At 41.7% G+C, this 144,179-nt stretch overlaps 2 protein-coding genes across 11 annotated transcripts; both read right to left on the reverse strand.

The window, feature by feature from the left end:
- Window positions 1-599: 599 nt before the first annotated feature.
- On the reverse strand, window positions 600-65,262 carry LOC101145461 (nuclear RNA export factor 2). 6 transcript variants are annotated; one of them, XM_019019499.1, is made up of 23 exons: window positions 65,124-65,262; window positions 63,816-63,937; window positions 20,205-20,300; window positions 10,194-10,383; window positions 9,817-9,967; window positions 9,432-9,515; window positions 9,216-9,320; window positions 9,020-9,100; window positions 8,779-8,848; window positions 8,534-8,622; window positions 8,306-8,413; window positions 8,017-8,126; window positions 6,264-6,300; window positions 5,812-5,880; window positions 5,670-5,725; window positions 5,431-5,538; window positions 5,252-5,310; window positions 4,998-5,113; window positions 4,860-4,902; window positions 4,189-4,261; window positions 3,468-3,650; window positions 997-1,057; window positions 600-850 (listed from the first exon to the last, which is right to left on the reverse strand). In XM_019019499.1, exons 3-23 carry the CDS (start codon window positions 20,245-20,247, stop codon window positions 806-808), a joined length of 1,881 nt encoding a protein of 626 aa, XP_018875044.1. In that variant the 5' UTR covers window positions 20,248-20,300; window positions 63,816-63,937; window positions 65,124-65,262; the 3' UTR covers window positions 600-805. The 6 variants fall into 6 exon arrangements, with proteins under 6 accessions (XP_018875044.1, XP_018875045.1, XP_055232589.1 ...); XM_019019500.2 differs by having other exon boundaries at window positions 65,151-65,241; XM_055376614.2 differs by lacking the exons at window positions 63,816-63,937; window positions 65,124-65,262 and adding an exon at window positions 21,704-21,824.
- Window positions 65,263-96,937: 31,675 nt separating this feature from the next.
- LOC129530096 (T-complex protein 11-like X-linked protein 2) lies at window positions 96,938-111,140 on the reverse strand. Of its 5 annotated transcripts, none has more exons than XM_055376616.1 (11): window positions 111,077-111,140; window positions 110,453-110,590; window positions 108,340-108,442; window positions 104,720-104,840; window positions 103,767-103,987; window positions 102,865-103,001; window positions 102,398-102,618; window positions 102,118-102,299; window positions 101,193-101,356; window positions 99,865-100,013; window positions 96,938-97,077 (listed from the first exon to the last, which is right to left on the reverse strand). In XM_055376616.1, exons 2-11 carry the CDS (start codon window positions 110,577-110,579, stop codon window positions 97,033-97,035), a joined length of 1,470 nt encoding a protein of 489 aa, XP_055232591.1. In that variant the 5' UTR covers window positions 110,580-110,590; window positions 111,077-111,140; the 3' UTR covers window positions 96,938-97,032. The 5 variants fall into 5 exon arrangements, 4 of the variants coding, with proteins under 4 accessions (XP_055232591.1, XP_055232593.1, XP_055232590.1 ...); XR_010132586.1 differs by having other exon boundaries at window positions 96,949-97,077; window positions 99,865-99,963; window positions 111,077-111,137; XM_055376618.2 differs by lacking the exon at window positions 96,938-97,077 and having other exon boundaries at window positions 99,590-99,963; window positions 111,077-111,137.
- Window positions 111,141-144,179: the final 33,039 nt, after the last annotated feature.

The following is a 144,179-nucleotide window of genomic DNA, read 5'->3' on the forward strand; positions in this document are numbered from 1 at the left end:
GTGCAAGCATCACAGGAGTGTGGACAATAAATTGTGCAAACGTTTCGTTCAACTCTTGCCTGCAATTAGGAACTGCTAAATGCCAGTTGTTGAGAACTGACCATAAGGTGAGATTCTGTGCTACCGCTGTTTGTTTAGAAGTGAAAATAAATGGCTGATCCCCTTCAAGAACATGGACATGGAGCACCCGGTGTCAGCTCTCTGAGGAGTGTGCCGGGTAGATGGGCTGAGTATCCCCCTCCCCCGCCACCCCCCGCCGCAGGTGCTACCCTGAGACGACTCCTCGAAAAGTGCACCTTTGGGAAAGGGAGGGGTCGGGACGGTGGATGGAAGCCCCTGGTGTGCCAAGGTAACATGCCTGCTTCTGTGGGCCTCCAGGTCGAGCATCTGACAGAGTCCCACTGTCTCTCAAGGCCAATCTCTGGAAGGAGCGTGCGTCCTTTCTCATGAGGATTTACTGACAAAATTACCCATGAAGGCAAGCCAGATTCATGTATCTGCTAAGGCCAGCCAGGGATGAACAGGGATGCAGTGCTTTCAGTCCTGGCCCCGCTGGCTCACGGCTGGGGCAGGGGAAGAGCAATCCAGGGCACACAATGTACAACGTGTAACGTCACTCTTTATTATGAAAATAAAATGGTGATCATGAGTGGGGCGAATACACAGAGCAACTGGCTCTTTGGGTGGTTATGTCACGTGGCCTGCAAGTTAACATTGGCTTCCTGGTCAGCCAGGCCTTAGGCTGGTGAAAAGAGGAAACAAAGAGGATGTGAACGAAGACAAAGAAGACATCGGAGGGCTCCTTTTAGGAGATTTGCGTGAAGGCCTCCGCGGGGATCTTGCCCTCGGTCTAGAGAAAGTAAAGAAAAGGAGTTGGGATGTTAGTAGAGCCAGGTGCCCTGGGTTCCATCCCCACACTACCTGGCCTCCATCTTCTTGGCCCTCCTGACGACCCAGAGACAGCTGTCTTTTACCCACTTGATTCCCAGACCTCACCTGGAGCATAGTGAAGGCCTGGCCAGCTCTAGTGTAGTTCCACTCATTGTCCTGAAGGCACCTGGGGTGGGAGAAGAACAGGTGCTCTCCATTACTAGCCCAGGACAGACACGCTGACTATGCAATGCCACCCTTAATCTATGCTACCTTTTTGCTGGGTCACATGTACCAATATGAGCACTATTGTAACAATGAAAAAAGGCCTAGGGAAAACCAAAACGCCCATCCCTGACATTAATGCCCACTAGAATTCAAATCAGAAACATAGGGGTATTCAAATGAACAAGGGAGCTTAATACATATTGATAAAGAAAGATGTTCAAGAAATAACAAGTGGAAATTCAATAATACGTTTCTTTTCTATTGAGATATAATGCACATACTGTAGCAGTCACCATTTTAAGGTGTACAATTCAGTGCTTTTAAGTCTATTCACAAGACTGTGCAACCATCACACCTATCTAATTCCAAACTGTTTTTATCACCTCAAAAAGAAACTCCTTAACTGTTAGAGATCACTCCCTGTTCTCCCTCTTCCCCAGATCTTGGCAACCACTACTCTGCTTTCGGTCTCTATGGATCTGGCTATTCTGAACACTTCGTATGAATGGAATCATATAATTATGTGGCTTTTTGTGACTGGGTGCTCCCACTTAGCACATAATGTTTTCAGGGTTCATCCACGTCACAGCACATATCACAACTACATCCTTTTTTGTGGATGAATAATATTCTAATAATATTCCACCGTATGGATGTACCACATTATCCATTCATCAGCTGAAGGTCAATCCATGTGTTTCCATTTTTTGGCTATTTGGAATAACGCCACTACGGAAATTCATGTGCAAGTTGTTGAATGGGCATATATTTTCATTTCTTTTGGTATACACTTAGGAGTGGGATTACTGGATCATGTGGTAACTCCATGTTTAAGATTTTGAGGAACTGCCAAAATCTTTTTCCCAGCAACTGCTCCACTTTATGTTCCCAGTAGTAATACATGAGATTTCCAATTTCTCTGCATTCTCACCGACATTTGTCATGTTTCCTTTTACAGACTAAAGCTATCGTAGTGGGTATGAAGTGGTAACTCACTGTGGTTTCGATATGCATTTCCCTAATGACTAACGATGTTGAGAAGATTTTCACGTGCTTCTTGGTCATTTGTATATCTCCTTTGGAGAAACATCTATTCAAATCATTTCCCCATTTTTTAATTCGGTGGCTTGTCTGTTTGTTGTTGAGTTGTAAGGGTTCTTCTTGTCGGCGGTGTGATTTGCAAATATTTTCCCTTGTTCCCATCAGTCAGTTTTCCGCTTTCTTGATAGTGTCTGCTGATGCACAAAAGCTTTTAATTTAGATGAAGTCCAATTTACCTATTTTTTCTTTGGTTGCTTGTGCTTTTGGTTTCATATGTAAGAAATGGTTGCCTAATTCAAAGTAATGAAGATGTACACTTACAGTGTTTTACAGTTCTGGCTCTTATTTTAGGTCATTGATCCATTTTCTGCCAGTGTTTGCACGTGATGTGAGTTAGGGGTCAAAATTAATTGTTTTGCAAGTGGATATCCACTTCTCCCAGCACCATTTGTTAAGAAGACTATTTTTTTTCTCCATTGGATTTTTTCAGCACCCTGAATGATAATCAACTGGACATAAATACGTGAGAGTATCTGTGGACTCTCAACTATATTCCATTGATTCCCACGTCTGTTCCTATGTCGGTACCATAAGGTCTTGATTAATGTAGTTTTGTAGCAAGTTCTGAAATCGGGAAGTGTGAGTCTTCCAACGTTGTTCTTCTCTTTCAAGACGGTTTTGGCTGTTTGGGGTCCACTGCATTTCCACATGAATTTTGGGATTACCTTGTCAATTTCTGCAAAGAAGTCAGTTGGGATTCTGTCAGGGACTGCAATGAATCTGTAGATTGTTCTGGGTGGTACTGCCATCGTAATGATATTAAGTCTTCCAATCTATGAACGTGGGATGGCTTTCCACATATTTAGGTCTTCTTTAATTTTTTTCAGCAATGTTTTGCAGATTTCAGAGTATAAGATTTGCGCTTCTTCTCTTAAATTTGTTCCTACACACTTTCTTCTTTTCGATGCCACTGTAGATGGACTTATTTTCTTAATTTCATTTTTTTGGATTGTCCATTGCAACTACATAGAAGTACAAATGATTTTTGTATATTGTATCTTTCAACCTTGCTGACCTGGTTTATCAGTAGTTTGTTGTGGTTGATTCTTTCAGATTTTACAAATGGAAGGTAATGTCATTTGGGCATTATGTCATTTAAAAAAATATTTACATATACCAGTATAAAAGTATGACACCTTTTTCATGGACCCACTTTTTTTGGAAGCAAAATACCCAGATAGTTATTTTTCCAAATTGCATGTGAGTTTCCATTACTCATTCCTCTGATGTCCCAACGGCCCCCATCCCCATGTACTCCCAGCACTCACTTCTGAGACCACTCCAGTTTCATCCCAGACTGGGCAGAGAAAGCCTGCACCATTTCCTGCTGCTCCTGGGAGAGGGAGGGCTCAGAGCTGGAGGAGAGTGTGGACACCGGGATGGAGAAGGCACTCTGAGTCTCTTGGGGGCTGGCATTCCTCACAAACAGCTCGTCATTCACGATGCACAGACTGGAGGAAAGAAAAATGCACCCTCAAACTGGACAAGTAGATAACTCCACACCCCCAACAACAGGATCCTTCTTAATTAACCACTGCCACTCAACAACCAAATTCCTTCCATATCCCTAACTGTGCCTGCCTCCCAGATTTTTTGGCTGGTACCCTCTAACCCTCCCACAGAGTCCACCTTTGGAGAGACTGTCTACCAGCTTCACTAGATTTTTAGATCCAACCCCAACGCATTTACCCTGTACAACAGCCCAAGGAAGTGGATAGTCTTATCCCAATTTTCAGAAAAAGGCACTGAATCACAGAGTGGTCGAATAAGTTGATCAAGGTCACACAGTTTGTGAGTGTTGGGGTGAGGAACAGAATCTGTATTCTGACTCCAGGGCCCACACTCTTAAACACTAGGCTGGACTGCTCCTTGGATCTTCCTGTCGGCCTTCCACAATATTGAGAACACCCGGAGGACTGCACCCACCACATTTCCACAACACTGGCCCCAAGCTTGGATGGGTGCTCCCACCCACAACACAGCACTAACCTGGAACTGCTGCCAGGGGTAGCAATGAAGGTCCGGGTGAAGGCGAGAACAGAACCCTGAGACTGTCCTTCCACTTCAAAGACAACAAACACCACCACCTTAGAGTTGCACAGGCTTTAACATGCTCACACGGTGATCCCCAGTCAGAGTATTGCTTGACACTCACACAGAAGTGGGGGGAAGACCAGGACAATTGTTCACTTGGAGTCAGGCGGATGTGGCAGGAATGGGGAGGGCAGCAACAGGAACAATCCGCTCCCAGTGACAGGGCCCCTATCGTGTGGGGCCCTGTGAAAACCACAAGTTCACTTAATTCCTATTTCACAGTAGCCCAAGAGATAGATTATTAGCCCCATTTTGCAAATGAGGAAACTGAAGGGTTAAGTAACCAGCACAAGTCCACAGAGTAAGGACCTGGGATGAGAGCTGTCAAACTCCACAGTCTGTGTCCTTAACGCACGCCTGAGCTGTGCAGGGCAGACAGGCATGGACCTAGGTCAGATCAGGGTGGTTTGAAGGCAGCGTGGGGGTGGGAAAACACGGAAGAAAGAAGAGGAAGGAAAGGAAAGGAAAGGAACGAAAGCAGGGAAGCTGGGGGAGTTCTGAGAGGGAGCCCAGCCAGGGGGAGGGAGCAGTGGGGGATCTGGGGAGGGGACTATACAGACACTCACCTTCCTTGAAAACCCCATTGACAGAAAAGCAGAGCATCCTTTCCTGAAAAGGAAGCGCTCAGGTGTTCAGGATCCTCCTTAACCTCCTACCCACCTCTGGCTCTCTGGGCCTGCCCAAGGGAGGAAGCAGGTGCTCACCGTCTGGCACCACACGTCCACCAGGATGGAGCTGAGGTCATGCTGAGTTTTGGGCAACGCACTGAGGGAGTCCACAATGTCACGTTTTGTGCGCCTCAGCAGTTCCCCCTTCAGGTCTGTAGAGGAGAAGAGAAGCAAGGAATGGCAGGGTGGGCGGGGCAGGGCAGGGGGCTACCACATCCTGGTCCTTGGCCCCTGTGATTGTTCCCATCACACCCCCTTACCTTGCCCACCCTTCCCCATCACACACTTACAGGGGTCCTTGAGTGTTTTCATATTCCTGCTATCCTCAAAGTACTTGCACAAGCTGTTCCTAGGAGAAAAAGAGGAGCAGGAGTGGGTGGCCCGGCCAGTGTGGGCATTTCCAGGAGTTGGCCTGTGTCTGCTGGGGAGACACACAGCCCCAGAGCAGGGTCTGAGCCGTGATACTCACGGGGCTGAGTCCTTGGGGTCGAAGGGAATAGCCAAGGAGAAGCAGGCCTCATTGTGGTAAGCACCGAGGAGACCCTGTCGATCTCCAGAGTCATAGATCGAGTAATACCTGGGGGGAAGCAGTGAGGATAGGCTATCTCTGTGGCCTGGGCCCCAGATGAGACTTGAAAACTCCCAGGCTGCATGGGTGGCCCAGCCTGTCTCAGCCCTCCCCTTCCTCATGGTCCCAGGGATACTCACTGCTTCAGGAATTGCAGGACTAAATGCTTTAGGGTCTCAGATCCAGTAAAGTTTTCCTGAAATCAAAAGACAATTTGGATCTATGCGGTGGACAAAGCCTCCCTTACAGCAACCCAAATCTTGCTTGGTCCTTCTTCCTCACCTTGCAGGGTTTCATTGTCTCAGAGCTGTCAATGTCAACAATCATTGGTGGGGATAACTCTTGGCCGTCCTGGAGAAGGAAAGAGGAAGTCAGCAGTGGAGACCAACGAGGTGGAGCTGGATGATCGATAAGATGAACATGCCCAGGGAGACAAGCATCAGAGGCTAGGTGGGAAATGGCCCTGGAAATTCCAGTCGGTGGCTTTCTCATGGGGTGCTGGACATCTCTACTATCACATGCAAATGTGTGTGTGTGGGGGGGGGGGTGGCGGTGGGGGGACACATTTTCCAGGGAGAATATTCTTGTCTTTTTCAGGAATCCATGCCTGTAAAATGGATGAGGGTCTGATACAAGCATGTAATCTAGGCAAGACCCAAAGGACTTGAGGGCAGGCGTGGAGGTCCTTTTCTTGAGTAAGAGGAGACAATGATGACGGTATTATACATACTTACCAGGCGTAACAACTTGGGGAAACAATCCCGGATGGCACTGTCCAAAACCAAAAATTGAATGAAGTGACTGACAGTTCAGGGTTGCACAGTCTCTCTCCCACTCCCTCTCACACTCCTCCCTCTCCTTCCTCCTGGTTAGCTTCCATCTAGACTGTCCTGACTCCCTTTTCTCCAGTGCCACAAGAAGCAGCACTGGGAGCCCAGGCTCCAGGGCTTTCTTCCTCTCCCTCCCTCCCCTTTGCCCAAGTCACCATGGAAGGCTCTGCAGGGAGCAGGAAATGGGGTGGGAGCCCAGGGCTCTGCCACCTCACTGGCTGTCCATCAACCTGCCTGACCAGGCCCTGGCCAAGACCAGGTCAGCCCTTAGGGATGGCCCAGGATGCTGGGACACGGAGGTGAGTGAGGCCGGACTCAGGAGGCAGGAAGCGGAAGGCAGAGGGGACGACAACAGAAACGGGGTGAAGGTAGGGGAGGGACGGATGGGTGAGACATAGGAGAGGAGAGACAAGGGAGAAACAGGATGCAATGCAAAGGGAAGGGAAAGACTCTCTACTGCGGAGGTGGAGTTCAGGGAGGAGAAGAGGAGAAAAGGGCTCCCCTGCTGCAGCCCTTTCCCTCACTGCTCCCTGGCTGGCCCTGGGGACCAAGGCAGGAAAGGAAAACATGCGCCTGTTGGGCTGGGGCCCACTGGATGCAGCTGGAGCCTTCCTCACCTGTGTGAGCTCAGTCTGAGCTGGGCATGGGAAACAGACCAGCCACGGGGACAGGAGACCTTCTCCCGGGAGGAGTGAAGAGTCAGGCCCCAGCTCAGCATGGGGTTCAGAGTCTGGGGACCCCCTCTCCAGACCACTGCATTCTCTTCTGATGGTCCCTGACTCCTGTGCCCCTCTGTGCTGACGCCTTGACCGAGGAATGCTACCCATCTCGGGCTACCCAGGGCTCCTCTGAGGGCCCAGGCAGGATGATGTGAGGTGGGGAAGGAGGGAAGGTGGGGCAGTGCCCTGAGAGGCCTGTCCTTCTGTCTTCTCAACCTCCTCTGCCCTCTGCCTTCCACTCCTGCCTCAGGAACGTGGCCCGCTTCTGGCCCCTTGACGCAGGAAACCCAGGTTTCTCCCCAAGGAGGGCCCAGCTCCTGGCATTGGGCCAGAGGAAGAGATGGCATGAAAGCAGCCACCCGGGGCCCCAGCCCTCAGTATGGGGCAGGGAAGCCCCCATGCCAGCCCAGGACAGGTGGGGGGACCTTTTTGGAGCAAGAGAAGGAGAACCCCTCTTGGGACAGGGGAGGGAAGCCCCATCTCAGCATGGAGGCAGGAAGGCCTGTCTCAGCATGAGGCCCCGGACTAAAGGACTCTTCTCGGTCCAGGGCACCAGCATCTGAATACTGCTGGTCCTGGGGAGGTGCGGGAGCCCCACTTCCTGGAGCACACTCACAGAGGGCACACTGGAGGAGGCTTGGTGGAGACAGGCGGGAAACACACCCCAGAGCAGGTGGAAAGGGGACCATGTCAGAGGAAGGAAAGGAGACCTCTAAGCACAGATGAGTGAGTGACACAGAGAGAGGAGTGTGTGTATGTGTGTGTGTGTGTGTATGTGTGTGTGTGCGTGTGCATGTGTGTGTGTGTGTAGTAGGGAAAGTTTGTGGTCCTCCCAGAGGACCAAGGCTGCTTCTTCCTGCAGAAGGGCACCTTCAGACACAGCTCAGTCACCCAGGGAGCAAAGGTGCCCAGGAAGGGCGACAGGGGTTGCCACTGACCTTACATAGGCAGACTGGTCCGAGAAGGTGCTGCACAAGGGGTTCCCTTCTAGCCATAGCTCTTCGAGCTTCAGCCCTTTCACCTTGCCCAACTCCCACACCGACTCCAGCTAAGAAAGATGGGGAGGAAGCTGGAGAAGGAGGGCCAGGGAAAGAGAGACACCCAGGACCCTGGGCCCTGAATTCCCCCAGCCCTCATAGTCACCCACAGGTACCTTTGCCTGGATGTTGCCATTATCCTGATGTGTCCTGCCCTCCACCCAAAGTTGATCTGGCTCCCCCTTCTCACCTTATTTTTGGAGAGGTTCAGGGTCTTGACTTTGGGAGCCTTCTCTATAATGTCAGACAGGCCATCCAGGTGGTACAGTTTGTTGTTGCACAAGTTCAAAGACAATAGCTTTGGGTCAAGAAGAGTTAGAGTGGCGGCTACTATCTTGGGCCTCAGAGACAAATCTGCCCTCCACCTTATCCCTTCCACCCCTCTAACTAAATACCAGCACTGAGCCTAAGGCTTCACCTCAGGGAAATTTCTTTCAATGATCTTCAGGGTGGCAGCCATGCAGTTTCTTCGATTCAGGATTATATCAATGTCACGGCCCATCAAGTCTTGAAGAAGCCAAGAGAAGGGAATCGGAAGGCTGGGAGGGCCCTGGCTGGACCAGAGCCAGCCCCAACCCCTCTGTAAATTGCCATCCCTAAGTCTCCCTGTCAGGCAGACCTCTCTGCCCCCGCTTGTCTTAGAATTGCTGCTGTCAGCCTTACCTGGGTCAAAGCGGAGATTCTGGAGATCAAGAGCTTGCTGGGAGACATTGTACCGTTTGTTCATGGTCAGCTGCAGAGATAGAGATGAAGACAGAGGCTCTGGGGCTCTGGTGATGGTGGTGGTGGTGGTGGTGGTGGTGGTGGTGGTGGTGGTGGTGGTGGTGACAGGGAAAGAGGGGGCCAGGGGAAGAAGAGGTGGGTCCAGGAAGCAGGCATACAATGATCCTTGAGTCTGTATTACCTTTAGCATCTCCATTTGGCCTGGCTTCAACTTATGCTTCACAGAGTAGGGTGCAGTAGAATGATTGACAAATATACATATCTGCAGGAAGGCAGGGTGGTAACTACCAGGACCTCTAATCCCAAAGAGGATGACCAGCCCCCTGGCCTGTCCTCCTGCCCAGAGACTAAGTACAGGGCATGTCCTCGGCACACACCTTTTGGTTCTCGTCATCACAAATCTTATAACTGACATCCTTCAGTGCGGAGGCAGTGCTAGCATCCTGGACAAAGAAGCATGCCTGATTTCGGACGTAGTGGAACTATAGGGAGTGAAGGCAAGAGCAACGGCGTCAGAGGCCAATGGCCCCTGCTGAGCCAGGCCTCTCCCCGTCCCCCATGCCCACTCATCTGGCTTCACCATCCTCTCTTACATCAACCGGAGTGAAGGGGTCACTGCAATGGCTCTGGATTGAATTCACTAGCCATGCCTTGTCATACTTTATCCCGTAAGGAATCTAAGGGTAAAAGGAAGAAATAGGAGGGAAGGGAGAGACAACGTGGAACTAAGGATGGAGAACAGAACCAACCAGCTGGGTTTTTTTTCTTTCTTTCCAACCTTCTACTTAGCTTAGATTTCTAAAGAAAGGACCGCTGACATGATTTCTTATTTTTGTGCCAAATATAGATGCCCTAAACTCCCTTTCCCCCCATTCTGAAGCTCTCCTCCAAACAATCAACTTAGGGTGTTTTAAGTGGTCTTCCTTCTATCAGGTTCCAGAATAGTCTACCTAATGCAGACCCCACCAAGATACTCACTGTGACCTTAAACCAGTTCCTTGTGTATCCATCCTGTGTGTCCTGACTCATTTTTCTCTCTGGAGGTTTTCTATTTCTCCACGTGGTAATACGGATTTCGTCTTCACTATGCCATTTCATTCTTCTTTCGCATCGGATGCTATAAGGAGTGCTGTGGGGAAGAGGAGAGAAGGCGGGTATCCATTAAATCTAAGAAAGTCTTCTATACATGCTCCACTCACTGACGCCAGGGCTACAATTAGGATTGCTCAGCCACTATTCCACTTCCAGCATTCGTCAGTTCTCTAATGAGAGAAGAAAAGGAAGACCACAGAGAATGAAAGGGTTGCACAGTCCCGGGGGCTGCTACGTGCAAACCAGGCTGCCTGGTCACTTACTGTCTTAGTTGTTGGTCCTTGTGGACATCCCTCATCTCCACACTTCCATCATTCTCCTGGCAGTGTGAAGGCGGGCGCTCATACCCACCATGTTCATAATGAGAGTTCCTCTTGTCAAAATTATCCCGGAAAGAACTCCCACCTTTCTTTCTTCCTTGAAAAGTGCTACCATGGTCATGGCATTCTGCAACTGAGAACAAAAAGACAAGTTTGAGACACATCAATGGTCCACTTACCATGTACCACGTCGTGAGCTAACTCCATGGTAGGGCTAGCAAAGTGCCAACCCGCCACATAAGCCCCAGAAAACAAACTCCTCTGCCTGTCCAGATACAAGAGCCTTATCTCACAGGTGGCACAATCAGGGCAGGAATCTTGGGAGAGGAAGCAACTGTGTTGAACCTCCTAAGAAATGGAGCAGGAATTATAAAGAACAGAGGTGCGCGTGTCCATGGGTTAGACTAGACACCAGCCACACACCTGGAAGGGGTCCTAATCTTGCCTTCTCTCAGGCTTCTCTAATCTAACAACCACACCAACACCTGGGAGACAAGCTCCCTCGCACCTCCCAAATCCAATCCCCAAATGCATTCTGTGAACAATCAGCAAGCTATACTTCTTTGCCAGTGCAGTACAAGCTTTAATGACAGGTGGGTCCGATGTAACAGCTTCCCAAGCTGCCCTCCTGCCTCCAGCCTTGCCCTCAAAAATACTCAGTTTGAAATACCCAGAGCAAGCTTTCTTTTTGCCCAGCCCGAAATGCTTTCAGCCCAAGAGACAACTCTTCCTAAGCAAGTGACAGAATTACTGGAAAGAAAATCAGCAGATACTGAAAACCACTACAGTAACAGGATCTAAATGACATAAATAAAACACCGTACCCAACACACTGTACCCAACAACAAAAACAGAGCATGTATGTTTTTTCCCCCTCTACTGTCTTGCAGCATTCACGAAGGTAGACCATCTCCTGGACCATCAAACAGACCTCGACCAATTTCAAAATGTACACCTTGTCTCAGGGCACTCTTATGAATAAAATTTCAGTCACTGCTGACCTCTCTGCAATGTACTGATTATGCCCAGGCCTCAGATGAACTTCTGTAGGGGGTGTCATTGCTTTCACTGTGTGTGACCCGCTGTCAGGACAGTCCTGCTCCTCTCGACTGCTGGGACTTTCCCTGTGTGCCATTAGAAGTGAAACTAAATGTGGGCAGAGCATCTGACCTAGACATTCCTGATGCTTGGTCCCTACAACTTGGAAGTGGGGCTGGAGTGCTCTCTTTCTCTCACACTCTACATCCAACCGATCAGGATGGATGTATCTTCTCTTGGCTCTACCTTTAAAATATATCCAGAGTCTGGCCACTTCTCACCCCCTCCACTGCTACCTACCCTGGCCAGGTCACCAACATCTGTCTCCTGGATTATGCTGCCTTCCAAGTTGTCCTTCTGCTTTTGCCCTTGACTCCCCTACCATCTATTTTCAACACAGGAGGCAGAGTGATTTTTTAAGGCATAAGTGAAATCTTGTCATCCCTTTACTCAAAATCCTTTAACCGCGGTTTGGAGCCCATCAGTACGTTAAAAAGTTATGAGTCCATAACAATACTCAACAACAGCAACAACAACAACAAAGACCCCTATTGGTGACATTTGGAGGATGTCCAGAAACCAACTCATTTTCACGAAAGTCCGTAAATGAAAGGGAAAAAAATCAAAGATTAAAGTGAGGGTTAAGGGCACACGGTCAATATATGGAGCACAGGAAGAGTCAGAGTCATTTTTGAGAACACACATCACTTCAGAAATAACGTCACTGAGGGGAAGAAGGTGTAAAAGTGTAAGATAGCCAACAGCTACAGCTACAGCCTCAGGCAAGGCCTTGTGTTGGAAGAGAGCACATGTGATAAAAAGCCACAGAGGGACCGGACAGAGAGAGATGCCGAAGACAAAACACACACAGGCGTACATCCACTTGCTGAACTCTGGCATCTCAGCACAAAATCCCTGTCTCGCAGTTGTGCTGCCGGAATTACGGGCGATCTCAAGAGTATTATAAAGCAGCTAGTACTTCTCACCCAGACCGCCTGGGTTTCCCCTCAAGTCCCACCATGTACTGGCTGATCCCCCCACACAGACATAGTGGTGAGTAACCTTTATGACATCACGTGTGTTCCTACTGGTACTTCCTGTGTCAGTTTGGAATTCTGCCTACATCACTGCCATGCCACTGAGTGCATGGCATCAGCATCCCTGCTACGGCAGGGAAAGAACAGGATAAGAAGAAAACCAACCCTTGCCCAGTGGCAACCAACATCTGCTCGGTGTTGGGCAGACTCACTAGGTTTCTCTTGACCTCCTCACAGAAATCCCATGAGAATTCTATCCACAGTCCCTTTTCAGATCATGAATATTGGGTTCACAGATGTCGGGTACATTTCCCAGCCAGGTAAGTGGCAGAACAGGAATTATGTCCTCACGTATATTGGTCTGCCTCTATACCCTGAGTGCTCCTCCAGAGACTGCACTGGTTCTCCCTTAAATGGCAAGCTTTCAGGTCTCATCGACAGATTTTTTGTGAGCAGGCCAGGGATGATGTTTTGTGCTAGTCACTCCTGTTGGGGTGGGAACCAGGTGTCTTGGATAAGGTGGAGATCTCTGCCTTGGACCAGATGGGTGTAATCTGTTTGGGCCATGGGTTTTCAGATTAGGAGTCACTTTGGGCTGGTAGTGTCTGGCATAGAATAAGGGCCTAATTAATATTTGTTAAATGAATGCATTTGATGTAGGTTTGGGATCATCGACAAAACCACTTTTGAGAATACATCCATCTGAACCATTTCTACCGACCTCTATTTATATTTATTCCAGAGCTATTCGGGCTGCAGAACTATTTCATAACCTGACTGCAAAACTAGAACAAATTAATCTTTTCTTCTGCAACATTAATATTTTTTCATTAATGCATCCTTAGAAATAGAACTGAGTACCTCCCTGCAGACTGTGGCTAGAACTGCAGCTTTGAAGATCTCAGAGAAGGAGGCTTTTGCAAATAGTGCTGACAGAAATGAGGAGAGGCGTTCCCTGAATCCAGCAGATAGAGCTTCCTGGACATCTGGTCTCTGTAGGAAGAATGTTCTGGACCTACAGGCATGTTGTGTTCACTCAGCCTTGTGACAGACAGGAAGCATCATCCCTGTCTCAGAGAAAGGGAAGAATGTGTGGTCTGTGTGTCCGTGTTGCCCATGCGAGCAAGTATTAGTGTTTCGTATTACATGCTTCTACAATTAGGTTACAGATACATGTACTCCAAATCATGTTGGTAAACACATTGCCACACAACACTGGATCCCACTGCACATTTCTTTTCATGTGTTATGTATTACATATGGCCAAATTTTGTTTCTTGTTCAGAATATGCTTTTTAGTGCTTTTTTTCTTTTCTACCTCTCGGTGTTTTAATATTTGAACTGATAGTTTTAAAATAAGAAAGTAAGAGAGTTCCCTGTACACAAAAGTAATGGAACAATATCCACAGGTTGACCAGGGTTACAGAGTACCCCCAGCAGGGGTGGCCAAAAAACCCAGTGGAACACAGCCAGGGCTTCAAAGTGGGTTTAAGATTTTGAGTCCCTGCTCTACAGTTTCCCAGGAGAAGCACACGAGTACTTTTAAGCATAAAGTGATATTTTCATAAGGATTTTCAATGATATTTACACCAATATACACTGCCACTAACCGTGTGTGAGTCTAATTTTCTGCAATATGCCTAACCATTCAGAAGTCATTCTTACACTTTGATCCAGACATTTCACTTTTTGAATTTATTACATAAATCACTCTCTGTCTAAATATATACATATAATTATACGGCTGTGCTTTACAGGTTCTTTGGGACAGAAGGATGACGGGACCAGAGAGTGGCTGATATTGTCAAAGGGAGAAGTAGAAATGACTGCCCTTGCAATGAAGTAGACATGGCAAGGAAGGGGCATGAGTACCTGACATACAGGGTGAAAAGGCCAAGGGATGGATGTGTGGGTCAGAAAGAAGAGGGTGAGGACAGAGAAGACAAAGAAACACACATTGAAAACGCCTCCAGGGAAGTGAATTCATCCTGGTGATATGCTCCCCTCTGAAAACCCTCCTTCCTTCCTGTCCATGTACATCTTGCCTGTCCCTGTTACTTCACTTCAAGTTGAACACCAGAGAAACAGTTCCCACACAGTCCGAAAAAAGGAGAGATGGTATAGGGCAACACTGTGCAATGATGAGTCTCTTGGACAGAAGGCTGGAGTCGGGACATTGGTTCCAGAAACCACATCCATCATTGCCCAGCAGACTTTGAGTGGGCCCTGTCGTACTGCTCATTTCAGCCTTGACACAGAGTCGCACATTATTGGTTATGGGCCTAGGATTTGTGGTCAGATCCATCAGGATTTCAATCCTGGTGCTGAATTCTATGATCCAAGGCAACTAACTGACCTCACTGTGACTCAAGTTCTTTTTGCTTGTTTTCCCCCTAACTCAAAGATAGTAACAGTTTCTACCTCATGGGCTACTGTAAAAATTGAGTGAGTTAACACACGGAAACACGTGAAAACCACCTGGAGAAATGCCCGTGACCTAACAAGCACTATAAATAAGTTGTCTGTTACTATATCGAGAATGTAGTACAACATCTGGCGTTTATTGAGGGAGAAATATGTGTTAGTTGCATTCGTTGTTATTAGTCCTCCTGGAAATGACAAGGAAAAGAGATGAGTGAGTGGCATCTGGTTGCCATGTCAGCTATTAATGTATTTTACAAAGCGGCAGTAGTAAAACAGGGCAGCCCCGGCTCCAGTGGGGAATCATCTGACATAGGGGTTCAGGGAACCAAAATAGAAAGCTCAGAGCATGAAACAGGTTATGCGGAAGGATTCGGTAGGGAGCTTAAGTTCCCGTTTCCGATCTTTCAGGAAAAAAAAAGTGTATTATTATGCAAGAAATGTTTCAGGTTTAAGTGGCAGACTATAAGCAACAAGGTAGAATACTCGTCACACCACGTGATACAAAGGGAAAGAAAAACAAAGTCAGGTTATAAAACTGTATATTACAGTATGATTCCTCCGAAGAAAATATTAATGAGAAGTTATGTTTTCATTTGTAAATATAAACACAAACAAGTCAGGGTAAAGGGACACGTGAGAATGTCAGCCATGTGTAGAAGTAGGTGGCTGGAATGCAGAATGGTTACACTTTCACACCTACGCTTTATACTTGTATAAGAGGATGTTTATGGCCGGGTCAGGGTTTTGTCAAGTGCTTGGGGAGAAGCACTTTTCCTATCGACCCATATACAGCATAATGGAAACCGTTTATTACTGGCAATCAAGTGTGAATATCTTCTCTCTGATTAGTAAGCTAACCTCACTTTTGACGACTCATTCAACTTCTCCTGATCCCAGGTTCCTTACATGTAAAAATCAGAGATTAGGGCTAGCTACCACCTCAATCAAGATATAGAACATATAACACAACCCAAAAGGTTTCCAGTCGATCTCCTCTTCATCCCTTGGCTCCGTGCAAACATTGATATACTTTCCGTTACTATATATTCGTCTTCCTGTTCTAGGATTTCACACAAATGGACTTGTACATGCTGCACCCCTTTGGGTCTGGCTTCTTTAACTCGGCATAATGTTTCTGAGACCCATCCATGTTCTTGACTTTTCCTTGCTGAGTAAAAGCCCCTTGATGGATATACCATAATTTGTTCACCTTTGATGTTGTTTTAATGAAGTTTCAGGGGGAAGTGAAAGGAGATCCTTGCCTTCAAAAAGCCATCTTTCTTGGGCAGTCTTCTACTCTTTCATAATAGACACAATTTCATCCTTTATCACTCCTTTGCCTCTCTGGGGAAATATTATCTTAACGTCTGTTTCAGCCTCTTCCATTCTTTCTGTTCCCTCAGTGCCAATTATTGGATTTGTTGAGTTTGTGCCATCCCTTCCTTGCTGACCCTGGGTTGTGGATGTCTTCTGCAGAGGAAGCTCCACTGCTGAATCAGCCCTGGGCTCACAGACACTTAGCTTTAATCCATACCTTGCTCTGGCTTTGCCGGCAGTTTAGCTTCAAGCCGGACACAACCTGTGGTGGCCCCGGCTTTACCACTGTGTTTTCCCATTTCCTTTCTCTTTGAAAAAGACAATCTTCTCGATGTCTTACATGGGAATCTTTATTTCACATTTTCCAGTGTAACTATGTATTTATTATTACTGTAATATTATCATTCTGAAACCACAATTATAAAATTTTAAAATTAAATATTGTAAAAGGCTTGCATTCTTATGATTTAAATTGTTCAAGCAGTTCTCCACCATGATTACACATTAGAGCCACTTGGGGACACTGAAACAATTCACTAGCACCAGGACACACCCAAAACAATCAAAGCAGAACCGTGGTTAGATCCAGGCAACCACATTTTTAAACTCTCCATGTGAATTGCAGTGTGCAACCAAGGTTGAAAACAACTGTGTTAAAGCCTCAGTTTTTGGCTTATGCTTGCCAGAGGATCCTAGCAATAGCTGCCTCCTCATTTTGCTGACTTCCCACTCAGCACTGTTTTGGGGACCCAGTGAGTCTATTAGCTTAGAGGTCAGCAACTTATTAGCTTAGAGGTCAGCAACTATGCCCTGTGGGCCAAATCTACCCCAGATCCCCATTTCCTTCAAGGTCTTTTGCTTGCAACCAATTTTGCTGCCAAGTACTCTGTTAATCAAGGTCCCAACTTGCCTATGCCAGAATTCACTCTAGCTCTTTCATACAAACAAGATATCTCTAATAAAATATATTACATAGCTTACAAAAACTCTGTGAGGGCCAGAAAAGCAGGCCTGGATGCTGCACAGCCAGGAGAAGTCCACCCACGTGATGGAACTGCTACAGCTGAAATACCACTGCTGCCTGCCCGTTAATTGACATGCATGACAGAGACTGAATTCTAGAAACTCTGCAATGGCTGCCGCATGAAAACTGGAGACCTCCCTCATCACAGGTAGTCCACCCCACATATGGCTCCCATGTTACTCAGTTCCACCTCTGAGTCTCATGTTGGCACATACGCTTGATGCGATAAATATCCCATTTGGGACCCTAACTGCAAGGGACTCTGGTAAATTGTATGTGTGTGAGAGTGTATTTGTGTGTGTGTGTGTGTGTGTGTGTGAGAGAGAGAGAGAGAGAGAGAGAGAGTGTGCGCACATGCGTGTGGTCATGTGCATGTGTGTTTCCTTTCATGTTCCAACTTTCTAGTCTCTACAGTACAGGAAAGCATATAAGAATGTTTAAGAGTGTTGGAATAGTGGCCAAGTAAGCAGATTCATCGTATATTTCACAAGGCATGTCTTCTGTTGTAAATGGTATATTTACAATAATGATGGTATTTTCTTTGTTACAATGGTTTGTGTATGTTCGTCTTATATCCAACAAACTTGTTAATCTCCATTATTATTTTTAATTTTCTGTAGCTTCTCTTGAGTTTCATATGAAGAGCGTCACGTTGACAGCTTTTTCACTTTTATACACGTATTAATTTATGTATGTAGGCATGCATGTATCACAGCTTACCGCACTGCCTAGTATGACATATGGCTTACTGCACTAGACTCAGTACGACATTGAACAGAATTCGTCATACCAGTCATCTTTATCCCCTTTCTGATTGTAAGGACAATACTTCTAATGTTTTACTATTAAGGGTGGTGTCTGATGGGGTCTATTGTTTTGATACCCATTGTCAGTTTAAAGAGATAGCTTTCTATATTACCGATCTGCTGAGAATTATTGGTATTGTTGTTGTTCAATCCCGGTTGGTTAATTTATTGCATACTTTTTTTTTTAACTGGATCTTTTGTGGTATTTGTCCTGTCCTCCTCCCTTTATTCAGCTAATGTGTTAGATTACATTATGGATCTCTTAAAATGTTAACCTCAGCTTGCATGCTTGGGATTAAACACAACCTCGTCATGCTGTATTATCTGCTTTACCCATTGTTGGGTTTAGTTTGCTATTAATTGATTTATATTATTTGCGTTTATGTAACTAATTCGGGTTGGCTAGTAATTTTGCCTTTGCATGTATTCCTTGTCAAGAATACATTGAATAAACCAAGGTTTTCTATTCCTTCAGTTTGGAAAGTTATATATATTTTTCCCCTGGAATTCATCTATTTAATCTAAATTTTCAAATTTTCACATCCTTTTCATAATGTGATCTTTTTCAATCTTTTCTGTCACTGTGTGACACTATCTTCATTCCAAAAGTGGCTGACCCGCACCACCTCGCTAATTTTCTCTGCCCATGTGGCCAGAGATTTTATCATTATCCTGCGCTTCTGAAACACTGACATCTAGCAATTTTGTTCAACTCTCTCACATGGTGTTTTCACTTTCATCAAGGTAGGCTCTACTTTTTTATCATTTTTCCTCAACATAGCGGAAAGACATGGGGATTATTCCACATTAAGTAAATGATCAATGAAAAGTCCTTTCATCTACCACCTGGTTTTATTTTTATAATTGAATACAATGGATATTCAAATATCCAATACATTCCCTCATTTGGAAAAGACCTCTGGCTTATCAGTGCTGGTCTTTTTAACCAGTGCCATCGTGTCTATTCAATTAAACTATCAGATGATTAAGGAAGAGGGCATTGCATCACTGATGTAAAAGAATTTTTACTATAAGCTTCCTTTAAGAGAAGAGCAGGCAGCGTAGAAAGAAGCAGAAAGGACACCGACTTTGAAATCACGCCTGGGTGGATTCAAATCCTGATTCTGTCACTTACAGCCGATGTGATGTTAGGCAAGTACTTAATCCCTCCCAGCTTTGATTCCTTCATGCAGTAGTCAGTGCTGCCATTTACCAAGTGTTTACATTCTCCCCTGTACCAGGCACCCGGTAGGACTGCCCGACCCGACTGCCTTCCTTGGGGCAGGGCCGTGCATGTGACTAGCTCTGGCCAATGGGTTGTGAGTGACGAGTGACACGGGTTATTTCTGGGTCAGAACCTTTGGTTGTTGGTTTGAGACCCTCTACGGCTCTCTCCCACTCTGACGCAGTGAGTAACCCTTTTCTAGATGGTGGCTGCTCCATTAGTTTGGGTCTCTGAGTCATTCCAATAAGAATCGCTCAGAACCCAACATCCACCACCCCGTGAAGGATATGCACCTGGCATAAACATGCAGCAGGAGTGAGAAATAAGTCACTGAGGTTTGGGGGTTGCCTATAAGCACAGCGTTACACTCAGCCTCTCCTGACTCATATATCTCATCTGTCAATTAAGATAACACCCTCTCAGGACTTTCCTGAGGGTTAAATGCAGTAACTTGCATGACAGCCGAGGTTATCACAGTGCTTGACATATGACAGGGGCTCAAACTATGGCAGCTGTAATTATTAAGTAATAATAAAATGGTTCTGAAGAAGTGTGGTTTTTTATTGTGAAAAATGAGCGGTACTGCATCTGCTTGTCCTGACAGGTAAGTTGTATCTTGTTTTCAAGAGTGGGGGCACTTTATTTGCTGCCACAGGTAAGGCTTCCTAATGACTTGCATTTATGCACATATTGTTTGCCACCACCATGGTATCAGACGCATGCTTGGCGGTATCTCTGAAGAGTAAAAAAGTAGAAAGATTCAAGCAGGAGAGACTGACTGATGACATGAGATAAAATGAATTAAAGAGCAATAATCAATGTCTTAATGAGCAGACTAGATTACAACTATTATAAACCCACATTCCATTGTTCTGAGTAAACAAAGGCACAAGGTTTTAAAGTGTTAGAAAATGTAGTCTGAACAGGGTTTCCCCAAATATTTTCTGAAGAACACTGGTACCTCAAATGCTCTGTGGAAAAAAATGTTCCATTCCCATACAAGTTGGGGAAAGTAGCCCCCCCTTTGAGACTCGTGTTGTTTATTAGCATATCATCTAAAAAATTCCTACAGTATTCGTTTACCTTCAGTTCTGTATGTCCCACACTTCTTCAGAGTAGAGCACATTTTGTTGTTGCTTTGTCCTGACGCTACAGTCTCACAGAACGAACTTGGAAATGCTGAAATGAGAGAAAAATAGATTATTCAACCTACATGTAATATCAAATATCACAAGTGACAATATTCTCTAACCATCTGACAAGCAATATTTGAAACCCCGTAAGTTTAAGCACAATCTTGCTATTTGCTCAACTTCATTCACCCAATACCGCTTTCATGATGTACCAAATGTTATCACCCATGATTGTACCTTAAATCCATTCACTATACTTTTCCACAGGAAGAAAAGGAGAGAGTTTTCAAAAAGGAATCTAAGAAGCAATCATTAGAAAATCAGGGGTTGATGGGGGGAGAATCAGAAACAAAAGAGTGTGAAGCTATACTACTATAAGCTACTGAGAGATCCTAAGCGCACACACACACACACACAAAAATTGTCACCCACTCCCAAATGTACTTTTTAAAGCCAATGGAGTTCAAATAAAGTATAACAAGTAAATTCTGAATCTTCACATCATGACGACTTGGACACCTTTATTGAAATATCAAATTCTCTTTTTAAAAAAATTCCCGATTCCCCTCTCTCCCTTTCGCCCACCCCGCTGAGCCCAGGTTTAGAAGGTTTAGTAGAAAAATAAATCATGGAAACAAAGAGAATCTTTACATAATCAAATAAGAGACAGAAATTAAGATTGGGTCTGGAATCGTCTATACAAACTGGGATCTAGGCAGTCTCAAGTGTCCTTAATAACAACATGGTCTGAGGAGGGGCAGACGACAGAATCACCTGGCACAGACGGTGAATCGGGCAGAGTGACAGGCAAGGGTAGGGCTTTTAGTGTGGGGGCGGGAAGGGGGGGGGATCCCATCAGGCTTCCACAGCCCTGCCCCTGAGAAACGACTTACGAGTTCATGAATCCCTGCCGCCCCACTACCAACCCTACCCCTATCCCCCAGCCCCACATTCTGCCCCAGTGCCTTCTCCTCCTTCACTTCACTCTCTACCAACAACAGCTCCTGTGAGTCCAGGATCAAGGCGGATGGCAGACATAGATGCATGGGTGCGCACGCACACACACACGCACGCACACACAGTTTCTCTGCCAGCTGTTCACAAGTTCGGCCACATTAGGAAAGTCCTCCGCTGCCTCCACCCAAACCCCCCATACACCCCGACCCTCCCGCACCCCCCACCCTCCCCACCCCCCCACCCCACATCCCCACCCCTCCACCCCCCTCCCCCACCCCACATCCCCACCCCTCCACCCCCCTCACCCCCCCACCCCCCTCACCCCCCCACCCCACCCCCCCACCCCCCTCACCCCCCCACCCCACCCCGTCCCACCCCACCCCACCCCGTCCCACCCCACCCCACCCCGTGTCCCACCCCACCCCACCCCACCCCCTCAGAGCCTCTGCTATTTGGAGATTGCTCAGCCAATTCTCAGTAAACTTCTAGTACCGGCTGGTTCCACTTGCACCAGACTTCCTTCCAGCGCGGCAGGATATGAAAGTTGCCGGAAGGCATCAGATCTGAGCAGCAGTTGAATAAAACTTCCGCCTGAGTCAGGGTGTGGAGCCGGAAGCACCTCTCTGACAGGATTCGGAGCACTCAATCGTCACGTGAATGGGAGGGTGCGGAATCTCACGTGACCATAAGAGCCACATGTACAACAGCCATTGGTTAGCTGCGGTGCTCACAGGACCGCAGAGGCTTTGCCTGCCACGAGATGACAGGAGCCACTTGGCTGCCCACACACGCATCTGCAGAGTTTGGCAGCTCACAATCTTCACGTGACAGAGAGGAATGAGCCTGACACTGTGGCCATGGGGAGGGGTGAGTGGGAGCAGTGTACATGACCATAGCATCCACATGACCCTAAACAGTAGGTCATCTATATGACTTCGAGGGCTGAGACTTCCACATGCTGGTAGCCAGTAATGGCCAGGTGAGGGAAGAATCCATGTGAGCAACAGGGTTCAGGAGTCCACCATACTGTAGTGACTGGAAGAGCTGGGCCCATCACATGACCATAGGAGCAACATGACAAGAGAGGCCACATGACCTCAAAGTTTTAGAGCCCTTGGTGCTGATATGACCAGTAGGGCCCTATCAGTAGGGCTCATAATTGTAGTGTTCACATGATGGTGGCATCCACGTGGCTTGCAGCCTTAGGATCCTGCAAGGCTCAAGTACCCAGGATAGGTGGGTGAGCTTGGGTCAACTTCCTGACAGTAGAATCCAACCACTGCAGAGTTCTCCTGATCTGCATGTTTCAGGAGACCGTTCTGTTCATGAGACCTGGGGCTCTGAGATTTCCCATATTACTGAGATGGTGGTACCTCCAGATAACCTCCCACAGCACACAAACTTGTGCTTTTGCTACCCTCACCTCACTTTTTTTTTTTTTTTTTTTGAAACGGAGTTTTGCTCTTGTTGCCCAGGCCGGAGTGCAATGGCATGATTTCGGCTCACTGCAACCTCCGCCTCCCGGTTCAAGCGATTCTCCTGCCTCAGCCTCCCAAGTAGCTGGGATTGCAAGCGCCCACCACCATGCCCAGCTAGTTTTTGTATTTTTTTAGTAGAGACGGGGTTTCACCACGTTGGCCAGGCTGGTCTCGAACTCCTGACCTCAGGTGATCTGCCCGCCTTGGCCTCCCAAAGTGCTGGGATTACAGCATGAGCCACCGCTCCCGGCCCCCCCCATCCCTCTTTAATATATTTTATGTGTTTCATTTCTAACAACACGTGAAATTTAATACTTCACAATGAAAAAGGTCCTCACTAAAACCATAATCATAGACACTACTGCAAGAGCCTAAGCAGTCCGTGCAGGTAAGCACTGTTTACTTAATTTCATACAGGGCCAAAGGAAATTAGGGCAAACCTAATGAATTTTAGTTGTTCATTTGAAAAAGAAAATGTGTATAGTGATTAGTATGTGCCACACACTCCAAAAGGTTAACGCATTTAAGAGTGCTAACTCTATGGAGTAGGTAGTATAACAGAATTTTACAGACGAGCAAATTGAAGCACAGAGGCGTTAAATCACTTGCCTAAGAGGTCACAGACATTGCAGGTGGCAAACCAGCTCTCTCCCCCAGGCAGTATGGTGCTAGACTGTTCTGACCACCCCCGGGTTTTCCAAAGGAAATTAATTTTAGTTCAGCCTTATTAATTCACACTAACTGGAAGCCAGACCCAGTTACTGAAGAGTTGAGGTCTTGGATGTTCTCTTTGAAATACCAACTAAGAAATTTCAAGTACTATCAGTAATTAGCACCAGTCAATGCTGAATCTAATTAAGGACCTCAGGAGATTCATTTAAATGTATACATACAAACCTACCATTAATAAATAAAATATGTATATAGGAAAGTCAGTGTAAAATGTTTGAGGTTAGCTGAAAACATTTCCTTCTTTAAAAAAATTACTGAAAAGAGAAAGATTAGCACTTTTAAAACATCATACCTGGCTCTGGCCTGAACTGCAACAATTTTGTATGAGTGGAATCTGAATTATAATTAGATTTCACTGTATTTTTATTCTGCCTGTGTCTCCCCAGAAAGGATAGAGAAAAGAGAAGGAGAGTACACATTGCAGTTGTTGTTAATCGCAATTTCACGACCACCTGTTTTGCTGGTTTGTGTGGGAAACTGCAGCTTCATCTGCATGTCCAAAATAAATTTGGTGGAGTGGAGTCTTTCTGATTTGCTTGCAGAGGCAAACAATGCTATACAAGCGTTGGGATTACTTTGCTAGGTTCCCGCACTGTGGCCTGGCTACATAAATAAGCAGAAGAAAACTCAACAGACCAAATTTTCCACCACAGTTAAAGTTGAATATACTAGTGAGGACAACAGGCTGTGTTAGTGGCTCTAAGGTTATCAAAGGAAGTCATGATATTTGGACGATATTGGGCGCGTTCACGGTGGTATGGCCATAGACTGAAGTCATGATAATTGGAATGAAAGACCAGGAAGTGCCAATCAGTGGGTCTCGGATAATTCTGGAGAATTATTTATGGGACACATGTAAATAGAGGATATAAAATGGGGCTACATATTTATGAAAGAGCCTATTATGAAATTTCAAGTTGGATTCAGGAAGTATCTATACAAAGTCACAGGATGGAAGCCTACTTCAAGACCTGGTATCTGCCCTGGCCCCCATTTCTATCATCACATACAGATGAACAGATCACCAGTAAAAGGCACAGCACAATTTTATCTAGCCCACCTATGCCCAACTGGAACTTACACGGTATTGATGATGGTCAAATTCTTTCACCAAAAGACAAATCCTAATTATAACTCTTACTTTAAGTCACAGTTTGCTCCTGTCAGACCTGATACTCATATCATTCACTCTTTCTCTGAGATGATTATCAGGACTTTGTTAGGATTTTTTTTTTTTTAAGTTACACCAATGGAAGTCTGTCGGTGCTCTAATATGCACAAACAGTGGGGAAAGGTAACTCTGTGGACAAAGATTCATATGTCCGGGGTCCGGTTTAGGCACTGAATTTATTAGGCGCTGTGTTTACTGGGGTGAGGCAGGTTGATAAGCCATTTCTCTTGCGTGTGATACGGCAGGATTTAATGGGAACAACTTCTCCTTCTTTTACCTTTTCGTTCTGTGGTGGACATTTTGGGGATCCATGCTAGTGGCTTTAGGAGGAGTGGCTTTACCTAACACAGAAAAGAGAGAAAGGGGAGTACTGGAACTCCCCTTTCTAGAACTTACTTACTCAGAACTCCCCTAAATATCAGAACGGTTGCGACGTTGTTAAATTAAACATAAATACTCTAACGCTTTTGGTTTGAACAGATACATACACCTGCACTAGGTGTCCTATGTAAATTAACTTTCAGAAAGTAAAAACGACTGACCTAGCAACAGCATACAAGGGAAAGCATAAGATGGGACTCTATCATTACGGGCATTACATTCAAGACCTGTTTTTCTGTGTTCCTTCGTGAAATTAATTAACGTAGCTAGAAGTAACTTTATGTCAGTGCCAAGCAATAGGAAAAAAAGAGAAGCAGTTTCAGATAGTGCTCCCTGGCAAATTGCTCAATATGCCAACCCCTCAATGCAAGGTAAAATTCAACAGCTCTAGGTAATAGGCTCACTCTTTGAGGACTACCACAACATACAAATACAAAATTATGTCTACAAGGAAAACTTCCTTCAGGCAAAGGATGGAGAGGAGTGAAAAGGTAGGGATTCCATAGAGGGTGTTTACTGAAGAGCAGTGCCATTTGTGAAGACGCAGCTCTCTGGTCCAAACCCCCTCCACTGTGAAGACCATTTAAAACAATGAGCAATTACGATTCAAAGATTTCTAATGTATTAAAAGTAGAGAATTTTAAATTTCCCAGATTGCTTCTTGTTATCTGCTCAAGGCAACTATATTTTGCAATTCAAGAAATAGTTCTAAATACTCTGTTGGAAAATACTGTCAGATAATTTTTAAAACATAGTCAGCCACATTGTTTTCTTTTTAGTGTATGCAGCATTTATACCTTGTTTCTTGTGATCAGCTTATCACTGATAAATTATTATCACTGATAAATTATATATCTTGCCTTTTTTCACAGGATCTAATCACTGATAAATTATTATCAGTGATTAGATCCTGTGAAAAAAGGCAAGATATATAATGTTTGTGTTTTCTTTTAATCCTTGGATTTAAAACATCACGTAGTTTATCAACAGTTATAGAATGACTCACTGGCTGGATTGCTCAACTGGCTAAGTCAATCAAGGAGTTAGCAAATAATGAACCAGTGAACACGATTAAGCTCATTTGACAGTGTAGATGCAGACTAAGGCAAAACATGAGCAATAACACATTACATATCTTGTCTATGTGATACTACAACGTCTTTATTAAGAGCTTCCATTTATATATTGATAATTAATTTTCAAATCTGCATATTCGCAGATTGGGTGATTATCTTATTTTTAATTTTCTTTTCATATGCATATTTGGTATTGTTATGGAAACATATTCTTTTCAAAGCGTGAATAAATGTGTGCATTAGAGGAAAAGGTTGTTCTTTAATTTTGGTACATTATAGGAGTCTGACTCTCTTCTTTTTTCTCTCTTTGAGACGGAGTCTCGCTCTGTTGCCCAGGCTGGAGTGCAGTGGTGCGATCTCGGCTCACTGCAACCTCCGCCTCCCGGGTTCAAGTGATTCTCCTGCCTCAGCCTCCTGAGTAGCTGGGACTACAAGCGCGTGCCACCAAGCCCTAATTTTTTTGTATTTTTAGTAGAGATAGGGTTTCACCATGTTAGCCAGGATGGTCTCGATCTCCTGACCTCGTGATCAGCCCGCCTTGGCCTCCCAAAGTGTTGGGATTACAGGCGTGAGCCACCGCGCCTGGCTGAGTCTGACTTTCTTCTAAAGACCCAGGGCTTTTAAGGTTGTTCCATACTGAAATCTGAGGATCTTTGATATCTTTGTGAAGTCTGTGTCGCGTGTTTACAGAAAGACAAAACTTAACAGTAAATACAAAGAATTCAGTTACCTCTGGTCAAATAATCCTGACACAACATCATCTCAGGACAAGAGCGAATAGAAAACTTTGCCGACGAATCGAAAAAGAATGAAAATGGGATTTAAGCATCCCACAGTGGATGCCTGTTGAGGTTCTTCCAAAACATATACTGCACAGGGGAGAGCTCTCATGCTTTGTAACTGCCTATTCATGAATTCAATATAGGTAGCTTCTGAATAAAATATCCGTCTTTGTTACCCGAAGAGTCACTCTATTAGGACACAAGAAGGACTTGAATACTGTGGTTACTATGCTCATAGCGGTATATATAATTTGAGTCTGTACCTGCAGGTGACATTTTTGTTTACCTACACAATATACATTCCTCACCTTCCTGGCTGGGCTCAGGCCTCCATCAGTGTATCTCCTCCCAATAGAGTCATGTGCTTGAGGATATATGGCCACTTTCTTAGCTCCAAGAGTGGGCCCAGAATTAGTCTAATCTAATCCAATAATCCAATGCCCAATCCAGCAGTGGTTGGGTCAAGATTTAGCCTGGATCTTTACATCTTTCAGTTACTGGCTCAGTTAACCATGAAACTCACTCTGCTTCTGAACTCTCAGTTATATAAGCAAGTGTCTTTACTTATTGGATAAGCCAGCGAGACTTGCACTTTCTGTTAGTTGTAGTTTAAATATCCCTGACCAATACACATTCAATTTTATGGCCATCCTGGGCGTCTTACAAAGATGGCTTTCTAAAATAAAACCAACGTATTGGTCCTTTGGTCAAAGATTTTTACGTCTCATTCAGAGCTTCTACACCTAATCTTGTCACAGTCCTGGGTGATTTCAATGTCCATGTAGAAAACCAGTCTGATTCCAAGCCTCATGGTCGCAAGACCTCTTATTTGACTGCCATGCTCGGGGCACTCCCTGGATCTTGCTACTTCTTGGAACTGCCCCAACTCTAAAATAGTGCACTTTTATATTTTATTGTGGCAACCTTCTTGTAACTCTGAACATCGTGCTTTATATATTTCTTGGCTATGTTTTTGAGTGCATGTTAAGTTCAGACTTTTTAGCTCTTTGATAAATGTTCTATCATGACTACATGGTGGCCTTCTTTATTCCAAATAATTATTGTTGTCTTAACGTCTATTTTGTCTGATACTAATACAAAAGTAACAGTTTTAAATGGTTTGACTTGTGACTGGTATTGTGGGTTTTTTTATGGTTTTTTTTTTCCATCAGTTTATTTGCTTCATTTCTGTGACAGGCCGGAAGAGTTATGTTCATGATGCCCGAAATTGAGATGACATTGCTATGAGAGACAAGAGAGCCAAGGTGAGAGAAGGAGCAATGAGCAGGCAAGTGTATGACATGCTGGGCTTTCATAATCCTGCAGCTTCTCAAGTTCAGAAGACTCTCTACAGGCAAAGAGGTTCTGGTGGATGGCGGGAAAGATCTGGGACAACTAAGCCCCAGGTAAGACTACACTAAGACTACTTTATTAATCAAGAGTGGTTTCACTGAGGAGAGACAGGGGCATTTTACTGCTGAGGATTTGGGACTGGAGCACACTTAGACAGGAGGAATATGTTTTGGTGATCAATTGCACAGCATAGTGAGCAGAGTTAATAACAACATATCATATATTTCAATATTGCTTTAAAAGTAGATTTTAGATATTCTTACCACAAAATGTGATAAGTAGGTGAGATGATGGATATATTAATTAGCTTGAGTTAGTCTTTCTAAATGTATACACTTACCAAAATATCACATTGTACCCCGTAAATATATACAATTTTGTCGAATTAAAAAATAAATAAAATTTAAAAACAAATGAAAGGAACACAGTGCTTGAAGTCCAACTTTTTGCTATTACTAATAGAACCTCTCTTTTACTTCATGATACTTGACCTTTCTTAGTTTCAGCTTTCTATTTAGCTATAGACAAAATTTTCCATCATGACCCTCAATTTGGCGTGAGAATTAAATGAAACTTAGATATAGCTCTGCATAGAATAAGGGCTAAGTGGTTTAGCACTGTGGGAGCAGCTGAGTGCCAAACGCTCCTCCTCCACCACCCTCTTTATTTAATCATCAGTCCCTGGGACACCGGCTGCCATGGCTATGCACATGAATACGCTTGAGGGTAAGGAGAATGCATGCTACGGCAGCAACTGTGGTACCCATGCCTGAAAAACAATGACTGTTAGGCAACTTGGTGCCATGCTTAAGTCTCCCTGGGGTGCTGGGGTCCTTCCTTTTTTTTTTTTTTTTTTTTGCATAACTCACAAGGGCTCATCCCCAGGCCCATCTCAGGGATGCACAATCACAAATAATGTCCATATGGCTGCCCCAAGCAGCCACTGATGTTCACCGGGCTAGACACAGTGACCAAAGAGCTCTAGCTTGATCCTTGCTAAACAGGACTCAAGTGCTGTATTCGTTTCTTCAGGCTGCTATAACAAATTTCCATAAACGGGTGGCTTGAAACAACAGAATTTTAAACTCTCACATTTCTATTGGCCAAATATTTGAAATCAAGGTGTCAGCAAGATTGGTACCTTGTGGTGAGGGTGGCAGTTAAAGAGAGAATCTGTACCACACATCTCTCTTAGCTTCTGGTGGTTGCTGGCAATCCTTGGCATTCCTTGGCTTGTGGCAGCTTAACCCTAATCTCTGCCTCGGTTGTCACATGGCATTCTCCCTGTGTGTCTGTCTCTTTGTCCCAATTTTCCTCTTCTTATAAAGATACCAGTCATTGGATTAGGGCACACCCTAGTCCAGTGTGACTTTATCGTCACTTGATTACATCTACAGAGACCTTACTTCCAATTAAAATCACCTTCACAGATTCCAGGTAGACATAAATTTGGGGAGGGGGGTGCACGCACTATTCAACCCAATAGAGTCTGCCCTCTGGCTCCCCAATATTTACATTCTTACCGTGAGTAAATTATATTCACCCCATCTCCAAATCCTCCAGATCTTCACCTATTCCAGCATTAACCCTAAATCCAAAATCTCATCTAAAATTGTCAGGATCTTACCGACAAAACCTGGAAGCATTCTCCCTGAGAACCAAAACATAGTCCTGAATTACCGACGCCACCCCTCCCCCACCCCTGGCCACAGCAGCGTGGTGTGGAGAGCATCTCTGGGTGCAGGGGGAGGGAGACCACAGCATTTGTGAAGCAATGACCTCAGTGCTATCCTGTTAGAGCAGAAAGGAAAACCGGACCAAACTCAGCTCATGCCCCCCCACAGAGGGAGCATTTAAAGCAGCCCTAGCCAGAGGGGAATCACTGATCCCAGTGATCAGAACTTGAGTTCCCACAAACCTCACCATGGCAGGCTACAGCACTCTGTGTCTCCAAGTAAATTTGAAAGGCAGACTAGGCCATAAGAACTGCAACTCTTGCCGGGTGTGGTGGCTCACGGCTGTAATCCCAGCACTCTGGGAGGCTGAGGCGGGCGGATCACGAGGTCAGGAGATCGAGACCATCCTAGCTAACACGGTGGAACCCCGTCTCTACTAAAAATACAAAAAAAAAAAAATTAGCCGGGTGTGGTGGCGGGCACCTGTAGTCCCAGCTACTCAGGAGGCTGAGGCAGGAGAATGGCGTGAACCCGGGAGGCGGAGCTTACAGTGAGTCGAGATCGCACCACTGCACTCCAGCCTGGGCAACAGAGCGAGACTCCGTCTCAAAAAACAAACAAAAAAGAGAACTGCAACTCTTAGGTGAGTCCTGGTGTTGAATTAGGCCCAGAGACAGTGGACCAGGGGTCAGGGGGCGGGGGGGGTCACACGACATACTGAGATACCAGCTGGGGCAGCCAAGGGAGTGCTGGCATCACCCGTCCCCTAACCCCAGGCTGCACACCTTGTGGCTCCAAAGGAGACCCCTTCCTTCCACTTGAGGAGGGGAGAAAGAAAACAGTGGTGAAGACTGTGTCCTGCATCTGGGATACCAGCCCAGCCATAGCAAGATAGGGCACCAGTCAGAGTCACGTGGCCCCTGTTCCAGGACCTAGCTACTAGAGGACATTCCTAGACACGTCCTGGGCCAGAAGGGAACCCACTGCCTTGAAGGAAAGGACCTAGTCCTGGCAGCACTCACCACCTGCAAACTGAAGAGCCCCTGGGCCCTGAATAACCAGCAGTGATGCCCAGGCACTACATCGAGGGCCTTGGGTGAACCTCTGAGACTTGTTGGCTTCAGGTGAGACTTGGTACATAACCAGCAAGTGGTGGCTATGGGGCAAAACTCCTTCAGTTTGAGAAAAGCAGAGGGAAAAGTAAAGGGGACTTCGTTTTGCATCTTAGGTACCAGTATGGCCATAGTGGGGTAGAGCATCAAGCAGACCCTTGGAGTCCCCAGTTCCAGGACTGGACTCTTGGACTGCATTTCTGGACCTGCCCTGAGCCACAGGGGAGCCCACTGCCCTGAAGGGTGAGTCCCAGGCCAGGCAGCATTCACGACAGCTGACTTACGAGACCTTGAGCCTTAAGGGAACATTGGCAGTAGTCTGCCAGTACTCCTCGGGGCCTAGGGTGGCGGTGGCTACAGTGTGAGGCTCTTGTACCTTTGGGAAGGGGAGGGAAGAGTGGGAAAGACTGCGTCCTGTGGTTTGAGTGACAGCTCAGCCACAATACTTAGAACCACAGTTAGCCTTCTAAGGTTTTTGATGCTAGTCCCTGATTCCCAGATGGCACTTCTGGGGCTTGGGGGACCTCTCTCCAATGAAGGGAAAAACAGTCCTAGCTGGCTTTGCCACTTGCTTATTGTAGAGCCCCAGGGCCTTGAGCAAACAAAGGCAGTAGCCAAGGAGTAATTACAGCAGGCCTTGGGGGAGACCCAGTGCTTGTGCTGGCTTCAGGTCTGACCCAGTGCAGTCATAGTAGTGGTGGCCGCATAGTGGTGGCTGCAGGGGTGCTTGTGTCATTCCACCCTCAGCTTTAGGTGGCTCAGAACAGAGACAGACAGAGAGAGACAGACTCTGTATGTTTGGGAGAAAGTAAGGAAAGGGAACAAGAGTCTCTGCCTGGTAATCCAGAGAATTCTCCCGGACCTCGTCCAAGACCATCAAGGTGGTGCCCTCTATGAGTCTACAAGAACCACAGCGTTACTGAGCTTGGGGTGCCCCCTGAAGCAGACACAGCTTAGATCCAAACACCCAGGTCCTTTGAAATATTTGAAAAGCCTTCTGACGAAGGACGGCTACAAATAAGCCCAGACAGTGAAGACTACAATTAATACCTAACAGTTCACATACTCAGAAACTGAAGAAAAAAATATTCACATCAGCACCATCCAGGAAAACACGACCTCACCAAATAAGCTAAATAAGGTACCAGGAACCAACCTTGGAGACAGAGAGGTATGTGACCTTTCAGACAGGGAATTCAAAACAACTGTGTTGAGGAAACTCAAAGAAATTCAGGATAATGCAGAGTAGGAATTCAGAATTCTATCAGATGCATTTAACAAAGAGACTGAAATAATCTGAAAGAATCAAGCAGAAATTCTGGAGCTGAAAAATGCAACTGGCATACTGAAAAATGTGTCAGAGTCCTTCGATAGCAGAACTGATCAAGCAGAAAGAAAGAATTAGTGAGCCTGCAGACAGGCTATTTGAAAATACACAGTCAGAGGAGACAAAAGAAAAAATACACAAAAATGAAGCATGCCTACAGGACCTAGAAAACAGCCTCGAAGGGGGAAATCTAAGAGTTATTAGGCTTAAAGAGGAGGGAGATAAAGAGATAGGAGTATAAAGTTTATTCAAAGAGATAATTACAGAGAACTTCCCAAACTTAGAGAAAGATATCAATATCCAAGTATAAGAAGGTTACAGAACACCAAGCAGATTTAATACAAAGAAGACTACTTCAAGGCATTTAATAATCAAACTCCCAAAGATCAAGGATAAAGAAAGGATGCTGAAAGCAGCAAGAGAAAAGAAACAAGTAATTTACAATAGCGCTCCAAATGTCTGGCAGCAGACTTTTCAGTGGAAACCTTACAGGCCAGGAGAGGGTGGTATGACATATTTAAAATGCTGAAGGAAAACAAACAAACAAACAAACAAACAAACAAAAACGCTTTTACCCTAAAATAGTACATACCCTAGAAGATATCCTTCAAACATGAGGGAGAAATAAAGACCTTCCCAGACAAATGAAAGCTGAGAGATTTCATCAACACCAGACCTATCCTACAAGAAATGCTGAGGGGAATACTTCAATCAGAAAGAAAAGGACGTTAATGAGCAATAAATTATCACCCGAAGGTACAAAAGTCACTGGTAATAGTAAGGACACAGAAGAACACAGAATACAATGACACTGTAACTGTTGTGTACAAACTCGTGTTACCCTAAGTAGAAAGACTAAACGATGAACCAATAAAAAATAATAACTAGAAGAACTTTTTGAGACATAGTCAATGCAATGATATATAAATAGAAACAACAAAATATTAAAACGTGGGGGGATGAAGTTAAGGCACAGAGTTTTCATTAGTTTTCTTTTTGCTTGCTTGCTTTATGTTTGTTTGTTTGTGCAAATAGTGTTCAGTTGCTATCAGGTTAAAATAATGGGTTATAAGATAGTATTATTGAGCCTCATGGTAACCTCAAACCAAAAAAAAAAAAAAAATACAATGGATACACAAAAAATAAAAAGCAAGAAACTAAATCTTATCACCAGAGAAAACCACTTTCACTAGAGGAAGACAAGAAGGAAAGAAAGAATGAAGAGAAGATCACAAAACAACCAGAAAACAAATAACAAAATGGCAGGACTACGTCCTTACATGTCAACCGTAACATTGGATGCAAATTAGAAAAACTCTCCCATCAAAAGTCACAGACTGGCTGAATGGGTGAAGAAACAAGGCTCATTGATCTCTTGCCTAGAAGAAACACACTTCACCTATAAAGCACACACAGACTAAAAATAAAGGGATGGAAAAAGATACCCCATGCCAATGGAAACCAAAAAAGAGCAGGAGCCGCTATACTTATATCACACAAAATAGATTTCAAGACAAAAACTATAAGAAAAGAAAAAGAACGTCACTATGTAATGATAAACGGGTCGATTCACCAAGAGGATGTAACAATTTTAAATATATATGCACTCAACACTGGAGCACCCAGATACATGAAGGAAATATTATTAGAGCTAAAGAGAGAGATGGGCCCTGACACAGTAACAGCTGGAGACTTCAACACCCCACTTTCGGCACTGGACAGATCTTCCAGACAGAAAATCAACAAAGAAACCTCAGACTGAATCTTCACTGTAGACCAAATGGATCTAACAGATATGTACAGAACGATTCATCCAGCAGATGCAGATAGCACATTCTTTTCCCCAGAACATGGATCATTCTCAAGGACAGACCATACATTAGGTCACAAAACAAGTCGTAAAACATTCCAAAAACCTAAAATAATATCACGCATCTTCTCTGACCACGACAGAATAAGACTAGAAATCAATAGCAAGAGGAATTTCGGAAAATGTACAAATACATGGAAATTAAACAATATACTCCTGAATGACCAGTGGGTCAATGCAGAAATTAAGAAGGAAATTGAAACGAATGGCAATGGAAACACAACATACCAAAACGTCTGGGATATGGCAAAAGCAGTACTCAGAGGGAAGTTCATAGCTATAAGTGCCTACATCAAAAAAGAGGGAAATCTTCAAATAAACAACCTAACGATGCCTCTTAAAGAACTAGAAAAGAAAGAGCAAACCAAACCCAATATTAGTAGAAGAAAAATAATAAAGAGGAGAGCAGAAATAAATGAAATTGAACTGAAGAAAACAACACACTGAACAATCACTGAAACAGAAAGTTGATTTTGTGAAAAGTTAAACAAATGAGACAAACCTTTAGCCAGACTAACTAAGAAAAAGTGAAAGAAGATACACGCAAATAAAATCAGAAATGAAAAAGGAGACATTACAACTGATACTGCAGAAATTCAAAGGATCATTAGTGGCTACTACTATGAGCAACTATACGTCAATAAATTGGAAAACCTAGAAGAGATGGACAAATTCCTAGATACAAACATCCTACCAAGATTGAATCCAAAACCCGAACAGACCAATAACAAGTAACGAGATCAAAGCCATATGAAAAAATCTCCCAGTAAAGAGAAGCCTGGGACCCAATGACTTCACTGCTGAATGCTACCAAACACTTAAAGAAGAACTGATACCAATCCTACTCAAACTATTCCAAAAAGGAGAGGACAGAGTACTTCCAAACTCATTTTACCAGGCCAGTATTACCCTGATACCAGAACCAGACAAAGAAACATCAGAAAACAAAAAGAATGAAAGAAAAAGAAAACTTCAGGCCATTGTCTCTGATGCATATTGATGCAAAAATCCTCCACCAAATACTAGCAAGCCCAATTCAACAATATATTAGAACAATCATTCATCTTGACCAAGTGGGATTTATCCCTGGGTTGCGAGGATGGTGCTACATACACACATCAATCAAGGTGTTACATCAGATCAACAGAATGAAGGATAAAAGCCATATGATCATTGCAATTGATGCTGAAAAAGCATTTGATAAAAAATTTAACATCCCTTCCTGATAAAAACCCTCAACAACCTGGGTATAGAAGGAACATACCTCAACATAATAAAAGCTATATACAACAGACTGACAGCTAGTATCATACCGAATGTGGAAAAACTGAAAGCCTTTCCTTGAAGAACTGGAATACGACAAGGATGCCCACTGTCACCACTGTTGTTCAACATAGTACTAGGAGTCCTAGCTAGAGCAATCAGACAAGACAAAGACATAAAGGGCATTCAAATTGGAAATGAAGAAGTCAAATTATCCTTGTTTGCTGATGATATGGTCTTATATTTGGAAAAAAAAAAGACTCCACAAGAAAACTACTAATAACTGATCAACTAATTCAGTAAAGTTGCATGGTACAAAATCAACATACAAAAACCAGTAGCATTTCTATCTGGCAACAGTGAACTACCTGAAAAACAAATTTAAAAAGTAATCCCATTTAAAATAGCCACACATAAAATTAAGCACCTAGGAATTAACTAGGCCAAAGAAGTGAAGGATCTCTATAACGAAGACTATAAAACACTGATGAAGAAAATTGAAGAGGACACCAAAAAATGGAAAAATATTCCACGCTCATGGATTGAAAGAATCAATATTGTTAAAATGTCCATAATACCCAAAGCAATCTACAGGTTCAATGCAATCCCTATCAAAATACCTATTTTGATACCATTTCTATTCACAGAAATAGAAAAAAAATTCCTAAAATTTATATGGAACCACAAAAGACCCAGAATAGCTAAAGCTATCCTAAGCAAGAACAAACCTGAAGGAATCTCATTACCTGACTTCAAATAATACTACAGAGCCATAGTAACCAAGACAGCATGGTACTGGCATAAAAACAGATGCATGGAACAATGGAACAGAATTGGGAGTCCAGAAAGAAATCCATACACCTACAGTGGTCTCATTTTTGACAAAGGTGCCAAGAACATATACTGGAGAAAGGACAGTCTCTTCGATAAATCGTGCTGGAAAACCTGGACCACCCATATGCAGAAAAATGCAACTAGACCCCTATCTCTCCCCACATACGAAAATCAAATCAAAATAGATTAAAGACTTAAATGTAAGACCTCAAACTCTGAAACTACTACAAGAAAACATTGGGAAAAATCTCCAGGACACTGGTCTGGGCAAAGACTTCTTGAGCAACACCCCACAAGCACAGACGACCAAAGCAAACATGGACAAACGGGATCACGTCAAGTTAAAAAGCTTCTTCACAGCAAAGGATACAATCAACAAAGTGAAGTGACAAACCACAGAATGGGAGAAAATATTTTCAAACCACCCCTCTGACAAGAGATTAATAACTAGTATATACAAGGATTTCAAACAACTCTATAGGAAAAAATCTAATAATCCGATCGAAAGATGGGCAAAAGATTTCAATGGACGTTTCTCAAAAGAAGACATACAAATGGCAAACAGGCATATGAAATGGTGTTCAACATCATTGATCATCCGAGAAACACAAGTCAAAAATTCGATATCATCTCACCCCAGTTAAGATGGCTTATATCCAAAAGACAGGGAGTAACAAATGCTGGCATGGATGTGGAGAAAAGGGAAAGTTCCCACACTTTTGGTAGGAATGTAAATTAGTACAACCATTTGGAGAACCGTGTGGAGGTTCCTCCAAAAACTAAAAATTGAGCTACCATATGATCCAGCAATCCCATTGCTGAGTATGTACCCAAAGGAAAGGAAATCAGTATGTCAAAGAGATATCTACACTCCTATGTTTGCTGCAGAACTGTTTACAAGAGCTAAGATTTGGAAGCAACCCAAGTGTCCATCGACAGATGAATGGATAAAGAAAATGTGGTGCACATACCCAATGGAGTACTCTTCAGCCATGAAGAAGAATGAGATCCTGTCATTTCCAACAGCATGGAGGGAACTGGAGATCGTCATGTCAAGGCAAATAAGCCAGGCACAGAAAGACAAACATCTGATGTTCTCACTTATTTGTGGGATCTAAAATCAAATCAGTTGAACTCATGGACACAGAAAGTAGAAGGATGGCTTCCAGAGGCTGGGATTGGTAGTGGGGAGTTGGGGAAGTGGTGGAGATGGTTAATGGTTAACCAGAAACAATGAATAAGACCTATTACTTGATAGCAGAACACAGTGACTATAGTCAATAATAACTTAACTGTATATTTTAAAATAACTTAAGGAATGCAATTGTATTGTTTGCAACTCAAAGAATAAATGCTTGAAGGGATGGAAGAAGAAGAAGAAGAAGAAGAAGAAGAAGAAGAAGAAGAAGAAGAAGAAGAAGAAGAAGAAGAAGAAGAAGAAGAAGAAGAAGAAGAAGAAGAAGAAGAAGAAGAAGAAAGAAGGAAGAAGGAAGGAAGAAGGAAGAAGGAAGAAAGAAGAGGAAGAGGAAGAGGAAGAGGAAGAAGAAGAAGAAGAAGAAGAAGAAGAAGAAGAAGAAGAAGAAGAAGAAGAAGAAGAAGAACAAGAAGAAGAAGAAGAAAAAGAAGTAGTAGTCGTCATCATCGTTGTTGTTGTCGTCTTCACTGGCACCTTCCAATTATGATGGATCTCAGACCACAGGCAACTGACCAGTGTGGGTGGTCCACAAATATGTCCCTATATGTATATCCGAGTTATACATTTGCAAGCCAGTAAATGAATTCCAATTAGGTCTGCAGAAACTGCGAACTCACTAGTAGATCTTGGTCAGAACTCTATTTACTACCTGGCCCGCACATGCCCCCTTTCTAACAGGGTGCCACAATGACTTTTGGGGTATCAGTGTCATCTCCTACTCTATGCTTGACATTTCTCAAGATAACTGGGCATTTTCCTTTCCACAGTTCATGGTGACGTGAATCAACGGATGGATGCCTCTTGAGGGGAGGTCTGAGTGAATCATTACTGTGTCCACAGGCTGTGGTGCTGCACAGACCTTCTCTTCCTGGGTACCCAACCTCCTTTTCAGTCGAAAAGTTCCAGATGTAAAAAATTGATTCAGGTCCAGGAATTGAATAAAGGATCCCGAGTTTCCTGTGGCGGGGGTTGGAAGGGCTGCGAAACTCTTCAGTCTACTTGTCATCAGTCTTGATTTCTTCTGATGGCACATGTTGAGAAGTACTCTGTTTTACTCAGGAGTAAGGTGGCAACACATTCTGTTAACAATTTCCATAGCTCTCTGTTGTCAGGTTTCCTTGGGGCTCATTACAGTAATTCAATCCACCTGGCTGCTGACAGTCAAATGCTGACACCTGCCTTCTATAGTTTCAGGGTCTTGTCATCTCCATTTCTATCTGTGCGCCTACTTCTGTACTTTCTTCTCTTACTGTGATTTAACCCTAGTTATGGCCTATGGCAAGGGGATGTTTGGGAGGTACATCCTGAGGGGATGATATGTTGACTTGAGAGAGAAACCTGTGCATTTTCTTCAAGCAAGAAGAAATGCTAGCTCATGATAAGAAGAAGTAGCTCACTTCTGCAGTTCAAGAGATTCCTCAGATTTGCGGAAATTCAGGTTTCTAGAGGTCTCATTCCAAACTACGTTATGGGTCTCAATTTTGCCCAGTGCGAGCCATGAACCTGGAGAAACGGTCCTACTTTGGGTGGAAATTTAACCTTCTTTGGAGGTTTACTTCTATGATTATTAAATCACAAGCTTTCTCTGCCATCCTGTGCCAGGAGATGAAAGTCTCCGTATAATCCCAAGGAAGCCCTGTGGCTTTCGCAGTCGGCTTTCAAGTGCATAATAATTTCTCCCTGATTTCTTTGTCTTCTTCTAGAGTGTCAGTTGAGCTTAATAGTAGCCATAGAATCTTATTTATCCATTACAATCTCCACCATATTTTTCAAATGCTTGAAGCACTGCAACAGATAGTCTGTGTGACTGATTTTATTGTGCAGGATGTTTATGTGAGAGTACATATGGGATGAGTACCTGTGGAGAGCACAGTCAGAACACAGAATTTGGAAAAGGAAGGAAATGAGCTACTATGAGGTCTCATTACCCTCAGCCAGCTCCATGGGGTACTCTGAAGCTAAAAATGACCCTTGGGGTTTTCTTACGTTGATTAAAAATGTCTGATTTTATACTCCTGCCTCCACCAGTCACTGAATGTGGGCCACTGGAAAAACAAGGAGGCTCTCCGGAGCCAAGGTGCTCTGCAAGGAAGCTGGTAGCTGAAGGCTGTCCGTGGACAGCACTCCCAGCAGAGCGAGGAAAACATCCTAAAGGGGAATCTGAGAGTGTTTTAAAATAGAGTGGATTAGTAGAACATTTGAAACAGATCAGGAAATGACTGCCTTGGAGAGATAGATTGTTAGTCACAGTTCCGAAGAGAAGAAAGGATGCCCAGACATGGGAAATCTCATGGCGAAGCACCATGGTTGGTCCGGGCCAGAGGGAGACAGGAGAACTGCAAGCCAGAGCATTTGTTGTTGTCTCTGCCTCTGTGGGAAGGAACAGGCAAGGCAGAGTAACCAGTTTAGGATTGGCTAGTCTGAATAATTTAAGCAGCCTTGGGGCATAGGGGCTGTCCCTAGTTGCCTGGTACCTGGCCTTGGGGTGATTAGGGCAGGTGGATAGTGACCCAGGGTGTGAGAGCCCTATATAGGACATGGTTGGGAGGTATTGTATCCACGTTGATTTGTTTGCATTTGAAAAGCACGCTCCAGGGCAAGGTGTTTACTGTTTCTAAGAATTGCCTTACCAGGCCTGGGAGGAGCAAGCCTTCCAGGGTCAGCAAGGCCCAGGATGTCAAAGCATCACGATACAGAAAATAAAAGACATGCTTAATAGATCTTTATGTCCACCACGGAGGGCATGTGACGCTAGAGATGACAAAGATGGTCTTTTCCAATTTATCTGTCTTTCTGGTGCCAGGCACAGGGCTTAGAACATCATATGTGCTCCAGAAGCGTCTGTTAACTGGACATCGTGAACATCTGGTTCTGGGTTAGGCAGTGGAGAATAAACAGGAAATGATGACAGAACCCACCGCATATGGAAAATATTCAACACGTATTTGGTGAAAGAATGAATCTATGGATGAAGCCCAGGGAATCCTAGTCAACACATCTCAGAAGAATCATGGAAAAGCCAGAAACTGACAACCACCTTCTGTGCAGCTGTGGATCCCTCCTTTGTATTGCACTGAGTGAGTTTCAGGAGGCTCTGAGTAAGGTTAATGAGTAAGAGTGGCAGAGGGTCTGAGAAAGCATATCTTCCAAATCAGAGGCAAACCAGGTCAGAATCAGGAATACAGGGGTGACAGTCTGTCAGAGTTGGGGATTACAGCAGGAATCATGCCCTAGAACCGATAGAGTTTTTGCTGATTCAGGACACAGTGGGGAGAAAGGCAGGTTACAAAATAACAATCAAGGTGCCGAGTTTTGAGACATAGTATAACATTCTCCCCTTTTCAGTCCACCATTCTGTGCATTTTGACAAAAGCATGCAACCATGTGACCAACCCAAGAATGAAGATCTAGGACATGTCCAAACCTCCATAAAGTGCCCTCATGCCCTTTTAAAGTTGATCTTCTATAGCCCAAGAGAACCACTGGTTGATTTGTTCTCTCTCTCTAGTTTTCCCTTTTCTATAAAGCCAAAGAAATGGCATTGTATGTAGTCTTTTGAGTATGTCTTCTTTCACTTAGCATAATGTATTTGAGAGTCATCCATTCTGTGGCACGCATATTATGTTATCAGTACTTAGACCTGTCTTGTTGTCGAGTAGTCTTCCAGTGTAGGTACATACCACAATTTGTTTACCCATTCCCCAGTTGATGGGCATTTGAGATGTTTCCAGTTTTTAGCAATTAAGAACGTTTTGCTGGAAGGTTTCCTGGGAAGAAGGATTTCACTTCTCTTGGGTAAATACCCTGGAGTGCGATTGCTGTATAAGGGTATCTTTAACTTCATGCAAACCTGCCAAATTGTTTTTCAAAGTGTCTGGGCCATTTTATACTTCCATCGACAATGAGAGACAGTTCCTTTTGTTCTTTTTCCAGCACTTGACAGTGAAACAGCAAGGTACCGGTACAAAAACAGACATATAGACCAATGGAACAGAATAGAGATCTCATAAATAAGACCGCACATCTACAGCCATCTGACCCTTGACAAACCTAACAGAAAGAAGCAATGAGGTAAGGATTCCCTATTTAATAAATGGTGCTTGGAGAACTGGCTAGCCATATGTAGTAAACTGAAACCAGACCCCTTCCTTACACTTTATACCAAAATTAACTCAAGATGGATTAAAGACTTAAATGTAAAACCCAAAACTATAAAAATCCTAGAAGAAAATCTAGGCAATACCATTCAGGACATAGGCACGGGCAAAGACTTCATGACAAAAACATCAAAAGCAATTGCGACAAAAGCAAAAATTGACAAAGGGGATCTAATGAAACTAAAGAGCTTCTGCAGAGCAAAAGAAACTATCATCAGAGTGAACAGACAACCTACAGAGTGGGTGGAAATTTTTGCAGTCTATCCATCTGACAAAGGTCTAATATCCAGAATCTACAAGGAACTTAAACAAATTTACAAGAAAAAACAAACAACCCCATTGAAAAGTGGGCAAAGAACATGAACAGACACTTTTCAAAAGAAGATATTTATGCGGCCAACAAACATATATAAAAAAAAGCTCAACATCACTGATCATTAGACAAATAAAAGTCAAAACCACTGTGAGGTACTATCTCACACCAGTCAGAATGGCAATTTTTATAAAGTCACAAAACAAAAGATGCTGGCGAGGCTGTGGAGAAATAGGATTGCTTTTAAACTGTTGGTGGGAGTGTAAGTTAGCTCCACCATTGTGGAAGACAGTGTGGTGATTCCTCAAAGACCTAGAAACAGAAATATCATTTGAACCAGCAATCCCATTACTGGGTATATACCCAAAGGAATATAAATCATACCATTATAACTATATATGCATGCATATGTTCATTGCTGCCCTATTCACAATACCAAAGGCAATGAATCAACCCAAATGGCCATCAATAATAGAATGGATACAGAAAATGCGGTACATATACACCATGGAATACTATGTAGCCACAAAAAGGAACAAGATCATTTCCTTTGCAGGGACATGGATGGAGCTGGAAACCATTATCCTCAGCAAACTAACGCAGGAACAGAAAACCAAACACCACATGTTCTCACTTAAAAGGGGTAGCCGAACAACGAGAACACATGGACACAGGGAGGGGAACAACACACAGTGGGGCCTGGTCGGGGGCACCGGGGGAGGGAGAACATCAGAATAAACAGCTAATGCATGCGGGGCCTAATTCCTAGGTGATGGGCTGATAGGTGCAGCAAACCACGACACACGTTTGCCTATACAACAAACCTGCACATCATGCACATGTATCCTGGAACTTAAAATAAAATGAAATAAAATTTAAAAACACCTGAAGACTTTTTTAAAAAAGAAAAAGTTTTAGGCCTAAAAATGACATTAACTTCATGAAAGTAGAAATCCAACAGGTCATTTTTTTTTTATTATACTTTAAGTTTTAGGATGCATGTGCACAACGTGCAGGTGTGTTACATATGTATACATGTGCCATGTTGGTGTCCTGCACCCATTAACTCGTCATTTAACATTAGGTATATCTCCTAATGCTATCCCTCCCCCGTCCCCCCACCACACAACAGGCCCCGGTGTGTGATGTTCCCCTTCCTGTGTCCATGTGTTCTCATTGTTCAATCCCCACCTATGAGTGAGAACATGCGGTGTTTGGTTTTTTGTCCTTGCGCTAGTTTGCTGAGAATGATGGTTTCCAGCTTCATCCATGTCCCTACAAAGGACATGAACTCATCCTTTTTTAGGGCTGCATAGTATTCCATGGTGTATATGTGCCACATTTTCTTAATCCAGTCTATCATTGTTGGACGTTTGGGTTGGTTCCAAGTCTTTGCTATTGTGAATAGTGCCGCAATAAACATACGTGTGCATGTGTCTTTACATCAGCATGATTTATAATCCTTTGGGTATATACCCAGTAATGGGATGGCTGGGTCAAATGGTATTTCTAGTTCTAGATCCCTGAGGAATTGCCACACTGACTTCCACAATGGTTGAAATAGTTTACAGTCCCACCAACAGTGTAAAAGTGTTCCTATTTCTCCACAGCCTCTCCAGCACCTGTTGTTTCCTGACATTTTAATGATCGCCATTCTAACTGGTGTGAGATGGTATCTCACTGTGGTTTTGATTTCCATTTCTCTGATGGCCAGTGATGATGAGCATTTTTTCATGTGTCTTTTGGCTGCATAAATGTCTTCTTTTGAGAAGTGTCTGTTCATATCCTTCGCCTACTTGTTGAGGGGGTGGATTGTTTTTTTCTTGTAAATTTGTTGGAGTTTGTTGTAGATTCTGGATATTAGCCCTTTGTCAGATGAGTAGATTGCAAAAATTTCCTCCCATTCTGTAGGTTGCCTGTTCACTCTGACGGTAGTTTCTTTTGCTGTGCAGAAGCTCTTTAGTTTAATGAGATCCCATTTGTCAATTTTGGCTTTTGTTGCCATTGCTTTTGGTGTTTTGGACATGAAGTCCTTGCCCATGCCTATGTCCTGAATGGTATTGCTTAGGTTTTCTTCTAGGGTTTTTATGGTTTTAGGTCCAACATTTAAGTCTTCAATCCATCTTGAATTAATTTTTGTATAACGTGTAAGGAAGGGATCCAGTTTCAGCTTTCTACATACGGCTAGCCAGTTTTCCCAGCACCATTTCCAAAATAGGGAATCCTTTCCCCATTGCTTGTTTTTCTCAGGTTTGTCAAAGATCAGATAGTTGTAGATATGTGGCATATATCTGAGGGCTCTGTTGTGTTCCGTTGGTCTATATCTCTGTTTTGGTACCAGTACCATGCTGTTTTGGTTACTGTAGCCTTGTAGTATAGTTTGAAGTCAGGTAGAGTGATGCCTCCAGCTTTGTTCTTTTGGCTTAGGATGGACTTGGCAATGCAGGCTCTTTTTTGGTTCCATATGAACTTTACAGTAGTTTTTTCCAATTCTGTGAAGAAAGTCATTGGTAGCTTGATGGGGATGGCATTGAATCTATAAATTACCTTGGGCAGTATGGCCATTTTCACGATATTGATTCTTCCTACCCATGAGCATGGAATGTTCTTCCATTTGTTTGTATCCTCCTTTATTTCATTGAGCAGTGGTTTGTAGTTCTCCTTGAAGAGATCCTTCACGTTCCTTGTAAATTGGATTCCTAAGTATTTTATTCTCTTTGAAGCAACTGTGAGTGGGAGTTCACTCATGATTTGGCTCTCCGTTTGTCTGTTATTGGGGTATAGGAATGCTTGTGATTTTTGCACATTGATTTTGTATCCTGACACTTTGCTGCAGTTGCTTATCAGCTTAAGGAGATTTGGGGCTGAGACGATGGGGTTTTCTAGATATACAATCATGTCATCTGCAAACAGGGACAATTCGACTTCCTCTTTTCCTAACTGAATACACGTTATTTCCTTCTCCTGCCTGATTGCCGTGGCCAGAACTTCCAACACTATGTTGAATAGGAGTGGTAAGAGAGGGCATCCCTGTCTTGTGCCAGTTTTCAAAGGGAATGCTTCTAGTTTTTGCCCATTCAGTATGATATTGGCTGTGGGTTTGTCATAGATAGCTCTTATTATTTTGAGATACGTCCCATCAATACCTAATTTATGGAGAGTTTTTAGCTTGAAGGGTTGTTGAATTTTGTCAAAGGCCTTTTCTGCATCTATTGAGATGATCACATGGTTTTTGTCCTTGGTTCTGTTTATATGCTGGATTACGTTTATTGATTTGTATATGTTGAACCAGCCTTGCATCCCAGGGATGAAGCCCACTTGATCATGGTGGATAAGCTTTTTGATGTGCTGCTGGATTTGGTTTGCCAGTATTTTATTGAGGATTTTTGCATCGATGTTCATCAGGGATATTGGTCTAAAATTCTCTTTTTTTGTTGTGTCTCTGCCCAGCTTTGGTATCAGGATGATGCTGTCCTCATAAAATGAGTTAGGGTGGATTCCCTCTTTTTCTATTGATTGGAATAGTTTCAGAAGGAATGGTACCAGCTCCTCCTTGTACCTCTGGTAGAATTCGGGGGCGTGAATCCACCTGGTCCTGGACTTTTTTTGTTTGGTAAGCTATTAATTATTGCCTGACTTTCAGAGCCTGTTATTGGTCTATTCAGAGATTCAACTTCTTCCTGGTTTAGTCTTGGGAGAGTGTATGTGTCGAGGAATTTATCCATTTCTTCTAGATTTACAAGTTTATTTGCATAGAGGTGTTTATAGTATTCTCTGATGGTAGTTTGTATTTCTGTGGGATCAGTAGTGATATCCCCTTTATCATTTTTTATTGCATCTATTTGATTCTTCTCTCTCTTCTTCTTTATCAGTCTTGCTAGCGGTCTATCAATTTTGTTGATCTTTTCAAAAAACCAGCTCCTGGATTCATTGATTTTTTGAAGGGTTTTTTGTGTCTCTATCTCCTTCTGTTCTGCTCTGATCTTAGTTATTTCTTGCCTTCTGCTAGCTTTTGAATGTGATTGCTCTTGCTTCTCTAGTTCTCTTAATTGTGATGTTAGGGTGTCAATTTTAGATCTTTCCTGCTTTCTCTTGTGGGCATTTAGTGCTATAAATTTCCCTCTACACACTGCTTTGAATGTGTCCCAGAGATTCTGGTATGTTGTGTCTTTGTTCTCGTTGGTTTCAAAGAACATCTTTATTTCTGCCTTCATTTCCTTATGTACCCAGTAGTCATTCAGGAGCAGGTTGTTCAGTTTCCATGTAGTTGAGCGGTTTTGAGTGAGTCTCTTAATCCTGAGTTGTAGTTTGATTGCACTGTGGTCTGAGAGACAGTTTGTTAGAATTTCTGTTCTTTTACATTTGCTGAGGAGTGCTTTACTTCCAACTATGTGGTCAATTTTGGAATAGGTGTGGTGTGGTGCTGAAAAGAATGTATATTCTGTTGATTTCGGGTGGAGAGTTCTATAGATGTCTATTAGGTCCACTTGGTGCAGAGCTGAGTTCAATTCCTGGATATCCTTGTGAACTTTCTGTCTCATTGATCTGTCTAATGTTGACAGTGGGGTGTTAAAGTCTCCCATTATTATTGTGTGGGAGTCTAAGTCTCTTTGTAGGTCTCTAAGGACTTGCTTTATGAATCTGGGTCCTCCTGCATTGGGTGCATATATATTTAGGATAGTTAGTTCTTCTTGTTGAATTGATCCCTTTACCATTATGTAATGGCCTTCTTTGTCTCTTTTGATCTTTGTTGGTTTAAAGTCTGTTTTATCAGAGACTAGGATTGCAACCCCTGCCTTTTTTTGTTTTCCATTTGCTTGGTAGATCTTCCTCCATCCGTTTATTTTGAGCCTATGTGCGTCTCTGCACGTGAGATGGGTTTCCTGAATACAGCACACTGATGGGTCTTGACTCTTTATCCAATTTGCCAGTCTGTGCCTTTTAATTGGAGCCTTTAGCCCATTTACATTTAAGGTTAATATTGTAATGTGTGAATCCGATCCTGTCATTATGATGTTAGCTGGTTATTTTGCTCGTTAGTTGATGCAGTTTCTTCCTAGCCTCGGTGGTCTTCACACATGTTTTGCATGTGGCTGGTACCGGTTGTTCCTTTCCATGTTTAGTGCTTCCTTCAGGAGCTCTTTTAGGGAAGGCCTGGTGCTGACAAAATCTCTCAGCATTTGCTTGTCTGTAAAGTATTTTATTTGTCCTTCACTTATGAAGCTTAGTTTGGCTGGATATGACATTCTGGGTTGAAAATTCTTTTCTTTAAGAATGTTGAATATTGGCCCCCACTCTCTTCTGGCTTGTAGAGTTTCTGCCGAGAGATCCACTGTTAGTCTGATGGGCTTCCCTTTGTGGGTAACCCGACCTTTCTCTCTGGCTGCCCTTAACATTTTTTCCTTCATTTCAACTTTGGCGAATCTGACAATTATGTGTCCTGGAGTTGCTCTTCTCGAGGAGTATCTTTGTGGTGTTCTCTGTATTTCCTGAATCTGAATGTTGGCCTGCCTATTTTTAAAGCACTGTGAAGTGAAAGTAGAAATGTCAATGAAAGTGAAATTAACAATAAGTAGCCACATACAATTTTTTTTTGAGACAAAGAGTCTCACTCTGTTGCCCCGGCTGGGGTGCAATGGCATGATCTCGGCTCACTGCAACCTCCGCCTACCGGGTTTCAAGCAATTGTCCTGCCTCAGGCTCCTGAGTAGCTGGGACTATAGGCGCCCGCCACCACAACTGACTAATTTGTTTTTTCTTTTTTTAGTAGAGACAGGGTTTCACCATGTTAGCCAGGCTGGTCTCGAACTCCTGATCTCAAGTGATCCGCCTGCCTCAGCTTTCCAAAGTGCTGGGATTACAGGCGTGAGCCACCGTGCCTGGCCGCCACATACAAATTTTACTTAAGATCAATGTAAATAACTATTGGATTAATAAAAAAATTCAAATTAAGAATATTTTACAAAGTCACAATAATTTAGAGAAAGTCTTGTGACTGGAGTCAAGGGACTTGAATTTATCTAACTGCTTCTACCATTACTAGCTTAATGTCACAGAAAAACATCAATTCTGGCCTTGTCCACTGCTATGCACTAAAACAGAAGCTATTGTTTCAGAAAAGTGCTCAAAACATAAAAATGTCTTCAAATATTAATAAAGTAATCACATTCTAAAAATAATTATACCATATGTTATGCCAGAGAAGTTGGTGACATTCCAAATAAAATTAAATCCAGAATTTCTCATGGAAAAAAAAGAGTAGTATGAACAGTTCTTGCCTTCTTCTCATCTTATTAATTGCGATATGGAGTAGACATTTTTTCCCGTGACTTGGCAAATTTTGTTTCTCAGTTTTGAGTGTTGATCAGCTTCCATAACTTTATTCTTTGTTCTTTCTGTGTCATGAATATCTCCAAGGAATCCTGTAGTGCAAAGTTTTTTGCAAGTGTCACTTTCACTGGGATATCTTAATCCTTTCCATCAAAACCGTTTTGCAATTTCCACTTCCAGCATTATTTCTTGTCATTTGTTTGCATGTTTCTGTCTTTGTTGGCCAATTACCTTTTTAAACTATCCAGTTCTTTGGTAAAATGTCATATGAGTAGTTCACTGGGAGACAAGGAGGAAACTCAGCTTCATTCTTTGCTGTTGATGCATGAAATAAATAATAGATACTCAGTGACCAAACATGATTAGATTTTAAAAGAAAAGTGGCATGACTGGTCACTGATCCTGATGCTCATCTATTATTTAAATAGTGATTTGTGGAGCGACACAAACAGAATTTGAAAGAAGTGACATGACTGGCCACTGATCATGATTCTCATCTGTTATTTCAGTAGCGATTTGTGGACTGAAGAACCAGCAGCAATGTTTGGTCTTTATGTAGTTACTGACAGTTAGTTTACCACGGTAACTGAAATTTGACCCATACTGTGAAGGGACTAGTGTTATTTAACTAAATCACGGTAAATGACCTTAGTGCATATCAGAACTGTGCAAAGGGAGGACTGTATATAAAAATAGAGTTGACCTACTTTTAATATTGACCTGGTATACGGCAACCTAGGTACACTCACTCATTAGTTCTAGGAGGTTTTTCATAAATTCCTAGATATTTTATTCATAGCCATCATGTCAGTAAATAGGGACACTTTTTCATGACTTCATTTCCAATCTGTGTGCCTTTTAGTGCTTTCCTTTGCTTTATTGTACCGGTTGGGTCTTCCAAGGAGGTATTCATAGGAATGCTGAGAGTGATTGTCTTTGCCACAGTGCTATCATTTCAACATGTTGAACAATATAAACACATTAGTACTCTGTCTTCTTTTTTTACTATGTCTTTGACCTGCAGTAACTTATCATTTCAACACGTAAACAATACAAATAAGTTATTAATTAGTTATTCTACATTTTTTGTTTCTCACTAAGTCTTGAATATACCGTGTGCGTTTTACAGTTATCGTACATCACATTTTGGAGTAGCCAAATTTCTAGTGCTAAGTAGGCACATGTGGCTAGTGTTTACTATACTGAATAGTGCAACTCTAGGGGAGGAGCAGAGTGAGCAAATACATATGGAATGATGTGTACCATGAAGGAAATGTACATGGTACATTTTAAAACAGCATGGTGAAGTAAGGGAAGTAATGGGAGAGAAGTGGGGTAAGTAAGGAGAGGGAAGTAAGAGAAAAACCTCTCGGAGGATGTAACATCTAAGCTACGGCCTGAGTCTTGATGAGCTATCCAACAGCATAAAGAGGCCAATGTGGATTGAGCAGAGTATGCAAGGGGCAAAGCAAAAAAAAAAAAAAAAAAAAATTCTGGGCCATAGATGGGCAAAATAACTTTCCCAAATCCCCTAAGAAAAGAGCGGGGAAACAGACAAATCATAGGAAGATCTGTACCGTGAGCGACTTGGTGTAGGGTCTTGTTTGCCTATTCATTCTTAGCACCAGGAACAGTACCTAGCTAATAACAGATCTTTGGTGAATCTGTGTGAAATAAGGGCAAACTGAACCCCAGGCTTCTGAGACCTAGGAAAGGAGATAGCAATATACTGATAAAGACACCAGTAGGTAGTGGGGATAGTTTGTTTCTTGTTGTTGTTGTTTTTCATTTTAATTGCCAATGGTTTGTCATAAGCAACCTAAGGCAATCATGAATACAGGAAGATTAAAGGACCTCAGTGAGTAATATTATTGGCTTCGGTAACCAGCACCTACTCCAGAAAAACATCCAGGAAAGGTTTCAACTGTCTTGACTTGCGTCAAGTACCCACAAGTGAACCGATCAGTGTGGACAGGGAAATGGTGTGCCACGACTGGGTCAGCCCATGTCACGTACCCAACACTGTGGTCAGTAACAAGAAGGAGGACGTAGAGGACAATGGGCAAGAGACCCACAGGACTTCGTAAAGTCTGCTGTTTCCTTCTTAGAGTTTTTCTTTTATGGAGGTCAGTTACATATCCAATCTTCCTAACACCAGTTTCCTGGAATAGCAGAATGGTACATTATGTGTCTTTACAAATTGGGCTTCAGGCAAGAACACTCAGTGTTTTAGTGGCCACACATCAGTGATGAAACAACTCCTTGTCCTGTGAAGATCACTGAGAATGGGTGGTCTAGTTCATGTCATTCTGTGGTACTGCCTGCAGCATCACCTTCAATGAGGCCTGCACTTTAGCAAGCTTGTATGTCCAAACTGCCATGTGATTGCCATTGTTCATAGCAATGGACAGGGACAGGATAAATCACATGCTTCAGCTCCATCAACGCTGTTAAGTGCTGCAGAAGACTCGTGAGCACAGGCATTGTAATGGGGTTGAAGACAAAGCTAGGGACACAGAGGTGGGAACAGTGGCTCAGGGCTGGGATGACAACAGAGAAAGTAGAATCAGTTATCAGGCAGTTGTCTATCTCCAGATGCTGCAGGGTCCCTGAGACCATCTCCAGCAGAGCCTGGAATGGCTCAGAAACTTCCCAGGATATCTGATTGTTACTCAGACTCAACAGTCTTAGGTGGGTAACCTCAGAGCTCTGGGATAGGACAGTGATGTCTCTCTGGTAGAAAGTCCACAGAAAGACACATACGGTGTGTACAAATGAGATGGCAGGGCTCTGCAGAGAGAAAAAAGGAAGGCATTTCTGAAGAATGAGGGTTGGATTAGAGCAAGCAGCCCTGAATTATAGATACTTATGACTCTAGAATAAAGTAATCTGTATATCCATTGCAACAGCAGTTAACACTGTGGACTTTACAGTCAGACTTAATAGATTTGTGACCCTAAGAAAGTTACTTTTCCACGCTGAGATACAGTTTTTTAATCTTTCAAATGTGCACAATAGCAATTATTATAGAGGGTTGTGGGACAGATTAAGGGAAAAAGAATTTAACTTAGTGCCTACAGTATAATTAGCAGTGTATCTAGTTCAGTTATTTGATGGGGATGGGTCTGGGAAAGCAGCCGACTGAGAATTCCCTTTGACGAATTTCCAAATGACAAGTTCTCCATTCAGGTCCTAAGCCTCGGGAAAACTACAGGAACAAAACGATCTGGCGGTATTACCTATTGTGACCAGCCCATGGGGATGTGCATCAGTGCTACAGCGTCAGTTATTTCTCCGACTGAATGCCTCCCCTTCCTCTCTAGAAGGCTACACACTCCAATAAAAGCAGGACTGTTGTCTTTTTCGCCAATATGTCGACAGACTTATCTTAGTGTCTGCACATGGTTGATTGACTGACTGACTGACTGACTGGGCACAGCTGACTTTTCTAATCCTGTCTTTCTCCTCAGCATGAGGGACCACACTCTCTAGCTTGGCCAGTTTAAAACACCCAGCAGTGCCCGTGCTGATGTGGAAGGAGAAATAGGTTACAAAGTGTTTAAGAATATCTAAGAATAGTCGCACTCTTTTGTTCGTAATGGGGCATTCAGGGAACCCAGGTCCCTCCCCAACCTCTCACCCGGAAATTTTGTCCAGCTGATCGGTGAGGCAGAAGCAAGACAAGCTGAGTTCCTGGAGGTTGTTCATCTGCTCATGATGAGTGAAAAAAGTTGAGAAGTTTCTCCCCTTACAGGATTTTAAAAGGATTTTAGACAGACTAAGTCTGTCCTGGTGGATCATCTGTGCCAAAAGGGTGCTGACTTCACTCAAATAAGCCTGACCTACTTCCAGGTGATCAGTGCATCCCAGATCCAGAAACTACAGGACACTTTTGTGGGCAGACACTTGATGAATTTGCAAATCTCTGCAGCAGAGATGCAAGGACCCAAGGCTCTGCTCAACTTTACTCGAAAGGAAAGAAAAGAGTTGCCTCGTTCTCAAGGTACCATCAAGGGAAATGTCCACTAACAATCCCATGCGTTCCCTGGATGGGCCGAGACTCAGACTCTAAATGTACAATTTCCAGGCACCTAACACTTCGCTTGGCTTCTTCTATTTTCAGGATAGAGTGCTGAGAGTAAACGCAAGACTGAAAACAAAATGGGAATGTGCTCCTGATCTCAGAGCATGTGGTTCTGCTGTCCGGGTCCTGCTTTAAATCCAGGACCCTCCGTTTTGGCCGTCTGCAGGAAGAGGAAGAGACAGAATATGAAAGGTGGCTGATTTTAATATAACCCAGCAACATCAATGAGGGGAAGGAGGGGCAAACCCTTTATCTTTGCTCTTCACTCTGTAAACAATCTACCAACAAATATTTTTTCGTACAAACTCAACATCTTTTATTGTTTTTCCCATCCTTCCTTCTCCTCTGATCCTCCCCAGTCTGGTGCCCATGTTGTTCTTTTATGTAATCATACCCAGTAGGTGAATCCATCAATAGTACTCTCAATCACCTCTATTCCATAATCACCTCTGTAAGACATTAGAGTCCTTAAGGTGACCCCAAGTGTTGGACCAACAACCTCACAGAGATCCTCAGCATTCACCATCAACCACCTTTGGGAGACTGTTAGGCCACCCCCTGCCTCAGGCTGCAGCATACCCTCCTGATGACTCACTATGTCTCTAGTGTACATAGGGTTACCGAGGGGAAGAGCTCTGGGCGGGGAGGATCTGCAGGACCATCAATCGTGGCTCCCAAGATTTCATAGTGTGACTCCCTTACACTCAACGGTCCGACATGGAGACAACGGGAGGGCCAAATCCTCACCATGGCCTTTAGTTTCATCTTCTGCCCACCCAAGAAGACAGTGATGAACAATGGAACAAAGAGGTCTCATGGGAGCTCCTCAAGAGCATGGATAGCTGCAGGCTCATCACTCAGCAGACTCCATGCAGCGAGCTCTACCAGTGTGGCTGGCACCTTTTGGTCCATCGACATGAACCTGCTTTAGGGTGAGGAACATTAACAAATCCTGAGAAGATTTTCACAGTCTCTTGCTTGCCACCAAAGATAGCAATAAATGAAATATGTATTGAACAAATATATGGTAAATCAAACAACCACTTCAAGAGACCTCTACTATAGACATGGAATAGAAATAGACTTGTATGTGTGTATAAATGTCTGTGTTGGTGTGTGTGTGTGTGTGTGTGGTGTCTGTCTGTCTGTGTGTGTATACACACACATATGTATTTAGATAAGATAAAATGCCATTTGAAATCAGCTGTAAGTCAGCATAAGGCAATGTCGACCACCCAGGCACCTGCCTCCCAATGTTTCATGTCAAAAGGATATAAACCAATCAGAAAGGAAGATGTAAATCTATACAGAAGCCACATCCTCATCGTTACTTAGAGACAGATAATGCCAAATCTTTAGTAGTGAGTAAAAGGAGAAAAGGCATGAAATCCCAGCACAAGATCTGTCATGCTCTCATCACTAGGCTTTGTGGCAAGCAAAGACAGACCAAGAAAAGCTGCAAGAGACACAGAGAAAGGAAGAGGCAAGGGACTTAAAGTTGGTCTGAAACTACAGTTAAAATGACTGAGCCCAGACTAAGTCTAAAAAAATACCAAAAAGGTGTCCCAGATAACAAGAGCAGGGACTATAGGGAAGGACCTCTAAAATACGTGTAATTTAAAGGGGTAGAGATGATCTTAGAATGTAGTCTTTGGGTTGGGTGCAGTGGCTCACGCCTGTAATCCCATCACTTTGGGAGGCCCGAGGCAGGAGGACCACTGAGCCCAGGAGTTTCAGACCAGCCTAGGCAATATAGTGAGACCTCGTCTCTACGAAAACTTAAAACAGTGGCCAAGTGTGGTGGTGTGCGCCTGTGGTCCCAGCTACTCGGGAGGCTGAGGTGGGAGGATTGCTGGAGCCCAGGAGGCAGAAGTTGCAGTGAGCCGAGATCACACCCCTGCACTCCAGCCTGGGAGACAGAGCGAGACTCTATCTCAAATTAAAATAAAATAAAATAAAATAAAAGTAGCCTTTGAAATCCACAGCTTCTGGGTAAGAGTAAGGGCAAACAGAAAGGGAGAAGCATGCTTTGCCACTTTGGTAATGATGGGGAAAAGAAACAAAAGGGGAAAATGAAGAATCTTGCAAGACATAAGAGAACCACAGAATCAGAGCACTCACAACTTCTTTGTCTGCTACCAAAACAAGCAAACGAAATCAGTAAATTTCAGGCCTGAATTTTTCTACACTGACAGAAAATAGCACCTTTAAAATAGGAATCTGGTAAAACAATCCAATATCATAAAAATGAACAAAAGGAAGGATAATTCCTTACAAAAACATTCCAGAAAGAGAAAAAGAGCAGAAGACAAAATTTCACACATATTAAACAACCATGAAACAGAAGGAAACTGTACGTCAACCCTGCAAACAGAATTAATTCCATTCAAACAAGCATTTGAGGATATAAAACCTGCCTTGAATTAGAATATTACTTAAAACTCTAAACTCAGAAATGGGCTGAGAAAAACGTCTGAAGTACTGATTTGATATCCAGCTCAGCCGATCCTTCACTAATATCACAGCTTATAGAAAAACAGACAGGAACTTAGGAAATTATGTACCCATCAGCCCTTCCTGAGGACTCCACTAGAGCAAGGGTCTGCAAACTATGGCCCACTGGTTGGAATATTTACTATATGGCTCTTTACAGAAAACATTTGCTAACTTATATTCTAAAGGGTAAACTGGGATTGTGATTCCACAGGTAATGACAGGAAAATCTTCCCTACAACATCTGATGGCAAGCATTTGGTATCTAATACTAAAATGAAGGTGAAGCAAGGAAAACGACTAACGTGCATTTATTTTATATTGTGGAAAAAAAGAAATAGTGCAAGTAAAATAAGAGAAGTGAGAGAGATAGAAAGAAAAAGAGAATAAACTTTTTTTTTTTTCATAAGGCAGTAGATGAGTGTTAAAAGGAGACTGGGGGTTAAAAACAAACTAGTGGACCAGATAGTAAAATGTTCAATAAGAAAGCAGGTGCTAAAAGTAATTTTTTTAATGACAAAGTTTACATGCTAACATTAAAACTGAAAATTCACAGTGAATATATAATACTTAGGAATACTTATGCACCAAATAACATAGCAACCACCTTTGTAATGCCAAAAGGTATGGAGACATCGAAGCACAGTAATAATAGGAGATTTAATACATGGCAAGTCTCAGTACAAGGCAAATCCAGTGGTACAATAAAGAGACCTATACCGAAAATGTAAACAACACAATTAATAAGATACATTGTGTGTGTGTATACACACATAGGCATACATACACACACATAAATCTACACCTTGGAAATAAAGAATATACCACCTTGTCAAAAGCTGATGGCACGTTAACAAAACGTGATCATAATTACCTCACAGTGAAGGCCTCGCTAATTTCCATAAAGTAGAAATATTACAACCAACCCTCTGCAATCACGATGCAACAAAAGTAGAACTTACTAACACAAACTGAAAGCACAAAGGCTCTTCTACCTGGAAAAAATGTTAAGTCTTCTATTAAGCAAATGTCGAGATAAAGACAAGATACCAACTGAAGTTACAGAAATATTTAAGAAGAGTGATAATAAGAGCTTACATATGAGACTCTGTAGAAGATAGTTAAAGCAGTGGTTGGAAGCAGATTCAGAGCGCTAAATACTCTCATCAATGAAAATGAATGAATAAAATTAGACAAATTAAAACATTCCCTCAAAAATCTAATAAAAGAACAACCCGGGAAACCAAAAGAAACACAAATAAAGAAATAACATAAAAGCAGAAATTGCCAGGCTTGGTGGCTCACACCTGTAATCCAACCACTTTGAGAGGCTGAGGCGGGAGGATCACTTGAGGCCAGGAGTTTGAGACCAGCCTGGGCAACATAAGGAGACCCTGCCTCTACAGTAATGATAATAATAATAATAATAATAATAATAATAATAATAATAATGATGATTCTTTAGCAGGGCGTGATGGAACATGCCTGTAGTCCTACTTACTGAGGAGGTGGAGGTGGGAAGATTGCTTGAGCCCAGGAGCTCAAGGCTGCAGTGAGCTGTGATCACAACGCTGCACTCCAGACTGAGTGACCCAGGGAGATTCGGTCATTAAAATGAATGAATGAATGAATGAATACATAAGCAGATGTTAATAAGATACATAGTAGAAAAACAATGTGTGTATATTTATTAAATCAAAATCCTGGTTTTTTTTTTAATGGACAAACTCACTAGGTAGATTAATGAAGGAAGAAAGGGAGAGAGCACAAATATACAAAATAATAAACGACAAATGATAATCATTTAAACAGAAAAAATTAGGTTGCTTTTCAAACCTGTGTATAAAGAAATTAAAAATACACATGAAATAAATAATGTCCTAGGAAAATACAGATTATCAAGATTTTTACTCTAATGCTGGAAGGCTTAACTTGGCCAATTTTCACAGAAAAAAAATGGAAAAAGTTATTAAGGAATAACTCCCAAGAAGCACCTGGCTCAGATGCTATTACAGGTCAATTCTACTAAACCTTCAAAGATCAGATAATACCAGAGTGCCAATGCTCTATAAATTATTCAACAGCATTATAAAGGAAATTTTCATAACTTCCTTTATGAAGCAAGTGTGACATGGATAGATAAGTGTAGATGCAAAAATGCTAGATAAAATATTAGCAAACAACATCCAACAACATATTTAAAAAATCATAATATACTTTGGCAAAGTGGGATTTATCCCATCAATACAGATTGGCTCAATATTAGAACGTACCTTGATATCATCCACCATATTAATATACTTAAAGACAAATATCATATGGTTATCACCACAGATGTTGAAAAAGCCTTTGGAAAAATTCAACACCTCTTTATGTTAAAAAATAGAAAAGCCTTAAGAAAATAGGCACCACAGGATGCTTTCTTAACATGATAAAACATATATACCTAAGTCCTAATGCTAGTAACTTATTTAATAGGGTTGGGGGGGGGGCACTCGAAGCTTTCCCTTGGGATCAGGAACAAGGAAAGCATGCCTACTACTACCTCACACCTATTCAAACTTGCATTACAAGTATTAGTCAACTGAGCAGAGAAATAGATCATTTTCCTAGGAATGAATAAGAAGAACTAAAAAGCACAGCAAAGGAAACAATCAACAAAATGAAATGGCAACTTACACATTGGGAGCAAATACTTGCAAAACATATATATGAATAAGGGGTTAGCATCCAAATTTCGTAAGGAAATCATACAACTCCATAGCAGAAAAACAATCAAATTTAAACAACGGGCAAAGGACCTGAGTAGACATTTCTCCAAAGAAGACATACACACTGACTAACAGGTGTATGAAAAAGTGCTCAACATCATTAATCATCACGAAAATGCAGATAAAAGCTACTATTAGGCAACACCATACAACCATTAGGATAGCTATTATCAAAAAGCCAAGAGATGGCAAACATTGCCGAGTGTGTGGAGAAAAGGGAACCCTTGTACACTGTTGACGGGAATGTAGATAGGGACAACCATTATGGAAAACAGTATGGAGGTACCTAAAGAAATAGATTTTTTTTCTGTTTTAGTAATAAAATGGTAGTTCTACATTTTTCTATTTTAGAAAAAAATATGGTAGTGAAAAACAGAACTATCATATGACCCAGCAACTGCTTTTCTGGGTATCTACTTAAAGGAAATAAAATAACCACCTTTTAAAAGTAGCTGATCTTTGAAAAGTATCTGAACTCCCATGTTCACTGCAGCATTAATCACAATAGCCAAGATATGGAAACAACCTAGGTGTCCATCAAGGGACAGATGGATACAGAAAATGTGTTGTATGTATACACTTTAAAAAGGAGATCTTGCCATTTGCCAAAACATGGATGAATCTGGAGGACATTATGCTGTAACAATGAAATAATAGTGAAATAATCCAGATACAGAAAGAGAAATATTGCATGATCTCACTTATATGTGGAATCTTAAAAAATAAAAGTAAAACAAAACTCAAATATACAGAGATACAGGATAAAGCAGTGGTTATCAGGGTCGGGGTGGGGAGGAGGGGATGGGAGGAGGAAAGCGGGAGATGTAGGTCAGAGGATGCAAAGTAGCAGATATGTAGGATGAAAGAGACTAGAGATCTAGTGCACAACATGCTGGAATACAGTTTGTACAATTGTACTATTAAATATGATGTGGGATTTCTGCTAAATGAATAGATTTTAGATACGATGTGGGATTTCTGCTAAATGAATAGATTTTAGCGCCTACTGCTACCAAAACCAAAAACGGGTCACTATGTGACATAATGGGTTACATTAATTTGTTCCACTATAGTTAACTATTTTACTATCCATACGTGTCCCATAACACCGTGTTGTATACCTTAGATATACACAATAAAACTTACTTTTTACAAAGAGAAGTAAAGCCATCTCTATATGCAGATGATATTATAGTATACCTGAAAAACCCTATAGAAACGATGATAAATCAACTGAACCAGTAAAAGAAGTCATTAAGGTAGCAAAATATAAAATTAACACACAAAAAATCAGCAGTCTTTTAATACACACACAAAAAATAAGCAGCTGGAGGATACATTCACAGACAAAGCCCCATATACACTAGCAACAAGGATTAAAGTTTAGGAATAAACTTGATAACAACATTTATACAAGAAAAATTTTTAAATATGCCTGAATGACACCACAGAAGACTTGAACAAATGGAAACACATACGCTATCTGAGATGGTCTGAATGTTTGTGTACCCCCAAAATTACTATCTTGAAATTTTTTATTTTTATTTTTATTTTATTTTATTTTATTATTATTACACTTTAAGTTTTAGGGTACATGTGCACAATGTGCAGGATAGGAAATTTTACCCGCAAGCTGAAGCCATTAGGAGGTGGGGCCTTTTGAGAGGCGACTAGGTCATAAGGGTGGAGCCCTTATGAATGGGATTAGTTCTCTCATAAAAGAGGCTTCAGAGAGCTAGCTGCCTTGTCCCTTCCACCATGTTGAGGATACAATTAGAAAGTACCATCGATGAGGAAGAGGGCCCTCACCAGACACCAAATCAGCCAGAATCTTTATCTTGGACTTGTCAGTCTCCAGAGCTGCAAGAAATAAATTTCTGTTGTTTATAAAGTACCTAGTCTATGGTATTTTGTAATAGCAGCCCAAACAGACTAAGTCACTGTCCTAGATGGAATAATCCAGCATTAAAAAGACGTCGGTTCTTCCTAAATTGGTGTATAAATTTAATTCAGTCGCAAAAACGCCAGCACACATTTTTATGCATTTAGGCAAATTGATAATAAAGTTAATATATTTGTGAAAACATGCAAGCATAGCCAGGAAACACGTGAAAAAGAAAATCTATGAGAGGGGACTTATGATATCAGCCAGAAAAGCACACTATAAAGCCTCTGTAATCACGACATTGTGGCACTGGTGCAAGAATAGACTAATAGCCCAGTGGACTAGAATAGAAAACTCAGAAATACAACCAAATCATATGACAGTTAGTACATGATAAAGATGGCACACAAACTCTTTAGGGCAAAGATGGACATTTAATAAATGGTCCTGGAACAACTGAGACGTCTGGAAAAATAAAGGTAGATCCATATAACACAGCATGCACAAGAATAAACTGCAAATGGGTTAGGGATCTAAACATAACAAATGAAACCATGTAAGTTCTTGAAGAAAACATGGCAGTGGCCGGGGGAGGGGGGTGGCTCACGCCTATAATCCCAGCACTTTGGGAGGCTGAAGCGGGTGGATTGCCTGAGGTCCGGAGTTTGAGACCAGCCTGGCCAAAATGGTGAAACCCCGTCTCTACTAAAAATACGAAAATGAGCCAGGCGAGGTGGCTGGCGGCTGTAATCCCAGCTACTCGAGAGGCTGAGACAGAAGAATTGCTTGAACCTGGGAGGCAGAGGTTGCAGTGAGCCGAGATCGCGCCACTGCACTCCAGCCTGGACGACAAAGCGAGACTCCATGTCAACCAAAGAAAAGAAAGAAAAAGAAAAGAAAAGAAAAGAAAACAAAACATGGCAGAACCCCACTGTAGGGAAAAGCTTTCTAACTAGGATTCAAATTCCGGAGGCAATGAAAGAAAAAAATAATCAATCGATTTGACCACATAAGGATAAACGAAAGTGATGCAAATGCATCATAAATAAATCAAAAGGCAACTGACAAATTGGTGTAAAGTACTTGCAGCATATATCGCAGACAACTGGATAAGATTCCAAATATATAGAGAACTCTTAAATATTGAGGGATGAAGGACCACAACAGCAATAGAAATATGGGGGAAAGATATGAACAGATAATTCCAACTAAAAGTATAAAAACAGTCCTCAAATATATGATAAGTGTCAAAACTTGCTCATAGTTAGACAAAGGTATATTACAGAAACAGCGAGACACCATTTCTCACCTAACCCGTAGAAAAAAGTTTCAAAAGTAAGGCAACATGTTCTGTTAGTGAGGCTGTGGGGAAATTGTCATTCTCATATATTGCTAATGGAAATGAAAACCAGTACAGTCCTTCTGGAGAGAAACTTGGAAACACCTAAGAAAACTACATGTGCACTTAACTTTTGGCCCAATAATCCTACTAGTGGGAATATACCTTGAAGGTACATTTCTACCAATACAAAAAAAAAAAAAATCATGTCCAGGGTTATTCGCGGGAGTAATGTCTGTAACTGCAAAATCTTGGAAGGAATTTAAAAGCCCATACAGGCCAGGCACCACGGCTCATGCCTGTAATCTCAGCACTTTGGAGACCAAGGCAGGAGGATCACTGGAGGCCAGGAGATCCAGACCAGTCTGGGCAACATAGCGAGGCCCCGTATCGACAAAAAATTAAAAAAATAAATAAAAAGTCTTTAATTAGCCAGGCATGGTGGCACACACCTGTAGTCCTAGCCACTTGGGAGACTGAGGCAGTTGTTAATTGCTTGAGCCCAGGAGTTTGAGGTTACCAGGAGCTATGATTGTGCCACTGCACTTCAGTCAGCCTGGGTTATAGAGCGAGACCTGGTTTCTGTATTAAAAACAAAATGCCCAAACATAGGCGAATGGTCGAATAAACTATGTGTGGCACAGCCACACAATGGAGTACAATGCAGCTGTAAAAACGAACGACGAAGATCTCTGTGAAACAATATGGAGTGATTTCCAAGAATGCTGTTAAGTAGGAAAGGCAAAGTGCAAAGGAACATGTATAGTATGCTATCCTTCGTGTAAGAAGGGAATATGAGAAAACATGTATGTATCTGCTCATTTGGGCAAAATAAATACAGGAAAGGTTAAACCAGAAACCAAAGGGACTGATTACCCTACAGGGAGGGCCAGGGAAAGAAGTGGAAAGAAATGGGGAATGGGAACAGGGTAGAAGGGATGACGAAGGAATGACATTTCTCCGAGTATAGCTTTTTGTATAACCCTGACTCTTTGGATCATAGTAATGATGCACATACCCAAAACATAAATAAAAAATTAAAATCAACCAGGATATTGGGGTGAGGGTACCCCAAATCAAACAGAAACAGGTTCAACTAACAATATTACAAATGAGTGTCTTAACCACGCTGAAGGAGAGAGGAAGAAAAGATCTAAGATACATAACTTTGGAGAGCAGTATTTTGACTATATCCTCTAAGGCCAAAGACAAAAACAACTGTACAAAAATATAAGCTATTAATATGTTTGCAACAGGGGCATTTGTTAGCAATTCAGATGCTACTTTATGTACCTACTGACCAGAAATAAACAGGTATGTAAACTATTTGATAATGAAAGCCAGGTCGGAGAACGAATCTACAAATAAGTCTAGAATGATTGGAATTGAAAGTATCAATACAAGCTCCTGGCTTTTAATAGCTATGCATACAGATAGATACCAAAATAAATGTGGATGTGTCTATAGGCATGGGTGTATACATACATTATTTCCTAACCCTCTCCATAGAGAGAGCCTTAGCAGCAATGAAACGCCATTAATAATGAACACACACCGAGATACTGGTTGGTAAATATCATTCCCCAAGAAAGGGAACCGGGGCTCCTCGTAGAAGTTGTTTTAATCCAGGGCGATAAGGGGTGTGTGTGTGTGAGGGCAGGGGGGCACACACATGCTGAATCTGAACATCTTATTGTGCCAGAAAAAGGTACCAAAAAAGGATAGGGTCATATCAAAAGACCACAGAACCAACCAAAATGACTTCCCAATGGCCAAGGCTAGAACAGTTCAAAGAACAAAATAATGATATAATTAGATTAAATTTTTATTTTATTTTATTGCAAGTTCCAGGATACATGTGCAGGATGTGCAGGTTCATTACATAGGTAAACCTGCGCCCTGGTGGTTTGCTGCACCCATCAACCCATCACCTAGGTATTAAGCCTGGCATGTATAACATAATTATTCAAGAGCCCATACTGAGATAAATAAATTGAAGAAATAAATGATGAGGGAGTAAAGATAGCTCTTCCTTACAGAGGAATTCCAATTAATAAATGTAGCAGAAATTAGGAAAACAGAAAATCACCATTAGGTAATATTTGCTGTAGGCAAGATCCCTAGACAGATTTTAACAGTAGTGGGTCAAAGTCTGCGAAGAAACAGGAATATAAGAGGATCTATTGTGTTTCTTCTTAAAGAACTTTTCACACTATATTTATTACTAACAAAGAAGAAAATAGTAGCATTACACTGGGGCAGCATAACTCCCACCACTTTAACCAAGTGATCAAGGTGAGCACCACCAGTAATACAACTTATGGATGTCATGTACCCCTGACATGATCCACATAGAAGGGAACGAAATCACGTTTGTGGTAATGTCGCATAAGACCTAAAATTAGAGGTCCAATTATATGGATGCCTTGACATCTGGGGTAGAACAGGAGGACCCTGAATGGCCTCACCACAAGTTATCTTCCCTATTGGGTTCCCAGGGAGAAAGGCCCCCTGGCCAAAGTACCCTCCTTATTATCATGTTGAACAGACACAGTGCCTGCTTATCTCTGGGTAGCATGTTTCAGGTCCCCACCAGCCTGCAGAATTATTCAAACAAGCCAATCGTCCTACCGTGAACCAACGGTCACTTCATCCTCTGGTTACTACAAAGACTTCCCCCTGAAAGCCCCTGCTTGTTCACTCTCTTCCAGAGTGTGACACTGTGTGGCTCTACCTGGCGTGAGGTGCCCTCCTCTCTCCAGTTGTGAGTAAATGTTACTAATAAATTGCTGTGGATTCCGTCTGTCCAGTATAGGGTACCATGTGTTCAGCCGCCCTCATAACACTAGGGTGGGAATCCCTCCCTCACCACTGGGAAAGGGAGGAGAATAAAACAGGTGTGCTTGCTACAAATGCACAACTTCAATCTAATCATAAGAAAACATGAGACAAACACAAATTGAGAGACATGCCACAAAATACCTGACTGGTATCTCCAAAAGTGTCAGGGCTGTGGAAGACCAATAAAGATTGAGGAAATGTCAGCCTGGAGGAGACTAAGGAGAAATGAAGACCAAATGCAGTGAAGCGTCCTGGATAAGATCCTAGAATAGAAAAAGGACATCAGTGAGATATCTGGTGAAATTCACATAAAATCTGTAGATTAGTTAATAGTACTACATCAATGTTAACTGTTGGTAATTAACATCGATGTAGTAATGTTAATTAGTACATCAATGTAATGTAGTAGTTAGTTTTGGTAATTTTTCTATGGTTATATAAGATGTTAACATTAAGGAAATCCAGGCGAGGGCTCTCTGTATAATCATTTTTGTAACTTTTCTGTAAGTCTAAAATTATTTCAGAGTAAAGAATTTTAAAAGACAAAATCAGTGGCTAAAGGGCTGGCAACCTATAAACCACACTGCTTAACAATAACCAATAGAAACATAGTTAGAAGGATGCATACAAAGAGGGATACATGCTCATACCACATGATTCATTAAAAAGATTATAAGAGATGAAAGCCCAGTCATCTTCAACACATAGGTGAATATGTATTTACTCTTCAGATGAGGAAAGCATTTTTAAGCATAAAAGGAATGAAATACAATAGAAAGAAAAATATCTATACAATCCAATATTTACAATTTAAAGCCCGCCATATCAAAATTAACCATAAACAAAACTAAGATGCAAAAGAGAAATATAACTTTTTGAAGAAGAAGAGAAAACCTGCCTGAGAAATTGCAAAGAGAGAACATGAAGTGATTAGCCATACAATTGAACCTAATCACACGTGAAGATAAGGGATACATAGAGAGTGGACTGGAGAGCGGACCACTGAGCAATCCAGCCGGATTTGCCTTTCCTATGAATCCCTAAACCTTGACCCTAGGTAATGTAGGCCAAAAAAGGCCTAGTTTATATAAAATTTATAGAAGGGCCGGGCACGGAGGCTCACGCCTGTAATCCCAGCACTTTGGAAGGCCGAGGCGGTGGATCACCTGAGGTCGGGAGTTGGAGACCAGCCTAACCAATATGGAGAAACCCCCTCTCTACTAAAAATACAAAAATTAGCCTGGCATGATGGCGCATGCCTGTAATCCCAGGTACTTGGGAGTGAGGCAGGAGAATCGCTTGAACCTGGGAGGTGGGGGTTGTGGTGAGCCGAGATCGCGACATTACGCCCCAGCCTGGGCAACAAGAGCCAAACTCAGTCTCAAAAAAAAAAAAAAAAAGGCAAAAAAGAAAAGAAAGGAAATTTATGGAAAAGATATTGTAATTTACCTAATTGGAAGAAGACTTGGAACCAACCTGGGAGCTACACTTCCCCTCAGAATCTTGCCACAAACAAGACGCAATCTTGTGGGTGGGGCCCAGCGTCTTATGGGTTCCTTCTCAAAGCAGTGGGGAGAGGGCTTCAATTGGCTCAGCTTGGTCAGGTGACCTCCTTTGACCAATCATCTCCATACTGGGAGGCGGAGCCAGATTCCTGCCCCTCCCCCTCCTGGAGCTGGCGGGACGGGGAGCAGGGAAGGAGAAGCGGTTTCGAGAAACCAAGGGTGGGAGAGCGGGAGGGGCAGGAAGGATTGTGGGACAGGCGGGTGGGAGTGTGTGAGGTGGAAAGGGAGGGGTGTTCTGATTATAAGCCTGCCCCACCCGCTGATTTCGTCTTAGGTGAAAAGTGAGGCACAATGCCATTGTGTATGGCCTGGGCACTGGCCAGCCAGGGTTTCTTTGCTTTCTTTCTTTCTTTTTTTTTCTTTTCTTTTTTCTTTTTTTTTTTTGAGACGGCGTCTCGCTCTGTTGCCCAGGCTGGAGTGCACTGGCGGGATCCCATCTCATGCAACCTCTGCCTCCCGGGTTCAAGCGATTCTCCTACCTCAGCCTCCCGAGTAGCTGGCATTACAGGCGCCTGCCACCACGCCCGGCTGTTTTTTCTATTTTCAGTGGAGACGGGGTTTTACCATGTTAGCCAGGATGGTCTCCCTCTCTTGACCTCGTAATCCACCCGACTCGGCCTCACAAAGTGCTGGGATTACAGGCGTGAGCCACCGCGCCTGGCCCCAGCGAGGGTTTCTACCAGGCCACGTCTCAACACAGACAGTTAAAAGCTCAAATTTAGTGGACGTGTAGCAGGGGATGCTTACTTAAAAAACGCACGGCCACTTGATGGCAAAAGGCTGTCAGATATTAGTGTCTCTGGTTCTCTGATATATTAAAGAAGGAACTGAGTCCTGACCAAAGATAGGAAAAATGTGTTGTCCTCTGCAGTGAAGCCAATAGAGCATTTACACTGATGCCTGGCAAAGGCGGCACAAAGGAGAAGACTTCCACCCATCTAATAATACTATCAATTGCAAAGCAGCCAATATTTGTTTGAATGTCCAACCCTCAGCCCACACTCCTGATTCCACTTCTTCCCTATTTGATTTTTCCCCCCACAGTCATCTTCTGGAATACAATATATTTTACTCATATGCTGTTTTTGTTTTTTATTGTCTGTCTCCCATGGTGGAAAAATACAAATTCCAGAAGGGCAAATATCTTTGCCTATTGCTCATTAATGTATCCTAAGTGCCTATAACAATGCCTGCTTCAGTGGATACTTTGAATGAATAAATGGATTTTTCTCCAGCCACACTAGCCTCCTTTTTGTTGCTCTAACACTAGCTCAGCAAGCATACTCCCATACCGTTGAGTGTTTTTCTGTAACAGCCTGGCCTTAGATATCCCTATAGCTACCTTCCTTACTTAGCGTACATCTCTGATCACCTTATCAGACATGTGGTACTTTTCTTCATGACAGTTAGCATGTCACTGTGTTGTTTTTGTTTTGTTTTGTTGTTTTCTTTTACTCTAATTACAGGTAAAGAAGCAGATCAGCTATGTCTGTTTTAATTTTTGCAGTACAGTGTCATCTTTCAGTAGATGGGGTAATGGGCATCAGGTATCTTAGGATTGAATCCGTGGCATTACCACTTTGTAGCTAAATAACCTTGGCCAGGTAAATTCTTCCAAGCTTTTATTATCCATCTTTAAACTGGGAATAGTAATAACTTTAACCTCATAAGGTTGTGATGACATTTCATTAAGATAGTCCATATTCAGTCATGCACCACATAATGACTTTTTGTTCAATGATAGACCACATATATGATGGTGGTCCCATCATATCATAAGGTGATATGTGCAGATTCCTGTTCTGATACCATCCTAGCAAACTAGATTGCTGGTTCACCTTGCCTCTTCACAGACGGCTGGGGGTGGGAGCTGAACTTCTACCCTAGCCCCCCTGAGAACATTTCCAATAAAAAAGGGGGCATCAATTCACCACACTTTGTTACCTCAGAGGTGGGGTCGGGGAGTATAGGCACAGTTCTTTGCTAGGCTTTAGGGAAAGGGGAACTGGACGGCTGACTCAATGTTTTGTTGCTGCAGTGTGGTGGGGCAGAAGCCTAGGTCCCCACTGGTCTCTGAGAACATCAGGGGAAGGAGGGGGAAAGGAGACTGCCAACAAACCCTGCCTCCCACCACCTGATTCCATCTTGATGATGGGTGGACGAGGAGGCACAGCTCTCCATAGGGCCTAGCTTGCACAGAATGCCTGAGCGGGAAATCAGAGTGTCGATTAGCCCCACCTCACACCACTTCATTGAGTTTGGATGAGTGTAAAGGTTCAACTTTCCACTGGGCATCACTGACACCAGAGATGGGGATAAATGGAATGCTTACTAGTCCCAACTTGGACTGCCTTGTTCAGTGTTATTGATGTCAGGTGAAGGTGAAGGCTCATCTTGCTGCTGGACACCACTGACACTACCCTGACAAGTGAATTGGATCATCACCATCTGCCTCAGAGAGGCAGGATAGAAGACAAGTTTCCTTCTTGTTCCCTGAAACCTTGGGGGGTGGGGGAGGTAAGGTTTTTCCATTGTTGTTTGTCTAGTGTAGGGGAGGGGAATTTGTCACAAAGGTTTTTCAGTTTTTAGATCACGTGTTTTCCGGTCTTTTGGCAGAGGAAATAGGCTTTTCTTGGAGCTTTGTGTCTGCCATTGTTGGTGGTTCTGGACTGGGGGCTTCTGCGGTGCCCTGTCTGGGATATTGGGTGGAAATAGAAAAACCAAGGGAATGCGCTGCCTGTGTTCTTGCTCGAGTCCTGAGAGCACGAGTCGGTCTGCTTTCCCCTTTCCACGTTTCAGAGCTTTCTTTGCTGGTTTGCTGTTATATTCAGGGTGTTCTGATGTAGAGGGACCATCTGGGAGGAAAGGGCAAACTCCAGCTTGGCCAGAACTGGAGGTCTCTAGGATGTTTATTTTTGAGAATTTTATTTTGACGTCTCTTGTGGGCCTACCAAGATCTGACCATCTCGTGATCATCTATTGGTTGCAGAGCAAGCAGTTCCTCGATTAGTAGATGTAATCATAAACTTGCCTTTGTGATCTTTTTCTTCTTCCTGAACTTCCTGATTTCTGAACTCCTATGACTCATGATGCATTCTCAATAAAATCTGCCATATTAAATTCATTTTCTAAGCTTTTGTGTTTCCAAGTATGCCTATTTAACTCTCTGAGACATATTTATTTATTTTTTAATATTTGTTTCTCTCAGCAGTGACCAAACACTAGTTGCAAACTGGTAAGTTTTCCTTACACAAGACTTTTTTACAAGTCAGAGTCTGAAAGGTCTGGCCTGACTTGCCGATGGAATCTATGTGAATGAAAAGGCCATCTCTATGGAAGATACTGGTAAACTCTTTTGTCAGCTTAGAGCCTGTTGTCCTGGCTTTGCTCACAAGGTTTGACACTGAAAGACTGTGAAACCTTCTGAATGTGAAATAGTGTATTGGAAATGTTTCTTGTTTAATTAATTCCATAGGTTGGGGGTCATGACATTCTAAAGTAAATAAGAAAGGAGACTATTTTCTGAAGAATAGAAAAGGTGCATATTAAAATCATTACACTGACCAAGTATCCACTCTCAGGCATCTTCTTACAGTGACTTCTTAATACAGGCCAATATCTCTGATGAATATCGATGCAAAAATCCTGAACTAAATACTAGCAAACCCAACTCAACAATACATCAGAAAGATCGTTCATCATGACCAAGTGGGATTTATCCCTGGGATGCGAGGATGGTTCAACATATGCAACTCAATCAATGTGACACATCACATCAACAGAATGAAAGATAAAAACCATATGATTATTTCAACTGATGCTGAAAAAGCATTTGATAAAAATCCAACATTCCTTCCTGATAAAATTCCTCAACAAACTGGGTATGGAAGGAACATACCTCAACATAATAAAAGTCATATACAACAGACTGACAGCTAGTATCATACTGAATGGGGAAAAAGTGAAAGCCTTTCCTCTAAGATCTGGAACATGACAAGGATGCCCACATTCACCACTGTTATTCAACATAGTACGGGAAGTCTTTGCTCAAGCAATCAGGTAAGAGAAAGAAGTAAAGAGCATCCACACTGGAAAGGAAGAAGCCAAATTACCTTTGTTTGCTGATGATATGATCTTATATTTAGAAAAACCTTAAGACTCCACCAGAAAACTATTAGAACTGATCAACCAATTTAGTAAAGTTGCAGGATACAAAATCAACCTACAAAAATCACTAGCATTTATATATGCCAATAGCGAACACCCTGAAAAAGAAATCAAAATTAATCTCACTTACAGTAGACACAAATAAAATTAAATACCTCGGAATTAACCAAAGAAGTGAAAGATCTCCACAATGAAAACTGTACGACATTCATGAAAGAAATCGAAGAGGACACAATAATGGAAAGTTATTCCATGTTCATGCATTGGAAGAATCAATATTGTTTAAATGTCCATCATACCCAAAGCAATCCACAGATTTGATGCAATCCCTACAAAAACACCAGTGACATTCTTTACAGAAATAGGAAAAGCAATCCTAAAATGTATATAGTACCACAAAAGGCCCAGAATAGCCAAAGCTATCCTGAGCAAAAAAGAACAACACTGGAGGAATCACATTACCGGACTTCAAATTATACTACAGAGCTATAGTAACCAAATCAGCAAGGTACTGACATTAAAACAGACCCATAGACCAATGGGACAGAATAGGCAACCCAGGAACAAATCCACACACCTACAGTGAACTCATTTTTGACAAAGGTGCCAAGAACATACATTGGAAAAAGGACAGTCTCTTCAATAAATGGCGCTGGTGCTGGGAAAACTGGGTATCCCTATGGAGAAGAATGAAACTTGACCCTTATCTCTCATCTTATATAAAAATCAAATCAGAATGGATTAAAGACGTAAATCTGAGATGTCAGCCTATGAAACTTCTAAAAGAAAACACCGGGGAAACGCTCCAGGATACTGTTCTGGGCAAAAATTTCTCGAGTAATACCCGAGAAGCACTGGCATCCAAAGCAAAAATGGACAAATGGGATCATGCACGACTAGTTAAAAAGCTTCTGCACAGCAAAGGAAACAACCACTAAAGTGAAGACACAACCCACAAAATGGGAAAAAATATTTGCAAACTACCCATCTGAGAAGGGATTAATAACCAGTATAATATACAAGGAGCTCAAACAACTCTATTGGAGAAAATCTAATAATCCGGTTAGAGAATGGGCAAAAGATTTGAATACGCATTTCTCAAAAGAAGACGTACAAATGGCAAACAGGCAGATGAAGAGGTGCTCAATATCACTGATCTTTAGAGCCACAATGAGATATCTTCTCACCCCAGTTAAAACGGCTTATATCCAAAAGACAGGCAATAACAAATGCTGATGAGGGTGTGGAGAAAAGGGAACCCTCGTACACTGTTGGTGGGAATGAAATTAGTACAACGATTATGGAGAACACTCTGCAGGTTCCTCAAAAAACTAAAATTTGAGCTACCATATGATCCACCAATCCAACTGCCGAGTATATACCCAAAAGAAAGGAAATCAGTATATGGAAGAGATATCTGCACTCCTGTTTGTTGCAGCGCTGTTTACAATAGCAACATGTGGAAGCAACCTAAGTGTCCATCAACAGATGAGTGGATAAAGAAAATGTGCTACATATACCCAATGGAGTACTATTCAGTTGTAAAAAGAATGAGATCCAGTCATCTGCAACAACGTGGATAGAACTGGAGATCTTTATGTTGAGTGAAATAAGCCAGGCACAGATAGACAAACATCGCATGTTCTCACTGATTTGCAGGACCTGAGAATCAAAACGATTGATCTCGTGGACATAGAGAGTAGAAGGATGGTTACCAGAGGCTGGGAAGGGTAGTGTGGAGGCAGGGGGTAGGTGGGGATGGTTAATGGATGCAAAAAAATACAGAAAGAATGAATAAGGTGGGATATCACAGCATGTTGCCTAAAGTCAGTAATAGTTGAATTGTACATTTTAAAGTACCTAAGAGGATACAGATTGTTTGTAACACACATGACAAATGCTTGAGGGGATGTGATGTGATTAGTACACACTGCATGCCTGTTCCAACATATTTCATATACCCCATAAATATATACACCTACTATGTACCCACAAAAATGTAAAAATGAAAAAAATTAAAAGAACTTCAGGGTAATGAACTAGGATATCTGGCAGTAAAAATAACTAAACAGCAAAACATTCAAGGTACTGTGTGACTTTGTTCGGCCACTTAGACAAAAATGAGAGAAGAGAGAAATGCTTTAAAGATGGAATTTGTCAATTAAAAGATAGGAAGAAGGTAAATATGTTGAAAAATTTCACCCTAGCCATGTAAAGAATGAAAAGGCGTGTTTAGGAGTGCAAACTACAGACATGGCCAAGTGACCACTTTGCTAATGAGATTACCATGGATAGAAGGGAAACAGGTGCTATTCAGTAAGACAAAGACCACTGGAGAAAGGCCCTGACGGCATTTTAGAGTTTTCCAGGCTGCTCCTCCAGTCACATGCCCAGTGCACAATGCGAAGGCAAAGTTTCCAGAGAGACGCCCACGGGACCTCAACATCTGCTGCCCCGTGCTGCTTTAAGTGTCTGCTGCCCGCACCTTCGTGCAGCACTCCTCGGCTGTCCCAGCCATAGTTCAAGGGGGGCCGGGTGCTGAACAGGCTGCCGGTCTGGAAGGCTCAAGCCGTGGACCTTGGCGGCATCCAAATGGTGCTGATTCTGCAGGTGCACAGCATTCACGAGCTATGGGTCTGTGACGGCCTCCACCTAGATTTCGCAGAATGTTGCAGACAGCCTGAGGACCCATGTAGAGACCTGCCACAGGGGCAGAGCTGCCAGAGAGAGTCCCCATCAGGCCAGTACCTGATGGGGCTGTGGGAACAAGTCAGTTGCAGAGAGTCCCAATTCGGGTAATGTCTAGTAGAGGTGTGGGAGCTGGACTGCTACTAAGATTCCAGAATTTCAGAGCTACTGGCATTTAATGATACCCTGGGAGAGCTGGAGGAACAAGACTCCAACCTGTGAGAGCTGCTGGGTGGAGTGAGCCTAGCAAAGCCATAGAGGCATGGCTGCCTGAGAATCTGGGGGCCCAATCCCTGCCTCAGAAGGCAGAACTTGAACATTATTCTCAAGCCTCAAAATTTAATGTTGTTTGCTCTGATGGGTTTTGGACTTTCTTAGGATCAGTTATGCCTTTTCTGTTGCCTGTCTCTCCCTCTTGGAATGAGAATGTCTATCCCACGCCTGTCCCGCCACTGTATTTTGGGAATAGACAACTTGTTTTGATTTCACAGACTCAGAGCTAGAGGAAATTTTCTTCAGTCTGGATCCTGCCTTGAGTCTCACCCATCTCTAATTTAGATGAGACTCTGGACTTTGGGTGCTGGAGTGAGTTAAGACTTTGGGGCTACTGGGATGGAATTAATGTATTTTGCATGTGAGAAGGACATAAATTTGGGGGGCCAGGGACAGGATGCAATGGTTGGTTTGAATGTGTCCCCAAAAAAGCATGTGTTGGAAACTTAATCCCCACTGCAACACTGTTGGGAGGTTGGGCCTAATGGGAGGTGTTTAGGTCATATGAGGGTTGCACCTTGAGGAATGGATTAATACCAATTATAAAAGGGCTTGAGTCTATGAGTTTGATCTCTTGCTTTCTCTCTCTTGTGCACTCTAGCCCTCCCACCTTCTGCCATTGGATGACACAGCAAGAAGGCTCTCATCAGATGCAAGCCCCCCCACCTTGCACTTCCCAGCCTCCAGAACTGTAAGATACAAATTGCTGTTCTTTATAAACCACCCAGTGGTACAGTTTGGCTCTGTGTCCCCACCCAAGTCTCATGTTGAATTGTAATCCTCACGTGTGGAGGGAGGGACCTGGTGGGAGGTGACTGGATCATGGGGGCGGTTTTCCCCGTGCTGTTCTCATGATAGTGATGGAGTTCCCGCGAGAGCTGATGGTTTTAAAGTGTGGCGCTTCCTCGCTCTCTCTCTCGCCTGCCATCATGTAAGACAAGCCTTGCTTCCCCTTCGCCTTCTCCCATGATTGTAAGTTTCCTGAGCCCTCCCCAGCCATGTGGAACTGTGAGTCAATTGAACCTTTTCTGTTTATAAATTACCGAGTCTCAGGCAGTATTTTTACAGCAGTGTGAGAATAGACTAACATACCCAGTGTTGAGTGTTCTCTTATAACAGCACAAAATGGACTAAGACAGGTATCTCAGGGTTCACTTTGCCCTCATCCTCAGGACAATGGAAAACACTCAGCCTGGGCCCTTGCCACCTACCGGCTCTAACTGAAAGTGAGTCTGCTGGGTGTCCTGTGGCTTGGAGTGGGAGAGGGGGCCCAGAACCCTTCATGCCCTGTGAGATCCTGATGCCAAGGATTGGCACTGACCAATTCACCCATGGTGTGGCATGTGGGAAGTGACCTGTCACCACTGTCTTCACATGGTGTTTGTGAGGAGAATCTGTGAGATCTGGAGCTGGGGTTCAGAGAAAATTGAGGGGATCTGTCAAACAAGGCAAGAGTAGGCCTCAGACCATTTTGTCAGGCTCACGTGAGCAAGGTGGAGTTTTCAAAATAAGTCCTTTCCCGAAGGGCATAGTGAGGAGAGCCCTGGGAGCCAGAAGAGACTCTACTTCCTGTTCTTAGTGCCCCCTGAGTTTGCCACCAACACCCAGGGAGCTGTTTCCAATTGAGTCACCCCTGCAGAGCAAGCTAACTATAGTCGGGAGACCCGGAACCCAGGTACTTGTAGCTACGGACATGGGGGAACTCTGAGGGCCTGCTGCATGCCATGCTCTGTGCTTGCTGCATTACATTACATTTTCTTCCTCCATGTGTTCCTCATAACGGGATTCTGGTAGGCAGAATTACCAGCTTCTTGGCCTGTCTTAGGTTGCTGAGACTTAATGAGTTGTAGAAGCTTGTCAGGGTTCATTCAGATGCTACATGAAATTGCCAGCATTAGAACTGAGCTCTATTGGATGGGCATGATTTCACCACACACAGTTTTAATAAACTCTTGCGTATCACATATTCTTAAGGAAGGACAAAGTTATAAAAAATATCTGAAAATAACTGAATGACAGAAAAAAAAGTTCAGTCCATCTCAGAGAGGGCATATTAGAGACAGACATGGAAACTATAAATGAAATAGGAAAGATAATTTAGTGGCCACTGGAATGAGAGTAGAAAAAAAGAATCACACCTTTTCCTTTTAAAGTATTGAATGTACAAAGATGTTATCTGTTTGTCAGAGTCAGACTTATAACCCCAAAAGTCTCAGGACAGATCAGTTTGCAAGGGGAAGGGAGTGATAAAAGGGACTGATATGCAGTGCATCAACCAGAAATTTCTATAACTGTCCATCCCTTAACAGCAATCCCTTCTTGTGTCTCTGTGCCCTGAGAGAGGGCATCCAACCCCTGAGAGAGCAGAAGATAAGTCTGCACATTGAGAGTTTGAACATTCTAAATGATGGAACCGTAATATACAAATCACACACCTACACAGATAGGGGTAACTCTCAAGTCAAGAGTTATTATAATCTTTCTTTTAAAAAAAAAACCAGCATAGCATGAACACTTCTTAAAATAAAAATATTTATGTGTTTTTTTGTTAATTTGCTGTTACATATTTTCAAGTGTTTCTCTCAAGAAATTTTCCTAATTAAAAAATACTAAACATTATAAATGTATATTTAGAAGATGAAATCATTCTACATCTTCCATCTATATGATCCCATCACTGTGACCCATACATATTCAATGTAAAAAGATTGGTGTATATTTTTCAGATGTGTTTCTCTTTGGGTAATATGTCTATCTACCTGCCATAGTCTGTTTTCTGCTGCTTATAACAGAATGCACAGGCTAGGCAATTTACAAAGAAGACAATTTTATTTGGCTCACTGTTCTGGTGGCTGGGAAGTCTCAAGAGCATGGCACCAGTATCTGGCAGGGGACATTGAAGGTGTCACATGGTGATAGAGTGTGTGAGACAAAGAGAAAATGGGGTTTGGACTTAGCCTTTTATCAGAAGCCCACTGCCATGATAACTAACACAGTCTCACAATAACAGCATTAATCCATTCATGAGGGCAGAGCCCTCATGACCTAATCTGTTCTGAAAGGTCCTAACTCTCAACATTGTTACAACAGCAATTAAGTATCCAACACATGAACTTTGAAGGACATATTCAAAGCACAGCCCTATCTTAAATATTTTTTTAAGTATTCGTTCGTAGGTTCTTTTTAAAATTTGCAATCACATAAATAACGTTATTCAAATTGGCTTCATTACTTACTTGGACATCAGATTTTCATTTCTTCAATTAGGGTGGTTTTGTGGCAAGCCAAAGTCTCACTAACACAGGCCTCCGTACCAACTGTTTCAGTTCTGACTCACTGGTGAAGTTAAATATTAAAAACTGGGTGAAGCCAAGATGGCCGAATAGGAACAGCTCCAGTCTACACCTCCCAGCGTGAGCGACGCAGAAGACGGGTGATTTCTGCATTTCCAACTGAGGTACCGGGTTCATCTCACAGGGGAGTGTCGGACAGTGGGTGCAGGACAGTGGGTGCAGTGCACCGTGCATGAGCCAAAGCAGGGAGAGGCATCGCCTCACCCGGGAAGTGCAAGGGGTCAGGGAATTCCTTTTCCTAGTCAAAGAAAGGGGTGACAGAGGGCACCTGGAAAATAGGGTCACTCCCACCCTAATACTGCACTTTTCCAACAGGCTTCACAAACAGCACACCAGGAGATTATATCCCGCACATGGCTCGGAGGGTCCTACGTCCACGGAGCCTCACTCATTGCTAGCACAGCAGTCTGAGATCAAACTGCAAGGCGGGAGTGAGGCTGGGGGAGGGGTGCCCACCATTGCTCAGGCGTGAGTAGGTAAACAAAGCGGCCAGGAAGCTCGACTTGCGGGGAGCCCACCACAGCTCCAGGAGGCCTGCCTGCCTCTGTAGGCTCCACCTCTGGGGGCAGGGCACAGACAAACAAAAGACAGCAATAACTTCTGCAGTCTTAAATGTCCCCGTCTGACAGCTTTGAAGAGAGTAGTGGTTCTCCCAGCACGCAGCTGGAGATCTGAGAACAGGCAGACTGCCTCCTCAAGTGGGTCCCTGACCCCAGAGTAGCCTAACTGGGAGGCACCCCCCCCCAGTTGGGGCGGACTGACACCTCACACGGCCAGGTACTCCTCTGACACAAAACTTCCAGAGGAACGATCAGGCAGCAGCATCTGCGGTTCACCAATATCTGCTGTTCTGCAGCCACTGCTGCTGATACCCAGGCAAAAAGGGTTTGGAGTGGACCTCCAGAAGACTCCAACACACCTGCAGCTGAGGGTCCTGGCTGTTAGAAGGAAAACTAACAAACAGAAAGGACATCCACACCAAAAACCCATCTGTACGTCACCATCATCAAAGACCAAAGGTAGATAAAACCACAAAGGTGGGGAAAAAACGGACCAGAAAAACTGGAAACTCGAAAAATCAGAGTGCCTCTCCTCCTCCAAAGGAACACAGCTCCTCACCAGCAACAGAAAAAAGCTGGACGGAGAATGACTTTGATGAGTTGAGAGAGGAAGGCTTCAGACAATCAAACTACTCCGAGCTGCAGGAGGAAGTTCAAACCACTGGCAAAGAAGATAAAAACTTTGAGAAAAAATTAGACGAATGGATAACTAGAATAATCAATGCAGAGAAGTCCTTAAAGGACCTGATGGAGCTGAAAACCATGGCACGAGAACTACGTAACGAATGCACAAGGCTCAGTAACCGATGCAATCAACTGGAAGAAAGGGTATCAGCAATGGAAGATGAAATGAATCATATGAAGCATGAAGAGAAGTTTAGAGAAAAAAGAAAAAAAAAGAAACGAACGAAGCCTCCAAGAAATATGGGACTATGTGAAAAGACCAAATCTACATCTGACTGGTGCACCTGAAAGTGATGGGGAGAATGGAAACAAGTTGGAAAACACTCTGCAGGACTTATCCAGGAGAACTTCCCCAATCTAGCAAGGCAGACCAACATTCAAATTCAGGAAAGACAGAGAATGCCACAAAGACACTCCTCGAGAAGAGCAACTCCAAGACACATAATTGTCAGATTCACCAAAGTGGAAATGAAGGAAAAAATGTTAAGGGCAGCCAGACAGAAAGGTCGGGTTACCCACAAAGGGAAGCCCATCAGACTAAGAGCGGATCTCCCGGCAGAAACTCTACAAGCCAGAAGAGAGTGGGAGCCAATATTCAACATTCTTAAAGAAAAGAATTTTCAACCCAGAATGTCATATCCAGCCAAACTAAGCTTCATAAGTGAAGGACAAATAAAATACTTTACAGACAAGCAAATGCTGAGAGATTTTGTCAGCACCAGGCCTGCCCTAAAAGAGCTCCTGAAGGAAGCACTAAACATGCAAAGGAACAACCGGTACCAGCCACTGCAAAATCATGCCAAATTGTAAAGACCATTGAGGCTAGAAAGAAACTGCATCAACTAACGAGCAAAATAACCAGCTAACATCATCATGACAGGATCACATTCACACATAACAATACTAACCTTAAACGTAAATGGGCTAAATGCTCCAACTAAAAGGCACAGACTGGCAAATTGGATAAAGAGTCAAGACCCATCAGTGTGCTGTATTCAGGAAACCCATCTCACGTGCAGAGACACACATAGGCTCAAAATAAAAGGATGGAGGAAGATCTACCAAGCAAATGGAAAGCAAACAAAGGCAGGGGTTGCAATCCTAGTCTCTGATAAAACAGACTTTAAACCAACAAAGATCAAAAGAGACAAGGCCATTACATAATGGTAAAGGGATCAATTCAACAAGAAGAACTAACTATCCTAAATATATATGCACCCAATACAGGAGCACCCAGATTCATAAAGCAAGTCCTGAGTGACCTACAAAGAGACTTAGACTCCCACACAATAATAATGGGAGACTTTAACACCCCACTGTCAACATTAGGCAGATCAACGAGACAGAAAGTTCACAAGGATATCCAGCAGCTGAATTCACCTCTGCACCAAGTGGACCTAATAGACATCTACAGAACTCTCCACCCCAAATCAACAGAATATACATTCTTCTCAGCACCACACCACACCTATTCCAAAATTGACCACACAGTTGGAAGTAAAGCTCTCCTCAGCAAATGCAAAAGAACGGAAATTGTAACACACTGTCTCTCAGACCACAGTGCAATCAAACTAGAACTCAGGATTAAGAAACTCACTCAAAACCGCTCAACTACATGGAAACTGAACAACCTGCTCCTGAATGACTACTGGGTACATATGGAAATGAAGGCAGAAATAAAGATGTTCTTTGAAACCAACGACAACAAAGACACAACATACCAGAATCTCTGGGACACATTCAAAGCAGTGTGTAGAGGCGAATTTATAGCACTAAATGCCCACAAGAGAAAGCAGGAAAGATCCAAAATTGACACCCTAACATCACAATTAAAAGAACTAGAAAAGCAAGAGCAAACACATTCAAAAGCTAGCCGAAGGCAAGAAATAACTAAGATCAGAGCAGAACAGAAGGAGATAGAGACACAAAAAACCCTTCAAAAAATCAATGAATCCAGGAGCTGGTTTTTTGAAAAGATCAACAAAATTGATAGACCGCTAGCAAGACTAATAAAGAAGAAAAGAGAGAAGAATCAAATAGACGCAATAAAAAATGACAAAGGGGATATCACCAACTATCCCACAGAAATACAAACTACCATCAGAGAATACTATAAACACCTCTACACAAATAAACTAGTAAATCTAGAAGAAATGGATAAATTCCTCGACACATACACCCTCCCAAGACTAAACCGGGAAGAAGTTGAATCTCTGAATAGACCAATAACAGGCTCTGAAATTGAGGCAATAATCAACAGCTTACCAACCAAAACAAGTACAGGACCAGATGGATTCACAGCCGAATTCTACCAGAGGTAGAAGGAGGAGTTGGTACCATTCCTTCTGAAACTATTCCAATGAATAGAAAAAGAGGGAATCCTCCCTAGCTCATTTTATGAGGACAGCATCATCCTGATACCAAAGCCGGGCAGAGACACAACCAAAAAAGAGAATTTTAGACCAATATCCTTGATGAACATTGATGCAAAAATCCTCAATAAAATACTGGCAAACCGAATCCAGCAACACATCAAAAAGCTTATCCACCATGATCAAGTGGGCTTCATCCCTGGGATGCAAGGCTGGTTCAACATACGCAAATCAATAAACGTAATCCAGCATATAAACAGAACCAAAGACAAAAACCCCATGATTATCTCAATAGATGCAGAAAAGGCCTTTGACAAAATTCAACAACCCTTCAAGCTAAAAACTCTCCATAAATTAGGTATTGATGGGATGTATCTCAAAATAATAAGAGCTATCTATGACAAACCCACAGCCAATATCATACTGAATGGACAAAAACTGGAAGCATTCCCTTTGAAAACTAGCACAAGACAGGGATGCCCTCTCTCACCACTCCTATTCAACATAGTGTTGGAAGTTCTGGCCAGGGCAATCAGGCAGGAGAAGGGAATAAAGGGTATTCAATTAGGAAAAGAAGAAGTCAAATTGTCCCTGTTTGCAGATGACATGATTGTATATCTAGAAGACCCCATCGTCTCAGCCCAAAATCTCCTTAAACTGAGAAGCAACTTCAGCAAAGTCTCAGGGTACAAAATCAATGTGCAAATATCACAAGCATTCTTATACACCAATAACAGACAAACAGAGAGCTAAATCATGAGTGAACTCCCATTCACAATTGCTTCAAAGAGAATAAAAACCTAGGAATCCAACTTACAAGGGATGAGAAGGACCTCTTCAAGGAGAACTACAAACCACTGCTCAATGAAATAAAAGAGGATACAAACAAATGGAAGAACATTCCATGCTCATGGGTAGGAAGAATCAGTATCGTGAAAATGGCCATACTGCCCAAGGTAATTTATAGATTCAATGCCATCCCCATCAAGCTACCAATGACTTTCTTCACAGAACTGGAAAAAACTACTTTAAAGTTCATATGGAACCAAAAAAGAGCCCGCATTGCCACGTCAGTCCTAAGCCAAAAGAACAAAGCTGGAGGCATGACGCTACCTGACTTCAAACTATACTACAAGGCTACAGTAACCAAAACAGCATGGTACTGGTACCAAAACAGAGATATAGACCAACGGAACACAACAGAGCCCTCAGATATAATGCCACATATCTACAACTATCTGATCTTTGACAAACCTGACAAAAACAAGAAATGGGGAAAGGATTCCCTATTTTGGAAATGGTGCTGGGAAAACTGGCTAGCCATATGTAGAAAGCTGAAACTGGATCCCTTCCTTACACCTTATACAAAAATTAATTCAAGATGGATTAAAGACTTACATGTCAGACCCAAAACCATAAAAACCCTAGAAGAAAACCTAGGCAATACCATTCAGGACATAGGCATGGGCAAGTCAAAACACCCATGGCTAAAACACCAAAAGCAATGGCAACAAAAGCCAAAATTGACAAATGGGATCTCATTAAACTAAAGAGCTTCTGCACAGCAAAAGAAACCACCATCAGAGTGAACAGGCAACCTACAGAATGGGAGGAAATTTTTGCAGCCTACTCATCTGACAAAGGGCTAATATCCAGAATCTACAATGAACTCAAATAAATTTACAAGAAAAAAAACAAACAGCCCCATGAAAAAGTGGGCGAAGGATATGAACAGACACTTCTCAAAAGAAGACATTTATGCAGCCAAAAGACACATGAAAAAATGCTCATCATCACTGGCCATCAGAGAAATGCAAATCAAAACCACAGTGAGATACCATCTCACACCAGTTAGAATGGCGATCATTAAAATGTCAGGAAACAACAGGTGCTGGAGAGGCTGTGGAGAAATAGGAACACTTTTACACTGTTGGTGGGACTGTAAACTAGTTCAACCATTGTGGAAGTCAGTGTGGCGATTCCTCAGGGATCTAGAACTAGAAATACTATTTGACTCAGCCATCCCATTACTGGGTATATACCCAAAGGATTATAAATCATGCTGCTATAAAGACACATGCACACGTATGTTTATTGCGGCACTATTCACAATAGCAAAGACTTGGAACCAACCCAAACGTCCAACAATGATAGACTGGATTAAGAAAATGTGGCACATATACACCATGGAATGCTATGCCGCCATAAAAAAGGATGAGTTTATGTCCTTTGTAGGGACATGGATGAAGCTGGAAACCATCATTCTCAGCAAACTAGCGCAAGGACAAAAAAACAAACACCGCATGTTCTCACTCATAGGTGGGAATTGAACAATGAGAACACGTGGACACAGGAAGGGGAACATCACACACCGGGGACTATTGTGGGGTGGGGGGAGGGGGGAGGGATAGCATTAGGAGATATACCTAATGCTAAATGACGAGTTAACGGGTGCAGCACACCATCATGGCACATGTATATATATGTAACAAACCTGCACGTTGTGCACATGTACCCTGAAACTTAAAGTACAATAATAAATAAATAAATAAATATTAAAAACTGAAAGAGCCAGTGCCCTTATCCAAAAGCTGGAATGTAACAAAAGCCCACCAAGAGTTTTGCCTAGGCCTTTCCTGGGCCTAAAGCAGGACAAGATAATGAAGGAATTCTTAACAGGAACCGTTCCGGATTAAACGAGTTTCACTGGGGGTGTGAAGAAACTCCCCAGGTCTCCACAAACAAGCTTTACTGGGGACTCAGGGAACTCCCCAAACCTCCATGGCTTATCAAGAGACAAGATAAGGGTAATCACCCTAGCACAGGGACCCATTTAGATTAAGTAAATGTACTGAGGCTCCAGAGGAAGGTCTTCAGGACTCACATCTTAGTTATAGATTAGGAGAAGCTAATCACTTACGTCTTTCGATGAATGCACACTTACACGTAGACATATCGCTTGTAAGGTATATAAGCTCTGGAAAACTTTGTAATTCTGAGTTGGTCTGGCGATAATTTCCAGGCCTTCTCCCTGTAACCAGTTACAGAAACAAAAATTCCCTTCTCTCCCAGTTCGTCGGCATCTCGTTATTGGGCCTCAAGAATAAGCAGCCCGACCCTCAGTTTGGTTCAGGGACAGTTTAGCATGTGTCCAGAGGTTTACTGGAAAATCATTTTGCTTTTTAGGCAAAGTATCTGTTGACATCTCTTGCCCCATTCTCTACTGATTAGCAAAAGTCCTTTGTGGTCAAGCATATTAGGATCAAAGTCTGTAATACTGTTCACAAATATTTACTCACAGCTTTTCACACTTTTAGTTTTTTTTCTTCTGGCGGTGCAAAAAATGTTGTAATTTATTCGTTGACTTTTTAAATATAAAAATTATGCAACTCATGGTAGAAAACATAAAACTGAGCTGTTGTGTTGCATCAGATACGCAACCACTGGAGATTCCAGCCTTCAAAGACTTGAAGGCTTCAGAACACAATGGAAAAAAGCTTTAGACCTAATTCTACATTTGTGAATAATGGGGATAATTGAATGCGTGTTTGGCTTAAAAGTGATACCATGTATAGTGCCTCTGGCTTAAAGTAATTCTGTAAATGTTAATTTCCTTCCCTCCCTGGAGGTCATTTTCCTGTGCTTCTGCCTGAACTCCACACACCACCAGTCCACGTGTCCCTATATCCAAGCCTCTAGAACTAAGGGGCAGGATTTCATCTCCACCATCATCTTCGCCATCAAGTGAGGGGGATGTTTGTGTACCTTGTGGGCATGACGTAGACACCAGGGGTACTTAAAACTAGACCTGTGACCCTGGAAAAGCTTTTAGTTATATTACAAATTTATTTAGATAAATTAATGCAAAGTTTAAAAAGACATCCATCTACACCGCACCCCTCCCCCCACAGGAAGTCACATATAAAAATGTGAATTACTGAGAAAATATTTGGAGCATATTTTTAAGCAAATGCTTGGTATATAAATACATCTGATTACCTAAAACAGTACTGTTCAAACTCTACAGTGAAATAACTCAGAGAAGTATACATCACGACCAAAGATAAAGATAAAAGTAAAAAAAGCAATGAGATATATAAATATAAAGGCAAATTAAAGATTAGTGTGTGCATATATAGTGAACCAGACTTTGAAGAGTATATATGCTCCTATAAAACTAGCTTTACAATATCATACACATGGAAATATATTTAGAAAACAAAACCTAAATTACCAAGAGCAGACATCTTGCTGTGCAAAACGATTGTTAAAAGAAAGGCTTCAGGCAAATTACGTTTAACAAAGTTTGTTTGAGCAAAGAACAATTTATACATCAGGGATCAGTCGGTACCAGAAGTGGTTCAGTGAGTTCTGCTCCCGAACTCGAGCAGTATTTACAGACAGAACATAGAAGCAAAGTACACAAATAACTTGATTGGTTACAGCTAGGCTTCTGATTTATTTGGACATGGTCTAATCAGTTGGCAGCCTGTGATGGGCTGAAGCTCAGCCTCCTGTGTTTGGCTAAGATTCTGTTGTTCGTTATACTCCTAGTTCGGTTTTCAATTTGTTTACAAACTAAGTTAGGTTTCCGTTTGTTACCTAGGAACTCAAAGTAGGAAAACAGACTCAGGCCAATGAACACCTGCTTATTTAATCTAACGGGGTGAAAGGAAGATACAAGAAAATTTATTTAATAAGGACATATTTTTCTGTTTCATTTATTTTTAGAACAAATGTATTAATTTTGAAATCATCCAGAGTAACTGACATACATTTTTTGTAATTTTGTGATAGATTCTGGGTTATGAATTTCATCACAAAAATATTGTGTAAATATATTTCTGGATATGAAAAGATAACACACACACAGAGTATTTATGTCCCACCGCGCATATATATGTGTGTGTGTATATACATACATACATATATATATATATATGCATACACCACACCCCATATAGCTTTCTTGACATCAGTGGTTAGTGACCTCCAATTTCTAAGTTTTCTTCAGTGAAAAATATTTGGAAAAGTAAAACAATACTTATTAAATGGTTTTTCTCACAAATGCTGAACGAACGTAAAATGCAATCATGATGAAATCTCCTTACTCAGCAATTCTCTTCTTTACTGTGACACACATGACTATCATAGTGACCCTCCTCTGCACTCGCTGAAACTAAATATCCTATCACTGCACTAAGACACTTAGTTTATCCCTCCCCTCCCTTACACACTCGGCTGAGGGGGCTAGTGGCTATTACAGGGTTGGGGTCACAGCAAAGACAGCAGAAATGTGATTTTTATTGAGATAGTGAAATATTTTCTGTAGTCTGGAAATAAATGAATGATACATAAGAAAAGAAAAGTCATGATCAATACCCTACTCAGCAATAATCACCATGTGGCTGGTTCCTGAGAAGCTGTAGTGCGCAGGGACAAGCCCAAGTTTGGGCTTGTGGAAGAGCCAAGGGACATATGTAAAGTCACCTATCTGCTTCTTTGTGGATAAAACTTGTTATGTGATCTCCTTCAATCCTCGTGAAACCTTTCACAATAGGTATTACCACCGTCCTACCTACAAGGAGGGGAAAAGTTAGAGCTGATTAATAACTTGCCTGCTGGGGCTGCTCTTTAACACTGATCAATCCAGAGGCTGAAGTTCTAAGACCTCCAGGTATTCTTCATTAACTTTTTAAACACTAAACCATATTACTTCTTCAATCATAAAAATCTATTAAAATTAAAAAATAAATTACTTGCAAAAAAAAGACATGTGAAATAATTGGGAAGACAACTTGGCAAATATATCTCAGATGAGACATTAACATCCTTGATACAGAAATAACTTTATAGAGGAATAAGAAAATGATGTCAACCTGGAATTATCATGAAGAGCAACAAATATGCCAAATAAAATGCCATGAAAATGTTCCCAGTTACAGGAACTACAGAAGTTGTAATGCAAAACTTGAGATAATGTACTAAATGAAAAGATAAATTTTCACAAGTGCAAAGGCTGGGACATCAAATAGCCTATTTTTTTTTTTTTCCGATGGGAAGGGTGTCAGGAAACAGGCTCTTCTCATGTACTGTGGGTTTTCATGTCAAAATTTAAGTTTCACTTGGCAGAATCCATTAAAATTTAAGATGCCCATACTATTTGCATGAAATTTAAAATGTTTATGCCCTTGGTGTAGAGAGAGCCCCAGGGAGCTGATGAGGGCCCAGCATAATATGGGGCCCCTTTTGAATTTCTCCTTTTGGTCAATATCCCTGCCCCCCATTGACCCTGCTGCTAAGGGTTAGGGGTTAAAATTTTTCCCAGTGTGCTGATGAGAAATTCTGTGTGGAAGGCCCCATACAGAGGCTGATCCTCAGACATGCAGACACGGCTCCATACTTGTGTATTCCTTTATACCAGAGCCTCTAGCCTCACAAACCTCTTCCCTGGTGACTTTTCTGAATTTGCAGTTTACTCTATACTTAGGGCCCCAGTGGAGTTTGTCGTCAGTAATGGCCGCAGCTTTATCTCCTTGCGTGCAAACTGACCCTGCTCTGCACTCACTGAAACTAAAACTCCTGTCACTGTACGAAGATACTTAGTTTGTGCCTCCCCTGCAGACACACAAAGTCACAGATGGAGAGGCAGACATGAGAGACACGGGAGTTCATGCTCGGTGAAAGTGGAGGTGTATTCATGGCGGTCCAGATATGTGTTGGAGGGCCCTAGTTGTCATACATTTCACAGATCACAGCCTGCATGGGGTGGTGGGTACTACCACTCACCTTGTGCCACACAGAGCTGTAAATAAGACTTTGGGGCTCAGGAGAGAAGAGTGGGCTGGGAAATTAGACTAGTGCTGGCACTTTAGACTAGGGCCTGGCACTTTAGATGATGAGGTTTGTTAAAGCTGTTAACATTTCCAAACGCTCTACGTTGAATTCTGGAAAGCGAGCCACTGGCTCTTCTGCCTGAAGATGCAGGTGCCATTTAATTGTGAAAAATTGAAGACGATTGTTGCTCTATAGACCTCTTTAGCTGATAGAGTTATGATTAAACCTTTCAGGCAAAGATCTGTCTGAATATTTAAGGAATTGAAACAAACAACTAACAAACACTGTTCAGACTTGCTCTGACTTCAAAATATGTGACCTATGTTCCTTGCCACGTAGGCCGCACCAAAAGCTGCTTGAATATCCTCACAACGTGGCAGCTAAAGCCTCCAGAAGAGGGGATGAGCAAGAGCGAGTGCGGCGGGCCACGCCCAGTCTCTCAAGTTGCACCCTGTCATTTCTACTCGTTTTTCTAGATTTATCCCCACTTCCTAAGAGCAATCCAATCCAGAGCAAACCTTGACTTCCTTAAATCCGCCACAAAAGTCAATAAACACAAGCCCAAATCCTAAAATAAGTCATCCCTAACACCCTCTTATTGGGAGATCCCCCGTGGGTCTCCCTGGTTCACCTTCTCCCTCACTGCAATGAGTCAAAAGCCCGCGTTTTGACACCTGGCTCCAGGTGTGCTCCTGGTGATCTTCTGGATAGAGAACACTGCCAGAGGCATGGTCCTGAATTGGCTAGTCACCCAGGGGTGGTGATGCAGAGTTTCTTAAGCCTCGTCACTCCTTGTTTCCACAGTATCTGGGCTCCACGCTGGTCAAAAAAAATCTGTGAGGGACAGCGCCCACTGCTGATGCCTGTACCAAGCTGCGGATAGATTATCTGTGGTATGGTGAGGAGTGTGAGGTGTAAGTAAGGGCTGATTAGGATGGAGGGCAGCAAACGGCAGCCACAGCCAGGAGGGTCCAGCTACAGCTGCTCTGCTCATTTCCCCGGGCCCTGGAGCACTCTGCTTAGGGATACGGTGGCAGGGAGGCCTGGATTATGGAATTCATGAGGACTTAGCTCTCAGAGGAGGCATTATTCCCCCTATGTTGCTTCTCTTCCTGCCCATCATGTACAAAGGCATCAAGTTCCTAAACACCTCCAACAAGGGGTGCTTCTCACAAGGAGCCTCTGTGGGGAATGAGCCCAGAAGCAGCTGCAGAAACTCCCGAGGAGAGTAGCCTTCAGGCCCTTTTCCATCCCTCATCTCCAACTAACTTGTGTGCCTTCCCTCAGAATACCTCTGGCTCCTGTTATTACTCTGCACTCCTAAGAGTTTGTGCCAGAACTTGCCTCTGAACTGATATCCTTACCCTTGGAGTCCCTGCTTATAGCACCTGCCCTCAGCCCTAGTGCATAATTGCTGCTGATCTTTGCAAATATGGATTCCATTCGTCCTAGTTGTCTGCTCATGAGGCTTTAATGGCATCATTCCCTTAATGATCTCAGAATTCCCCTCCACGCAGCACTCCTTGAGATCCCACCCTCCTGTAACCCCCATGCTAAAGAAAGCCAGTAGTTGAATGTAAACCCTTCACCCCTTCAATGGCCATATCCAAGAGCAGGAACCTCAAACCTAGATCACTGTTCCTCACCCACACCAAAATAAAATAAAGCGGGGAGAAGTGGTGTCTGGGTGTTCTTAGCACCCTAAACTGCATGAAGGAAAGCTGGTGATATAACGGTGAGAGGGCGCACTTTCTAGGGGTTGAGGAGGGAGGTGATATAGGCACGCCCTGAGGGAAACCAGTAGTCAGGGAATCCCAGGACACTGCTTGCCCCCCAGGAGAATGTCATTGTTGAGCAGGAGATCTGCAGGCTGGACTCCTCAACAGCACTCTGCCAGTACCTCGTTGGTACTTAGCAATTGCTTGGTGTGTACATGAAGTCTTAGCTATCACTCAGTCTAATTCCTCTGTATTCAACGGTGTATTAATTTGCTAGGGGTACCATAACAAAATAGCACAGACTAGGTGGCTTAAGCAACAGAAACTAATTACTTCACAGTTCCAGAAACCAGAAGTCCAAGATCAAAGTATTGGTAGGTTTGGTTTCTTCTGAGGCCTCCCACCCTCATTTGCAGATGGCTGCCGTTTTGCTGCCTCTTCACAAGGTAGTCCCTCTGTGTGAGTGCATCCCTAGTATCTCTGTATCTCTAATACTGTATGTCCTAACTGCCTCTTTGTACAAGGACACCCATTAGATTGGATGAAAGCACACACGAGTGGCCTCGTTTTAACAGAACTACCTTGTTAAAGGTCCTACCTTCAAATACAATCACATCGTGAGGCACTGGGGGTTAAGCTTTCAACGTGTGATTTTTGGGGGACCACAATTCAGTACATAACAATTGGTGACATTAAAGCACAGAGGAAGGAAGGAAGGGGCTTGCCCAACACTTCAGTGACAGGTTCTCCTAGGTCAGGCAAGGTCTGCATTTTGCCCAGCCTTCCTCCTTTGTCGACATGGAGGTCCTATTTACCAAACCTTCGGTTTAATACTTTATGTGACATCCTCCCAATTTTCTTCTTTGGGGGCACCTATGCTCTCCTGGGCAATAGATTTTCTTTCCTCGAGGTTCTGCTCCAGTTTGTTTATGGACGCCACTGGCCTCTGAAGAGGGAGCACGTCCTTACATACACTGTCCACAGTGAGAAGGAAGAGAAGTAATGACAGAGCCTGTGAAGTGAGGATGCTGTCTGTTTACAGGTTGGATTATGTCCCTTGCAACAATTCGTATGTTGAAGATCTAACCTTCAGTACCTCAGAATGTTACTTTATTTGGAAACAGAGTTGCTGCAGTGGTAATTAATTAAGATGAGGTCATACTGGTGTCCTTATAAAAGGGGGGAAATTTGTACAAGACATGCACAAAGTGAAAATAATGTGAACAGACATAGGGAGAACACAGCCATCTGTAAGCCAAGAAGAGAGGCCTGGAACGGATCCTTCCCTCTCAGCTCTCAGAAGGAACCAACGTTGCTGACACCTTGATTTCAGATGTCTAGCCTCCACAACTGTGAGAAAATACATGCTTGTTGTTTAAGCCACCCAGTTTGTATACTTTATTATGGCAGCCCCAGCAAGCTAATCCACCTTTCACAGAGCTCCCTGCTGCCCTCTCAGTACTAGGGTGGATGTTGCTGTTAGGTGTCAGAGAAAATGGTGTTTTCCACAAGATGTGTGGCTCTGGAACCCAGACAACTCTTGGCACTCCCAACGTCATTGGAACCTTATGTGTGTCCCAAACCTTACCACCTGCCTGGTGGCAGTGGGGTGCTTAGGAGTAGAGGCTCTGGTAACAGACTGCCTCTGTTTGATTCTGGGCTCAGACACTCACTAGCTATATGATCTTATACAACTTTCACTGTGCCTAGTTCCTCAGCTGTAAAAACTGGGATATAGTGCAACCAATCTCAAGGGCTTCTTTTGAAGACTAAATGGGGCAACTTAGTTACAGATTGTATGACTGTAGCTCACATTGCCAGTATAATAATCTCTCTGGTCCAGATTATGCCTGTGCCGGCGCTCTGCGTAGGGGCATGGTGACACAGGACAGGCATCAGAAAGGGAAGAAACAGCCCCTAAACCCCCAAATTATTTCAGTTGTAATCTGTTTCCTCCCGGGATCTGACTCAGGAGACCATTCTGACTTTGGGGCGGGCATGTAAGGTGGCCGATCAGCTAGCCCTAAAGGCCCAGAAGTCCAGGCCGATGGAAGATTTTGCAGCTGGGAAATTGAAACAAAATCTTCCAAACCAGTCTTTAAGCTTCAAGTTGGCATGAGGAAATTGGAAATACATAGATTCCAGTCACCAAGGCTCTGTACCTCCTCTCTAGCCTTGGAATTTGAGGTCTTTACGTGGGACTGCATGCAGAGAGGGTCTTCCCACACTTCTAGAGACTTTGCGACTCCAAAAAAAAACTTCCTTCTTAACTGCTTTCTCTGCTGCCAAGGTCTTTGCCTTGGGAGGGCAGCCACCACTCTAGCACCAGGTAGACAGTGGTCAGCCACAGTGCATTGCTTTGCTTCCCCCCCCTTGCTGGACTTATCCCAGGGCTAAGCCACTGTGAGGCCACAAGGAATACTGCTCACAGAGGAGCCCCTGATAATGTAGATTAGTAACCACTGGGGGTTAGGGCAGGGATCTGCTAATAGGTGCAGGATTTCTCTTTAGGATGATGGAAATGTTATCAAAATAGATTGTGGGAATGATCGCACACAACACAGCGAGCGCACTGAAAAAAAAAACTGAATTGTATCTTTTAAAATAGGAAATTGTGTGAATTATATCTCAATAAAGAATGTAGCAGAAGGGAGTGACTCGTGCAGCAAAGAAAGCCTATATTGTCTTAGAGAATACCTAAATTATCACAGACTGTTGGTAGAAATATGGATGATAAAAGGCACTGCTGTTGAGGGCTCAGAAAGAAGTAAGAAACATGTTTTTGGAAACTGGGAGACAGGGTATTCTTGTCACATCGAGGCAGAAAGCTCAGCTCAATTGTGCCTTGCATTTGTGTGGAAAGCAGAACTTAAAAGGGATGAACCTGAATATTTATTTGAGTAGATTTGCCAGTAACACGTTGAAGCTGTGGCCTGGTTTCTTAGTGGTGCTTATAGTATAACACGAGAATAAAGGGAGAAATTGAGGGATGAGAGCTGTTAAGCAAAAAGGAACCAAGACTTTAAGATGTGGCAAATTCTCAGCCTATTCAGACTGCACAAAATGCTAAAATTAGGAGATTTACTCTCAGGAAAACATGCACTAAGGAGAAAGCCAAGGATATGGCTGGATAATCTTTTGCTAAAGCTTTGAAAGGATGAAAAGATCAGAATATTTGCAGGGCTCAATGAAAGTATGCATGTGACTCATGGATCCCCTCGATCTTCTCAGCAGAATCCAGCAGTAGAGATAAGATTATCCGGGAAAGATCTGTCAAGTAACCTCTTGTCCAATGGAGAGAATCCTCAACACATAGAGTAGACCCATGAGGTTTTCAAAGAATGCCATGCCAGCAGAAACACTGCCAACTTGAACTGAAAGTGACAGAGAGAGGATGAAATAAAAGAAGGCTGTTGGACTTCCAAAATTCTACAGGCAAGAAACAGGCCTCTCCTGCTCCAAAGGAACGCAACTCCTCACCAGCAACGGAACAAAGCTGGACGGAGAATGACTTTGACGAGTTGAGAGATGTCAACTGATCAAATGACTTTGATCGCTTCAGACGATCAGACTACTCCGAGCTACAGGAGGAAATTCAAACCAAAGGCAAAGAAGTTGAAAACTTTGAAAAAAATTTAGACGAATGTATAACTAGAATAACCAGTACAGAGAAGTGCTTAAAGGAGCTGATGGAGCTGAAAGCCAAGGCTTGAGAACTACGTGAAGAATGCGGAAGCCTCAGGAGCCGATGCGATCAACTGGAAGAAAGGGTATCAGTGATGGAAGATGAAATGAATGAAATGAAGCAAGAAGGGAAGTTTAGAGAAAAAACAACAAAAAGAAATGAACAAAGCCTCCAAGAAATATGGGACTATGTGAAAAGACCAAATCCACATCTGATGGGTGTACCTGAAAGTGACGGGGAGAATGGAACCAAGTTGGAAAACACTCTGCAGGATATTATCCAGGAGAACTTCCTCAATCTAGCAAGGCAGGCCAACATTCAGATTCAGGAAATACAGAGAACACCACAAAGATACTCCTCGAGAAGAGCAACTCCAAGACACATGATTGTCAGATTCACCAAAGTGGAAATGAAGGAAAAAATGTTAAGGGCAGCCAGACAGAAAGGTCGGGTTATCCACAAAGGGAAGCCCACCAGACTAAGAGCGGATCTCCCGGCAGAAACTCTACAAGCCAGAAGAGAGTGGGGGCCAATATTCAACATTCTTAAGGAAAAGAATTTTCAACCCAGAATGTCATATCCAGCCAAACTAAGCTTCATAAGTGAAGGAGAAATAAAATACTTTACAGACAAGCAAATGCTGAGAGATTTTGTCAGCACCAGGCCTGCCCTAAAAGAGCTCCTGAAGGAAGCACTAAACATGGAAAGGAACAACCTGTACCAGCCACTGCAAAACCATGCCAAATTGTAAAGACCATCGAGGCTAGGAAGAAACTGCATCAACTAACGAGCAAAATAACCAGCTAACATCATCATGACAGGATCACATTCACACATAACAATATTAACTTTAAATGTAAATGGACTAAATGCTCCAATTAAAAGACACAGACTGGCAAATTGGATAAAGAGTCAAGACCCATCAGTGTGCTGTATTCAGGAAACCCATCTCACGAGCAGAGACACACATAGGCTCAAAATAAAAGGATGGAGGAAGATCTACCAAGCAAATGGAAAACAAAAAAAGGGAGGGGTTGCAATCCTAGTCTCTGATAAAACAGACTTTAAACCAACAAAGATCAAAAGAGACAAAGAAGGCCATTACATAATGGTAAAGGGATCAATTCAACAAGAAGAGCTAACTATCCTAAATATATATGCACCCAATGCAGGAGCAGCCAGATTCATAAAGCAAGTCCTTAGCGACCTACAAAGAGATTTAGACTCCCACACAATAATAATGGGAGACTTTAACACCCCACTGTCAACATTAGGCAGATCAACGAGACAGAAAGTTCACAAGGATACCCAGGAATTGAACTCAGCTCTGCACCAAGTGGACCTAATAGACATCTACAGAACTCTCCACCCCAAATCAAAAGAATATACATTCCTCTCAGCACCACACCACACCTATTCCAAAATTGACCACATAGTTGGAAGTAAAGCTCTCCTCAGCAAATGTAAAAGATCAGAAATTACAACAAACTGTCTCTCAGACCACAGTGCAATCAAACTAGAACTCAGGATTAAGAGACTCACTCAAAACCACTCAACTACATGGAAACTGAACAACCTGCTCCTGAATGACTACTGGGTACATAACGAAATGAAGGCAGAAATAAAGATGTTATTTGAAACCAATGAGAACAAAGACACAACGTACCAGAATCTCTGGGACACATTCAAAGCAGTGTGTAGAGGCGAATTTATAGCACTAAATGCCCACAAGAGAAAGCAGGAAAGATCCAAAATTGACACCCTAACATCACAATTAAAAGAACTAGAAAAGCAAGAGCAAACACATTCAAAAGCTAGCCGAAGGCAAGAAATAACTAAAATCAGAGCAGAACTGAAGGAAATAGAGACACAAAAAACCCTTCAAAAAATCAATGAATCCAGGAGCTGGTTTTCTGAAAGGATCAACAAAATTGATAGACCACTAGCAAGACTAATAAAGAAGAAAAGAGAGAAGAATCAAATAGACGCAATAAAAAATGACAAAGGGGATATCACCACCAATCCCACAGAAATACAAACTACCATCTGAGAATACTACAACCACCTCTACGCAAATAAACTAGAAAACCTAGAAGAAATGGATAAATTCCTCAACACATACACCCTCCCAAGACTAAACCAGGAAGAAGTTGACTCTCTGAATAGACCAATAACAGGCTCTGAAATTGCGGCAATAGTCAATAGCTTACCAACCAAAAAGAGTCCAGGACCAGATGGATTCACAGCCGAATTCTACCAGAGGTACAAGGAGGAACTGGTAGCATTCCTTCTGAAACTATTCCAATGAATAGAAAAAGAGGGAATCCTCCCTAACTCATTTTATGAGGCCAGCATCATCCTGATACCAAAGCCGGGCAGAGACACAACCAAAAAAGAGAATTTTAGACCAATATCCTTGATGAACATTGATGCAAAAATCCTCAATAAAATACTGGCAAACCGATTCCAGCAGCACATCAAAAAGCTTATCCACCATGATCAAGTGGGCTTCATCCCTGGGATGCAAGGCTAGTTCAATATACACAAATCAATAAACGTAATCCAGCATATAAACAGAACCAAAGACAAAAACCCCATGATTATCTCAATAGATGCAGAAAAGGCCTTTGACAAAATTCAACAACCCTTCAAGCTAAAAACTCTCCATAAATTAGGTACTGATGGGACATATCTCAAAATAATAAGAGCTATCTATGACAAACCCACAGCCAATATCATACTGAATGGGCAAAAACTGGAAGCATTCCCTTTGAAAACTGGCACAAGACAGGGATGCCCTCTCTCACCACTCCTATTCAACATAGTGTTGGAAATTCTGGCCAGCGCAATTAGGCAGGAGAAGGAAATAAAGGGTATTCAATTAGGAAAAGAGGAAGTCAAATTGTCCCTGTTTGCAGATGACATGATTGTATATCTAGAAAACCCCATTGTCTCAGCCCAAAATCTCCTTAAGCTGATAAGCAACTTCAGCAAAGTCTCAGGATACAAAATCAATGTGCAAATATCACAAGCATTCTTATACACCAATAACAGACAAACAGAGAGCTAAATCATGAGTGAACTCCCATTCACAATTGCTTCAAAGAGAATAAAAAACCTAGGAATCCAACTTACAAGGGACGTGAAGGACCTCTTCAAGGAGAACTACAAGCCACTGCTCAGTGAAATAAAAGATGATACAAACAACTGGAAGAACACTCCATGCTCATGGGTAGGAAGAATCAATATCACGGACTTCATGTCTGAAACACCAAAAGCAATGGCAGCAAAAGCCAAAATTGATAAATGGGATCTAATTAAACTAAAGGGCTTCTGCACAGCAAAAGAAACCACCATCAGAGTGAACAGGCAACCTACAAAATGGGAGAAAATTTTCACAACCTACGCATCTGACAAAAGGCTAATATCCAGAATCTACAATGAACTCAAACAAATTTACAAGAAAAAAACAAACGACCCCATCAAAAAGTGGGCGAAGGACATGAACAGGCACTTCTCAAAAGAAGACATTTATGCAGCCAAAAAACACATGAAAAAAATGCTCACCATCACTGGCCATCAGAGAAATGCAAATCAAAACCACAATGAGATACCATCGCACACCAATTAGAATGGCCATCATTAAAAAGTCAGGAAACAACAGGTGCTGGAGAGGATGTGGAGAAATAGGAACACTTTTACACTGTTGGTGGGACTGTAAACTAGTTCAACCATTGTGGAAGTCAGTGTGGCGATTCCTCAGGGATCTAGAACTAGAAATATCATTTGACCCTGCCATCCCATTACTGGGTATATACCCAAAGGATTATAAATCACGCTGCTATAAAGACACATGCACACGTATGTTTATTGCGGCACTATTCACAATAGCAAAGACTTGGAACCAACCCAAATGTCCAACAATGAGAGACTGGATTAAGAAAATGTGGCACATATACACCATAGAATACTATGCAGCCATAAAAAAGGACGAGTTCATGTCCTTTGTAGGGACATGGATGAAATCGGAAATCATCATTCTCAGTAAACTATCGCAAGAACAAAAAACCAAACACTGCATATTCTCGCTCATAGGTGGGAATTGAACAATGAGAACACGTGGACACAGGAAGGGGAACATCACACTCTGGGGACTGTTGTGGGGTGGGGAAAGCGGGGAGGGATAGCTGTAGGAGATACACCTAATGCTAAATGACGAGTTAATGGGTGCAGCACACCGGCATGGCACATGTATGCATGTGTAACTAACCTGCACATTGTCCACATGTACCCTAAAACTTGAAGTATAATAATAATAATAAAAAAAGTATTCTGCTGCAAACATGTATTACTCTTCAAAACAAAAACAAAAAAAAGATAACTCTGAGGACAGAGCCTGGCTCTGTTCACTTAAAGGGTGGAGCCTCGGGCATAGAGGGCAGAGCCTCTAGCCACGGAGGAATATTCCCAGGCCTTGAAACCTAAATGAGTTTACCTGATTGGATTTCAAGTTGGCTTGGAGCTGGTAACTTTTTGCTTGCTTTCATTTTTTCCCGTTGGGAGGGGGACTGTCTATAACCATTATCCTATGTCCATGTTACCACTGTAATAAAAAAGAGGTAACTTTTTTTTCTAGTTCGCAGGGCCACTGATGAAAAGAAATTTTGCCTCAAGAAGGATCATACCCAGAGTCTGTCTCATACCTGGTTTAGATGATTTACAGATGAGATTTTCAACTCGCGTTGGTGTTAAGACTTTTGGGGATATTGAGGTGAGGCAAATATATTTTGCATGTAGAATGAACATGAATTTTGGGGAGTTAGAGGGTAGGCTGTGGTAAGCTAAATAATGGCCTCCAAAGATATCCATGTTGTAGTCTCTGGAACCCCTGACTGTCACCTTATATGGCAAAAGGGACTTTACAAATGTGACTAAGGATCTTGAGGTGGGGAGATTATCCTGCCTGGCCCTAAATGTAAGAACGTTTCCTTATTAAGAGGGAAGGAGAGGGACATTTCACATAGAAGGAGGCAATGTGATGACTGACACAAGAAGCTATGATGCTGGCTCCGATGACAAAGGAATGGGAGCTCTGGAAGCTCCAGGGAAGAATCCATTGCCTTGCCAAGGAATAAAGAGTACAGCTTCAGAAGCTAAAAATGGCAAGGCAATGGATTCTCCCTTAGAGCTTCCAGAGGGAGCCTGGCCCTACTGACTCCCTGATATTCACCCACTGAAACTGATTTTGGTCTTCTGACAATCAGGATGATAAGAGAATACATGCATGTTATTTTAAGCCACAAAGTTCAGGGGGTAATTTGTTACAACAGCCATAAGAAAAGAAGAAAATAATACAGGAACCTTTAGAGATCATCTAGTCCAGTGGTTTTGAAACAGTCCTCAAAACTCCTTCTTCCAGCTCTACTTCAACTCAAGCTGCCTAGCTTTGATCTCTCTTATTCGTGATCTTCTGGAAAGATTTCGTTTTGTGAAAAATGACTCTATAAAATTGAACAAGAAAATCAGTAATTTAGTCAAGTATAGAATTTTATAGATGAAGACAAAGCCCAAGAAAGTGAAATGATTTTCCCTTACTCACTCAAAGAAGACCAGATAAATAAATATATAAACAAACAAACAAACACCGGTTCTTACCCTCAGTTAGAGCTTTCTGTACAACATTGTTTTAGAATTGGAAAAGTAGACTGGAGATAAATTGTTAAGGAATAATTGAAATAATATATGTAGAGCGCTTAAAAGAGTGCCTGGTGCATACACACTCACAGATGTTAGTTATAATTATAATATGTACTTGCATATGCACAGAATATCTTTAGAAGTATGCACAAAAACCTGGATATAGTTTCCTCTAAGTAGGATAAATGAGATACAGGGGTGGGGAAAAAACCGAATTTTCTCTGTACTGCATGTCATTTTTAACCATGTGCATGTTCCACCTATCTATCTAACTGTGCATCCATCCATCCCTAAATGGTGAACAGAATTGAGTGGAGCTATCCTTCCTTGCTTAGGATCAGGATTCCCATTTCCTCCATGTAGAAGCACAAGAGAATCAATAAACTCAAAATCTCCAAGAAATCAACACAAGTCAGATTTTAATTATAAAGTATAAAGCAAAGTTTCATTGCAGCCCAAAGTCAGTATCTGTCAACTACTCAGTCATCTTCACAGGGATCACTTCAGAACACACTTGTCTGTAAGATAATCTGGCTCCCAAAATTAATATTTTTTTAAAAAATTGTATTCGTATGGTCTAATCAGATTAGAAAATTTAACTAGGCCAGGCTCACTGCCTATTTATTAATTATAAAACATTCATCTGCCATGGTCTCTGTCCTGAGACTATCTAGTCACAAGATTAGAACACTTGAATGATCCATTCCACAGCTTTTCTGTGTGCCTCATCTCCAGCCAAAGTAAAAGTAGCACTCTGTTTACCCAGCTATGTCACCCATCTGGTATCCACCCTCTCGGGAAATCAATCACGTGGCTCCCCGGGGAGTAATGGAACTCCAATCTCATCTGTTGTTTTTCTTGGGCTGAGTAAATTGTACTCAGCTCCTTCCATCCGCCGAAATAATGAGGACATGATTTTTTTCACCCAGTTTGGGTCTATCCCATAAGTAAGTTTCTATTGTCCCCTGTCCATTCTGAATCCAAACCTAGTCCAAATCCAAACCTAAATTTTTTCCTAATTTTCTAGATTGCTGCTTGTCTGCTGCAGTTGGCCTGGGAATGATGGGATGAACCTCTGCAGTCTCTAACAACAAGCCCAAGTCCTTGTGGACCAAGAACATCTATCATTTGTGTTGCCAAGTCAGCTGATATTCATAACTTGGCAGTTGGAGTCCCAGACTAGGAGTGGGAAAAAGCATGGCAGCTGCCCCACGCTTGAATACGCACATCGATTCTGTCAAGAAGAAGGAGACGTTCTAAGCCTAGAGATGTGGCAAGATAAGATTAATTCAGCTGTAGAAATAGGATCGGGGTGAACTTGATATGATACTCACTGACCTAATTGCTTCGGTTTACTGTCATTATCAGAGATTCCAAGCCTGACCCCTAGAATCACTTAAAAGAAAGAGAAATCCCATGGAAGCTGAGACCTGTCCTTAGCTGAATGCTTGTTGGCACAAAGTTGATATTCACCATATCAACTTTCAACCAATCCCCAGTTTTCATACTGCTTCAAACCAGACACTAGAACGGGAGTTGGGAACTCTTGCTATTGCTGTATCCTTGAAAACTACAGGGAAATGTGGTGCTAGAAATGGAGTTCTACGTCTTCTCTTCATCTGCAATTCAGTGAATTTCTGACTTCCAGAAGCCCTTATAGTCATTCTCTGGATAATCTCACAAAGGGTTTTCAAAGCCCTCAAGGAAATGATTTTTCACTGGAGAAAATAATGCTAGTGACTGTAGGTTAATGAGTTCCCCCCTCCCCCACCAGATTACTTAAGGCTGTATGTCTGCTGCCTGAACCCTGAAGGCCAGGTGGTGGTCTAAGGCCATGCATGGTGCCCAGCTTAGGAGCCGAGGTGTCTGTGAGAACCAAAACATCCCAAAGTGTACTGGGAAACATACCAAGAAAAAGAGTCTCATTGCATACGGAAGGCAAAGAGCCAGAAAATTAGCTTAAAAGCAGCTTGCAGAGGAGTGTCAGGGCAGATCCCCAGAGGTGTCCTGCTGCCACCCAGGAATGCCCTATACGTAAGTCCCAATAAATTCATCTGCTTATCAAGCCGGACTTGTCCGGATCATTCTTTGGTCTCTTAGCTCCTTCCCAGTTTTCAGGGGGCATTATTCTATACAGTCCCAGGATTTTCCCTTATCAGTACCTGATGCCCAGATTCGGCTCAGGCAAGCATACTGAAGAATGATCAGCCAATGAAGGGAAAACAGAGGGTCCACTGGATTCTCACTCAGCTAGTTAGGGGATGAGGCTGCAGAACCTGACTTCAGCTAGAACACAGGAGGAACTGAAATTTTCTTGCAGCTCAGAGGTTTATTAGTGAAGGGGATTGGGCCAGTTGGTGCTTACATGCTTGACCCCTGCATCCCTGTGTCCTGGCTATAGCAAGGAAGAGGGTTGACTGTTCGACTAACCACAGGTGATGTCCTCACAGAAACATGCTGACCTCTCTCTCCTGAGTCCCTGTTGCCATAGCTGGGGTCCAGCACTATCACTTAGGCTCCACATCTGTTTCTTGTGCTTGAGCTGGATGGATGATGTGTTTTAGGATCTCAGCATAGTATGGGCCAAATACCTGCTGATTATGATGCATCAGATTGAGAAACTTCCAGCCCAGTTCTGCCAACTCCTTTTCAATGAGAATGAGGCCTCCAGGAAAGTGTAGCAGAGACTCCTGCATGCCATGAAGCAAACAGCATTTGAGAAAAAAACGGATCCACTGATCTGTGAGCAGGGAAAAACAATGAAAAGAGGAACGAAGAGGGTACAGAAGAAATTCACAATGCCTTTGCTCTATCTGCTCACCAAAGTTTTGCATTAACCGAGTTATTCACTGACCTCTCTGCTCATTTGGGTAAACCGTATACATGAGATTTTTGTTTGTTTGGGGGAATGGAATGCCATCAACCTCCCAAAGGACAATGCATCATCAAAAGATGCTGAGGTAGTACATTTCTGGGGGTTCATAAGATTACTTTATGTAGCTGTACGTGAGATCCTAGGGCACGTTTAACTTAATAAGAGGACCGTAGACCCGGTACCTGAAAGTAACAACACACGTTGCAGCCAGTGCACCAAGTTCAGGCCCATACACCCAATCCAGGCTATGATCAGATCGTAAAGTTCAAAGCAAGCTGGCCAAGTTCACTGCTTCCATTCCAGCATGGAACATGTCCTACAGCCCAACTCAGCATCACTTCCATGGAGAGGCGTAGGGGCCCAAATGGTAGCTTAAAGCATGGGATAGAGAAAGGGTTCCTCCATATATCTTGGCCGACATTTAGAATATGACCAGGAATGGGCTGGGCGCGGTGGCTCACGTATGTAATCCCAGCACTTTGGGAGTCCGAGGCAGGCGGATCACGAGGTCAGAAGTTCGAGACCAGCCTGGCCAACATGGTGAAACCCCATCTCTACTAAAAATACAAAAAAAATAGCCAGGTATGGTGGCGCGTGCCTGTAGTCCCAGCTACTCGGGAGGCTGAGGCAGTAGAATCGCTTGAACTCAGAAGGTGGAGGTTGCAGTGAGCCTAGATCGTGCCACTGCACTCCAACTTGGGCAACAGAGTGAGACTTTGTCTCAAAAAAAAAAAAAAGAAAAGAAAAGAAAAGAGAAAATACCAGGAATGACTTCATAGGGTTAGTGTGACAGTATCCAACACCTGTGAATGACATATCTTGGGTGCAGAGCTGTCTTCAAACCATACATGCATTCTCCAAATTGAGAAAGATCTATTTGAACAGTGCACATTATAGACGAGGAAACTAAAGCTAAAAAACTTCCCAAATGATCATGCCTTTTCATTTTTAAATGGTTAGGTAACTCACATTCAGGGTAAGGTCTACCCACCCATGCCCCACATTCTTGCCACTTTTCTGCATGACGACCACGGAGATTCTTACCAACAATGCAACGAATGCAGTTCTCTTTCTTGGTGATGTTCTGGAGTTGGCCCAGAAGAGATGCTGTGTTTTCACTGCTCAGAGTAGTGAGGCCCATGTCCTTAAGGCCTTGATGGACTTCCTGAGACACCTGTTCACTCACACTCAGCATAGTCTCTTCAGGCCTAGATAATAAGGGATAGAATGCAGAGTGGGCCTGGCAGAGGGGCAAAGCCCGGAGAGCCTCATACCACAAGCCAGGCCTATTCCAGGAAGAATTCTGGCTCTCTGCCACCAGAAGACAGCATTAGCCACTGGGCAGATGAAATACACTCATTGTTACCCGCAAGGTACCACCTGATCCAAACACACAGCACCATATGCCACTTCGATGAAAACAAAGTAAATTGGGCAAGGGTTCAGTTCCATCCTTGGATCTACTCAGCATTCTCCAGTCCCATCAACTGTATTTAAATGTTGTTTTAAGACTCTATTGGATATTTTTCATGGTTTTTCTCCTACCCCACCAATTAAATTGCAAATATATTAAGAGGCTTGGACTTCCTACTCCTCCTTGTACTTTGGTATAATATCCCTGCCCTCACATGCAGTGAATGGTCAATATCACTGACCAACCGATCAACTTCTAGATACACATAGCACAAATCCACTGTCATTCAATCAAGTATATAATGACTCATTTTTAGCAAACACATAAGGAATATTTGTAGCAAACTGGCTTCCACACTCTCCTCTTTGGAAAATAAGTTTTATTTTCTGTATCCCAAACCTCAATACAACTTATCAAAGATACCAAAATCTTTGAAGATCATTTCCAAGGGCCTTTGTGTGGTTTGTGATGAAGAATAAGCAGTAATAGTATTGATATTACCTATGTCCCAAATACCACACATTTCCCTCTCTAACAGAGATCTATGAATCTTACCTGGAGATAAATTCCTCAGTTAGGGCCTTGGTGATGCATTTCAGTCTATCCACAAATTCAGGTGATCTGAATAAAACTTCACCAGAGAAGCTTCTGGCCACTAGCAAGACTGAGGCCAGGACAGTTAACTGGCGCAACTGGGACACCAGTTCCTGGAGCCGGATTCTGTCCATCAGCAGAGTCTGGTGAGGGAGCGAAGGACAGCCCATCAGAAGAGGAGGGTTCCAATGGAAGCACTGAATACCATAGAACAAGGCAATGCCCAAACACACATCCCTACCTCTGGGAATTCTACGTTTTCAGGATCCCAGAGGAGGAGGTTCAGGTAGCCTTGGTATAGCACCATTGTTGGACTGGGGGGCTCTGAATTGTTACCTGCCCCGCTTGGAAGTGAACACGCCATGCTGCAGGAGGAGCTAGGTGAGTCAGGAGAACTCGGACGTAGTGTAGTGATGTCTGTGGCTGCTTTGGTTAGCCATTTTGTGGTATAATCGAGGAGACCTACGACGAGAAGGGAATATGCATCTTAAAATTCCAAGGCTTAAAGATGATGGCTCTGAGACATACTCTTGGTCTATAAAGAAGTGATTTTATAGATCTTTCTATCTTAGAGAAACATTCCTTCTCCCTACCCCTTGCCCAAGGAAGAAACTTTCTATTCAAAAAAAAGAAAATAGCCTCTATTGCTATAAGAAGGCGGACCCGAGGTCAAATCTCCCCTCTCCTGCCCTTGAATTTTAAACATACTGGGCTGTTTATCAAGGAGTTCCTGGAATTTAGCTTGTTCATACTGGATGGAATGTTCCTGCAGGTAGGGTCGAAAGCTCTGGATGGTATAGTTCACCATGTCCATTTTCATTAGGCCCAGAACACGGAAGATGCCCCTGCCATAGGGAGAAACAGAACATTTACACTATTAAGGGAAATCTAGTCTGGAAGGGTGGAATCCAAGCAAGGAGTCATAAAAGCAGAGTATTTGAGAGTCAGAAGAAGCCTTAAAAACAAACAGTCCTATTTCAACTTATGAATAATGGTACTGTGGCCAGTGACCCAAGGCCATAGAGTGAGTTGATGGCAAAACTAAGGACAGTTATACCTCCTGACACTTTTAACAACCAGATGAGAGCTCTTTTGCCTGTAGTCATTCTGTCACCTTGAAAAAAGTAATCAGTGAAAGGAAAATCACCAAGGTGTTAACAATTATATGTGGGTAGCTGGGATGTGGGTGACTGAATTTCTAACTCATTGAGCAGATCATTTTACTTTTCCGGGTCCTGGTTCTTCTAGCTGTGAAACACGGATAATCCTCTTTCCTGTCCCCTCACAAGGTTTGAGTTGGGACAAACAGGACAACATCTGGGAAAAGGCAATTTGCAATCTATAGGAGAAAGAATTACTGTACCTTAATGTCTTAACAGTATCATGACATAAAGGAGACCCAACTGATCTAACGATCATCAAAAGGAACCCTGAGAGGCTGTCCTTGGAAAATAAAAGCCAATAATCCAGAAAGGAGAAAAGGTGTGTTAGTCAGGTCATCAGTACACAAGAGCTAGATAAGACAGGGGCTATATCCACAGTAGCTGGCTCAGAGTTCTCCGGCACAGTGTCTAAGGCAGATTTGGGGGACAGCACATCTAGACTCTCACCTCAGTAACTGCACTGGATCTCTTATGGTCTCTAGTTTCTGTATCGCTTCATCTCGAACCGGTGCACATAGCAGAGCCATCAAATTGAGAATGTAGTTAGAAAGATGAGGGACATCCGGGGCCCCATGTTCTGCTTCCTGCTTGAGGAGATCTGTGTCCAGAGCTTCTTCTATCTCATTTCTTAGGCGGTTCTGCCATGGTAATAGCAGTGATAGCAAGGTCTGCCCAACAAAGGAAATCAAAGGAGCTAAGTTCTGTTCAGAACCTCAAACTTTCTCCAATGAACTATGCTCTTAGGCCAAAGGCATCCCAGATTATGTCTTCTGGGGGGGCAGAGAACTGAGTCTCTACGTTTCTTAGAGAGTATTATTTCTTTCTGTCTAGAGGACAATTACCATTCAAGGTTTCACTGGGATCAGTTATAGTAGTAGTCATTATTATTTTTTAGGTAGAATGAGGTAAAAATATGAATAAAAATAAGAATGTGGTTTTAAATGTGTGGGATATAAGGAATATGAAATACACACCACCACAAGGAGATGAGGCATTCTTAATAAAGGATAAGGACATTTTTAGATTGTTTTACTCCAAAGTGTGAGGATAAAATAGCAAATCTGGAATCTTTAAGGTTCCCTTGAAATAGCCTTTTGACTCAAGCATGCAAGTTCCTTGTGGGCAAGGGCTCGCCTATTCATCTCCGGGATTCTGAAACACATAGACCATAGTGGGGTTTCAGTAAGAATTTGTTTAATTGAGTTATATATTGTTATAGTCATCGCCCAATGGTCAAGTTTCATCTTATACAAATAAAATGGAAGCTGCCCCATCCTATCTATTTAAGTAGTAGGTCACGTTAAAAAAGTATGCTACTTGATATATTAACAGCCATTGACGATCCAAGGTTCTGAGATGCCCAGGAACTTCCCATCCACGAATGGGAGTTGGTTACTCACCTCCTTAACATCTTTTAGAAGTTCAAGGGCACAAGTGAAGTCAGGAGGAGTACTCAATAGCTGTTCTTTCAGATGGTTCCAAAAAGCATTGTACATTGCCTCCGCAAACCTGCCTTCTACACTATAAGAAGGGTTAAATGAGCAGATTGCTCTTTTACCTAGAGAATTGATACAGGATCATAATTTCCCAAACAGCAATTAAAATTATGAAAGACCATTAAACTGACAGGCTAGGAGGACCTATGTTTAGACTTGAGAAGGGCTGAATAAACTGAAGGTAGTCTCAGATGGAAAAGCATTGGCTAAATTCTCTCAGAAGGGTACCTCAAGGTTCCAGAGACACTCTCTTCCTGCAGCAGGAAGAACCATAAACTAGGAGTTGAGACTCTGACTTCTAACCCTAGTTCTGCACCTAGCCTGGATGTGTGACTTAGTTTCCACTGCCATAGACTTAAAACTTTGAACCAGATGCTATTTTTCCTTCAGGCCTGAAATCTAGGAAAGGATTTTACCTCTTGATAATATTTGAAGGTCTTTTGAGACACTTTAAATTCAGCAAGCCCAAAACTGAACTCCTTATCTTCCTTCTTTAAATTTGTTCCTCATGTATACTTAGTTCTGTAACCAGAAATCTGAGACTTTTTCTTTTTAAAAAATATAATAGTAGGCCAGGCGCGGTGGCTCACACCTGTAATCCCAGCATTTTGGGAGGTCGATGCGGGCGGATCACGAGGTCAGGAGTTTGAGACCATCCTGGCCAACATGGTGAAACCCCGTCTCTACTAAAAACACAAAAATTAGCTGGGCGTGGTGGTGGGTGCCTATAGTCCCAGCTACTCCGGAGGTTGAGGCAGGAGAATTGCTTAAACCCGGGAAGCAGAGTTTGCAGTGAGCCGAAATAGTGCCACTGCACTCCAGCCTGGTGACAAGAGCGAGACTCGGTCTCAAAAAAAAAAAAAAAAAAAAAAAAAAATATATATATATATATATATATACACACACACACACACACATATATATACACACACATATATGTATATATATATATACATATATGTGTGTGTATATATACGTGTATGTATATAATAGTAATGTATGTTTTCTGTTTACAAAAATACAAGTGATTAAAAATTACATGAAACAAAAATTCAAAGTTTCTCCTCCAACACAACAATCTAACCCGTGAAAGTTCAACTATTATCTATCTGGTGTGTACTGTAGTCCTTCTTAATTCCTTTCCCCTCATGTCCTTTATCCACTCAGTCACCCAGTTCCAGAGATTTTGCTTCCTAAATATCTCTGGAATCGGCCCCCACCCACTGTCATCTCTTTCCTGAACTATTGCTATAGTCTATTAAATGGCCACCTTACACCCACAAAACCTTACCCCAACAATGGTACATATTTTTGATAAAAATCAATGAGTTTTCTAAGATACAAATCTGATCATAATAGTATACTCATTTAAAGTTCTTCAGACGCTACCTATCTCTAGCAGTGTACGTGGCCTTTAAGTCCCTTCACGATCCTATTCTGCCACTTCTCCTACCTTAACCTTCTTTCTCCTCCTACATCCTGTGCTCTAACAATCACAGTCCACTTATAATTAATATATAATTGTCTTCCATCCCTCTATGGCTCTGAAATGACATTTCCTCTTCCAGGAGAGTCCCTTCTCCCCTAAACCACCTGAAAAGACTCAATTCAAGTGTTACCTTATTAGGAAAGTCTTCACTGACCTTCCCCAGGTAGCTGAGCACTGCATAGAACTCCACACACTAGATATGAGATAACTTATCACTCTGCACAGTAGCTATTTGACTATCTTCCCTACAGAAGCTTTTTGATGGCAAAGACAGTGACTCACTCAACTATATGTCTTCAGCTTTCAACATTCTGCCTTCCACCTAATAAGTACTCAATAAATGTCTGTTGAATAAATGTCTTATTATGAGATTTCCCCTAAAAACCGATAACTGTGCTTAGTATAATTTTATAAGTCCAAAGGGAAAACTAATTGTCAATTATCTGTAGATAATGGATAACCCCAAACTCTATTTCAACCTCTTATCCAGTATACATTTTGTATTACTACATTTGAAAAAGCCTGTTAATTTAAAAAACACAGGGAAATCCAAGCCCTAAGTAATATTATTCCTCCTGCTTCATCTATCCACCCCCTGAGATCCCTAGCCACTTTAACAGACCTTCATTCTCTTAGTTTCACTTTTTTCTGCACCCCTACCAGGAGAAAAACAAATCTAACTCAGGCCGCAGGGACTATAAAGGCAATGAGGGAGATGCTACGAGACCTGTGTTTTGGTAAAAACTTCCTTCAGGTAAGCCATCCTTGGCAACAGACAAAGGAAAATCTAAGAAGTGTGAAGATCAAGAGAACCACTGACAAAGCAAGGTGCTTTACGTAACAGAATCCCAAAAGTGGCAAAATAACAGAAGCATTTAAGGTGGGAAATTAGAAATACCATAAAATATAGATTCTGACAAAGAAATCAACCCATTTAACTCTTAATAAACACTAGAAGCATTCAATCCATAAATGCTGGATGATTCTTAATCATATATTGTTATATCAATATAATTAAGAGAAACCAGTATAAAGCCTAATTGTAGAAGCACACTATTTATCGATGGGGTTCTAATCTTGATTCACAGAATCTTTATTACACTGATTATGAAGCAGAAGTGTCCCCTGAAATTTCCTACTCCTGAAGAGTGAACAAAACCACTATTAGAAAATCTGCTCATCTGTGCCTGTTTAATCTGCAGACAATTAAAAGTTGAACGGCTAGGAGTTACCTCTTCCAAGTCTGTCTGAAAAGATCTGAAAATCACTCTATGTTTCACTATTAACTAAGATCCTGAAATGAACATTTTGACAATACAGAATGAATACCCCTTTTCCAAGATGCTCGGGACGGGAGTATTTTGGATTACGGATTATTATTGTTATTATTATTATTTGAGACAGGGTCTCACTCTGTCGCCCAGACTGGAGTGCAGTGGCGTGTTCGCGATCTCAGTTCACTGCAACCTCTGCTTCCCAGGCTCAAGGGATCCTCCCACCTCAGCCTCCTGAGTAGCTGGGACTACAGGCATGCACCACCATGCCCAGCTAATTTTTGTATTTTTTGCATAGACAAGGTTTCACCATGTTGCCCAGGCTGGCCTTGACTTCCTGGACTCAGGCAATCCACCTGCCTCGGCCTCCCAAAGTGTTGGAACTTAACAGTCGTGAGACACTGCGCCTAGCCAGATTACGGATTTCTTGGATTTTGGAATATTTGCAGCACACTTGTATACCGCAATGAGCATTTACTTTGAGCATCATGTTGGCGCTCAAAATGTTTTGGATTTTGGAGCATCGTGGATTTCAGATTTGGGATGTTCAACCTGTAACTGCATTGGTTTATTACCTGTTTAAATATAATTTGCTGCTTTGACACTTTTAAAGTAATACTTACACTAATTTGTTGGTACTATATAAGACACACTCAACCATTAAATTTATTAATAAGATGCTTCAAGTCTGACCAAAAGTCATTTGTGCTATGTACCTATGCCCCGAAGACTAAAATGGAAAGAAACTGAATAATCTGTACCTGTTTGGAGGCGAAATGGTCTCTTCCACATAGAAATCTTGGTTTACTACAATTTCATGTGAAATGCTCAGCTTGGAAACTTCATTAACTGTCTCTATCAGATCTGTGACAGAAAAGACATCAGGTCTGCTCTCCAGAAAAAGAAAGAAAAAGCATAGCCATCATCAACAGGGAACCCACACAAAGAGAATTTTTATTTTATTTAGAGATTCATTCTGCCAAGTAAGGCTCCCAAGTTTAGATTCATCAAACGGATCTTACACAGACTTATTCAATCATTTTACCACCAGAAGTTTTCTGAACTCTTTGCTCTTCAGTAACACTGAATATCTCAGAGAAGTCAGGCATGGGAGGAAGAAATTAGTTTTTGAAAAACATAAAACAGTTTTGAAAACCTTCCACTTGAAATGTAAAACCATAAGCAAAACACAGCAAACAATGAATAAGTTGTGATTTGTAAAATTAATGTGTATCTAAAAGTTATTGTGTTCCCACTGTTCTCTTCCTACCTCAGGGGCTACACACAAGATGAAGGCTAAAATCTCCTTATAGATACCACACGAATCTTACTAGATGGCTCTAAAGCTGAATCCTGCTCCTAAAACAGTAGTTTCCAAATCTGGGTATTCAACAGACAACATTTCAAAACAACATGAGTGACAGATAATGATTTGACAATTTTTATTTTTCCACATATGGACATGAAAGCAAACAAACAAACAATGAAACTACCCTACCATCATCAAAATAATTACTTCATAAAAAGAAAACATATTTTAACACCTCAGAAAGTATAAAGAAAACACAGTCAGCGTTAAGAGTACTCTTTTAAATTGAATCAATTTAATATTATTTTAAAAACTCATTACAACATCTTTATTGTTTTATTTCATTCAATATTGGTAAGAACTATGTCCTAGCCCAGCATTCGAATTTGGGAACCAATGTTCTAAATTCATCATACAGAGTACTTTCAGTAGTAAAACAAAGTATATATAGTAGTCACAATTATTACTTGATATGTAAAATAAAATATGCAATAAAACTATTTTGTAACTCAATTTTAATGTAGTTTCATAACTTGGTCAGAGAGAACGATTTATCCTTAAGATATAATAAAACTCACATATAAGAATCCTAAAACTCACTCCAAGAAGATGGTCCATTTATGCCCATTTATTTTTCATTTAAAAAACAGTTGATAAGACTTCTGTTGAAAAGTTGGTCCATCAACTGGTATTTCCTTTCTATACTAACTAAAAAGCTACATATGTTAAAATATACCATCTAATTAATTCATTAAGACATCATTTCTTTGAGAGATATTATGAAGTATGAATTGTGCCATTCTGCTTACTAGCAGTGACCCCAAGTGGCCACCAGAGAAACACACGTAATTCAACTTCATATTTTTTCCCGTTTCAGTGTTCAAGAGGTTAGATCAAATTGCTACATCTGGAGAGGTCTGCAGATTAACCTTTGGTTAAATTCACTGGAGATTATTGTAAAAGAACTGCAATTTGAGTTCCTGTGAGGTTGGACTAGTCAAGCCAAAGCTTCAAATGCCTAACATAAGGTGTGAAAAAGACTTAAAGTCCCAATGTTCACATAAAAATGCTATTATTAAAGACCTAAATAATTTTACCCCAGAGCAGTGGTAATTTTTATGTCAACAAAGCACCCCTGGAAAAGGACAGAACACAACTGAAGCAACAGATAATTTGGATCACTTCTGATCTGTCCTAGATCTACCATTTACACTTTACAAAATCAAAATACAAGAATGCTATTTATTTCCCAGGCTTTGAACTGACTAAATCACTCTCGACTACTGTCAAACACAAGTAACTTGCTTTGTCGGTCTCTTTCTCTAAAACCAAAATCTTTTAATTTTACTTACCAATTAGGGGCCTAAGTCCTGCATGTAAAAATTAGAGGGGGCAGAAAGACAAGGGAAGGAATAATCCAAAAGGGGACTAACAGAAGGATTAGTAAGGAAACATGCAAGGTTGCAAGAGCCTTCTATATCCCTTAAAGGCCCTTAAATCACAGGCTGTCTATTCCTTTAGCCTAATTGCTGTCCATAGAAGTGATGACATGATTCTAGACCTACCAGGAGACTGGTCATCTAAACAGAAACTCTTGCTTTTCTGGCTCTGCCCTGGTGTTTTAGGCTCAGGGGCCCCATTCTCTGCTACACTGGCATCATTCTGGAGCACAGTTTCCTCAGTCTTCGGCATCTTGATGTTATCTGGAATTGGAGAGAAAAGAAGAGGCAAGCTGTGTAAGACCTGACTCTCGCCCAGGGACAAAAAGAAAGAGTGCTCTTCAACTACAATTGTGTGTCCTGGTGACTGAACCCGCTGCCGTCAGTTGAAAGGATTAAGTACTAGGGCTCAAAGGTTCTCAAAGGAACAACTAGGGTCTTCAAACAGGCCTCGAGGGGAAGGGGAATTAGCGGCACTTCCTTTACTGAAATCAAAGAAGTTTGGTCTTGGGCAAGCCGAAGAGGAAAACAAGGCCCAGAGATGGACAATAACTCGCCAGAAGCGGGGAACACTGCACATTACTGACCAAGCTAGGAAAGGAATCTTCCTCGGCTCTGGCTACCTTTCATTGGTCCTGGAATACCTTCTAACTCCTTAGCTACTGCTCCAGACCTTCCTGAAGGGGCTCTGCCGGCCTGGACTCAAGCAGCAGGGTATCCCCCACAGCCCTCGTGACCCTGGTCCCTCACCTCCTCCTCGTCCTCGACTGGCGGCCTCGCCTCTGCGTCTGCTAGCGAAGCCCCTCTGCCTCCCCAACCTGGTCCTGGGAAGTACCACTGTAGCCAGGAAGAGAGGGGAGATCATCAGGGAGGAGTAGGACGGAACCATGGAGATTATGAGGTCCACCTGGAGCGCACCCCTACCTGTGACACAAGATAGGAGAGTCCAAACATGAAAACAAAGGGTGATCCGTTTCCAGGGTAGCGGGGTGGTATCACTTGCCCAGGGTGCCTTGGAAACCAAGAGAGCAGGAAAGGCAAGCAGAGCCTCACCATTGGGTGATAAAGGCAGGAGGCTGAGATAGACGTAAGGAGGCTTCATGTCCATACCCTCCCGCCCAGGCTCGGAACCCCTCAGGAGCTTGGAAGTCATCTTCTCAAGCCCTGCTCCTCATGAACGAACTGTTCAAAGCTTTTATCCTTACTGCCCCAGAAACAAAAATAGCATTTAAATAACTATTTAGGGGGAAAAAATAAGCGTTTGTTGTCTATTTGTTTCACTTCATGCTGTTCATACGGCCCCTACAAATGAAGAACCAACAGGGCTACAAAATTCCAGAAGTCTGTTTTGGGTTTTCTTTTATCTTTTGTATAAGTGAATCCTCCACACAAAGTAAGGAGAGACACATGAACTGTTAAACTCTCATTTTACAAATATGCAAATCAAGAATCATTTTAAAGGGCTAGCCACAGAAGCTGTGTGGTAAAGGGGCAAGACCATAAGCCTGAGAGGAATCCTACATTTTGGTTTGGGTTCTTTCAGCTCAATTCTTGGCATGTTCTTCATTGCAATCCAATTGTGAGCTTTGGAGCTCATCTGTAAACTGAGGGCACTGGAACGGACGATCCTAAGGGGCCTCATGTTGCTCACTCTTCAGTCCTAGTCTACTTTGTCACTCCACTGGCCAGTCACCACAGTGATATGAGGACCCCTGGATTGGCCTATTTCCAGCATATATACATTTCCACACTATACTAGTTGATCCCTCTCTTACCCTGACTTAATTTCTTAACACATTAACTTGTTTCTTTTATAAATCAAGACTATACTTTGACCGGATTCTCACCACAATCCTCGCCTTGTTAGTGGCAACAGTACAGTGTGAATATCTTGCACAACATGGGGATTTTGAAGAAGAAAGTTATGGGGAAGAGGTCCAAGAACTTTCCAGCCTAGGAAAAATCCACCTTAACTTCCAGGCACAGGAGGATATGAGCGGACTTGGCTAGTAAAGTTAGCGCTTAGCTAAAGAGTTTATTTTACTAATGAATACTAAATCTGAATTTCCTCCTCATCCTCTCCTAGTATTTCCTTCAGTAATATCAGCTGTGAAACAAATTGCTCTCACATCAACCCCAGGATAAATGCGTAAATATATTTTTCTTGATTTGAACATAAAATCATACATTCATAAGGCATATGTTTCACTATACCAGAAGTTCATTTCTCATTAAAAAAAAATCAGAATTCTATTGTATTTCTTTCTAAGAAAAACCTTCCAGAATGACACCAATTCATCTTCTCACAAAATTGCATTGTTAAAAAAAAAACTCTACCCAGTGATAACCTAAAATTGTATTAGCAGTTCGTTCAAATAGTGAAATAGTCTTTTGAAGTGTCTTTTAATATTGAAATCCCCTGGGAGAGGTAATGAGGGGAAATAGAAGTGTGGGAAAAATAAAGGGAGAGAACTAGTGGAAAACAGCAAATCACATTTTGCCTAGGGATGGCCCAGATACTGTATTTAATAATACGTATTATCAAGAGTTGTCAAGAACCAACTAGAGGAACAGAGAGAGATGGTGGAATAGAAGGCTATACCTTGTGTACCCCCTGCAGGAACACCAAATTGCAACCACTATCTGCATACAGAAAAGCATCATCATGAGAACCAAAAATCAGGTGGGCAATCACAGTGCCTGGTTTTAAATTCATATCGTTGAAACAGACATTCAGGAGGTCAGACAGAGACAGTCTTTAAATCGCCGATGCCACCCCTCCCCCGTATCCTGGCAGCAGCTGTGCAGCCCAGAGAGTCTGTACACTTGGGAGAAGAAGAAGGCAGTGACTAGGGAACTTCACATTGAACTCAGTGCTACCCTGCCATACCAGAGAGCAAAGCCGTGCTGGGCTCAGCCAGTGCCCACTCACAGAGGGAGCATCTGGACCAGACCTAGCTAGAGGGGATTCACCCATCCCAGGGTGGAGAACTTGAGTCTCTCGGCAATCCACACCACTACAAGCCAAAGTGCTCTGGGGTCCCAGGTAAACTTGAAGGGATGCCTAGGACACAAAGACTGCCATTCCTAGGCAACTCCTAGGAAATTAAACGATATGCACATAAATGAACAGTGGATCAAAAAAGAAGTTAAAAAGGAAACTGAAAAATTTTACGAAACAAATGATAATGGAAACACAACATACCAAAACCTATGGGATACAGAAAAAGCAGTACTGATATCAAAATTTATAGTTGTAAATGCCTACATTGAAAAGAAGAACAACTTCAAATAAAAAACCTAATGATGCATCATAAAGAACTATAAAAATAAGAGTAAATTAGAAGAAAACAAATTAGAAGAAAAGAAACAATAAAGATCAGAGCAGAAATAAATGAATTTGAAATGAAGAAAACAATACAAAAGATCAATGAAACAAAAAGTTGCTTTTTTTGTTAAACAAAATTGACAAATGTTTAGCCGGACTCATGAAGAACAAAATGGAGAAGACCCAAATAAATAAAATCAGAGATGGAAGAGGAGACATTACGACTGATACCACAGAAATTCAAAGAATCACCAGTGGCTACTATGAGCAAGTATATGCCAATAGATTGGAAAATCTAGAAGAAATGGATAAATTTCTAGACACATACAATCTACCAAGATTGAAACACGAAGAAATCCAAAACCTGAGCAGACCAATAACAGGTAACACAGTAAAGCCTTAATAAATAGTCTCCGTCTATAGTAAAGCAAAGCCCGAGACCTGATGACCTCACTGCTAAATTCTACCAAACATTTAAAGAAGAACTAATGCCAGTCCTACTCAAACTACTCTGAAAAATAGAGGAGGAGAAAATACTTTCAAACTCATCCTACAATGCCAGTATTACCCTGATACCAAAACCAGACAAACACACATCAAAAAAGGAAAACTACAGGCCAATGTCTCTGATGAATATTGATGCAAAAATCCTCAACAAAATACTAGTGAACCCAATTTGACAATACACTAGAAAGATCTTTAATCATGACCAGGAAGGATTTATCCCTGGGATGCAAAGATGGTTCAACATGCACAAATAAATCAGTGTGACACATCATACCAACAGAATGAAGGACGAAAACCATATTATCATTTCAAGTGATGCTGAAAAAGCATTTGATAAAATTCAACATTACTTTATCATAAAAGCCCCCAAAACACTGTGTATAGAAGGAACACGCCTCAACATAATAAAAGCCATAAAAAACAGAGATCCACAGCTAGTATCATAAGAATGAGTAGAAAGTGAAAGTCTTTCCTGTAAGATCTGGAATACAACAAGGATACCCACTTTCACCCCTGTTGTTTCACCACTATGAAACTACTACTACAAGAAAACATTGGGGAAACTGTCCAGGACATTGGTCTGGGCAAAAAATTCTTGAGTAATATCCCATAAGCACAGGCAAACCAAGGCAAAAATAGACAAATGGAATCACATCAAGTAAAAAGCTTCTGCACAGTAAAGGAAACAATCACAAAATGAAGAGACAACACACAGAATGGGAGAAATATTTGCAAACTACCCACCTGACAAGAGATTAATAACCAGTATATATAAGGAGCTCAAACAACTCTATAGGAGAAAATCTAATAATCCAATTAAAACATGGGCAAAAGATCTGAATAGACATTTCTCAAAAGAAGACATACAAATGGCAAACAAGCACATGAAAAGGTGCTCGACATTAGTGATCATCAGAGAAATGCAAATCAAAACTACAGTGAGGTATCATCCGCCCCAGTTAAAATGGCTTATATCCGAAAGACAGACAATAACAAATGCTGGCAAAGTTGTGGACAAAAGGGAACCTTTGTACACTGTCGGCAGGAATGTAAATTAGTATAACCACTATGGAGAACAGTTGGAAGTTCCTCAAAAAACTAAAAACGGACCTACCACATGATCCACCAATACCACTCCTGGGTATATTTCTAAAAGAAAGAAAATCAGTATATTGAAGAGATATCTGCACTCCTCAATATATATTTGTTGGCTTCTTTTATTTCTTGGCGCACTTGGGGTTACCCACTCTGAGTACACATATCACAGTTTGCAAAGTCATTTATGAGAATTTTATGCCTTCAGCAGGGAATTTTTACCCTTCAGATGTGCCTTAACTCTACCTCAATACTGTGACCAATTACCATTTGTTAAATTATACTTTATGTGTACTACTCCAAAAAAGAAAATTATCCTGAGAGTCAATCTTATCCATAAGGACACAAAAGAAGACTACGTAAAAGAGAGATATTCATAGATGTCCATAAGTGGCATAAAATTACAGAATTTAAGAGGAATACTGGGTAAAAATAATTTAGTTAACACATAAAAATTTAAACATTTCATTTCAGAAAGAAGCATTTGAGACTCAGAGAACTTAAATCACTTCTCTAAGACTGCCACCAGTTTACAGAAAAGTCAGGACTAGAACCCATATCTCAGATTGTTTATTCCACAATATATAGAGCCATGCAAGAGCAATTTAACTAAGTATATACATTTGCTAAAGAAAAAAATGTAAATGATAAAATGATACACAACGGATTGTAAAACTAAGAGGTGAAGTTAAATGGGACCTTATTAGTCAAGATTCTCCAGAGGGACAGAACCAATGGGCTATATGTATACATGAAAGGGAGTTTATTAGGGAGAATTGGTTCACATAATTACAAGACGAAGTCCCACAATAGGCTGCCTGCAAGCTGTGGAAGAGAAAAGGCAGTAGTGGCTCAGTCCAAGTCCAAAAGCCTCAAAACCAGGGAAGCCAACAGTGCAGCCTTCAGTCTGTGCCTAAAGGCCTGAGAGCCCTCAGCAAGCCACTGGTGCAAGTCCCCGAGTCCAAAGACCAAAGAATCTGGAGTCTGATGTCCAAGGCAGTAGGAGCGGAAGGAAGCTTCCAGCATGGGAAAAGGAAGCCAGAAGACTCAGCAAGCAAACTTATCCCAGCTTCTTTTGGCTGCTTTGTTCTAGCCATGCTGGCAACCAACTGGATGGTGCCCGCCCACATTAACGGTGGGTCTTCCTCTCCCAGTCCACTGACTCAAATGTCAGTCTCCTCTGGCAACACCCTCACAGACACACACAGAAACAATACTTTACCAGCCACATCCTTCAATTCAATCAAGTTCACACCTGATATTAACTATCCCGGGGCCCAAGATACAGTATAGTGTAGCGGAAGATAAACAGCTAACTAAAGTGGTGGGGACACATAAATACAGGATGGCACCTTTATTTATTTTGTCTTATTAGAGATGAAGGTCTTGCTATGTTGCCCAGGCTAAACTCAAACTACTGGGCTGAAGCAACCCTCCTTCCTCAGCCTCCCAAGTAGCTGGGACCACAGATGCACACCACCATATCCAGCTTTAAATAAAACCACACAGAGTCATAAAATAGATTTATTTCATTACACTTCTCCTTTACAGTACAAAACTACATATCAACATTATCCATGTTAATCTTTTACCAATGTGTTTTCTTCACAGAACACAAAAGGAGTATGCGAAGGTTCTAGGTAATCTGGGGGCTTCCAAGCTAAAAGTGAGGCATGATGGGTGGAGAAACCAGTATAGATCTTCAAGGAAAGGAGAGATACAAAGCAATGGAAGATGAAACTTCTGACAGCAGCATTTAGTGTCTACTTCTACATTCACATCTCACGCCATTCATTCCTAGCGCATGGCAATACTGACCTTTTTTCCTTTTCCTTAACAGGCCACGTGCCTTCCTACCTCAAGATCTTAATCATGCTATTTTTTCCCCCTCTGGTGCTTTCTTCCTTCTTTACCCCCTTTTCCAGGACTAACTGATTCCTCATTGCTCAAGTCTCAGCTTTCAAATTCTAAATTCCTCAGAGAACTTTCTATGGTTCTCCAATCTAAACAAGAGTTCCCTATTAACCCCTCTCTTAACATTCTGTACTTTTTAATAATAGGAATTACCACAGTTTGTAATTATACATTTATTTGCATAATTAGTATTTACTGAATATTGAACTTCACCATGAGTCTAAGCTTTCTGAGGGCAGGGGCTGTGCATTTGGCTCTTCACTGTGCCTAGAACATAATGGATACTCAATAAATAAAGTGTGGAATATGAATAAATGCCCTAACCCCACAGGGCAACAACACTGTTGGGAGAATGACATAAAATGGAACATCCTTCCCTGCCAAATGTGCTGGACTCATCTTAGTTCCCAGAGTCAGCCTTTCTTTCTTTGTGTTATAAACATGTTTCCTCTCTGTGTCTCTTTCAGTTCTTGGCTTCAGAACTCTGATCCACAACCTTCCCAGGAAACTAATCCCCTTATCTATAATTACCAAAGAAGACAGCATGCTGTAAATCAGATTTGCAGGAAGTCAGATTGCTCTCTCTAGTAACAATCCAAGAAACTAAACAACTTCTGTAACAATTGGCCCCAAATGGCAAGTACTTCATTAATAATTGACAGCGTTTCCAATTTTTGTTCCTGCATCCACCTAACAAACTAAATATGAACCTCCTAACCAATCACATAAATTGTTCTGCTTCTAGTTAGCCCACCTACAGCTTCCCTATGCGAAAAAGCTCCAATCAGGGAATACCTGAAGTCTTCCCTTTTTTCCACTATAATGTTTTCCCACTTCTCTGCCTGCCTTTGAGTCTCTGCCAAAACACAAGTGATGATGGCTGACTCATTTGCTATAGTAAGTTCCGAATAAACAGTCTTCGCTTATTCTCATTTGGTTGCTTTTCATTTATTTCCATGCCAGCAAGTGTCTTTAAAGCCGAGAACGAATAAAGCATCAGCTTGGGAAAAAAGAGAGAACATTTTAGGTCCTGAGACCACAGGGGTTTTCCCAGGACACGTGGCAGCAGAGGGCAGCAGCATCCCAGAAGCGACTCAGAGAGGCCTATTCCTGGGTAAGGGCTCTCTCACTATTACCCTCACTCTTGCTCTTTCTCATTCGCTGTCCTGCTTGTTTATAAGATGGTGTTAGAGGCAACCTCAGCCCAAAGATACCAGGCTGATTTTAAAGCCCTACCAAGAGCTGCATCACCACAATTGTACCTGGTGCTCCAGGACATGAATGAGTTACACACTTAAAGCGGTTTCAACAAAAATACACTCAGTTGGTTTTGAATTCTGGCAAAAGTTGGTAGCTTATTTATGGGTTTTTTTGTTTGTTTGTTTTTAACTAGAGAGATTTTTTGTGGACCCCAGAATGCATCTTCACTGGCCAAAAATTTTTAAAATTATCTTTACTTAGAAAATAAAATCCACTTTCTGGCAGCAGGTAATATTTTCTGACATCTCATAATGGAATCGAGTACAGTATTCCCTTGGTATCCATGGAATATTAATTCCAGGACCTCCCCCAGCACCCACGTATACCAAAATCCACACATACTCAAGTCCAGCAGTTGGTCCTGCAGAACTCGACTATACTAAAAGTCGGCTCTCCATATATATGCAAGTTTTGAATCCTGTGAATATGGCATTTTAAATCCACGTTTGGTTGAAAAGATCTGCACATAAATAGACCCATAAAGTTCAAACCTCTGTTGTTCAAGGGTCAACTGTACGTATCTGAATGCCTTCATAATTATGGAAGGTGTTGGAGAAGTTAGAATCTTGATTCAAAGTTGGTATACGCCTTTTCTCAAAATAAGTACATCAAAGGCCTTAGGCTTTTCTGGTCTTAAATAAATCATATGAACCGTGGGAGCTCTTGAAGAAAGTTGTTTGGGGGTTAAAGCCAAGAAAACTCACCTTGCTACCTCTGTGTTAACTAATCTAAAACTATCCATTTGTCAATGGATAAATTCCTTTAATTCCCACTTCTTAATTCCCATCTCCTTTATTTCTACTCTTTTTTTTTTTTCTGAGACAGGGCCTCTCTCTGCCAGCTAGCATGGAATAGAGGCACAATCATGGCTCACTGCAGCTTCAACCTCCTGGACTCAAAAGATCCTCACATCTTAGCCTCCCAAGTACCTGGGACTACAGGCGTGCGCCATCATGCGTGACTAATTTTTATTCTTTGTAGACATGTGGTTTCGCCATGTTGCCCATGCTTGTCTTGAACTCCTGGGTGCAAGCAATCCATCTGCCTCAGCCTCCCAAAGTGCTGGGATTACCAGCATGAGTTACCATGTCCGACCAATTTTCACTCTTAAAACACAGTGTAATGCATTTATATATTTACAGAGTGGGTATTCTTGAAAGGCTAGGGACATTTTTTTGCTCCAATAACTTCATTAAGTGAACCATGGGATTCACAACTTAAAGGAACTTTTAAATTAGTTCTTTAATTGAGCAAATCTTCTTTCATAAAGCAAATAATTATCCACTAATTTTTTTCCTAAACCTGAGATTTTACATAGCAGATTTTCCTAAACGAAGACCCTTTTAGATGGTGGTCTCTAGATTTTCTCGTTTTTCTTGACTCCGGTAAAGACACACTTGTCATAAAAGGCCAATATGGGATGATGTTAGTGACAATGGCAGAGGAAGGACCTTGGAAAATTCTTCTCTCCATAAGAACAGTGAGTACACTGGCAAGTATTGTAAAAGTCAACTTTTTCGGAACTCTGGAAATTAACCAAGGCTTTGAAAAATTCAAGGTGAGTTTATTAAAGAAAAATGTTTGAATTTCAGAGACAACAGCAAGCATTGTGGTATTTCAACTTGTTCTATTTCCACCACTTTTTCTTCAGGTCCAAAGTTGTCGTAAAACTCAACAGCTATATAATCACTGTGAAAACCAACAGCCAAGGGAGGGAGCAGAGGGTTTGAAGCTGTCCAAAACATCATTCTTAGAGAAACATCATCATAGGAACTATTTGGCAGCTTCCTGGAAACACTCATTTCAAGTCTTGTCTTTATTTCACCTGACCCAGATCTCACTCCGTATGAACAGTCTTTTTCACAGGGGCATTTGATTTAAAGAAAACGGTAGCAATCATATAACACAATAGCTCCCTAAGGTGGCAATAAGAGTTAAGACAAACAAGAAGCTGAACAAAAAGCTTAAAAGGTAAAACTGGGGAATAAGATACTTATAGGGGACTCTGAAAAGCTTAGGCCTTTAAAATACCCATGAATCTAGGAGGCCACTCACATGTGCAGGGCTGTGTGCACATCTAGAAAAGATCTAGGAAGGCTCTAAATTTTTGCCTCTGGGTGATCTTGAGACCCAGCACAAGTTGAAGGCTAAGAGAGAGTTGTAAACTGCCTGCCTGAACATTGAAGGAATTATCCACAATACATACAGGCTCCCTTGAAAACAAGTCTGGGAGACTTGTTGGTTAATGGCTTTTCAGGAAATCTATGTCCAATAATTACCTGACCATTAAGCTAACCAGGTAGAGACTTTAGTGGCCACAAATGACAAACAACACACACACACAACAGAATTAATTTAAGAAAGTCCCTAAACAAGCAATAAAAACAAACAGAACAAAAAAATATCCTGGAAAGAAAGGAGAATCTGATTTCCAAGGTCCCCACAATTATATAATTTACAATGTCCAGTTATCTTGGACCCTTCTCTTACATCATACACAAAAATCAACTCAAAATGGATTAAAGGCCGAAATGTAAAACAGGAAACCATATAACTCCCAGAAGAAAACATATAGGAAAACTTCCTTTACATTGGTTTTGGCAGTGATTTTTTTGTTGTTATCACACCAAAAGCTCAAGCAACAAGAATAATAATAAGTGGGACTACATCAAACTAAAAAGCTTCTGCACAGCAAAGGAAGCATCAACAAAATGAAAAAGCAGTCTATGGATTGGCAGAAAATATTTGCAAATGATATATCTGATAAAGAGTTAATATACAAAATATATAAGGAACACACGCAACTCAATAGCAAAAAAAAAAAAAAAAAAATACAAATAGTCCCTTTAAAACATGAGTAAAGGACCTGAATAGACATTTTTCCAAAGAAGACATAAAAGTGGCCAGTAAGTATATGTAAATGCGCTCAACATCACTAATCATCAGCGAAACGCAAATTAAAACCACAACAAGATGTCATCTTACACCTGCTAAAATATTATGTTGTACATCCTCAACATATACAATAAGAAATAAAATAAACTATCCTGTTATCAAGGGATGACGTTAGCAAGATGGTGGAATAAGAAGTCCTGGACTCTCCTTCCCCAATAGACACACTGATTCAATAGCAAGATGATTGATCAATTTCCTTCGTGAGAAATGGATCAATTTCTTTTGTGAGAAATCCAGAAACTAGTTGTCAGGTTCCTGCACCCTGAGTGAGTTTGAAACCAGCCACATCAAAACGAGAAGGAAAATTGGAGACCCTCTCACCATAATCCCCACTCTAGGCACAGCACCGTATGACATGAGAGAAGTCCAGGTTCTCAGTGTCTCCTCAAAGAGCAAAGGAGTCACACCACACATCTGGATTTCCAATTTTCCCAGGTATTACCCAAAGGACTGGCTTCTATCTCTCCTGTTTCTAAAAGCTGATGGGGCCCAGCAGACACTAGTTCCCTGGGGGCTCCAGACAGCAATGCCTAAAGTGCAAGCACTTCCCACAGCTCCACCCCGTGGCTCAGCCAGTTTAACTCAAGAAGAAATAGAAAATGTGAATAGACATAGAACAAGTAAAGAGATTCTGTCACTCCTCAAAAACCTTACCACAAAAAAAAACAAACAACAACAAAAAAAAAAACCGAGGGCACGGTGGCTTCATTGGTTAATTCTACCAAAAGTTCTAAAAAGAAATAACACCGATACTTCACAAACTTTTCCAAAAATAAAAAAAGTGGGAACACTATGATTCAAGTATCACTCTTGTATCAAAGCCAGACAGACATTACAAGAAAAGAAGTAAAGGACATACGTATTATGAATATAGATAAAAATTCTTCTGCAAAATTATAGCAAAACAGATCCAGCATCATAGAAAAATAAGTATACACTCTGACCCAGTGCAGTTTATCCCAAGAATGCAAGGTTGTTTCAGCATCTGAAAAACAGTCAATTTAATACACAATATAAATAACACAAAGGCAGAACGACATGATCATCTCAACACATGCATTTGACAAAATCCAACACTATCTTATAATAAAAATAATCAACAAACTAAGACTGGAAGGGAACTTTCTCCACATTATAAAGGGCAGCTGTAAAAAACCAATAGCATACTTCATACTTAATGAAACGCTGGATACTTTTCCATTAAGATCAGGAACCAGACAGAGATGTCCACCTTCACCACTTCTATTCAATAATGTACTGGAAATTCTAACCAGGGAAATTAGACTAGAAAAAAAGTAAAAGTCATCCAGATTGTAAAGGAAGAAATAAAATTATCTCTATTTGCAGATAACATGATTTTATATAAAAAAATCCACAAAGATATATTAGTGCTAATAAACGAGTTCAGTAAGGTTGCAGAATTAACATACAAAAATCAGTTGTATTTCTATATACTAGAAATAATCAATTAAAAATGAAATTAACGAACCAATTTTATTTAAAATAGCATCACATTAATAAAATCACTAAAAAATTTAGAAAAGAAGGTAAAAACTTGCACACCAAAGAGTACAAACCATTGCTGAAAGAAATTAAAGAAGGCCTAAATAAATGAAAAGGCATTTGTGTTCATTAATTGGAAAAATTAATATCATTAAGATGTTGCTACTCCCCTAAATTGATCTACCGATCTAACAAAATAACTTTCAAAATTCCAATTGCATTTTCACAGAAATGGGAAAGCTAAAATTCATGTTTGTATTAGTTTGTTCTCACGTTGGTATAAAGAACTACCTGAGACTGGGTAATTTATAAAAAAAAGAGATTTAGTCGGCTCACAGTTCCACAGCCTGTATGGGAAGCATAGCCTGGATGGTCTCAGGAAGCTTACAACCATGGCGGAAGGTGAAGGGGAAGCCTGCACATCCTACGTGGCTGGAGAAGGAGGAAGAGAGAGAGGGAAGGGGGAGGTGCTATACACTTTGAACCAGATCTCGTGAGAACTCTTTCATGAGACAGCACTAGAGGGATGGTGCTAAACCATTAGAAACTACCCCCAGCTCCAATCACCTCTCACCAACACTGAACAATTCTATGAGAGTTGGGTGGGGACACAGAGCCAAATCATCACAATGTGGAAATAGATGGCGCCCTGAATAACCAACACAATCTTTAAAAAGTAGAACAAATTTGGAGAACTTGCACTCCTGGATTTCAAAACTGTAGTAATCAGTACAGTGTGATACTGATGTTTCCATAAGGATATATATAAGTAAAATAAAATTGAGAGCCCAGATATAACCCATACATCTATGGTAAATTGGTTTTCAATAATCTTTTCAAAAATGGTCCTGGGACAAATGGATATACACATAGTGGTTGCAAAATAATGAATTTGGTCACTTTCCTCACATTCCGTCAAAAAAAAAAAAAACATTAAAATGGATGGAAGACCTAAATGTAAGAATTAAATTTATAAGCTACTGGAAGAAAAAGATGTAAATCTTTGTGACTTTGGACTAAGAAATGGTTTCCTTGATATTTTGTTAGTCAGTTCGGGCTTATATAACAAATACCATAGTCTGGGTGGCTTATAAACGACAGAAATTTATTTCTCGCAGTTCTGGAGGCCGGAAGTCTAAGATCAGGGTGTCAGCATGGTCAGATTTTGGCAAAGGCACTCTTGTGGGTTGGAAACTGCCAATTTCTTACTGTATCATCACGTGGGAGAGAGCAGAGAGAATGAGAGCAAGCTTTTGTGTCTCTTCTTACAAGGGGAATAATCCCATTAATCAGGGCTCCACCCTCATGAGCTAATTACCCCCTAGGGCCCCACATCCCAGTAACATCACACTGGGAATCAGAATTTCAACATATAAATTTGGGAGGACACAAGCATTCAGTCCATAACCGATATGACATCAAAACGCAACAACCAAAGAAAAAGTAAACTGGACATCATCAAAATTTAAAACTTTTGTGCATCAAAGGACACTATCAAGATAACACACGTTTATCCATGTAACAAACCTGCACATCCTGCTCATGTACCCCAGAACTTAAAATAAAAATTTAAATTTAAAAAATATAATGAAAAGATAACACAGAGGAGGAGAAAATATTTGCAAATATTTTATGTAATAAAAATCTAGTATCCAGAATATATAAAGAACTCTTACAATTCAATAATAAAAACAAACCCAATTAAAGCTGAGAAAATAATTTGAATAGATATTTCTATGAAGAAGATACACAAGTGGCCAGTAAGCACATAAAAGAGGATCAGTATCATTAGTCATTAGGGAAATGCGAATGAAAACCACAACTAAATACCACTTCTTACCCACTAGGACAGCTATCATCAAAAGGACAGACATGACACATGGTGATGAGGATGTGGAGAAATTGGAGCCCTCATATACCATTGGTAGGAATGTAAAGTGGTGCAGCTACTCAGGAAAACAGTCTGGAAGTTCCTCAGATGATTAAATATAGAGTTACCATAGGTCCCAACAATTTCACTCGTAGGCATATATCCAGAACTGAAAACATATGGTTACACTAAAACTTGTACACGAATGTTGACCGTAACATTATTCATAATAATCTAAAACTGAAACAAACACAAATCACCATCAATTAATGATTTTATAATTAAAATGTCATATATCCATACAACGCAATATTATTTACCATAAAAGGGATGAAATTCTGCCACATGCTACAACATGGATGAACCTTAAAAAATTATATGTCAAGTGAAAGAAGCCAGTCATAAAAAGCCACATATTGTATGATTCTATTTATATGAAATGTTAACAATAGACAAAACCATAGAGACAGAAACTAGATTAGTGGTTGCCAAAAGCTGTGGGGAAAGGGCAATAGGGGGACTATTAACAGGTACGGGATTTCTTTTTGGGGTGATAAAAATATTCTGGGATTAAGTAGTGGTGATGGCTGCAAAATTGTGTGAACATACTAAAACCCACTGAACTGTACATTTTAAAATAACAAATTTAATGACATATGAATAATTTCTCAATTTAAAAAAGTTAATCCCAATCACCATCAATACACTATAAGGCTCAACTGGGCATCAGTGGCATAGACACAATTCTTCTGTGTCTTTCACTGTTGATCTATCTGCATGTAATTATAGAAATGAAGGTTGGACAGACACTGGATCTTGATGTCAGATTCCATACTATGACTGTATATAGATACTTTCCAAATCCAAATTGAAGTTTCACAATAGGTTTTGTTGTAAATGTGTGGCTCTAATTTTATATACTGTATTTACATGTATTCCATAAATAATGTTCCAAAATTGTATGAGACACACAGATTTCCAGAATACCGTCTTACTTTCCAAGCTTTACTCCAAAAAAATTGAGACTTTCTTCAATAGATTTAGTACAACAAACACAGTCTGTTGTCCTTATTAATATAGTGAAATTTATCCACGGTTCAAACTTTTGTCTGTTGAGCTTTCTGCAGCTACGTGTGCAGCTATGCCACATTGCAGAGACCTGACAAAATAATCCCACCACTTTTACAGCATTAGGTTTGCCTACGGCAGCAAATCAGAAAGACCACATCAAATTTATTTTGGATACACAGACAAAGCTGCGTTTCCCCAAGAAAGTTAGTAAAACAGGTATTGTTGAAATTGCAGTTTCAAAAAAACTCAGCAATGTATATTCTTCTTTCTCTGTCCTTTCTGGAGAGGCACAAGTGGAATATAAATATGGTAAAATAAAATTAATTCAGATTTCATTCCTTTATAACTTTGTAATTGTGATGTGAGCTAGGTATGATGTTTAAACTTTGCAATATTTCCCATTTTAATGTTAATTTTAGAAAAGAAATTTTAACTAACATCAAGCATTTTATACTCCCTTAATATACAAATATTTTATATATTAATGATAAAATTATATCCAGACATTAAAGTAAATCTCCTGAGATCTTTAATTAGATTCAGCTTTGATTGCTCCTAATTCTTGATAGTAGTTGAAATTATTAAAATAGCATTTCAAAGAAATCTTTCATGACCTCAAATTTTCAGTGACTGGGACTGGCTTTCCAGTAAGTTTGAATTAGTAAGTCTGAATTAATATCAATTTACTTTTGAGTACCTCCTGAGTGATTAGGACACAGAATGTGGAGTGAGACTGACCAAAGACAAATCATCGTTTCACTATATACAAGCTCGGTGACCACTTAGCCAAGTGACCTCTGTGCTTCAACTGTCCTCATCTGTAAAATTGGAATAATAATAGCACAAATGTCATAAAGTTATGACAATTAAATGTGTTAACCTTTTAAAGTACCTGGAATATTTTAATCATTATACTTTTTATCAACATAATAATTAAAACGGACTTAATTGGTTTGCTTTAATTTCCTTTAAGCCTGCATTAAATCAACAGTACTTAATCTGTACCAAATACCATGCCTAGGTTCTTGCAGCACTCCCTATATTATGACTATGGTTATAGTTTTATGAAGGGCCTATTTTACTGTTATGTGTTAATTTGTTATGTATTAAATTTAATGTGTTAGTAGAAAACAACATATTAAATGATCACAATAAAAAGGGATGGGGTAGCTAAAGGTGAAGTTCATGTGCTGTGAAGGCCACCTGGAGGCACCACCTTCACTGTGGAGCCCAGGAACATAGGCAATCTCGGATCTCCATGTGTCATGAATCAGATAGACCCCTGAACCATGCAGAACACTAGGACACTACTGCCAATGAACTCTATTGTCATGAGGCAGAAATAGCCATTCCAGGCAAGTGAACATTGCAGGCTTCTAATGCTATGGCTCATGTGAATACTACAATCACGTGGCCTCCTAGTTTCATGTGGCAATGAGGCCCTCATAATTATGTGGGCACCACAGGTACTCTACTGCTGTTGGTCACATGGATACCATGTGGCTTAGTCTGTTTGGGCTACTATAACAAAATACCATGGACTGTGTAGTCTATAAACAACAGAAATTTATTTTTCACAGTTCTGGAGGCTGGAAAGTCCAAGGTCAAGGCACTGGCAGATTCAGTGTCTGATAAGGGCACTGGCCATATTTTCACTCTAACCTCACATGGAGGAAGGGGAAAGGGATCTTTCTTGGGCCTATTTTGAAAGGACACTAATCCCATTCATGAGAGCTCTACCCTCATGACTTAATCAACTCCCCAGAGTCCCAGCTCCCAATAACATCACCTTAGGGTTTAGGATTTCAGCATATGAATTTTGGGGGAACACAAATATTCAGACCTTAGCACTCTGATCATGTGCTCCCTTATAGTCATTAGGCAGGCTAAACTCTTTGTATTGTGTAAAAACTGTAGACTTTGGAACCCTGTGAGTCATGTGAATATTGCCCCCCTTATGGCCCTCACTATTGTGTGGCAGGTTCAGCTCTCTCATCCAGGTGAAGTCACATGAATCCTGTGGGCATGGTCACAGTCCTATGGCCATGTACCATGCCTAGCCCATTAATAGAAACTTCTGAACTGGATCTAATCTTTTAGCCCTCTGTAAATTCAGACCTACAGATGCAGAAAATTGTCAGAACTGTAGTCCATGCTCAGGCAAAACTTTGATCGGACTGTGGCTCAGATCCCAACCTTTCTACCAAATTTTACATCCTGCCTCAGTGGACAGTACTTGGGTATCAGGAGTGATAGCAAATATTAGAGGTTTACTCAGCAAATTGGACACTGAGGGAGCCAAATGGGTCCAAGTGGCAGAGGGACACAGAGGGTTGGTGGAGGGAGGGAGACTTCCTCAGGGTTTGTGGACAAATTTGGCAGATTCAGTGTCTGATAAGGGCCCTGGCTGTTATTGGTAGAGAGGGATGTGGTGTTAGCGGGGGGAAACACTATGAGAGGTATAGGTCATGGACTTGTAGATCATCTGTCTGTGGCAGGGCTCTGGAAGGCTGGTAATTAGTTAAGTCTGAATTAATGTCAATTTACTTTTGGCTACCTCCTTACTGATTAGGACACAGAATGTGGAGTGAGACTGACAGAGACAAATCATCATTTCACTATATACAAGCTCGGTGACCACTTAGCTAAGTGACCTAATACCTCTGTGCTTCAACTGTCCTCATCTGTAAAATTGGAATAATAATAGGGACACCATACCCTACCCCTCTCCCATCCCTGCAATAAAGCCCTGTACTTGCCTACCCCCTGCCATATTAACTGTCTGTGGAGATTAATTATCATAATCACCTGTATGTGATGTATCAATTTCCTCCTCCCCTGTTTACACCCCCATAAATGTGTGATGACCTGCTCTGCTCCTCTTCTGCCTATGTTTTTGTTAAGGACATCAGAGATTTTCTAGATGCCAATATGTACAGCATATCCTAAATCAGCTTAATTTCTCTCTTAATTGATTTTGTAATGATTATCTTTATACCGTTACTAATTCTCCCAGTAAACATTCTAAACAAAGGAAAGAGGTTTAATTGACTCACAGTTCCACATGTCTGGGGGGGGCTCCGAAAACTTACAATCATGGTGGAAGGTGAAGCAGGCACCTTCTTCACAAGGCAGCAGGCCAGATAAAGAGTGAAAGAGAGAGCAGGGAAAAACTGCCTTATAAAACCATCAGATCTCTAAGAACTTACTTACTATCACGAGAACAGCATGGGGGAAACCATCCCCATGATTCAGTCACCTCCATCCAGGTCTCTCCCTCCACATGTGGAGATTATAGGGATGACAATTTGAAATGAGATTTGAGTGGGGACATAGAGCCAAATCATACTATTCCACCCCTGGTTCCTCCCAAATGTCATGTCCTTTTTGCGTTTCAAAACCAATCATGCCTTCCCAACAGTCCCCGAAAGCCTTAACTCATTCCAGCATTAACCCAAAAGTTTAAGTCCAAAGTCTTGTATGAGACAAGGAAAGTCCCTGTCAAATTAAAAGCAAGTTAGTTACTTCCAAGATACAATGGGTATACAGGCATTGGATAAATGCACCCATTCCAAATGGGAAAAACTGGCCAAAACAAAGGGGCTACAGGACCCATGCAAGTCCAAAACCCAGCAGAGCATCCATTAAATCTGAAATCTCCAAAATGATCTTCTTTGACCCCATGTCTCATATCCAGGGCACAATGATGCAAGGGCTGGGCTACCACAGCCTTGGGCAGCTCCTTCATGGGCTGGCATTGAGTGTCTGCAGCTTTTCCAGGCATACGGTGCAAGCTGTTGGTGGATCTACCATTCTGGGGTCTGAAGGATGGTGGGCCTCTTCTCACAGCTCCACTAGGCAGTGCCACAGTGAGGAGTCTTTGTAAGGGCTTTGACCCCATATTTCCCTTCCACACGGCACTAGTACAAGTTCTCCTTGAGGGCTCTGCCCCTGAAGCAGACTTCTGCCTGGATATCCATGTGTTTCTGTACATCCTCTGAAAACTAAGCAGAGGTTCCCAAACCTCAATTCTTGACTTCTGTGCACCGCAAGCCTAACACAATGTGTTGTGAAGAAAGAGTCCAAATTTGTTCTCTTGCATGTGGCTGTCTAGTTATACGGTTTACTGAAAGACTATTGTTTCCATATGGAATGGTGTTGAAAGCTGATTGACCATAACTATGTGGGTTTATTTCTGGACTCCAAATTTTATTCCATTGATCTATATGCCTATGCTTAAGTCAGTAGCATGCTGTCTTAATTACTATAGCTTTGTAGTAAGTTTTGAAATTGGGAAGTAATTGGGAAGTGTGAGTCCTCCAAATTTGTTCTCCTTTTTCAAGATTGTTTTGGCTATTGAAGGTACTTTGTAATTCCATGTGGATTTTAGGATGGTATTTTCATTTCTGGAAAAAAAGGCTTTTGGGACTCGGATAGGGATTGCATTGAATCTGTAGATCAATTGATGGTGTATTGCCATCTTAACAATACTGAGTCTTCCATTCCATGCATGTGGATGCCTTTCCATTTACTTAGTTATTCTATAATTTAACTCGATGTTTTATAGTTTTCAGTGCACTTTTTGTGTACCTCCTTAGTTAAATTCATCCGTAAATATTTTATTATTCTTGATGTTGTTATAAACAAAACTGTTTCTTAATTCATTTTCAGATTGTTCATTGCTAGTATATAGAGAGGGAACTTATATTTGTATGTTTCTCTTGTATTCTGGAACCTTGCTGAATTCATTTATGAGCTCAAATAGATGTTTCATGGATTTTTAAATATTTATAAATACAAGGTTGTGTCATCTGTGATTAGAGATAGTGTTGCTTTCCTTTGCAGTTTGGATGTCTTTTATTCTTTTTCTTGCCTTGTTGTCCAGTACAATGTTGAATAGAAGTCATGATATTGGACATCCTTCTATTGTTCCTGACTTTATGGGGAAAGCTTTCAGTCTTTCACCTTTAAGTTTGATGCTACTTGTTGCCTTTTTTTTGGAGATATCCTTCATCAGATTGAGAAATTCCCCTTCTATCCCTAATTGGGATTTCATCAAATGATTTTTCTGCATCAACTGAGATAACTGTGGGGAAATTTTTCCCTTCATTTCCTATTAATATGTTGTATGGCATTGTTTGATTTTCATATGTTGAATCACTCTTTACTTTTGGAATAAATTCTACGTGGTCATGGTGTATAATCTTTTAAATATGCTGCTGGATTGTGTTTGTTAGTAATTTTTTAGTATTTTTCATCTCTATCTACCTATCTATCTACTTATCTATAGTTTTCTTTGCTTTTGATGTTTGGCTTTAATATCAGGGTAATTCTGGCTTCATTGTATGAGTCAGGAAGTAGTCCCTACTCTTTAATTTTTGAAAGTGAAAGTGTTTGAGAAGGATTGGTATTAATTCATTTTTAAGTGTTTGACATAATTCACTGGTGAGGCCATCTGGTTCTAGGCTTTTCTTCATTGCAAGATTTTTGATTCCTGATTCACTCTATTTGTTTTAGGCCTGTCAGAATGTCTTATTTCTTCTTGAGTTAGTTTGAGTAATTTGTGTTTTCTAGGAATGTCTCCATTTCATCTAGGTTTTTTAGTTTCTTGGCACAAAATTGTTCATAGTATTCTCCTATAATTTTTAAAAAATCATGTAAGGTTGGTAGTAATACCCACACTTTCACTTCTGACTTTCATAAATTGAATATTCTGTCTATTTTTATTGATCAGTGTAACTGGTGGTGTCAATTTTATTGGTCTTTTCAAAGAACCAGTTTCTGGGTTTGTTAATTAACTGTATTGTTTTTCTATTCTCCAGTTTTCTTTTATCTCCTCCCTAATATGTAGTATGTCCTTCCTTTTGCTTCCATTGGGTTTAATGTGTTCATATTTCCTAGTTTCTTAAGATGAAACCTTAGGTTATTGATTTGAGATCTTTCTTCTTTATTAATGTATACATACAACTGTAAGTTTCACTCTGAACACTGCTTTGGCTGTATCCCATCAGTTTTGGTATGTTGCATTTTCATTTTCAGTCATGTCCAAATATTTTCCAATATCTTTGTGATTTTCTTTGACCCATTGACTTTTTAGGAGTGTGTTGTTTCATTTCTATATATGTATAAAAATTCCCAGTTTTTTTCTGTTATTGATGTCTAGTTTCATTCTGTTGTGGTTGAAGAAAATATCTTGCATTATTTCAATCTTTTCTCTTGTATTTAGATTCGTTTTGTGGGCTAACATATTGTATATCCTGAAAAAAGTTTCATGTGCACTTGAGAAGAATGTATATTCTGACATTGTTAAGCAGAGTGTTCTGTATATGTGTTAGGTTTAGTTGGTTCATGGTTTTGTTCATGTCTTCTATTTGATGAGCCCAGCACCTGGCTAAAAACCTACATATTATTTTTCATGCCCAACCATTGGCAATTGTAAAGTTTTTACCTGTCAGATCACATGGAAAAAAGCTGCCTTTCCCACACAAACCTTGGTACATAGCCAGTGAATTATAGTTTCTGAAGGGAGTTGCAGTCAAGGACTCAGGCTCACCTGGCTGGCCATGCTCTTATGCACATCTGCATCCTTAGGCCAAGCACCTCCTTTCAGAGGCTTCTTTATCTGGGTCTCTGGCAAAAGCCTTCATCAGGTACCTATGCCAAGGCCTCCTTATGGAGTGGGAAGGAGTAATCTTAAACAGCTTTTCTCCACTCTGATTCAGTACTCAGAATTTTCCCACTCCTATCCCTTCCCTCTAGCCTTCTGGTCCATAAAGTTGCAGGAGCCTTTTGCTCAAGACTTCCTTGGCTATGAGATGTCCCCTACATCTGTGCTGACCCACCTGATCCTAGACCAACAGTGTGCCACAGAGAAAAATGGATGGGGGAGCTGGTGTTTTCTCCAGTTTAGCCTCTTGGTTATGTTATCATAGTAAGTGATTAAAAGCTTGATTGTTACTTTCATTTAGGCATTTTTTAATCGGCTACTCTGACACCTAGTAGCTCAGCTCTCTTCAACTCAGCTGAGCTCCTGACAAAGTGGTGCAGCAAGTAGTGTAGTGGATTAAGCACAACTGTAGAAAAACAAGAAGCCTGAAAATCCCATGGGCCACTTTGCCAATGGGGTGCTAGTGGAGTCCATGGGGCACTCTCAGAGGGTGTTAGTAGATGCTTTGCAAGAGTTTGAGGATCCCACAGAGAAGTTTGTCAATGGGTCTTGGGAAATGCTAGCACGTTCCACAGGACACTTTGCCAACTATATGAATGGGTCTTGGGAAACGCTAGCAGAAGCCATGGGGAATTCTTGGATGTTGCCAGTGAACTGTTGGATTTTTAATTTGAGGGGTCCCATTAATCCTTATACATTTCAAACTCTTTTGCTGAATTTATCTAGTGGGTCACATTTGAATTCCAACAGAGGGGCTCTAAGAAATCCAGGGAAGCAATTCCCTGGCTACTGTTTATTGTTCTCCCATGATGAGCCCAAAAGTCATCGGAGATTCTCTTAGCTGAGTTACACCCAATGACTATTGTTAGCTCTAAGCAGGTCCTTGGCAATGATGGAAAGCCTGCAAAGCAGTGAGTTATTGAGATTCAGGCTTTTAATGAAAAAGGATCACATCACCTAGTGTGGCCTGATGAGACCTTAGAGACTTGGTAAGTTTGCTTCCAGAATGAAGGAGATAATCTTGTTAAACTTAGTGAGGGAGATTGGCACCTTGTGGAGTGCACCACTTTGGATGTGTCCTCTAGAGTGCCTTAACATTGGACACTTTGCCTAAGTAGTAGGAAGAAGACGAGGAAAATGAAAAGTATGAATATTCTTGAGAATTTTTCCTTCCTCAGCTGGTTCCTACTTCAGACCTGACAGGTTTCAAATGCCCATGACAAATTCCTTACCATTGGATAACATATCTGAACCAGAATCACAAAAGCTATAGATACAGATGTGAGCCACTCTGGTCATCCCTTGGGTCCACAATGAGGAAGTGGGAAGAGTAGATAATAGGATTGTCAACCAAACTCAAATTTCCAGGCCCGTTCATACCATTCTTACTGATTATCAAGCTCAATTAAACTTCTTAATGGAATCAGATCAATCAGTCCATGACACAACCTGAATTTTAATGGACAAATTCTCAGGTATGAAAAAAGGGGCTATGTCAAAATAGCAAATATAAACCAACAGAAAGACATAAAAATGGTAAACATGTGCCCTCTCCTGGACAGTCTAGGTAAGGACGCTTTGGAAAAGATCTGTGGGTCTTGCTATTCGATAAAGAGGTCTTAAAAGAGGATATCGAAGGGACACCGCACAAAGAACTCCTAGACAGATACTGGGCCACAGAGGGCTCAACAGGCAACCCTGTTAGGATTTGCACAGTGGTTTTTTATAAGTAATACATATGCTATTTTCTGTGCCTCTCTCAGTGCCCCCAGAACCCATACCCTGGGATTTTAACCCAATGGGTAACTATGAGACGTTCAGCAAATCAGACTTGTCTCTATTTCTTTTCTTTTATTTTTATTTATTTATTTATTTATTTATTTATTTATTTATTTATTTATTTATTTATTTTGAAACAGAGTCTCACTGTGTCACCCAGGCTGGAGTGGCGCGATCTCGGCTCATTGCAACCTCTGCCTCCAGGGTTCAAGCGATTCTCTTGCCTCCACCTCCTGAGTAGCCAGGACTACAGGCGCGTGCCACCATGCCTGGCTAATTTTTGTATTTTTAGTAAAGATGGGGTTTTGCCATGTTGGCCAGGCTGGCCTCCAACTCCTGACCTCAGGTGATCCATCTGCCTCGACCTCCCAAAGTACTGGGATTACAGGTGTGAGCCACCACACCCAGCCATCTATTTCTTTATCTATACAATGAGGGTGGAGTTAGATGCTCTTTAAAGTCTCTGTTAATGTTTTCAGTGCTATCTCTTCTTTATGTACATGTATAATTATTTAAATTGAACTTACCTACAAGAAAAAATTCTAAGTACACGCATCCTCACGTGCACACACACACACACACACAGTCACACACACGTTTATTACAGAGGTTCCCTATATTTATATGAACTTAAGACAGGGACACTAGTCTCTAATCATGTTTTCTGGTCTTTGAAACAATTACACAGCTTCAGCTAATTTTATTTGGTTAGTCTTGAATCCCAACAGCTCATTTTAAGTAAAATGTTTTTCTCTAAAAATGAGTATTTGTATCTTGATCCATCTGCTCTAATCTTAGGAAGGATGCTAAGCTAAACAGCATCTCTCATTCGTTTTTTTCAAACTCTAACTTTGACATTGTACTGAAAAAAAGTTATTCACAAAGATGTAATTTCACCTTTCACTCCCTGAATTACCAATTCTTATTGTTTCATTCCTCAATCTTATGAAATATGTCTGTTTTGGCAGAACAATGACATTATCAAACTCAACACTTGATGATAACTAGAAATTTAATCTCCTTCAATGATCGTATAGGAAGTTATAACATTAGTAACAGCTCATGGTCACTCTACCCTTTGTTAAGTCCAAGGATTTACTGCCCCATGAGTTTCAGGATCAAGAAACAAATAGTTAAATGGCATGTGAAGTTCTTGATTTGTGAGACTAGCAACTCCTAGACTCTGAAAGGGGGAGCAGATGGATATTCCTAGGACATCTGCTTTGCTTGCACACAGCAGGTTAACAGTCCCAAGAGGTTGTGGAGTTTTGTAAAGCAAAGTGCTTTACATTCCTGCTGCCTTTGGTTCTTGGTGATTAAGCTTAATATAATAGTAAGCCATTTCTATACACTATTTTACTAGCTAGTGTTACTGGAAAGAATATCATTAACCTAACATCAAGGTATAATCTCCCTTGGAATGCTATTAAACTGTGTATATTGCCTAATCTTTAAGGTTTTGATTTACTATTATTGCTACTTGAAAACATCTAATTTACATACATAAAACTTGTTTATGTTATATAACTTTGTGTTATTGCAGACTGAAACCACGTGCTTGAGATGCCAACACTTCCTTCCTCCTGAAGTGGCTTAAAACCTGGTGTTCTAAACTGTAGTGAGTGTAGGGTATGAGGTTTGGGATTTACAGTGTATGGGAATAAGGCTCTTTCTCCTCTTCATAGAGGCTGACCCACTCCTTCTCATTGCCAATGGCTCCAACCTGTGAAAAAGGAGATCCTAAGGTTGGCTGGATAAGCCACGGGGACTGGAGCTGCCATATACACTATGTTCACCTGCTTGGTATGTAGTAGGCTGGGCAGAGCCACACCACAACGCTGACACCTGGGGATAAGTTGAGTCCTGAAAAAACACACACATGTGTACACACACACACACCCTCTCATACCTTGGAAGTACAGGCTCTTGCTATTCCTACCATTGAGGCTGGGTGAGTTTTAGACAAAAGCTCATGGTCAAGAACTGGGCCCCAGAAGGGCTGGGTCTGAAAGGTAAATCCTTTGGGAACAAACCTCTGTGAAAGGAAAATATCCTGGGCCCCCAAAATCCCTAAGCTAAACGGAAAATTCAAGCTGGGAACTGCTTAGGGCAAACCTGCCTCCCATTCTATTCAAAGTCATCCCTCTGCTCACTGAGATAAATGCATATCTGATTGCCTCCTTTGGAGAGGCTAATCAGAAACTCAAAAGAATCCAACCATTTGTCTCTCACCTACCTGTGACCTAGAAGCCCATTCCCCACTTTGAGTTGTCCCACTTTTGCTTCAAGTTGTCCCACCTTTCTGGACTGAACCAATGTTCATTTTACATATGTTGATTAATGTCTCATGTCTCCCTAAAATGTATAAAACCAAGCTGTGCTCTAACCACCTTGGGCACATGTCATCAGGACTTCCTGAGGCTGTGTCATAAGTGCACATCCTCAAGCTTGGCAAAATAAACTTTCTAAATTAACTGAGAACTGTCTCAAATTTTGGGGGTTCACACTTCTGAGGGCTCAGAGACCTTGGGTGATGGAAAGGACCTTCAACACCATCTTGTTCTTCCTCTTGTCTGACATGTGAGGACTCAAAGTGGGCCCAGAGAAAAGACTTGGCCAGGATCCCATGGTTAGCAATGATAGAGCTGTGGGCACAGCTGGGTGTCCTCACTTAGAGTCCACAGCCATTTCAACCACATGCTGACCAGGGACACTCTGTCTTTCCCTGCTCCTACCCTGACCCTTCTGCTCAACACACACCAAAAAGATCACTGCTGAACCACAACATAAGGAAGGTCCTTTTACAGAAATAACTCAGCTTTTGTTCTGGGAGCCAGACCTAGAAGTCCCTTTAAGAACCACGTCAGGGCAGAAGTGACTAGAAAAGAACCAGTCTCTTCAATTAGAGAATTGCCTTTTCCAAATTTATCAACAAAGCCCCCATAGAGTACCCTCCTGATATTGTTTGGCTGTGTCCCCACCAAAATCTCATCTTGAATTGTAGTTCCCATAATCTCCACGTGTCATGGGAGGGACCCGGTGGGAAGTAACTGAATCATGGTGGTGGGCTTTTCCTATGTCATTCTCATGATAGTGAATAAGTCTCATGAGATCTGATGGTTTTATAAAGGGCAATTCCCCTACACAGGCTCCCTTGCCTGCTGCCATGTAAGACATGCCTTCACTCCTTCTTCACCTTCCATCATGATTGTGAGGCCTCCCCAGCCATGTGGAACCGTGAGTCCATTAAACCACTTTTTTAAAATAAATTACCCAATCTCAAGCATGTCTTTATTGGCACCATGGGAACAGACTAATACAGTAAATTGGTACCTGAGACTGGGTGATTTATAAAGAAAAAGAGGTTTAATGGACTCACAGTTCCACATGGCTGGGGAGGCTTCACAGGAGCCTCCTGGTGGAAGGTGAAGAAGGAGCAAAGGCATGTCTGACAGTGTTTGTCAGCTAAACATAGACACTGAAGTGTACCCAAGAGCAAGCAGATGTGCAACCAATTACCTCCTGGATCCACAAGAAGAGAAGATGGCCCATGGGAATTCAGACACCATCCTAGACTGGGACTACATGCATGGACTGCCACTGCTGTGAGATGTCAAAACAGCATGAAAAAGCTGTGCTTCCTACCAAACCCTGGCCAAAGCTAAAAATCAGTGCTCAGGGACAGAATTCCCTAAACCAGCAGGCCAGAATGTTTTTGACAGGTAGACCATTTTGGGTGTCTCATCCCATGCAGAAGATTTTACTCGATCCTGACTGCAGTTGGCACTTCTCCAGGTTTGGTCTAGCCCTCCCTGTGCATTCCACTGATTCAGGACACACTATCCAGGTCCTATAAGACCATATTTGTTCTCTGTTCAGTTTTCCTGAGCACACTGCATCTGATAACAGTGCCATATTTGTATCCCAGGCTACACATCAGTGGGCTCAATCATGAGGCGTACAATGGACTCTCCATGTTCTGTATTGCTCCCAAGTTACTGGGATTATTGAGCATTTCAGTGGACAGTTAAGGACGGGCTTACTTGGCTGATGAAGAGAAAAAGATACCCCCAGACAGAACTACACATCTCAGGCAAGCATTCTCTCATCTCAGTGCAGCAATTTAATGAAATGGTATTTCTCATTTGCACCTTATATTTGATCAGTCTGTCCCTTTCCTTCAATTGTATAACCTTCTTTTATAGTTATTAAAACCTCAGTCTCTATGGGGAACCCTGCAAGGGCCTTCCATCTCCTTTGACCCCTTTCCTGAAGACTTATAAAGGTGAAAGTTTGAAAGTTTAAAGCAACTATTAAACAGCAATGAATGAAAAGTTATGTGAGCCCATTTAAAATTTTTCTTTCTTTCTTTTTTTTTTTTTTTTTTGAGACAGAGGTTCACTCTGTCACCCAGGCTGGAGTGCAATGGCATCATCTCGACTCACTGCAACCTCTGCCTCCCAGGTCCAAGTGATTCTTATGCCTCAGCCTCCTGAGTAGCTGGAATTACAGGTGTGTGCCAACGTACCCAGCTAATTTTTTGCGGAGACGGGGTTTCGCCATGTTGGCCAGGCTGGTCTTGAACTCCTGGCCTCAAGTGATCCACCTGCCTTGGCTTCCCAAAGTGCTGGGGTTATAGGCATAAGCCACCATGGCTGGCCTATGCTAAAAATTATTAAACATTGTATGTTTTTCTGCTGAAGTTATAGAAAAAAATTTTTTTTTCTATAAAAAGCCTTTTGTCCCTCTTGCATGCAACCATTCCAGAGAAAAGGTCTGGATGAAAATCGGGGATAGAAAAACAATTTGAGGTTTTGATTACTAAATGGGAGTCAATCAACAACAGCAGAAAAAAAAAGCAGCACCTGTGAGGGCACTGGGGAGGGAGAGCATATTAATGATTTTTATTTTCTCAGAACTGATGTTGATTTTTCAGAACTGTGTTCCCCTCCTCCTGAAAAATAAAAATAAAATCTTCCTTTGCTGCCCTTTCAGGCTTCAGTGATTCACACTAATTGCTAAGCCTAAAATCGTATCTGACAATGCTGACTATGAGAGACAGCAGAAGCTGGTCACAGCTCCTGCAGTGTCCACACAGAACACCTACAGATACTCTACACATTCATAAGGATGATCAGCTGATGTCATGAACTACCTTTACTTTTTGAAACTAACAGCCTCAAGTAGTCCCTCTAAATCCAAAGACTAAATTGAACTATTCGGACTGGACTGGGAACCCTAGAGCAGGAGGCCCCACAATGGGAGATCAAAATGGGGGCCTTGTTAACCTAACCAACTGATTAATCTGTGTCCTTCTTAGGGTGCCCTAACATTGTGAACTCTTTGTCTCCACCAGGACCATGTATGCCCTCTAGGATTATACTCCTTGTGTGTATACCCCAACTATCATGAGAATGCCCTAGCTCTAGAAGATATTTAGGTCAGCTTTAACTTACTGGTCAGAGTTGTGCTGTGCCTGAATTGATATCTTGGGCCAGATAAAAATGATTCATATAAAAACTTTAAAAAGAAGCCTCATGTGTCCTTAAAGTACACCCTAATGTTCTGAGACAATTTTTCCTGGCTTGGTAACTGTTGGGATTCATGGTTATATCCAATCCTCTAGGCAGGTCTAAACGCATCATCCTGTTTAGAATAATTTTGATCATGATCATGGTTTACTGTGGCCTCAGACTAATTACCCAGGTCTTGACACAGCTCCTCAAGTCTGACCCATTCGAGTTCATGATAGGGTAGACTATGTTTCTTACTTGGGTCCTGAGAATGCAATGGGTATAATGGAGGACTCAAGCTCCTGGCTAAACATCTATGTGTAATATTTTAGCCCCGACCATAGGCAATGACAAAGGTATCTGACAGGCCTCACAGGGTAAATCTGCCCTCCCTACACCAGACTTGATGCATAATCAATGCAATTCAGTCTTTGAAGGAATTTGCAGTCAATGACCCACCTCCCTCTTGTAACCCATACTCTTATTTCACATCTGCATTCCTGGCCCAGGCACCTCCATTTGGAGGCCTAGTTATTGGGGGGCCTTTGGCAGAGGGCTTCTGTTATGAGTGAAATTGTATCCCATAAGTTAACATTAGTTAAGGTACTAACTCTAGTAACTGTGAATTTGACCTTACCTGAAAAATGGAGTCTTTGCAGATGATCTAGTTAATATTAGGTTACTAAGGTGGGCCCTAATCCAATATGAGTGGTATCTTCATAAAAAGGGGAAATGTGGAACTGAGACAGACATGCAGAGTGAAGAAATGTGAAGACACAGGGAGAATACTATCTATAAGCCAAGGAATGCCCGAGGCTACCAGGAGCTAGGAGAGAGAGATAGGACAGATTCTCTCTCACAGCCTTCAGAAGGAACCAACCCAGAAGACACCTTGATTTTACACTTCTAACCTTCAGAACTGCGAGACAACAAATTTCAACAAATTTCTGTTGCTTACGGCCTCCAGTTTGTGGCCTAAACAGTTTGTGGTACTTTGTATGGCAGCCACAAGAAACTAATATGCCTTCCTCAAGAACGCTGCCAAGGTTTCCTTTTTGGGGGAGATATTGAAAACACTTTTTTCCACTCTGGTTGACTATTCAATACTTTTCCACTTCTAGCCATTCCCCCTTTCCCTCTCCCCAGGCTTTATAGGAAACTGCAGGAACCTTTTGTTCACTGCTCCCTTGGCAGTGAGAGGACCCCCATGTCTTCTCATGCCCCTGAGTCTATGACCCACCTGCCCCTGAGTCTATGGCTGTCATTCCATGGAGGAAAATAGAATGGGGAGAACTGACATTTTCTCCAGTTCAGACTCTTGTTTATATTATCACAGTGATTATTGGCTTAACTTTTATTTTCATTTTGACTTGACAGTTCTGGAGTCTAGGAAGCTCAAGATCAAGGCATCTGTTGTGGGCCTTCTTGCTACAAACTCACATGGCAGAAGGGCAAGAGACAGCAGACTCACTCCTCGAGGCCCTTTTTATAGTGGCATTAATCCATTCCTGAGGCTAGAGCTCTCATGACCTAAATACCTCCCATTTGGCCCCACCTGTCAACACTGTTTCACTGAGGATTAGGTTTCCAACACATGGATTTGGGGGACACATTCCGACCATAGAACATATCAATAATTATTTTAAATATAAATTGTCTAAATATACAAATTAAAAGATGGAGATTGGCATGATAGATTAAAAAACACTACTCACCTATATGCTATCTGTAAGACTCTCGCTTCATAAAAAGTATAGGAAAGTTAAAAGTAAAAGGATGAAAAGAGAGATATAATAAAAACATTAATCCAAGAATCAACAAGGGAATCAACTTCAGGAACTCAACTGAGCTCAGTAGAGCTGAGTTGCCAGGTGTCAGAGTAACTGATAATTCCAACATCTAATTCATCTTGGTGCTGGCATCAATTAATTGTCTTCAATTCAAATTGTGACTTTCTTGGCTTTTGGTAAAATTAGTGATTTTCATTTCTATCCTGGAAATTTTGTTTATTGTGTTAGGAGACTCTTTATCCTATTTAAATATTCTATTTTAGCATGCAGTTTTCCTGGTTAGTTTTATTGTGTAAGTTCTGGCCTACTTCTGTGGGCTTTCATTCCAATAACAGTTTAGTTACCTGAGCCCTTGTAATTCTACTTTAGTCTGCTTTTTCTGGTGCTCCTACTTAATCTCTGATAGCGGTGTCCTCACTCAGACTACTTACAGGGGCCCTGGTTGTGGGGCAGGAGTTGGAGGTTCTCCATAGGTTTCTGTTGGACTTTTCGTTTCTTAGTCTTTTAGGGAGAAATTTGGCCATTATTTTCTTGGTCATTTTTGTCTATACTTACTGGTTCCTGAGTGCTAGACACTCCCAAACCCAATCTGGGATATATGGGAGATAAACACCAAACCCAGGAAACAGCATTTTGTCTTTTTTTTTTTTTTAAGTCAAGTATCCTAGCCATCCTGCCCTCTTCTTTCCAGCTCATAGAGTATTTTTTTGGTTTTGTTTTAGTCATTGTCTGTTAAATAACTGTGTGGTTATTTAATTGTATTTAGACAGTAGGGGCATAGATAAGTGAATCTATACTATCTTCTTTCAGAATTGGAAGTCTAGATTCTTTTTATTTTCTCTAATTCCATGTAAATGGAATCATACAATATGTACTCATTTTTGTCCAATATCTGTTACACAGCATAATTCTCTTGAGATCAACCATGTTGTTTCATATATTACGTTAATTTCTTTCTATTGATGAGTATTATTCTAATATATGGATATAGCACATTTGTATATCTATTCAGTTTTTGGTAGATATTTAGTTTGTTTCAACTTCTGAGCGATTACAAATAAAGCTGCTATAAAAATTTGTGTACAAGTCTTTTACGGTCATAAATTTTCACTTCTTTGAATAAATACCTGGGGTTGGAATGGCTGGGTCATGTGGTAGGTGCATGTCTAACTTTTCAAGAAACTACCTGTTTATCAAAGTGACTGGACAATTTTCCTTTTCCTCAGCAATGTATGAGCATTTCAATTACTCCACATCCTCAAGAAAATTTGGTATAATCAATCATTTGAGCTTTCTAATAGGTATCCAGTGGTATCACATTGTCATTTTTCCTTTTATTTAATTTGTTAATTGACAAAATAATTGCACATATTTATGCACATAGTGATATTTCGATACATATAGTGTTCAGATTACAATAATTTGCAAATCCACTATCCTAAACATTTGTCATTTCTTTGCATTGGGAACATTCAATATCCTCCTTCTAGCTATTTAAATCTATATATTATTGTTAACTATAGTCATCCTACAGTGGTATAGAATGCTAGAACTCATTACTCCTATCTAGCTGTAATTTTGTGTCCTCTAAAAAAATATCTCCCTACCTTTCCCAGTCTCTAGTATCCTCTGTTCTACATTTTACTTCTATGAGATCAACTTTGCTTAGCTTCCACATATGAGTGAGAACATGTAGTGTTTATCTTTCTGTTCCTAGCTTATTTCACTTAACACAATGTCCTCCAGTTCCGTCTCACATTGTCATTTTAATGTGTTTCTCAATGACTAATTATGTTGAGCATCTTTTGTTTCCCATGGTATATCTTCTTTGGTTATGTGTCTATTCTAATATTTAGTCAATTTTTTAATTGCACAGTTGGTTTTCTTACTATTGAGTTTTGAGATAATTCTTTATATATTGTGGATACATGTCCATTACGAGATAAATGATTTAATAGTATTTGACGCACTCTGTGACTTATCTTTTTATTATTGTAACAGGGTCTTCCAAAATTCAGAAGATTTATTTTGATAAAGTATGATTTTTTTTAAACAAAGCATGCTTTTGGTGCCATATCTAAGAAATATTTGCCAAATCCGGATCACTTTTGTTTTCTCCTAGTTTTTTCTAGACTTTTATAATTTTAGTTTTAACATTTAGGTCTATGATGAGTTTTAAGTTAATTTTTGTATATGATATGAAGTATGAATTGAATTTGTTTCTTCTTTCCTTCCTTCCTCCTTTTCTTCTTTCCTTTATTCCTTTCTTTCTTTCTTTCTTTTTGCATATGAAGATACACAAAGTTGCTATTTTCAGTGCTCTTCATTCCCTTGTGTATATTAATGTTTCCCTCTTGGGAAAAAAAATCTGCAAGTAAGGAATTCTTTCCCCTTTTGGATATTTGAAATGTCTTTTTTTCTGCATTCATTCAAAAAATATTTCCACTGGGTATAGCATTCTAGGTTGACAAAAATATCCTTCCATTAATTCAAATACATTGCTCTACAAAATAAAGCCCATCAGTCTTTACCAAATTCTTCCTTAAAAAGAGAGAGAATAATTTCTGACTGATATCATAGTATTACTGTGATAACGAAACC

Source organism: Gorilla gorilla, chromosome X (assembly GCF_029281585.2).
Source record: "Gorilla gorilla gorilla isolate KB3781 chromosome X, NHGRI_mGorGor1-v2.1_pri, whole genome shotgun sequence".
In the NCBI taxonomy this organism is placed as follows: Eukaryota; Metazoa; Chordata; class Mammalia; order Primates; family Hominidae; genus Gorilla; species Gorilla gorilla.

Excerpts from the sequence above, each read along its gene's own strand:
- LOC101145461 (XM_019019499.1), bottom strand. The coding sequence starts at position 20,247 with ATGTGCTCTACTCTGAAGAAGTGTGGGACATACAGAACTGAAG. Across the intron at positions 8,849-9,019 it reads GCCAAATGGAGATGCTAAAG|CTGACCATGAACAAACGGTA; the intron begins GTAATACAGACT and ends CTATCTCTGCAG. Across the intron at positions 5,114-5,251 it reads GAAAACACTCAAGGACCCCT|ACCTGAAGGGGGAACTGCTG; the intron begins GTAAGTGTGTGA and ends TCTCCTCTACAG.
- LOC129530096 (XM_055376615.2), bottom strand. The coding sequence starts at position 110,579 with ATGCCGAAGACTGAGGAAACTGTGCTCCAGAATGATGCCAGTGTAGCA. Across the intron at positions 103,002-103,766 it reads GATCCAGTGCAGTTACTGAG|GGGCATCTTCCGTGTTCTGG; the intron begins GTGAGAGTCTAG and ends TCCCTATGGCAG. Across the intron at positions 102,619-102,864 it reads ACTCCTTGATAAACAGCCCA|GTCTCCTCGATTATACCACA; the intron begins GTATGTTTAAAA and ends TTCTCGTCGTAG.